Source organism: Salvia miltiorrhiza, chromosome 8, assembly GCF_028751815.1.
Source record: "Salvia miltiorrhiza cultivar Shanhuang (shh) chromosome 8, IMPLAD_Smil_shh, whole genome shotgun sequence".
Taxonomy (NCBI): domain Eukaryota; kingdom Viridiplantae; phylum Streptophyta; class Magnoliopsida; order Lamiales; family Lamiaceae; genus Salvia; species Salvia miltiorrhiza.
The window spans coordinates 5,360,843-5,482,738 of record NC_080394.1 but is presented as its reverse complement, the minus strand read 5'-3'; the positions used below and the strand labels follow the sequence as shown (position 1 = coordinate 5,482,738).

Here is a 121,896-nt window from a genome sequence, read left to right as displayed (position 1 = left end):
TATATATATATACACTATATATATGTATAATTGCAAAATAAATTATATCTTACGTGACATCGTATAATCTCTCTCAATTCTCATTTATTCTTTTTTTTTCAAACTTTTAATCAATTTCATATCTAAAAATCATTAAATATCTAAAATTCATTAATCAATTTTCATATCTAAAAATCATTGAATATCTAAAAATTAATATATTCACCGCGGTGCTTTTCCGCAAGCTCGGTGTTTGGGGGGAAGAAAATGACTGTGTGATTCTCGCACCAATATATTTGTATTCAATTTTAATTTTATTCATTTTTTTATTATGTTTTTAGTTCTGTTTTTAAATGTTAATTTTAATATATTTTTAATTGTTAATTATTATTATTGTTAAATTTAATATTTAATATATTGTTAAATTTAATATTTAATTAAAATAAAAATAAAATGAGATAGCCTTCAAAAAAATATATAGAGAAATCCATCGTAGAAAAGTACTCATTGGAGTAGCGTGGATTCTCTAATATAAAAGCTTCCTGCAGTGCACCATGCTCCATCAAACCCCAGCTCTCACTTTCTCCCTCTTATAAATTGCAGAATTTTAGGCTTTCAGCTTACTGGCTTTGATTTCCTCTCTCTCTCTCTCTCACACACCACACACACTCACCATGAGAGAGAAAGTGGTAAGCATTGAAGGATAGAGCTCAATCAACACATAATAAAAACAAATCAAACATGCATATGGCTACAAATAAATGAAGGGCCAGAATAGGAGTTGTGTGTTTATGAGTATTTTTTTGCCATTCTCCTGCAATCAATTTCAATTGAGGTGTTTTTCACCCCTCAAACCTCTCCTCTATTTTACCTCTTCTTCTGCCAGCTAACTCTCCCTCTCTCTCCATACTGCGATTTCCTTTTTCTTTGATTTCTTTGATTAACTTTTTTTTTTTTTTTTCTTTCAAATTTTCATATCCTATCATCTTATTCTTCTCTCTTCCAATCTATGATTTCACTCGCGCACACTTTCTTTCTTTCTCTCTCTTTTGATGAACAAGTGGATCTGGTGTCATTTTCATCAATTCTTGACTAGGGTTTCCTGGGATTCTTAAATCTTTTTTATTTCTGTTTCCTATTGTCATGATTCCGATTTTGTCCGACCTTCAACCAAAGTTTCAGCTGCTATTCGTCATAATTTGAGTTTGCGGGCATTGTGTCCATTTCTTTTGCCTATTCTAATATAAAGAAAGGTCTTTTCCCAGAAACATATATATAAAAAATTGAGTCTTGGATACTAAGCCTGGATTTTCATTTTGAAAGAATTAATCTGGAGAGGATTCTGGATCAAGGTACAGAATCTTATTTTTAATATTTTTTGTCTAATGATATTTTTGTTGATTGCAATCCTATTAGGAGTTAGATCTCTGTAGTCGAATAGCTGTTCTTTTTGTTGACAAGAGCTTTGTGAAAACTATGCCTTTGCAATTTGGAAAGTTCCTTTGCTTTTAGATTCTATCATTTAATATTTTCCCATTCTTGTGTTTGCTTAATTTTATGACAACACTTTTGCACGTAGTCCTTTGTAATGCTTGTGTGTTGCAGATAGTAAAGAGTTCCTTTTTGCCTAAGATAATTATAATCTGATTATAATTACTTTTTCCTTTTATGCCAAATTATGTGAGGCTTCTTTTTGCATGCAATACCGTCTTTGGTAATCTTTGGGGGCTTGCAGAAGCAAGAATTAGAGCCTTTCTGAAGCTAACTTTTTTGTCAAATTGTAACGCTTGTTGAACTACTAGCCTTTAACTTAGCATTTGTGGAAAACCATTGGTCAGCTGATTTTGTTAATGAGGATTTTAAGGATACTGGTTTCTGATTTTCTTTCTATTTAGTTAAATGCTCATAACTGCTAGCTTCTAACCACTTGTAATTGATTATTCATGCATTAGTTCTTTGGGTGGATGCTAAGATATAAAATTGTACCTTTTTCCTTTCTGAATTATAGGAAGCGGTAAAGATGTTGCTTTACGTGTTTTGTGAGTTTGACTTATAGGGATTTGTTAAAGATTTGACTCATAAAACTGTGTGAACTTTGGGCGTGGTCCTTCGCCTACTTTCTGATGACGTGTTACAAAATTTTATATTATATTCTGTAGGATCTCTTCGAACGTGATTGGCCTCTCAGAGAAAGAAATTTTTTCCATTGGAGAATCGACCCTATTGACGTGACGAGACTTGTCCAATCACGTATTCAACGTGTGTTATGCCTGTTATCTCTAATAACGTGCGGCTGCTTTATGGTTTATATGGGTAAACATCTTTTTGGTGATCTATATTTTATCTTCTCAAAATTCACGGCTTATTGGGTGGTTATATAACTAGTGCTTTTTACTAAAGAGTATGAGATTGGACATTTTGGGTTGCACAAAGTTTTTCTTATCTTTTTAGAAAACCATGCATCATGTCCCACTTACTGCCTCGCACTATATATTTTTTGTTTCTTGTTCTTTCAAAAATTAGGAGATGAGAATGTCGAGCGAAAGTGATGAGAGGACGAAGCCCAACAGTGGCGTAGATTCCCCATCTGTTGATGATGGTATTGAAGGAAATGTCGGAGGGAATGGCCCGCTTAAAAAAGGTCCTTGGACTTCTGCTGAGGATGCAATTTTAGTTGAATATGTTACAAAACACGGAGAGGGGAACTGGAATGCAGTACAGAAACACTCGGGGCTTGCCCGCTGTGGAAAAAGTTGTCGTTTGAGGTGGGCGAATCACCTCAGACCAGATCTTAAGAAAGGTGCATTTACGCCTGAGGAGGAGCGTCGCATAATTGAACTCCATGCCAAGATGGGAAACAAATGGGCTCGAATGGCTGCTGAGGTGTGTCCCAATGCTTCAATTTATTTTCATGTCTGGTGAAATATCTTGGCGTATGATTTATCCTGTTTCCGCATTTAGGCAGTTCATTTGTCATGCAGCATTTGGCTGGAAAAAACTCATGTATTTTCTACAGCTTCAACGGCATGGTATTTAATTATGATTACAAGAATAGTCATATCATAGTGTGATAGTTAAACCTTGACTGTAAAATGTATTGTTAATTTCCCAAATTGGTTCCCATGAACGCCACCTCTAATGATGCCAAAGTGCGCCTTTAGGCAGTTCATTTCTCATGCTGATGCATCTTCTACGGCTGCATCTGCATGGTATTTAATTAAGATTGCAAGAATAGTCATTATCATTGTGATACGGTTAAAAAGACTAATACTTTTCCCTGTAAAAATTATATGGTTAATTTCCAAAATTGGTTCCCATGGATGGCGCCAATATAATTTAGACAGCGCTCCTAGTATCTGACCCTATTTCCCATATTCTGATATCTTTTACACTGTTCTGCCTCACTAAGTTTAAAAAGACACTGCACAATATTTATTTCTGGTATGGCATCATTCTAATCAAGATATGTGTGGTCTTAGACCATCACCCGCTTCTGAATATAAAGGACCTGAATTAAAGATGTACACTGTATATGTGATCAATGTTTTAAAAATCCATTGAGGCGTAGTTCCAATCCTTTGAAAACCGCATCTGAGGCGGCGCCTCAGTTTATTAAACAGATACGTACGCCTCAATTAACTGAGGCTATTGAGGCGGTGGCTAGGAACCTGTTCCCTTGAGGCTTACGCCTCAGTGAGAATATGATTTTTCAGCCCAATTTGAATGGGCTTTATGTATTTTAACCTAATTACTCATGGGCTTTATTAATTTAGGCCCAATTTATAGTAAAGCCCTACATTTTAATTAATACCAAATAGTCTAATATACATATGGTAAGACAGAGTCACGTAAACAGTATGAACCTATTATTATATAGCTTATGACTGTTAAGTTGGTATTCTATTATAGATTTTGACTTTATGGTATTAGTTATTTTGTTATGAAATTATATTTATGAACCTATAATTTTTCTTAAAGGCTTGGCAGCCTTGAATCAGTTCCTACGCCTCATGGTACTATAAGAAGACGCCTCGGGTTCCCGATTTAGTTTTTTAAAACATTGTATGTGATAGAGATAGCTTGCTATGTGCGCAGTTTTGATGTTTGTGGGGCTGTAAAGTGGCCATTCTAGGTCGAAAATAATCTGCTCAAGATTTACTTTGTTCGTTACTGTTTATAGCATTATTCCGCCCTAAGGTTGATGTATACCATTTATTCATTATTTCTTTTTAGTTATAACTTTGTAAGTACAATTGAGATATTATTAGAGTTGAGCAATAATCTTTCATCTAAAGAGATACTGTATCTCTCATCTAAAGAGATACTGTAGTTGCATCTTTCTTATATTTGTTTCCCGTGTGATGGAACTATTTTACTCCATACTTGGAAAGACTTTATGGTGACTTGATGCAACAAAATTGACGGTAATCTTACTTTTCATGCTTAGAATGGCTGCTAAGCATTTGGTATTCAGTATAATTACTTCTTCTTGCTCATCTTCTCATCCTTTTCGTCTGTACTGGCAGTTGCCTGGCCGCACGGATAATGAGATTAAGAATTACTGGAACACCAGAATCAAAAGAAGACAACGTGCTGGCTTACCAATATATCCAGCTGATATCTGTTTGCAGTCATTGAATGATAACCTGCAAAGTGATGATATGAGTAATTTGTCTTCTAGTAATGTGCACCATCCAGAACTCATGCCAATTAACAACTTTGACATTCCGGCTGTGGAATTTAAGAATATGGAACTCAATCACCATATATACACACCAGCTCTTCTGGATTTTCCTGCTAGTAACTTGCTTGATATTCCCGCGAGTAGCCTGCTTACGCAGAGTTTAAATTCTTCGTACCATAACAAGTCCTTGCTCCCAACAGTTCATCCATCCAAGCGTCTTCGTGGGTCAGAACCAATGTTCCCTGGCTTAAATGCTCCTATTTGTAATGTTTTCCCAGGTGGGAATCAATACCATATTGATAGTTCTATGCAAATTGGTAAATCTTCGGTGTTCTCTGCATATGATCAGAATCCTGCAGCTGATCATGCAAGAACTTCGAGTTTACCTAATGGCAGCCATGCCATCTCAAATGGCAACTCTTCTTCTGAGCCTTCTTGGGCAATGAAGCTGGAGCTCCCTTCACTCCAAACTCAGATGGGTACTTGGGGCTCACCCTCACCCTCTTCCCCGTTGCCTTTCTTCGAGTCCGTTGATATTTTAATCCAAACGCCTCCAAATGAGCACATGAACTCTTGTAATCTTTCACCCCAGAATAGCGGTCTATTGGATGCAGTTCTCTATGAATCAGAAACTATGAGAAACTCAAAGAGCAACGGTGGTGTTCAGCAGACCCCACATGCTTCCACTGTGGCAGTCAATACGATGGATGACTCAGCACAAGCTCTCCACGAGACGGAATGGAGAGCATATGAAGAACAACTCTCTCCTTTAGGTCATTCTTCCTCATCGGTGTTCAGTGAGAGCACCCCCATCAGTGGGAACTCCTTGGATGAGCCCTTCCCTACGGGGACCTTGCCAGGTACGAATTCCTTCTACACGACCTTCATCTCTCTATCAGTTTTGCTTTACTTATCAGGGTTTTTCCTAACATTATCCTGCATTATTGTGATGTTTTACTTTTAGTTAAGGACGAAGCAATAAACGGGGGCCTAGTGCCATACGATAATAACATTGAGATGAGAAACCAGATGATCTTTTCCAGACCGGATTTGTTGCTCGCCTCGAACTGCTTCAGCCCACTTAAACACCCAACTAAGGAACACACTCTAAAAGATGCAATCGGGACGATTCTTGGTGGTGATTTGAGCAGAGACTGCAAAAAAGTCGACGCAGTGGCCACTCCATCAGCTCAAGGCCATGATCACGATTCCGGTGCTTGGAACGCCATGCCTACGGTCTAGTCACTTATTTGCATTTGAGAAATGCAGATTTTCAACTGCCTCTGGACATGTTTTCTGTTTTCTATTGCTACTTGTCGCATGAATCAAGAAGTTCTGGCCTCAATATTGGGGCAGAAATATCTTATTTTTCAGGATCAATTATGTGATGTTTTGGTCATGATGTCTAGCAGGCAACATTGTAACAACTTGTGCACATTTGTATGTGTTTTATGAGAGCTGTACGAGAATGTTTCAACGAATATTTTGTTGTTTCTGTACATTCTTGCCACTTGATTACAGGCACTTCTCATTCACATTTGACAGGAAAAAGGAATTACTTCAAAATGTTGTTTTGAATTTTTTATCAAAGCACAATGAGCTACAACATTCTTTTACAGACAAACTACACGAGACATACAGTAAAAAGGTAGCAACTGCTGTCACCATAATTTTCTGAATAAAATACAACACACATTTCTTGCTAATTACAATTGTTACACGAAATATTGTTTGCTCGTTAGCTATCAGTCAACTACTTCCAAAATCAAGTTCGTTGCCTAACCCTCCGGCCGCTGTTGTCACCGCCATCCGAGAGCTGAGCCCACACACTCCCGGACTTGCCACCACCGTTGCTGCAGTCTTCATCACAGCCAGCCACCGTCTTCAAAAGCTCAGACTGTAGAGATGGGCAATTTTCTTTAAGATATTCAAAACCATCCGAACGCATGACAGCTGCAAAACGAGTCATGGAAGATGTATATCGCAGTGAATCAATATACAAAACTAAAATACAGAATACATGCTAGTTTGTGCAATCCTAACAGGCTACAAATTCTAGCTGGTCGAGTGGCCTCAGAACAACAAGATCACACATCGCTTCCCCAAGTGTTACTAGTTGCGTAAAATAAGATGCAAACTGAAAGAGCATGGACAAAGAAGATAGTATATCATCCGCAATGTAGAGTAAAAAATATTAAGTAGGTAAGGACAAAAAATATAAAGCAGAATTAATCGATATTATCATATTATATTTTACTTTACATTATCTTGTTTCTTGAGAAATAGATAAATACATTAGTGTTACTGTTACATCATCTAATGTTTTACTTTACGCCCCGAACAAAAACCAACAACTAGCTCGGCCATTGGCCAATTTTACACAGATCTCTTGAGACCAACACCTAAGGAGAATCATGTTTCCTCCAAGTTAGGATGCTATTGTAAGAAGAACAAACATATGTAATAAAAAAATCCAGCTGGGAAAAGCACATTACCATCTAAGGTCTATTGGCACCATGTAATAGAACTTCAAAACATGTTGAGGCTGCAGTAAGAGGAGGTTGCCATCTCATTTCTCAACCTTAAGTGTAAGTAAAACAAAACTAATATAAGCCTAGAAATGCCATAACATCTTGGTCAGAGATGGGCAAGAAGTTCTTCCTATAGACAATCGCGGGAAAATGAATAGCAATTGTCATAAGGAAAGGAGTCAGGGAACGAAAAAAGGATCTCCCCTTCTATCAGAAATAACAAGATTCCAAATTAATTAAAGAACAAAGAAGGCCACAAGTTATATACCTGCTAGGTTCTCAGCAGCAAATTTAAGGCAGACATCTTTCAATTCTGCAGCATGATAACGATCTGCCAAAGAAAGTACTTGTGTAACTGAATTTACAGATATATCTTTGCACATATGAGATTCACATATCCTTTTGAGTCTTTCTAAGTCATAATGATCAGCTGCAGCCAGCAATTTTGCGGTTAAGGTGTCAGCTACCAAAGGAGTAGAACAAGAACTAGATGCCATCAGCTCATTTTCAGCCAAGGCATCTCTGTAGATAAAGTGCAGCAGCGCCTGTTGTGAACAAAGAAAATTAACATGTATTACACATTCCCCATTATGGAAATGAACAAACAAGTCATTTCATCACCCTCATTAATAAAAGTGCAGAAATAGCAAATCACCAAAATGCAAAAGCTAACTATTAGGCAAATAATTACTCTGGTAATCCAGAAAGAGCAGATCAAATCTATAATATCCACCCACCTTAAAAACTTTAGGTTCCATGTCCGGTACCATAACCTCTTCCACTTCAGTATCCACTCCTTCAAGGAGTTCAGACCGAAATTTGGGGGAACGAGCAGCTAATACCAACTTGTGGGCATGGAATTTCTCCCCAGATACATTAAATGTGATATCAGAACCTTCCATGTTCTCTAAAAGCATGCCAATGTCTGACCCAATATCAGAGTCTGGAACCTGAATAGAGTGTAACCTAGAACAATCAATAGCCGAAACAACTACTCCAACAGTACAGTTGATCTTCAAGCAATCATCTCGAAGGTAATCTGATGTTTCAAGCATAGCTCTCCTGAAAAAGCGCTTGTATCCCCTGCAGTAAGGCACAGTAGAAGTTAAAAACATCAATTTCAGAAAGGAAAACCACCAACTTTACCTAATTAAAGAATATCGATATGGTTAATAAAATGCATAGGGCGTATTCACATGAGGATAAAGAATAAAGTTCAAACTTATGTTCCTGCCTCAAATCCCCAAAGTCCTAGACAAAAACCTGGGCTTGAAATAGTTTTTCCTCCGAGATATTTTAGGTGGCTTGAAATAGCTATTATAGACAGAAAAACCTCAATAATCCCAAAGCCAGCAAGAAATTCAAGTTATAGGTAAGTGGTAACTAATTATCTAATATGCACAACCAATGCAATCTATGATAAGAATTTTCTTTACACCTTTTGATGTACTAGGTATTAAACCATAATGACAAACTAATTAAAACATGTTAATAAATGTCGAGCTAATCTAATAAACCTGATAGTGCAACAGAAACAACTTGTTCTTTAACTCAACATGGCAGTTTTTCATTGATTAATGTAATTTCAATAGCAATGACCGTGGCCCATACTCTACCATATACAGAAATCTCTTGAGTTAAAGAATGTCGATAAACAACCAAAAACAGTTAGTATCAGCCAAAAGATGTGCGAGTAAGTAATTCAAGCTCTTTACTATATCAACATTTATCAGGAGAATCTCCACAACTTGACAAAATATATACAACTAACACCAAGTCTAAATCTCTTGAGAATGCTCCTAGATTGGGATGCATATGCAATTCATGCGGGGTACAAATCCAGCTTCATAGCAGCAGCCTACATGTCATTAATATGAGAATAATATGCAAGCCTGAAATGTAGCCTCACTACTAAGAAACATAGAAGCTGACTGATGTAAGATGACAACAACAAAATATGCTATGAAACCCTAGAATCCTATCGTAAAGCAAAACAACCCATTCACAAAGATTTATACCACGGAGAAATTTATTGATCAACAAAATTGCAGTATATATTTCAACCAATAGAATTAGTATGCCCAAAATCTAAAGAAAAAAAGTTTGTATACCAACCACGACCAAGAAAGAAAAAAATTATGAGAAACATTGAACATTCAATTAAAATAAAATCACATAATCCCAGCAACTCGTCATCCATTTCCACACTATAGAACGCAAAAATGCAAAATGAAAGCCGGGTATCAAAATAGGAACTTATTACATCCTGATGCTAGAATGGGAAGGAAACGATAAACTCACCACATGCTACCGCGGTATTTAAGCGTATAGGGCCCGCTCTCGAGCGACCTATCGAAATGGCTATGCACCTTATGCTTCCCTTTCCCGCTCTGATCCATGAGCGTGAGCTCGAACAGCGCCCGCACATCCGTACCCTCGCTCGCCAGCGCAATGAACACCGACACGTAGGTCGAATTATCCTCGGGGTTCTTCCCGTCGGGGTAGAAATAAATCGCCCATTTGTACCCTCCCACCGTGAATTCTTCGCTCGCTATGTGTTTCCCGACGCCCATGCCTTTCGCCAGAGAGTAGCCCTGTATCACGAACCGGTGCGACCCGTTCACCGTCTCTGTCACCGAACTCGAACGCGTCGGCGATGCAGAGTTCGGCGTCCTATCCGGCGTCTCCGCCATTTTCTTGATTTCCGGTTGTGACAATCAGGCGAAACGCGTCGCGTGTGTATTCAGCGATGAATTGGGAGGGTGGAGACGAGAGAGGGGGAAAGCGAATTAGGGTTTTCTTATTCAAATTGTTTTTGGGGATTTGTGATTTTTTTGATTTTTTGGTATTTTCTTTTTCTCTGGTTGTCGGAATTATGGGTGGGGGGCGATTATTGAATTTCGTCAGCCGCCGGCTTATTGGCCACCCCACAACTATATTTATTTATATATATATATATATAATAATATATAAATGGTGGTGGTTTTTTGCTTTCAAATAGTAGTATTAGATTAGATTAGATTAGATTAGATATTAGATCTCCTTCATAAAATTCTCTCCTAGTTTAGCAAGATACTGCATTATCATTTTTTATTTTCTAATAAAAAATGAATGTTTTGAAATCAAATTTAAGTTCTCAAGACAAATATTTGGAATATATATTTTTTTTGTAATAAATTACATAAGTATATAAAAAAAATTACATAATTTTTCAAGACAAATATTTGGAATAGATATTTAGTTGTATGAGTGGATGATCATTTGAGTAATATATATGTCGGTTCTTTGTTGTGATGGACTCGAAATACATTTTGCATTTCACATAATAATAACGAAATTAATAATGCATTTCACATAATAATAACGAAATTAATAACAGTATCTTTATTAACAAACCCACCAACCGTCATTAGAGTAAAGATTTGATTGAAAAACAATGAAATGTTTTGAGAAATAAGACAAGATTTGATAGAAAAATAATGAAATGTTTTCAAATGAACAATCGGTTGTAAAAGAAGGATTCATACCAACTCATCTAACAACCTTCTTCTTGTATAAAGACCAACTCATCCGACAATTTCCTTTTATCAACTGGAAAAAATACCACTTGGCATTTTGTTATTAAAAAATACTAATAGTAATGAAAATATAAAATATGTTTTAAGTTGAAATGAGTCGACAATTGAAATTGTAGAATTGAGTCGGATTATAAATTGCGTATGTAGAGGAGAGAGAAATAAATTTTTAATTAAAAGTTTAGATTAGTGCAAATTATTGATAAACAACAGTAGTATGAAATTTTAAACCTTGGGCCAACGCATGTACTTGCACGGTGTCAAAGTTCTATTTATGTTATGTCGCATCGATTTTATTAAAGATCATGCTTTCAACGTATAAGTTGGATAATCCACTTCCTTTATAAAACATTTTAAAAGGATGATTGACTCAATTCTAATATCGGATTGCATACAAAAATAATAACATAAGAGAACATTATTGTATATATGGAGAATCATGGTTTCTACTCTACTACGGATGGAATTTCTACATGATATCATCCCTAAATATAATTATATGTAGTGTATATATATAATGAGAGAGAGAGATTGAAGTCAAGTTTGTGAATGAAGAAACCGAAGTAGAATCAAGATGAGGTTGTAGACTTCAAGTTGGTGTTTGCTACTTTCTCTGCCTCGCCTTCACTGCTTAACTCCTCCTTCTCAACTCTATATATTTTGAATATTGCTAAATTAGTGTCGCCTGAAAAACAAAAACATCCACCAAATCAGATATATATATGCATCAGAAGCCATCAAATAATACTGATCAAAAAAAAAAGAAGCCATCAAATAATGAAATATGTAATTTTGCTCAATGATACATCATCCTTTCACAAACTTAACTATTCCTTTTCTATTATGCAATATGACTTAATGAGACCAACGACATCCCTTGTGGGATTTATGGCCTGATACAACTCCACTCGACATTCGTCAAATGGATCAAGATCAGGATCAAAATACTACGCAGCACTTTCTGGGCAAGTAGACGTGTAGAACTTCTTTCCCGATGACAAACTACCCGATTTATGCTTTAGTCAGGATCTAAAAGTTTTCACTTCATGATATAAAGCAGCCTTCTTTTCTGATAACACAAGATAGTGTAGTAAGTTAGTGAGTCTATACCAAATGTGATGAGATTCCCAGCTGATGCAGGGGAAACTACTCCTGGTAGAAGCCTTTTCTCGTTAATGAATGTGCCGTTTGTGCTGTCTAAGTCCGTAATCAAGAGCTTCTCTTCTGTCTTCTGGATCCGAGCATGTAAACCAGAAACTACAAATTGAAAGAGGGAAAAACAATGACAAAAACGAATCATGCTCTCAACAACACAATTGGTCATGAGTCAACTACAACAACCACACTAACTATAAAACACGACAGTTCCAACTTCCAAGTGCTTCTCAGTGACCACAACAGAACCGTGTTGAGAAAATCTACCATTAATCCCAAAATCATAATATATTCTCCAACCACCAGAAAAACACACACCAAATCTAAGTTTTTGCATCTTGGAAAAAATGCATAATGAACTAGTATGATGGCATGATGATGCCAAGATTCACTATCAAGAGCTCTCCTTTTTATGAAGAGGCCTAAATGAGCAAGAGTAGTCAGCATTTGACATGTAAATTGTGATCATGAATTTTGAGACAAAAATATCACAAGAGCTGAACGACGACACAAGAGTATATAAGTCGAATAATCAAACTCGAGAAAAGGAGCAAGATCTAGAGATATTGAATCGAGTACCTGTAGGCACAGGAATCACAATATCCGCTTTCTCAGGAACTCGGCCAACGGTAACTACATTCTGAATCATGTCAAAAAAATCATTGAACATCGAGTTCTCCAACAAGGATTTATACATTATAATTGTCGAAATCAAAATACTTACAGAATCTATTTCAAATGCACCTGGCCTGGCAATCTTATAGCCTATATGCCCAAAATCACCATCACCTGTTTTAATAACAACGTGAGATTTTTTCTTCTTCTCCAGAAACAAAATTTGGGACCTTAGGATAAATTATGTGCAAAGCACAGCCTAAATCAGTATTTTCATTCAAGCAGACAGTTGTTGGAACAAAATCCTGCATTGGAGATAGCATCAGCTGAATAATAAGATGATTTTTTTTTCAAATTTTATTTGAATCAGATGAATGAGCGAGCCTATCAAATCAATTATTGCCAATTTCCTAAATCATTACACCAACTCTCTCTCTCTCACACAGTCACACACACAAACTAGTGGGCAGTGAGGAAGCTGACCTACGGGTTCGAGAAGCCACGTTGCAGCAGAAGCATTGGTGGCAGCGGTGGTTGCAGAATCGGAAGCCCTTATGGCGACAAACTTCCTCAACTCTCGCGCACTAAATTTGAGCTTTCTAGGAAGGCAATTGTAGCCATGGAAATTAACAGCGCTACTGCCAAAAGAGGTAGTTTTGGCTGCGAAAAATGTTGGGGAGAGAGAATTGGGGTTGGCATACGAGAGACTCATCTCCATTTCTGATCTCAATTCCTGTTTTTGAGGCTCAACAATTTAATCAAGATTTTTATGAAATGAATATGTAACAGTTCTAACTAATCAATAAATAGATAGAAAAAGAGAGGTGAATGAGAGTACGTGGCATACAATTAATGCTGTACCTTTCTCCGGATAACGGAAATCTTGTAGGTGCCTGTCGCCCCAAATTTGCAGTTAATCATTACAAATTTAAAATGATTTGGATTCAGATTTACTGGCTCCGTCCCACCAAGCATGACACAGTTTCTTTTTTGATTTGTCTCAGAAAGCATTACATGTTTCTAAAAATGACAAAAAATTTACCCTATATTCACATTTTCGCATTTTCACCTACCACACCTAAGAGCATCCGCAATGGGGTTACATGATAACTTACATGATAGCCTACTTTATGATGGGGGACCACATGGTGTAAAGATGTTGCAGTAGGGTTACATGATAGCTTACATGATACAATTAGTTTTGATTTTTATGTTTTTTACTTAAATTTAATTGCTCAAATTTAAATAACACATTTGACTAATAATTAAAATTTCATTAAAATAAAAAACCTAAAAATTACATTAAAAAAAATTAAAAACATAATTTAAATTACATAAATTAAACTCCTAGTCTAGATAAGACCACGACGCTTGAGCATTTCTTGGACCATGTGCTCGTGGGCCATCCTCTGTGCATCGCTCATATGCGATGTATCCAGACTGAGGAGTTGCATGTCGAGCTCCCTCTCCTTGAGCTCGTTCTTTTTGGCATATTCGGCCGTGATTTTTTTCAAGTTCTGATCGGACCGATCCAATGCCTCTTTGTACTCTGATAACTGCTCGGAGCTTGCCGCCATCTTCCCCTTCCCTTTCGCTTTCGCCGCCCTCGCCGCCGCCTTGTTCCCAATCGGCCGGACAGACGAGATCTCCTCGCCCGATGCCGAGGTGGTGAAGGCGCCCTCTTTTGTCGTCTTTGTCCTCTTGGAGGAATGCACGTCTCCCTCGAGGTACATCGACTTGAACTTGTGGTTGTTCCGTAGAATTCTCCACGCATTCCAGTAGTTGAAGGAGGCGTTATTTGCGTTCTGACTTTTGAAAAGAGTTTGGGCCTTGTCCCAGAGCATATCGTCAGAATGGTCGGACGGCCACCGGTTGCGCGCCTCTACCCAAATACTCTCCCACAACCGCACCTCTTGGGCCACTCAGGTCCAGTGCCCTTGAATCTGGCGGTGCTTCAGGTTGGCGCCGATGAGGGGGTTGACACTGGAGACGATCCTCTTCCAGTAATCGTACCCCTTTTGATTTGTCCCACGGATGGCGTCGTTTGTCTCCTCCATCCAAATTTGGACGCTGATGTCCGTCTCCTCAGTGGTGTAGGTATGACGGACAGTCTTTCCTCCGTCATCCTCCGCCCCCTCCTCCTCCGCCACCGACGCCCGCCTGTCATGCCGGATCTTGTGGGCGACTTCTTTCCTCCGACTGCCTTTCTTCGGTTTGGCGGCACTATGGGCCGAAGGCATCTCCTCGCCGGCCTGAGGAGCATCCCCCAAGTTACACCCCGATAAATCGGGATGATATTCGTCGGATAGATCGGGGCACCAATTTAGGTCATAGTAATTTGGGTTGTGTGGATCCATGGGGTGTAGAGAGAGGAAGAAAAGAAGAAGATGAAGAAGAAGAAGTGAGGGTGTAGGGAAAAAATGAGGAAGAAGAAGAATAAATAGAAGAAAAAGAAGAGAAAAAAAAATTGAACGGTCAAAATCACGCAAAACGAGGCAGCCAACGGTCAAAATCGAAATTTTTTTAAAATAGGCGCGTGCATCACACGCGCCTTACACTATAGAGAAAATGGGCTACACGATAGAACGTGTAGCCCTCGTGTAAGGTGCTCCCGCAACGCTTACACGATAGCACACTTACACGATAGTGCTATCGTGTAAGGGCTATGGTGTAAGCGTTGTGAGTGCTCTAACACACAAAATACCAATTTCTTAATTCTCGTGCCGAAAAGAAGTGTGTCATGCTTCATGGGACGAAGGGAGTATTAATAATAATACTCCCTCCTAACTCAAAAATAATAATAATACTCCCTCCGTCCGTTCGACATGAACCAAATTTTAAAATTTAAAAAAAAGAACAAGATAAAAACAAAGAAATTAAAAAACAAAAATATAATTATAAATAAACCTTCAATTTTATTATAATTACAAAAATATCACTTAATTTTTTTATTTATATCGAATTGAAAGTTATTTTTTTAAATATTATAGACTATATTTGCCCTTCGTGCAATACACGACAATAAATAAATAAATATATATATATATATATATAACTAAAAGAAAATCTAAATATAGCACATAAATTAAAATTTTAAAATATTATACAACGTTTATAGTTGCACTACAAAAATATAGAATAATGGGCAAATAGCGTCAAAATTCATCAAGTTTGGGCCGATTCTTGTTTTTCCCATAACTTTTTAATTTCGCGTAAAAATCCATAACATTGGATCCGATTTGTAATTTTCCCATAAATTGAAAATTTCCCCAAATTAATGCTTACATGGCAATTGGAAAATACACGTAAGCTATGTCGTTCGACGAGTAAAACAACTTCATTTAATTAACCCTTAAACGTCGTCGTTTTCTTTTCATTTCGGAGATTAAATCAGATGCTGAACATTCTCCCTCTTCAAATTAAAGTTCTTGAAGAGCAATTCCCAAAATCTGAACATTCTCCCTTTTCACCGCCGTCAATCTCTCTTATCTCTTTATTCCCGACTCAACGGCAGTCACCGCCGCCATAATCTCAAACGACGGTGCGACCTGATCAGCCCTAGCCCCAAATCTCGGCTTCCCTCTCTTCGATAGCGGCAGTGACTCCGCACCACCGCCTTTCATTTCTCCGGCGAAACAGTAGCGGTGAGCTGCTTTTGCTGATCTCCTTCGACTCAAACTGACAGCAACAGGGGTCGCCGTCCCTTTACGCGCCCATGTTTTTCCTTTGGCCGGACAGTCAGTAGCACCGAGCTACCGTCGGCGACGCCACACAGTCAACATTTCCTTCACCTATCGTCTCGACACAGACGACAACGACTCAAAACGACAACGATACAGATGAAAAACGACGATGTTTTCCCCTTATTTAATCTACTAATCATAAGTGTGACACGTAAGTTACACGTCATCAAATTAATGGCCGAAAAACATCATTAAGGAAAAGTTACAAATCGGATCCACTGTCATGGATTTTTACACTAAATTACAAAGTCATGGAAAAATAAGAATCGACTCAAACTTGAAGGATTTTGACATTATTTGTCCTAGAATAATATATTAACACAATAAAAAGATTATTCACGAAGACTACACTGCAAAAGTTAAAACGATGAAGATCGCACGTCAAAAGGAAACAAATGCAATTAACAAGATGAGATGCATTATGATGCAATCGATTTTAATGATATCAAAATGAAATGTATTTAATACGTTGTGGGGTAAAAATACCTTCTCTTCCAAGAAGAATCTATGAAATGTCGTCTCATGACATATTATTCTCACGATGACCTCAAGATTTATGATTGTAATTTAAATACTTTGAATTTATGTAATTTCACTTTATGAGCTCCGACTTATATATTTCCATAATTTCATTTTTATTTATGTGATTGTCGTTGTGTATCTCATTAGAATTTTTTTATTATTTTACACTATGGACTGCAAAAGCTTTTGTTCATTCAACTAGCTATTACTGCCAACTTTAAATATTGTGGTTCAATTTCATTAGCTATTTCAATTTTTTATTGTTGGCTCTATGTGAATATTAGGGGTATCTTTGGTACTTTAGAGAGCATGTTATTTTTTAATCCAAAATATTAGGAGTGTTTTTGCTAGAGATGACAAATTGTTATTGGAGCCCATCTAAATAAATCCGCGGATCCAAATCTATTTTATTGGACACGGGCATGTCAAAAATTGGACTCAACAATTATGCATTGAATTTGGATTACCGTCTGAAATTCCAGATGGGATCCTCTGTCCCACAATATTGTGTGTACCACGTGTACCACTCTTCATTTCTTTGTTTTATAAATTGTTTTTTATAAAAATAAAAATTTATTATGCTTTTATAAACTCTAATTAGTATTTATCATTGAAAAATTAAAATTTAAAAAATTATATACCCTAACTTTGAATTAATGAACCCAAATAATCTATTATTAATTCAAATAAATATAAAAAAATAATTATAAACCCTAAATGGATGAGTGAACCCTTGTTAATTATCTTTATATTATATAAAAGCATAATAAATTTTTATTTTTATAAAAAACAATTTATAAAACAAAGAAATGAAGAGTGGTACACGTGGTACACACAATATTGTGGGACAGAAGATCCCATCTGATGAAATTCGGGTCCAAATCTAAATTAGAATTGTTGAGATTTAGACCCGACCTGTAAATTTATTTATATTTTGATAACTTAATCCTATTACTATTGAATTAATATGCTTACTACTTTGAAATTTGTCAATATGCTATCATTTGAAATTAGACGCTAGCTTCCAATTAAAGCGGAAAAAACAGAAGAAGAAAATAAAATTAATAAATAAATAAAGAAAAAGGTTCATCAATCATCAGTGTTCAGTCCAAGAACAGTTCAAACATCGGAATCGAGCTGCCACAGATTGCTCAAAAGAATTACAAAACCTCAATGCTCAAAGAATTTAGATAAAACAGGAGAGAGGAAATCAGCCAGAGTGATTGGGAAATGGTCAGCATTCCGTTGCTGCTGATGGGCTGCGGCGGCGTCGGCCGCCAGCTCCTCCACCACGTCATCTCTTGCCGCCCCCTCCATTCCCGACAGGTTTTCCCCCTTTCGATTACGCATTCATTGTTACGTATTCGACTGCGTGCTGATAGATAATGGAAGACGGGGATATAAAAAATCAATGTATATATCTCTCTGTGAATTCTGCAGGGGTTGAGGTTAAGGGTGGTGGGAGTGTGTGATAGTAAATCTATGGTGGCGATACCGGATGTTTTGACCTCCGAATTCCGTGATGATTTTTTGCTGCAACTTTGCGAGATTAAGTCCAACGGCTCTTCTTTTCTCGATCTTACTAAAACTGGTGAGTTCGTTTAGTTTGTGTTACCTGTCAAAATGCGCCATAGTTGTTTTGACAAGAGTTATTGATCATTTTTTGTGAAAACGAAGGTGAATGTCAAGTGTATTCCGGTGAAGAAATTGGGAGGAAAGTGATTGATGTTGCTGCTTCTCTACGTAATTCATGTGGTAGGATATTGTTCAACCTTTGTGTTACGAGCTCGATTTGATCACAGCTCTTCGTTCAACCTTTGTTTTACGAGCTCGGTTTGATCACAGCTCTTCATATAGTTATTCTTTGTGCAGTATCATAGATGGGAGAAAAGGGAGCAACAAGGCATAGAATGTACAAGAGTAGAGCAATTCTTGCTAATCATTTTTGTGGTTTAAGACATTTTTCTTAGCATATAAAGAAATGCTGGATAGTATGTTGTCTAGTCAAACAGTCAGTTCCTTCTTTCTATTTATGTTGTTACTTTTTTTGTGTTATTTTCTTTCTTTTCTTTTATTTGGAAGGGGTGGGGAGAGGCAGTTGTAGAAAGTATCTGGAGACTAACACCTGCATTACGTTAATTTAATTTAACTATGTCAATTCAGACAAACTTCAGATCATGCCTGTTTTGATAGGTCTGGCACTAATTGACTGCTCAGCCAGCTCTGAAACTATTGGGCTGCTGAGTCAAGTGGTGAACTTGGATGGCTGTGTGGTCTTGGCGAACAAGAAACCACTTACTTCTTCACTGGTAACGTGGCATTCCACATGTTGCTACATCTTTTATCCTGCATTGATATTTGGAAAGAAGATATAGAAGCTGGTTGTCAATTATCTTCTATGCTAATGTTATAGCTCAATTTTAAATGTACAATATTAAATCATTGAAACTCCTTCAATTAGCAGCGAAGCTTTCTGCATGACTACGAGAATCAGTGCTTTCCCTATTCAATGTGCAGGAATCTTATGACAAGTTGGTTTCACATCCTCGACGGATTAGACATGAGTCAACTGTAAGTGTTACTTGGTTATTTGGGCAATTAGTATCAATTTTGGATATTGGACTGAAGCCATAAAGTTTGGTGAATACGATTTAATGTTGAGATGTAGCAAGTCAACAATAAATTATCTAAACTCTGACCTAGGTTCTACTTTACATTCAAATACTATATCTTTATCCTGCAAATGCTATGCAGTGACTGCATTTCTTCCTTATAATTTATGTCCTTTATACTTGAAAGACTTTTTTTTGATGGAGATATATCACAAATTCCAACATTTGTAGTAAAGAAGTAATTAGATTATTTAGTTTTCTATACACATTGAATTAATTTAGGACTCCTGGAACTGTGGTGCTTGAAGTGTTATCTATTCCTGAATGCTCATGTTGTTTTGTCACTCATGTTAGTTCTCTCCAAAATTTAACTGGTCTTTTCTTCCTGCTATTGCATGTATTTACTGTCTAAAGTTTCAGTATTCTTATGTATCAGCTCTATGGGAAGTTTTAAAGCATAACTCCTGTCTTTTTCCTGTTTCATGGTAGGTTGGTGCTGGTCTTCCTGTCATATCAACTATTAATCGTATGATTTCATCAGGAGATCCTATTATTCGTATCATTGGAAGTTTGAGTGGTATGCTTTTGTTTCCTTACATGACCCATACAAACTTTCCGTTGTGTTTAGGCTCTGAGCTCTTCTGAGTAATTAATTATTAAACTTATGGTTGGGAAACATTTCATGCTTCTGCTATAAGGTACCCTGGGCTATGTGATGAGTGAGGTTGAAGGCGGAAGACCTTTTAGCCAAGTAGTCACTGCTGCAAAAAAGCTTGGATTCACTGAACCTGGTAACGAAATTATATTATCGTGTTTCTCAATGAGTTACAAATCTCTGTAAGCACATATAAGGACTATTAAAGAATTGGCTTTATATTATTGAGCTATAACGCATATTAGAACACAAATGGGAAAGCTTTCTGATGAGTAATTAGTAATTACTCCAGCCCTTGTGGGAATCTTTTCCTGTAGAGGCTCGGGCCTCTTGTTAGTCTCACTCGGTCATCATAACTGTAATGTAGCATCTTAGATGTTATTAGAAATAACAGATACTTCCCCTGACTTGCGGATGCTCTCATTTATTCCTTGCTCTTAGGTTTCTAGGTGCAATATGTTCCCTAGTGAGAGGTTGCACTTTTGCTTAAGGTTGAATATATCAGCTAAGTAGTGAAACATAGGAGAGTGGCACTAATTGCTTGTATAAGAACTTTGCACTGACATAATATGTAGAGAGTGGCTTTTCATTTTGGATGAAGGGAAATTATAAGTTGAGAATACCTTATTGCGGCCTGAAGGTTGGAAACTTCTTTTTTACAGAGACTATCTCTTGTTTGATCGATCAAGTTTGATGACCCCACCACACCTTCCTTCTTCTCACCCCTCCGCATTGATCGGATTTCTTGATTTCAGTCGTGCATCAAAAAGAAGAAACTTTACTTTTATTCTTTCCCGTGTATATTAAAGCCTCCTCCTTTTTACAGCGACACGAAGATATGTTGCATACTTCATATTGTGACAAAATATAAGTTCGAGGACAAATAAGCTGAAAAATGTTCGACTGACGAGATCTGAGATTTTACCCTTTATGATAATCTACGAAATGAGTGATAAAGTAGTTCATTTGCGAGTGGGAAGAAGAGATCCAAATGGTGTTTGTTATCATTAAATTTAGAGAGAAATGGGTGATCCGTCTCCTTGAATGATTTCCCTTGTGTTAGTTGAATTACCACCTACCAAATACTCGACATCTGCTTTTTTTAGTTCAGGTTGTTACAGGTAATTCTAGGACGTGCATTAGGGAATTCTTCGCTAGAGTATGAACAAGATAGGAAAACTTACAATGGATTCTTTGTGATTTATTCTTTCGTATGGGGAATGCCCTTGCATGCTGCAGTAGAAAATAAAGATATCTTTTAACTTAGTATCTGGATGTATGATCATGAATACATCTCCCCTCTAGAAGGGGAATACATGATGTGAAATAACACTTTAGGATCCTTAGTTACACATTAGATTATCTGTGTAGTATCTAATTGTATTCAACAAGGGCCAAGTAGAATATTACGTATGTATACATTCAGATCTCTGAGAAATGTAAGTCAGATAGACTCATTGTTTCGCATATTCTATTCATATGCAAGATTGGTGACCCCCCCCCTTTTTTTTTTTTTAATGTTCTTTTGGTCTATTCCGGCTTCAAGGTTAAAATTTTCTTTCAGATCCTCGGGATGATCTCAGCGGGATGGATGTAGCTAGAAAGGTCAGTAAGCTTTGTCCTCTCAATTTAGTTGACATTTTCATACAACATTTTTGTTGATTTAAAAGTTGATGATAGATATACTGGTTTAGGTTGAAGGCATGACAATCACTATAAGTGTTGCATCTGCAATGACATTTCTAGAATTGTCAGAACGATTAGTTTCATGTCTGCATCTCATTATAGCTCAATGCTGTCAAGTCTCTAAGATGGGCTGTCGACAAAGTTTACTCAATTATATGCATAAACATTCAACAAGAACCATGCAATATATACTATCCTTTTATAAGATGCCATAATTATTAGCTTCATAGATCTCTCAGAAAGTGCTCATACGGATTTGAACTGTATCTCCTTTTAATTTGATTGCACCCCAGAGAGTTGAAGGAAAAAGATAATGTTAAACGAGCACACTGAAGCATAGTACATACCCTATATAGCCTTTTCATAACCTATTTAATCTAGAAGAAAACATCTCATACTTGCTTTTAAAAGGTACTTAACTGTTCATATTTCTGTAAATATAGGCACTGATCCTTGCACGACTTCTTGGACATCGTATTGAGTTGGACAGTATCAAGGTTGGTTTCTTCTATAAGTCTCCGTGCTAGCAACCTTTTCCAGATTGCTTTAGAATAAGATATTTAGTACAAGTGTCTTTCGACTCTTTCCTCAGGTTGAAAGCTTGTATCCAGAAAAAATGGGACCCGCTAAAATGCCCCTAGATGAATTTTTAGCAGAAGGCCTCCCCTTGCTTGATGAAGATATCCAAAAACGCATAGAAAATGCTTCTTCGAATGGAAATGTTCTGCGCTATGTTTGTCTCATCGAAGAGTCGAGGTATCTTATTACATATAGCTGGATAAGGAAAAGACAAACAAGCTAATAAATTCTCTTAATCAGCTATTGTCGACCACAATAATCCTCTAGTTGCCCTGATATTTCTTTGTTATATCCTGATAGTCATAGCTTAAGCTGGTAAATAATCAATTATATTTCTCCGTGTTTGTCGTAGAATATAAGTTATTTTGTTTGACACTTACAATTTTAAGAATTTACATACATTTTACACCTCTGGTAGGTGTGAAGTTGGCTTACAAGAAGTTGCAAAAGATTCAGCCTTGGGTAGATTGAAGGGTAGCGATAATGTGGTAAGCTTTTCTTTCATTGATATCCATTTTCAGTTATTTCATACTTATGATTCTCCTCCCATTTTCCCTCCATGCCCTCAATGCAATCTTCTATCATAACTAGTATGTAAATATTTAATAAATAATAAATAAATGGCAAAAGTTTGGTATTTTTCATTTATAACATTTATTGTTATTGAAAAATCCTCGTGAGACTATGATTGTGATAGGAGCATCGGTCGACAAAAGGACCACCCTAAGATGATCAGTTCATGGCTACTGAGAATGAATTAAATCATATGGTTCTATTTCTCAATCTTTCGGACATGCTCCTAGGAACCAAGGTCGAGAAGATTGAAAAACTAGGTGAAGAATTGATCAGTCATAACACTAGTTAATTCTTTCCCCCCTTACATCTCAATAGTGTGAAGTGATTCTATATGCTCTAGTTTCAAGTGAAGGTGGAAATAGCTTAGATAGATAAAAATAATATCAGCTAATCCACCTCGTACTTTGATGGATTAAACAACTTTGAGCTTGTTTGATTGTAATCCTTCAAAGTTCAAATACGCAATTATACGTATTTGTCAATCTAATCTATCACTTGGAGTAAACACTTCCTAAATCTTGATAGTGTGAAGTGATTCTATGCATAATGCACTCTCTATTTTCAAGTACAGATGGAGATATACAGCCGCTGCTATAGTAAACAACCACTGGTTATTCAAGGTGCTGGAGCAGGCAACGATACTACTGCTGCAGGCGTCCTTGCTGATATCCTCGACATACAGGACCTGTTTCGACACTCACCTTCTGTGGCTTGATCACTGGCCAAGACATAACCACGGTGTTGATTTTCTTGGAGAATCTGGTGGAAATTCGATTTCTTTTTTTCTTTTCTGGAGAGACAGGCCTCTTATGATGCAGCTAAATAATGGGTGTAATGCCTACGATTTGATGTACTTGTATATTTAAGCTGCAATTTCCCCCCATTTAGTTTTTAATTCAATAGACATAGTTTACTTTGGTGGATTAGGGCATATAAGGATGGATTGCTAGAAATTGTCCAATTTTGTGCTTTCTTACTTTTAAACAGGTGGAATGGCTCAAGATGATCGATAGTTTTGGTTTTGAGCAATTAAATCAGTATATTTTTCCTCCTTGATTGTTTTGATTTTGAGCAATTAAACCAGTTACTATATTTTTTCTGGTGAAGGAGGTGGAATAAGATTTTGTCCTTCCTTTTTTGGGTTAGTGCATCAAAGTATAAATAGAATATATTTATTGATAAGGTTAATTATCAATAAATTATTAAACTTTCATCAAATTTTAATTTTACAAATAAATTTTAAAATGTAGCTTTATAATTATTGGATTTTTAATTTAAAATATTTTTTAATGAGGTCCGATTTCGGCCAAATCGTAAAATGATATGGTGCTAACTCGTTAGAAAACATAGGTAAATTTAAAAGTTCATTAATGGTTAGAAAATTTTTAAATTTGCGTACAAAATTAGAGATGATAAACAGATCAGATACAAATTAATCAAACTTATGGTTAGAAAATTTTTAAATTTGCGTACAAAATTAGAGATGATAAACAGATCAGATACAAATTAATCAAACTTGAAATACGTGTACATGTGTTGGCCAAGCGGTAAAATGTTAATGTCTAATACCAAAGGTCTTGGATTTGAGTGTTTTTAATTAATTTATTTAATATTAAAAAAAAAATCAAACCCGAACTACAGGTACATGTATCCAAATATTGCCTATTTTTGGCATCCATAATTTCACATAAGTTCACGTGAATAAATTTTGGACTAAACAAACAATCGATATTTACAAAATCGAAACAATGCTGAACATAAAATAAAATTAGAATGTCAAGTTGCCAACTTATACAAAATTATTTATATATTAGTGTCAAATTAAAAATATTAATAATTCGGAAACATATAGTATAAACAAGTCCCCAATCAGATGGACCACAAAAATGAGGGGCATACTTCTGCAACCCCCACGTATCAGCCATCGACAAATTGCGGACTTTCTTTGACGCAATCTCAGCCGCTGATCAAAATCAACGGCTAAGAAGCTCGCGCCCACTAAAATCCTTTGGTATACACGCGACACGCACTCACTCTCTCCCTCTCTTCCCCGTTCCCTTCAATCGACGTCGCCGGTGTTCGCAAAACGCCGTCGTACCACCCTTGTCAGTTTAATTGGAGCCCTAGAATTTCAATTGCGCCTAATTTATGACGGATCCTGAGAAATACTCTTGCTTATCTGCGTATTTGGCTTGGACCATAGGTATAATATCATATAATATACCTGCTCATGCTTTACATTTATACGAAATCCCTTTTCTCCATATGATTGGTTAATTACTGCGTTGATTAGCTCCTGAGTGTGTAAAGCACAATTTTGAAGTGCTTGTGAACGCTTAGTATTATTATTATTATTATGAACAATTTATTGCAGTTATATAGCAGATATGATAATAAAACGATGAGGAAATGTCCTAGTCGTATTATGTACACACATGCTTATATGTGTCTGTGCTGCAGAATTTGATATGCTGTTTGAAGTTTCAATATACCACTATGGGATGGAAAGATCAATGAAGACTTTGAGTTATTGAAAGATTGAGTGCACGTTTAGCTGGATATGATTTGTGTGCTTTCCTAAAATCTGGGGTTTATTATATTGTGTTTGTGAAGTGTAATTAGGGGTTTACCTTCTCACTCTGCATATTGTAAACTGCTGAAATTCAAATTTCAATCTGAGAAAAAAGTTGTGAAGATGCCACTTACTTGTGGTTTTATGCGGGAATTGAATATTGTACAAGTGGGATAAAGAGTATGGATGCTAGATTGGTAGGTATCAAAGAGGGGAATATGGACCAACATGGGGGGCTGGCAGATGATGGGGACGATGATTCTAATAGCAGCGGAGAAATGGATGCTTCTGGGCACTCACTGGTTGAGGATGGTATTTTTGCTGAACCGTATGTTGGGATGGAATTCGACTCCGAAAATGCAGCAAAGATGTTTTATGAAGACTATGCAAGAACTCTGGGGTTTAGTGCTCGAGTTTGCTTTGACCGCTCAACCTCCAGGGAGTTTGTGTGTTCCAGGGATGGATTAAAGAAAAGAGCTGGTGAGAGCTGTGGAGCTATGCTCAGAATTGAACCAAGGGGTCAAAACAAATGGGTAGTGACAAAATTTGTGAAAGATCATAGTCACACAATTGTTAGTCGTAGTAAGTTGCGGTGCCTCAGACCTAAAAGACATTTTGCTGCTACCACAAACAGTGCGGCCGAAACTTTCCAAGATGTGGACTTAGTTCCCAGTGGCATCATGTATGTTTCTATGGATGGAAATGGTGTTTCTTCAGAAATTAACCATGTAGGGAAGAATATGAATGCTTCCGGAATAAATCATACAGTTAAAAATATTGGAGCACCGGGCCTTACACCAGGATATTCCAACCAAAGAAGAACATTGGGTAGAGATGCTCAAAATCTCCTTGATTATTTTAAGAAGATGCAGGCGGAAAATCCTGGATTCTACTATGCTATACAACTTGATGAAGAGAATCGCATGGCTAATGCATTCTGGGCAGACTCTAGGTCAAGGAGAGCTTACAGTCATTTTGGAGATGCAGTTGTTCTGGATACAACATACAGGATAAATCAATATAGAGTACCATTTGCTCCATTTACGGGAGTGAACCATCATGGTCAAACTATTTTATTTGGTTGTGCTCTACTTTTTGATGAATCTGAAGCTACATTTGTGTGGCTATTTAAAACATTTCTGGCTGCCATGAATGATCATGCACCTGTCTCCCTGACCACAGATAAGGACAGAGCCGTACATGCTGCAGTTACACAGGTGTTTCCTGAAGTCCGCCATTGTGTAAACAAATGGAATGTGCTAAGAGAAGGCCATGATAGAATGGCTCACGTATGCCGTGCTCATCCTAACTTTCAGGTGGAGCTCTATAACTGCATCAACATGACAGAGACCATTGAGGAATTTGAATCTTTTTGGCTGTCTATACTTGACAAGTATGATCTGAATAGAAATGACTGGCTTCAGTCTATATATAATTCCCGCAAGCAATGGGTGCCTGCTTATTGTCGAGACTCCTTCTTTGCTGCCATTTCCCCCTGTCTTGGATTTCAAAGCTCCTTTTTTGATGGCTATGTAAATCAACAAACTACTTTGCCGATGTTTTTTAGACAATATGAAAGAGCTTTAGAGAACTCATTTGAGAGGGAAGTAGAAGCTGATTTTGATACAGTATGCACCACTCCAGTGCTGAAGACACCTTCCCCTATGGAAAATCAGGCTGCTAGCTTGTATACAAAGAGAATATTCTCGAAATTTCAAGAGGAATTAGTAGAGACATTTGTATATACTGCAAACAGAATTGATGGTGATGGGAATGGTAGTACATTCAGGGTTGCGAAATTTGAGGATGTCACCAAAGTCTATTTCGTCAAACTGAATATTGTAGAAATGAAAGCTAATTGTAGCTGCAAGATGTTTGAGTATTCTGGCATCCTGTGCAGACATGTGTTGACAGTATTTACTGTAACAAATGTACTTACCTTGCCATCCCATTACATCTTGAAGCGGTGGACCAGAAATGCTAAAAGCATCATTGTAGCCGATGAACATTTTGAGCATCAAGGTCATGAATCTCTGACGACAAGATATAATAATTTGTGCAAGGAAGCAATTAGATTTGCTGAAGAAGGGGCAGTATCGCTAGAGACATACAAAGCATCACTTCTTAGTCTTAGAGAAGGGGGGAAGAAGGTTGCTGGTGTTAAAAAAAGTGTAGCAAAAACTGCACCTTCTAGCGCACAGGTTGGTGGAGTTACTTATGATGATCGTAGAACATCCACAGCAAACCTTGAAATGACCCCTTTACTTTGGCCACACCAAGATGAAATAATTCGACGCTTTAATCTTAATGATACTGGTGTTCCTAGTCTTTCAGATCTGAGTATCCCACGCATGGCACCAGTTTCTCTTAACCGCGATGGTGGTCACTCCGACAACATGGTAATTCCATTCCAGATTAAATACTATAGAATGCTGTCCTTTGTTTGCGTGAGAAGGGAACTGTAGAAATAGATTATCTCTTGGAAAATTGTTAATCTCTTTTAAATGTTGGTATACAGATGATTCTTCCTTGTCTTAAGTCAATGACTTGGGTAATGGAGAACAAGAACTTAACTCCAGCTAATAAGGTAGCTGTAATTAACCTGAAGGTATGTGCTCCTATATGATGACTTTATTCCAGAATTATTGGTGTACCTATAGCTTCTTTTCCTATTATTCTTTCCTTTTCCACTCAGTCTTTCTGAAATTCCAATGTGTGGAGCCAAAGGAGAATTACAGAATTATCGCACCACGAATCTCAAACAATTATATAGGTGTTTTAAACAAGAGTAATATAGAAGTCAAGAAGAGCACATGTTCATCCGCCACAAGCAAGTTACTCCCTTTTGTAAAAAGTAGTGCCTATTAAGTGATAGAGGTCTTTTGAAAAATAAATGTGACCTCGTATTAGTTCCTTTACATCTCCGCTACTTGTACTTTTAATAATGTCATTTTACCTGAGTTGCCTTTGTTCCGGAACTAATCTCCAGCTCAGATACTGATATTTCTGTTAGAAGGGTTGGTGGTTTTAGTTTTCTTCATGGCTTTAATAATTGGTTTTTCTTCATGGCTTTCAATACTTGCCACTAATGCTACCAACTTTGATGAAGAAGTTGAATTTATGCTGGCTGTACCTAATTTACATATTTTTTTGCTGCTTGTGCAGTTACAAGACTATGCCAAGACTCCAGTAGGAGAATCAGAGGTAAAGTTTTCACTGTCAAGGGTTACTTTGGAGCCCATGTTGAGGTCCATGGCTTACATCAGCGAACAGCTTTCAACTCCTGCCAATAAGGTTGCTGTCATCAATTTAAAGGTTTGTGGTTCTCATTTTTGATACTGACTTGGATGAAATAATTGTATGTAGAGCCTTCTCTTTTTCATGATCCAGTTATACATGTCAAAGATCATCCTACAATGATGGCCAAAAATGACCCTGAATGGACAAAGGGGAATTGGGTATCTAGACCCTAAATGTATTTCAAGATACTTAAGTCTGTTAATCTATGAAATAACTTTGATGGCGATTTTAAGTGTTACTTGACTAATCTGGAATCGCAGGATCTAACGTCTTTGTCTATCGGGCAATACTGTTAAGCCTTCTTAACTTATTCGTATTGCCATGTGGCTGACTGGGTTCTTGTAAACTTCACGTGAACATCGTGTTTCTTCAAAATTTCTGCCAAGAATCTCTCAGTCTCCGATTGTAGGTTTAGGTAATCATCAAAAGATGAAGTGTTAATAATCAATCTAAACTATTTTCTTCCATCAAACATCAGGTGGCAATTCACACTAACTCACTTCTGATGTGTTCAATGCCATAATCATTCTGTTCATATGGTCTGCTCTTATGTTCAGCTTCAAGACACGGAGACAACCTCGGGAGAATCAGAAGTGAAGTTTCAGGTTTCTAGGGATACTTTAGGTGCCATGTTGAGATCAATGGCCTATATTCGGGAACAGCTTTCAAACGCAGTAAGGATTCTTGACCTGTGCTGGCAAAACATTCTTTGTGTTGTAAGAACTTATGATTACCTGATCCTAGAAATTGGAAGCATAAACTGGAAATTTTAATCTTAGCAATTAAATTTATTCTGATAATATGCATTATTCTGTCAATTCAACTATTCAAGTATTTGTCTTGAGTTTTTGGTTTTGTTATCATTATTTATACTGGGCTACAGATATCGAAGTATCATATGATTACACTATGTGGACATACTTATGTGTGCATGTAGAGCCATCAAGCAGCATTTTCTTTATTTGTCTGACATGCTACTGAAAGTACTTAGCACCTCTATAAGGGAGAATTCTTGTTACAGAAAAGGTGTTTATGCCCCACCCCTGAGGTTTGGCATACAAATAAGTCTGTTAGTTTTCAAAACATTACAAATTGCTCCAGAGATGAGATATTTGGAAGAAAGGGGGAAAAAAGACTTCAAGGGGGTATTTGTGTTGTTCTCGTGGCAATTGCAAGGTTTTGGAAACTACCGACTTTTTCTGTGCCAAGCCGCGAGGTGGCCCTTTTGTAAAACTCGTTTGTTATCTTTTGTAAAAATATGTTGGTAAAACTGGCGAATTTGACATAATAATATCATAAGTTGCAAAAAACTATATATGGTTTGTCATGAAATGACTTGTTCTACTAACATTATGCCTACATGTTCAAACTTCCCATATTTCCCTTGTCAAATTCAAGGTTGTTAAAAACAGAGGCGTACCTGAGGCGTTTTGTCTCTAAAAGGCAAGGCGTAAGCCTCGAGGCGGTCCGAGGCGTAAGCCTCGGACTTAAAACAAATAAAAAATCCAAAACATTATAAAATCAAAACAAAGCAAATTAAACAATAGATAATTAACCAAACATTAACATAATAACTTAGAAATCATAAAAACATCACAATCAAGTCATAAAATGTTCAAATTCAAGCACCATAGTCGTCTTAATTCTTAAGTCTTAAGCTTAACCCCACTTAAAATCCTAAATACTTAAATATCATAGTGATCTACAAGAAACCTATCCATCGGCCCTCTGATACTTCGAGTATCCGAACCACCATTACTCCTCGGACTCGAATCATAATCATAGTATGCACCGGCAGCAATTTCATCCTCAAATCGTTGTCGCTTCTTTTGCTTAGTGTCTAGAGAATTCTTCAAGTAATCCTCAATTTCCTTTTTCACCTCCGGTGGCACATTTGGACATGGCTTTACATTCCGATGAGTATGAGCAAGATGGTCTTTCATTCTTCTCACTCCAGCCGTAATCAATTGTTTGCAAAAATTGCATTCAATATAGAAATAACTCTTATTCCCTGGTAGTGACTTTCTCGATCCATACTTCCAACACGGATCACTCACTTTTGGTTCTTTCGAAGCCATTCCCTACATATCCAATGAAATAAAACAAAAAGTAAATCCCAAAGCTCTTCTCTACAATATGAAACAGTTTAATACAGCCTATACAACAACTTAAAAAAAAAGATGTGTTGCTGTTCTTATTCAGTTCTTGAGAGACTTAACTCGCATGTAATGTAATAAGCATGCATGTTAACTGAAAAAAAAAAAAAAAAAAAAACACATGTTGCTGACTTGCTGTTCTTATTCAGTTAACTTATTCTTAACAGATTACATACTTAAGTTGCATGCATGTATGTTACTTATAAGCATGTTAACTAAAACTAAAAACAAGACATATTGTTGACTTGCATATTAAAAAAAAAATACATACCTTAGTTGCTGCCTTGCTGGCGCCGGAAACTGGTGGCCTGCCGGAGGTTGGTGGCGCCGGAGGGTGGTGCGTCGGAGGAGGGTGGCGGCAGAGGGTGCTGACTGCTGAGTGAGGAGTGAAGAGAAGAAGAGAGCAGAGAGGAACTGAAGAACAGAGAACGGCGCTGCTGGAGTTTTTAAATTTTTTACTTTCTAACTTTCAGTTTTAAGTAAGATTAGGGTTAGGTTTTACTTTAATTAATATGGGCTTAGCAAAAAATAAAGGCCTTTAACCTAAAAAAGCCCAAAACACACTTAATTTGGCCACAGATAAAGAGGCGCGCCTTTCACCAATCGAGGCTTAAGGCGCGCCCTGGGCGTGCGCCTCACTATCAAAAGGCTTAAGCCTCAATTTATGCATGTAAGGCTTAAGCCTTGGGGCGCTTTGTCCACGCCTCAGGCCGAGGCGCGCCTCGAGGCGAGCCTCACCGACGCCTTTTACAACACTGGTCAAATTCTCAAACTGCTATAAATGTCGTCTTGCTTCATTAAGTGAATTTTATTCTCCTGTGCAACTGATTGAATTTCTGGTTATTATCCTTTTAACAGCGACCTTATCTGACTGATATGTTCATGTCATTGCAGATCGAGCCTAAACAAGATAATCTAACAAAAAGACCACGAAAGTAGGCGTCTTCTGGTGCCACATATCACACGAAAAGTTTAAGTACAGACTGATCTTAGGTTCTTCTCTGAACATTCCTTACCTGACTTCACCCGGGACGCTCTTGTCTTGTGAGTAGTTCCATTCTAATCTTGTTTGGTATCTCATGCTTGTAAATGTGATTTTTCTTTCAGTAGAGCAGAGTGTTTATTTTCTCTCTTTTTTGTTTGATAGTTATGGCCCAGATTGTATGATACATAGATGAGACTCTTTGTACATTGATTTAGATGGTTTTGTAGGACTAGCAAGCTATTGATGTAAAATGGGATTTTGTTGTGCAACTTTGTGCACACATCATGTTTTGTGGAATAAGAAACTTTTTGCATGTCCACAAATATTTTTCATGCAACTCTTGTAACTCTCTCTCACAACTGGACAAGGAATTCAAATTCATTAATGTTGAATATATTTAAACTGTGAATATCTCTAATCTCTTTTAATCATTTTCAAACCATTGTCACATAACAATCCAAAACCTACGATCAACTTTCGAGAGCCAAAATATGGAGTTGGCAACCCAAATCACACATGGTATTTTTGACTAAAATAAAATTAAGAACAAGGAGAATCTGATTATCCACATTACAATACTACAATCACAATGTCGTTTGTGGTATAAATTTTTGTGAATAATTATTTATTGATTTGATTATCTCTAAAAAAAATTTATTGAGTTCGGTTAGAAAATTTGGAATTTTATTAGATTAAAATAATATACTCATCCAAAAATATTCAAAAGATAATTTCTAACGAGCTCGAATAAACACAAAATATTCAAACGATAACCTATCAAACGTGTTATGCACGAATTAAGATCCTGCCTAACATTATTCTACCAATATGAAGCTATGACAAAGGTAACATCAAGTTTCCATGCATACATGATACAGGAAAACCTTTGCCACATCTAAAAAACAGAAATCAAATCTAATATAAAACCAGGGAAGGCTGCAGCAACTTAAGAGCTTTGATCAGTGGTTTGGTTGGGTTTCTTCTTGGCCTCTTCATATATAATATGATCGATCACTCCTCTTATCGCACTGTTGCATAGCAAACAACACAAGCAAGCCTCAATAGAGGATGACAGAAACATCATATATTCACAGATCTTATTCAAACAGTCTCAAGCCAGTTAATGCAGTGATTATTGAGCAATAAGTTGATAATCATTTTGGATGTAGTCCAAAGAGAGAGAAAAAGAAAATGGTACTCACTTATCCTTGCACTTTTGAATCTTCTCCGGGTCTGTCTCATGCATGTTAAACCTGAACTGTGTTTGCACCAAAGTAACTATAAGTTCTCTGGTCTGCAATCGAAAAGTCACATGGTTAGTTCACATTCTTTCTTCCTGAAAGAAAGCTGAAGGAACTCAATCGTCGCCCAAATAGTAATGAATTGATGTAGTAGAATCTGTCAGCTACAAATTCACCATAAGGCATCTCATAATCTAGTTGATTCAGTTTTGTAACCATGAAGAGTTTTCTTTTCATTTTCTCATTACTACTACAACCATATTTCCACCCACTTTATGCAGTTTTCCAACAGGGCCAAGGATGAATACCAAGGACCAGTGTTGTAAAAAGCTTAAGGCGGACCTGAGGCGAGGCGGTAAGCCTCAGAATGAAGGAAAAAAAATTCATAAAAAAATTAAAAAAATGAAACCCTTCATGATGCATGCCAACACATTCAGATTAGGCAACTGCAATAAATCCACATCTTAGTTAGTCAAATTGTAGCAACACTGATAAATCTGTAGCCTAATATATAGAAATGCATGTGGCATGAAGTTGAGCATCGATTATCAGCTCTTCTGACTTAAGAGCTACATTCCAAAACACTCACAATTTTAAACAAGAATGAAGGATCCCCATCTTATGTGATGCATTGCATGAATACTAGGTTGGAAAACAAAAACCAATTCAGCACATCAAAGAATCATGCATATTCTTCAAATCATGAAAAATACAATTCCATTTTCACTGTAAGCACATAGTACAAAATACCTCGTCCCCGAAAGTATTAGCTCGCCGTAGGCATTCGCGATAAAGCTGCATATAAAGGTACATAATAAGTTGCAAAAACTAGCAAAATAGAACCGATAAATTAACTTATAGTATTTAGTTTGATAAGGCTGGGAAAGGGATCACAAAATTAATTTATAATATAATCAAACTTATTCCCAGCTAATCGTTGCTTCATTTATACAACGCATAAATAACTGGAGTGTTGATTTTGATGTTTCCAATTCTTATACAACTCTGTTTCAGCATGAAGTTCATAAGTAATAGCATAAACAATTAAGAGAGCAACCAGAGACAAATTCAAAACAAGAACTACTATGACCTTGAGGACATTGTTGGTGAGCTCAGGGGGCAATGTTGGTCGGATAGACATTTTTTCTCTGCAAACACCTCTTGGGCACAAAAAATTAGCAAAAATAAAATAAAACAAAAGGTCGATACTTTTAGCTGAACAAACCGAATCGAGAATTGCGTTCATACACCACAACATTTCGTAAATCAATTCCAAAACATTTAAATCGAAATACCCGGCCAAATAATCTAGAAAATCGAATTACCTTATTGCTGGAAGCAATAGAGAAGGCTGCTGGGATAGTGGTGGTTGGGTTTTGAAAGTAGAAGATGAATCTGTGAGTTGGGTTAGGGTTGTAGAGAGGAATTTGGTGAAATTGGATCAAAGTGAAGGTGGCGCCTCATTATATCTACTTACTCTCCTTCAAAATATATATACTCGCATTTTATGATTTATTATTATTATTATTATTATTATTATTATTATTATTATTATTATTATTATTATTAAGTATTATTTTAACTTGCTCGCATTTTCTCAATTAAATATTTAATCAAAGTATTGCTGTACGACACGGAGAAAATATTATAATAAAAATAAATAAAACATTTAAACAAATGTTAATGTGAATTAAATATGAACAACGCTCATAAATAATGTTTATTCAAACGATCTTTGACTTTAGATATATTAATCACTTTATTAATAGGGGAATACATGTGCAATAATATTTAATATAGTATGAGTATACATTTAGAAAAATAATACTCTCTCCATTCATGAAAGAATTTTTAAGAGAAAATGATACGAATTTTAAGAAAATATTGTTGAATGTATTGAAGGTGAAGCAAAAGTTATTGAATATATTAAGAATGGTGAAAATACTAGTACTATTCAATATGATGATTGATGAATGTATATTTTGTATATTAGAATTGCATTAGGTCAAATATGTTATGTGAAAAAATTGAGGAGATTAACATCGTGATTAGTTGAAACAGCGTGAGTCTTGCTTCGTCTTCCCTCCTGATTCAAGATTTTTCGGAATCTCCCAGAACCCTAATTCACAATCCCCACCAGGTATTTTAACTTCGTCTTCTCTCTCTATCTCTGCGTGGCTCCAATTTTATCAATCTCGAACGTCGCCGGCGGCTTCAATGATTTAAAAATCGATTCTTCAAGATTGCGTTTGATGGTTTTTAATTCATCATGCTGGCCTTGGTGGAATATGTTAGAAACCTATGGCCTCTCTCCACTCTAATCTTTTACAATAATCACGACGACTTGAGGGCATCCGATGGGATTGTCAAGAAATTATCGATTCCCGAAAGCACGAAGCATTTCGTTTACGCGATTCGCGAGCCCGAATCGCAGGCGGTGATATACGTACTAGCTGTTCAGAATCTGTCGGAGAGGTCGGCTTCGGATGCCGAGTGTTTGATCAGAGAGATTAAGCCCGATGCAGTTGTTGTGCAGGTGGGGCAGTTGAGTGAATCGGAGATGGCTGGATTGAGAGAAACTAGGGTTGGATTGATTGATGAGAATGGTGGATTTTCTGGTGATGATACCGTTCCCACCTCTGTGTTTGAGGTTTTGATGAATTGCTTTATGCATAAGACTAATAAGGATAAGTATGAGGATGTTGCAGGGAGTTTGGTGTTGAGGGAGATATTTGGAGTGAGTTTCAATGGACACCTCGTTGCAGCCAAGAAGGCTGCTGAGGAAGTAGGTTCTTCCTTCCTGATGCTCGAGTCACCTTTCGTGAAATGCAACTTGGGTGGCGATGTTGAGGGCGAGTCGGGAGGGGGGGATTCGGGTTTCCCCAGTGTGTTCGGCTTGCAGATGACTAGTTTGGTATCCAAGAATGTAGGGAGTCCGATGTTGTCTCTGAATTCAAGAGCCTTCCGCGCCTTAGATGAGGTTCAGTCTCAGATGGTCAAGTCTTTGTCTTCAATCTTGCTTCGTGCGAGCCCACCTATGAAGTTGGCGGGTGAGGAGGTTCGCCCGTTAGCTGATTATGAGGTGCCGCAGTTTGCAAGATGTGTGTACCCTCTGCTTGTTGATTTGCACGACATATTTGTGGATATCCCCTCTATGGGGAACGCTTTGGCCTGCGCGCAGAAGATGCTTTGTGATGTTAATAAGGGGGAAACTGTTGACAATAGTCACCTTTCTGAGGTTTATGCATTCCCTATCGCGGTTGAGGGGCTGCGGATTGCTTTGAATAATGCTGGTCGGGTGGTGAGGAGCCCTGCCCCGGCTAAGTGTGAGTTTTCTGATCTTCCCATGGATGATCAGACGCATGCCATTCTTGCACAGACTCTTCGGAGCCAGGCAAGCAAGTACAAATCGATAGTTGCAGTTGTTGATGCTAGTGGATTAGCCGGGCTTAGGAAGAACTGGAAGACTGCTCTTCCTCTGGATGTTAAGCATATGGTTGACCAGCTCGTGATCAATCTTGACGATGATGGTGAGGATTCCGCGCAGGGGAACAGAAGATGGAAGCTAGCGGATAAGCCCGTGGTGGCAGTAGGGGCTGGTGCAACAGCGGTTTTAGGAGCCTCCTCCCTCTCCAAGGCCGTTCCAGTATCGACTTTCGTGAAAGTTGTCACTCTCAATGTCCCTGCGTCTCTGCAAATTGTATTGTCTCAGACGCAGAAGGCTTTTGTTTTGGCTTTTGGGAAGGCTCTTGGTCCGACAAAGGTGATGGCGAGTTCCTCACTGAAAGGCTCGACTCTCAAGGCTGTGGCGTCTGCTGAGAAGATACGTGCAGTGGCTCACGGTGTGATAGCTTCTGCTGAGAAGACGAGCCTCTCTGCCATGAGATCAGCGTTCTACGAGATAATGAGAAAGCGCCGCGCCCAGAGAGTTGGGGTCATGCCATGGGCGACCTTCGGGTGTAGCATTGCAACCTGCGCAGGGTTGCTCGCGTGTGGAGATGGGATCGAGTGTGCTGCTGAATCGATCCCGTCTGCTCCTTCGATTGCCAGTTTGGGCCGCGGAATCCAGAATCTGCACCTGGCGTCTATGGTTGTGAGGCCAGCTGAGAGTTCAAGAATACAGAGATCAATAGAATCACTGCTGCATAAGTTCAAGAATTTGAAAATAAAAATTCAGTAGGTAGCAATTGATACCTATTTTCTTCATAGTCTTAGTTCAGAGATGGTCCATTTAGTCTGTAAATAACATCAAGACTGACAAGGATTGCCTTGTAGTCGAATCATTAATGATAATTGAAAGTTGTGCCTAGTTTTATGGTATGTCCAAACCTTCAAGTTTTACACATGTTGCCTCATGTATATTAGTTTTCTTTGTTTGGGTATACATAGATATACACAACAGAACCAAAGTTGCGAGAATACGATGTTGGATGATGGGCAACTTTAGAAACTCAGGTACAAATATTCTTTCATAATAACCCAGAAATAGAAACTGTTTGACGATGTTGGTTGGTTTTAATCTGAATTATGTATGCTTGTTGATCTCATCTCAATCTGATCTTACAAATAAAAAGATAATTTGGCATCTCCAATGTCGAAAACACATTAAAAAGTGAGAGGTTTGTGTTTTCCAATTGAGTTGTATAGCAGAAAACAGCAAACCTTTCATCAGATTCTAGGCTTTTAAAGAATAAAGAGCTTAACTCTTCCTATCCATAGAAAAAAGAGTGTATTACAAAACAAACGCATAATATGTATCCGTCTTCAACATTGACAAGGAGGGATCTTGTAGCACCACATACTTTCCCAGCACGCAGTCAAAAATATAGATAAATTCAAGCTTAGCTCAAGGCCAAGTCAGCAGCAGCATTCAAGTGCCTGCTTACAAGCTCCTGTAGTCTATAACTGTCACCTCATCATCTGGAGCATCCAGATCATTGTAGCTGCAAAATTGTTAAACTCAGGTAAGTCACATGGAAATTCCTCATGATAACACTTGGAAAAAATTTCGCTTCTCGCAGAATGGCGCAATATGAAGTTATGTTCAATGCAGCAACTATGTTTTAGTGAAAGAGGCCGGCAGACACAACCTAATATTCTACAGTCAACTCCACAACTATCCCTTGGAAAACACGTGCCTAGCTCTAGCGTGTTTCAATTCTTCAAACCCGGGCATATATCGTAGCATGCTCAACAAGAGCTATTTCCCTCTAGATTCCATAATTTGAACCTTACTGTTCATTTGCACATTCTAGTTTTTGCACACTATCATTGGGGTTGTGCTTTAAGACTAACAGACAAAACCAACATACCAGCTTGAAGGGACCAAAGAAAGCTCTAAGCTATAGGTTATTACATAAAGAAGACACCAACCTTCGTAAGTGCCGAGGATCCTGCCGAAGTGTGGGTGGCATAGCAATTATTGGGGAAGGTCCACCTAACTGGTGTCCAGACCTCCCATTTCTGCCTCCTTCAAATGGGGTAGGGCCCCCTTGGTCTCGTAACATCCGCATAGCAACCTCAGGAGGGGCAGGAACAAAAGGACCCAGTGGTCTGCATTCAACGACAATATCCAGTCAAAAACTATGTAATACGCATACAAAACAATCTGAAGACACTCATAAGAACCGTGTCCGGTATGAGTATTGAGAGGAAAGAATGGACGAAAGAACGATCTGAACTTACCCAGCACCAGGAACAGGCATCAACACAGGAGGAGGTATGTCTGAAGGGAAAGCAGAAACAGGAATGCCTTGCCCACCAAAAGAATCAAACATCGGTTCATCTGGGTTGTTCCCGGCAGCACCATCGCTATTGTTAAAATCCCCAGACTGAGGATTCTCAGACCTATCAAAGTGTTCACTGCCATTCGCACGATTATCACGTTCTCTGCGGTTTCCCCTATCATCTTTCATTCTGTTCTCTGGACCAGGTCTTCGTCTTTGTGGTTTATCCCTCTGCAGATGGGCACATGTCAATAATGTGGAACCAAATACTGCAAGATCATAAATTTAGCAACAAGTAGCTACAAATAAGACATACCAACGAAGGCTGCATGACAGGCGTCCCTCCAGGCGCATTTTCATCACTGCAAGACAAAAAGTTAAACGATTTTGAAGCAAATAGGCATCATAGACATTTAAATGGAAGTACTTACTTCATGTAGTTCTGGAAGTACAACTCTTCACGCACTTTTGAAGTCAGTTCCATCACAACTTCTGGGTGTTTCAACTTCAAGTGTTTGTGAACAAACTCTGCAGCGTGGAAGAGCTTTGTACAACCTTTTGCTCCACATCCATACTTCCATCCATATTTTTCATCCCTAATTTTGCGGACATGTGGATCCAAAGCTTCAACAGCTGCAGCATCTATCTTCTCCTTTGCGGTCATTACTTCCAGAGGATCTGAATTCTTTAATCTCTCTTCCCAACGAGAATCTAATTTCTTTTCCCACTCATTCCCATTACCATTTGCCTTGGGATCCTTCCCCTCAACTCTAATATGCCGGAGACCTTTGGCTTCATTTGTTTCAACCAACCCATAATAATCAACTCCATGAATACGCCAGAGATAAGTCAGAAGAGTGTCCAGAAGCTCAACCCCCTCCAGACCTTTTATTGAATTTAAACCCCTTACTATGATGACTGGACCACTTGAACTTCCATGAGATTTATCTCTGCTCATTCTATCATTATCAGATCGAGATAAAATGTTTTCCTCAATTCCTTTTTCCGCATCAAGTTTCCGTACAAGAGATTGAGCTTGTTCAATATCAATCTGAATTCGTCTACTCTCTGAACTGACAGGGTGGGCCTTTGGGGCAGAAGAAAGATCAGATTCCTTGGCGCCACCCCGACTGGGCCGCCTTCTTTTGCCATCTGTTTCATCTTCGGAATTTGGCTCACTGGATTGTTCAGCTTTGTTTGATGAGGAAGGACTAAAGGCAGGACCTCTTTTTGACATACAGAACTTGGTCAGATCGTGTAAATCTATAAGAAAATGGTCAGAGTGCACAAGCACAAAAGTAAAATATGCAGGAAAAAAGCTTACATATCCAAAGTACCACTCTGCATATCATGCTGAAAATCCTTCGCTAACTTCCTTGCAAGTTCGTTCCTCCTGCAAAGTGGTCACCATGTTTAGAACTTTGCATATACACCAAATTGGAAGTTGTATATAAAGGATGCCTAGTAGGCATTACGCATTGAAGTGGAAGTAGAGGCCCAAATGGAAACTTCTGCTGGTAAGCTTACCGTTCTATGACAGCAAGCAAGTTTGTTGGATGATATTTGTCTTTCAACCTGAACAGATAAACAAACTCATTAAAGGAACACTTAGCATAATTTTTGAAGGAGGAGAAAAGGAAGTACCATTCTTCATCTTTATGTGCATTAAAGTAAGTTCGTTTCTGGGTTGATATGTACTCTGTCCTGTACTCTTGATACCTGATCATGCTTAGCCATTTAGTAATACACTTTACTTGAAAATAGAGCCAATTTAATAAGGTCAAACTGACAAACTTTAGAACATTTACACTCTGACCTGCGCTCTGCTTCAGAAGGCAAGATATCATCTTCAAGCTCCTGAATGAACTGCTTGTAAGACATCATTCCTTCCCTGGAGAAAAATTCATAAATACATCAATAGATTTAGCTTCATAACGTTGAAACAACATTATTCATATAAAAGAATACTAAGAACTGAACAGTGATAGATTACATGCAAACATCAACTTGGGGAAAAATTAAAAGCATGCACACTGAACACAACTCTGCTCTGCACTTGCATTGATTCTCATTTCAACTTTTCTAGGTGTCACAGGTGTGCATATATATGCTAAAAACTATCTTTTTACCTCTTATCTTACGTTTGCCTTATTAATTATACTAACTTAGGAGTTAGGATTAGAATAAGGTGGTAGAGTTACAGGTGACTCAAGAGGGAAACTTACAAAACCAAACTGAAATATGTAAGAAATGAATGTACTGGAAGAAGAAAACTATTAAACCTGAATAAAACCTCAGAAGCTCTAAGAAACTTCTGCCCAAAGCGTACAGGTGTAGCATGGCCGAGGGTGTTTTGTAATACTCAGATGATTTTTCGATGATCCTAAACAATCGAAACCTACTACATAAATAACAAAACACTAGGGCTCCAGAAACAAAAGCCCGCTTCATCCTTTTATTTTAACCCTATATAACTATATTAATGCAAAATATAAGAAGAGATATCGATTCTGTGCAGGGAAAGAGGACAGGAAATATAAGTTTGGTAACATTCCCAAGAACCTCCTTCAATAATTCATGGATACATTCACTACTTTAATCATTCCAAGCAACATCAAATAGCAGATAGCTTGTCATGACTAGGGAACTTAATGGAGAACAACTGTTTATGAAAATCTGAAGATAAAAAACTGAGACTGAAAGAAAGAGACTTTACTTTAAGTGCATGTTCTTGCATCAAAACAAAGCAAACACGAGGAAACGCTGAATTTGCTGCAATAATCAGAATACAATACAATTGCTTGCTTTTTACCTCTGGGTGCCACCAGCACCAAATGTATCAGCAAAACCACCACGACCAGAATCCCAGTCTGCATAAAAGAAGATCAAAATGAAAACATAGGACAAGGAGAAGAAATTTAAAGCTAGGACAACATCCTAGGAAGCCCAGGGTGTATGCATTCAGCAAAGCTCAAATGCATAAATAAAATATCTAAAGTTGCATTCAGATTGAGGGATTTGACGGTGGGCTTCAAATCCTTAGTTAAATACAATAATCTGGTTCGACAAAAAACCTGAAATCCATGGTGATTATTTTTAGTTCATTTCAAATAAATTTCCTCCTCAGAGTGCCTCAGAGGAATTTTACTTTCTGCATTTGTTATTTAATCAAATGGAATGCAAATGGTAAGATGGTTCAACTGTAAAACTATTAATCATATATTTGGAGTCCATTATTTTCCTGCCATAAGCCAAAAAATGAATCTTGACTGCAAAATTGTATTCTATATATGGAGGTCCTAGGACTAAGAATGCTTCTCTTTCTCAACATTTCTCAACAAAGAATCATGCATCTGCTATGTAGAAAGACCAGAGATACAAAAGATAATTCTAACTAGTTCTAAATAGTATGATTTAATAAATCTAAAATATTTTTATAATATCCAAACTTGTAATTCTTATTGTTTTCAAGTTTTCTGGGTTCTATCACTCCAAATTTCCAATACTTTTTCATCATGTATTTGCAACTTTTATTCTCTTTTTTTTATTATTATTTTTCACTATGTCTTCTACACTTGGTAGCGGTTAGAGGCATCAAAGAAACACCAGAATTACTTAATTTTATAGAACTTGATAAAATATTTTGACTACTCAGAAACAATAGAAAAATATACAAATTTAGAACTGACGTACAGCCTTACAGTAGGACCCCTGATCATTTTGCCTTACATAAAAATAAATATCACTAGACTAGGCTCCAACTCTCCCCTTCTTAAGAGCAATGATCAAACTGTAGTTCCTAAATACAACTATGTATTCAAAATCATGAGTACCCATTTGGGGATGGCACGAGTTTTAAGAAATTGATTAAGTGTGTGTGAGTGGAATAAAGGTCCCACTTTTATTGAGAGTAGGTAGTGTGAGATACACTTACTAAAAAAGGAAATAGGTACTCATTTGGTGGACAGACCCAAAAGAAAATATGGGTACTCATTTGGTGGACGGAGGGAGTGTCATTTTTATTTTATTTTATTATTTGTTTTTGTTTTTTTTTTGGGGGGGGGGGGGGGGGGGGGCAATCTAGCGATCAGAGACTCAGAATTTAGATTACTTACTGGGAGTAAAAATTGAAACACATCTTACTTGATTATCAAGGTAGGCTAAGTGCTTAACATTAGGGACATCTTAGAGATACATAATGGCAATATGACAATAAAACTGGATTACCATTCCATACAGTACAAAATCTAATACAAAATGCTCATATAAATAATAACGATATAGCAACCACCTATAGAATACATATCCAAGTGCCATATTTCCAAAAAATAAGAATACTTGACAAGAATGAAAAATACAGACGTACCGCCTTGGTAGCCACCACCTCCGCGGCCCATATATCGACCATGAGGTCTTTCATCTGGATAACCAGGTCTACCCCCATTGTCACGGTCATATCCACCAGGATAATCATACCCAAACCTGAACCAAAAAGGTATATATCACTAAAACCTAGTTGAGCAGCACAATGAAATCCTTCTACGTGCAAAACGCACCTAATGTCATACAGAAGGTACCAAGTAAAATGGGAACGCTATTATACTGCTATAAGAGGATAAAGAAAGTGTAATGGGATGCAGAAATGCCACTGCGGAATCCTATGCTCAAGCTTAGAGATGTACCCTAAACAAGGTGCACACACTCGTGCACATTTATATTTTACTGGCACATATATGTTGCAATAGATTATCTGCAAAACGTAAAATCATGACCAGAAATCTGAATCCCAGGCTAAACTATTATTGAAACTTCACAAGCAGGCCTTTTGGCATATATCAACATAAACCTACAAGTACTCGAGAAACCAAGAGCCTACCCATCCAATCAACAGTCTCTTCAAAATCCTAAACAGGTTACTAAAGAACCAATGGGTAGCTAAATTAACCAAATGCACAACGCACCTTCGCTCCCCCGGCCCATATCCTCCTCTCGGACTCCCTCTCCTACCATCATAAACATCGTCCCTCCTCCGCTTGTACGGTGGAAATGGCGGCGACCTTCTAGGAGGCGGAGAATGCGGACCTCCTCCGCGTCGGTCTCGATATGGAGGTGGAGGGGGGCTCGGGCTCATCCGGCCGCGCTTGTGATAATCTCTTTCACGCGGTGGGGGCGGAGGCGGCGATCGGTTGCGATCATAGTATTCGCGCCGCGGAGGGCGGTCATAGTCCCGGTCATCACGCCGATCTCGGGAGTCGCGCTCGCGGTCTCGGATGCCGCGGCGCGGCGGCTGAGGCGGAGGAGGAGGCGGTGATGCGTCGCCCGGAGCAGCATCGGAGGGGGCGGCGTCGGGAGGCTTTTCGTCGGTATCCTTTTCTCGGCGGCGGTCGATATTTTCCTCGGTGGCGCTCAAAACTTCGGCCATCGGCGATGATTATCAGATTGAGTGGCGAAACCCTAATTTGCTTCTTTAAGACAGCGTGCTTGCGAGTGCGGTGCCGAGATTTCAAAAGATTGGGTTGGGGTTTTTGAGATGAAATAATACTACTACTATTACTATAAATTATTTAATACTACTACAATTACATAAATAGCCCTTCAAATTTAAGTTATTATTATTCCTCTTTTTAAAATAAAGTTCCATAATAATCATATACTCCTATAACATTAGTAAATACTCGGCAATGACTCAAGAAAACTAGTAGTAGTAACTAATTTAAAAGACCATGAATAATATAACAAAAATCAAATAAGTGAACGTTTAAAGATAAAATCATTTAAACGGACGTGGCGGTAACACTTTATTTTCAAAGTGAATCATAATACTTGTGGTAAATTTATCATAGTTTAGGTATCTAATTTTCTCAATTTGGGGGGAATTCATTAGATTACCAAGGCCTTTTAATTCATATTTTAAAATGATTAAAAGCCAATACTATTTTAAGATTATAAAAAGAATCTAATATAATTTTAACAACTCAATAATCAAGGTTCATGTTCATTAGTCTTCATTTTTTCTCAAACAAATAGAGCATGATATTAACATATAGTTTTTCTTGTGAGTTGTTAACTACTCCACATAGCTTTGTTTAGTAGTTATGCTTGAAAATCATGTTACCGAGTTCAAAATTTATAGATATGCTTACATCTTTAAAGTTTGTTTTGTTGATAAATAATCCAACTTGCAAAAGTTGAACAACATGGATTTTCTACTCCATTTAGAGTGCATTTGATACCAATTTTGGCTAGATTCCATGTGTTCAAGCCAGCATTTGATTTTTATTACTTACTCCCTCCTTCCCATTGATCTTGTCCTGTATTCCTTTTTTGTTTGTCCCATTGATCTTGTCTCATTTATATAAATAACACTCCTACTTTATCACTTTATCACTTTCTCTCTCCTACTTTATCTACACACTTAACACTACTAATACTCTCCTTAATAACCGTGCCGAAATCAAATGGGACAAGTCCAATGGGACGGAGGGAGTATTTTATAGAACTTTATGTTTGTTTTAGTGAGATTATAATTTTATAGCAAGCATTTGATTTTTATTTTATTTTTGTTATGATCATATTCCTAGACAATAATAATAATAATAATAATAATAATAATAATAATAATGATATAAAAAAAGAAGAAGAAAGTTTTAAGGGCAGTGATGTCTTTATAACTTTGGTTGATGCATCTGCCTTTACCATATTTTGCACCTAAAAACGAAAATTGTAGTAATTCGGAAGGCATTTTCTCTCTCTACCTGAATCTGATCTCCCTGCAAAACAACTCTGTAAATCGTGTTATACATATGCACCGCAAAGTTGATTGAATTTTGTGAACTCGCGATCCAGGTTAAAGGTGAAGACAATAGGAAATGGAGGGCGGATTTACGGCGGAGGACTTGTCGACGATCGGCGGCATAGCCACCGTCTCGCTGCTGCACTCCTTCATCCCGACTCACTGGCTGCCGTTTTCCATTGTCGGCCGCGCTCAGAAATGGACGCTTTCTCGCACTCTTCTCGTTAGTAAGTGATTTACTGGGGTTTTGCGAGATCCAGATGCCATTGTTTGGTCTTGGCAAGGGAAAAAAGGGAACTTTGAGGGTCATGATTTTTGCTGGAATTGTGTGTGATTGCGTGTTTTTGCTTGTGTTCGAAAGTTTAAGTTGAATTGGTTTAATTAATCTCATAATTGGCTGCGACTGAACCCCTACTTACCTTTAAATTGGGCTAAGTGGGTAGTCGGAGTTGAGATTTTACAGGATTAAGAAATAGCATAATGGAAGTGTGTGAAGCATACTGTTGTTTTGTTAAGCCAATCTGGATTCAATGAGAATTTCTGCAACAGGAATTGATGAATTGGGTTTTGCAAAGTGTTGTTTGTGTTATTTATTGTTGGACTTGTTTGTAAAATGTAGTAAGGTGATCTGGTTGCATTATGTTTTGGAAGAATAGAATCGTTTGTGTCTCTAAACCCCCTTATTTAGGAATTTTGCCAGTCTCTTGGACGTATATCTATACCCCTACTGAATTTTGTATCGATAATTCACCTGAAATGCCCGCATCCCATCAACATACTTGCTGGTCAGGAACTACTAGTTTGATAGCATTCATAAGCATAAATTTAAGAGGCACACTTTGGTACATCCGGATGTACGGTGCATCCACCCTAATTAAGGATTGATGAGCCCTTATTGAGTTTCATTAGGGTGGATGCAGTGTGCGTCTAGATGCATTCATGCTTTTGCCTAAATTTTAATTGAACAATGAAATTTAGTAATACGCATTTCTTGAGAAATGAAACGGCTGTGTTGTTAACTTAAGAGACGTCTCATGTTATTATACTGTACCGTCATTTCTTACTTATTTTGGAAGTGATAGAATTAGTCCTTTACCTACATACTGACTTTGAAATCTTAATTTCCTTACTTATTAGTATTTGACTGGGTGCCGTTTTATCTCCGCGCTTTAGGTCCTTGCAAAGTCAAGGCATCTCAGTGCCTTTTCTACAATTGTGAGTTGTGACTACAATGGTGGTGAGCGCTAATTGTTTGTCTGTTTGCAGCTGCATTTGGAGCAGTATTGCATGTCCTGTCCACTTCGCTACTCGGCATAACAGCAGTCACCATAACAAACACTATAGCAGGAGAGGAAACTGTACATAAACTTGCATCTTTGTTGCTCGTTTTTCTTGGTGGTGGTTACATCGTGTTGTTCCTGGCTGGAAAGGGTGGTCATAGCCATTCTCACAATCAACCTATGGAAAAAATGGCTGTTGCTGGTCTTGTTCTCGTCCCTGCATTGTCTCCTTGTGCAACCACTCTTCCAGTATTTCTTGCTGTTGGAAACTCATCCTCGATGATGGTGCTTGCTATCATAGTCCTGTTATTCAGGTAATGAATATGTTGTTTAATTTCTAGCTTTTGCCTTTTCTTTGTTGTCAAACTTTATTATAACCACAATTTTTTCATCTAGCAGCACCTAGGGGTTAGTTCAACTTATGGTTTCAAAATAAAATATTAACCTCACTTATTTAGTTGTGGTCATAATACAATGTGAAAATATTAGGCATTTTGGTTCATGCTTATGGATCTTCCGGTTGAGTGATGATTCTCCTTTCCTTTTATCTGCAATTCTTACAATTCCTTGAAAGAGATCAAATCACTTAGTTATTCAATCTGTCTGACCAATATGTAGTTTATGACGCAACCTTTGTAGTTTTAAAGTTTCGACTCTTCTTGCTCTGAGGAACTTCACGCTGATAAAAATCATACCAGCTTGTTAATATTTTTAGCCAAAAGCCCGTCATCGAAGTATTTGAGGTTGCATGTTGAGAATTTTCTGGCTTGGAGTAATAATGAGGGGAAAAAGGGTCCCCTCCCTCCAGTACTTTTCTTGAATGGCAAAAAGTTGTGTGCATCCACCTCAACTAAATGTCATTAGGGCTCATCAATCTCTAATTAGGGTTTATTAATCCCCAATTAGAATTTGTTAATCACAATAAGGATTTTTTATCATGGAATTCATGCTATTTAATCTTAGTTAGAAATTTATCTGCAATCCAGCAAAATACTATATACAATGCAGCCTTAACATGTTACGGTATTACATTGCAGCACGATAACTGTAATGACATCACTAGTGGCCCTCTCATTCTACGGTGCGAGTCAGCTCAAGTTCCACTGGGTGGAACGCTATGACAAGCTTCTTGTGGGATCAGTTCTATGTTTAGTCGGAGTTCTGACCCTCATTTTCCATGATCACGATGGAGAAGCCGGTTCAACCGGAGAGCATTTGCATCGGAAAATAATCTCTTTGTAAGGATAGAAGGGATGCTTTCCGTGTGTCTAAGTTTTGAGGTATGAAGACTGCAACTGATGATGCAAAATAGTAAGAACTGTAAAACTTCTTTGTCTTGTTCAATCGGAAACCCCTGTGATCCACGAGCTAATATTGGAAGTTCTTGCTTTCTTGATCTTGATCTCGATCTTCGGCCTCGAAACTGCTGCATTCCACCCTTGCATTGTGTTGTGATGTATAGTGATGGTCAATCTTTTGAGCTGTGGCTTACTTCTTGTAACCTTCTTCTTCTTCTTCTTCTTCGATTTTATTTTAAGAAAACCTGTAACCTTAGATATGATGCAAATCGATCTTGTTCTATATATCTTTGATAAAAGATTTCTCAGTGATATGAGTGATTACACTTTTCTTTTGATTGAAAGTGCTAATCAGGGGCTGTGAATTTATTCCTTTGGAAATAGGTATCTATTATAAATCGTTGTGAAAATTGTAATTGGACAAAATAAATAAAAACTACTCATCACATGGAGTTACTCTGTTTATTTATTTATTTATTTATTTTGGGGGTCATGTGCTGCTGGTTGCTATAGACAAGTTCACTTTATTTAGTGTTGATGGCCCAATTTATCTTTTAGCGATAATACAAAACTAATAAAACGAAATCTAGTGACTCGTCTCTTTCAAAATATTAAAGTGAAGAATGAATTGGTGGTGGTTTTGTGTTGCTATTTTTCTTTTTCTAATTAAATATGAGATAATTGTAGATTAAATCTTAATCAGTGGCCATTATTACAAATTCAATCCGAACTTTGAACAGTTTCATTTAAGATCTAATCTTGCCATTTGTAGTAAATCAGAGTCTTCTAAGATTTACATTCATCTTATTTGGGTAACTCAAAATTAATTAAGGGATTTTGAAAGTTATTTTACGAATCGTCATTTTATATTGTCATTTTATATTTTCACATTTTATATTGGGAAGCTCTATCTCCATTGCACCGACTCTTGACTCAATTGTCGGATGTGTGATGACAAAATTGATAATATTACTCAATTATGCTCTTTAGGTTTGTTGTTCATGTGGGGTTGAGAGCAAGTCCTGTTGTTGGGCTTATTCCTCGTCGATCGTCTTTGTTTTTTAATGTTTTTTATTTTGGGCGATGTTATTTTTGGGCATCGTCGTATATGAAACATGGGTGAGTTTATGGTTTTATGTAGGAGTGAGAAGAAACCGAACCGACACTGAAAACCGAACCGAACCGAATTGGTGCGGTTCGGTCCCAATTCTATTGGTTCGGTTTTCGGTTCGGTTTTGAAAAGTAAAAACCGAAAATTTTCAGTTTGGTATCGGTTTCCATTTTTTGGTTCGGTTTTAAACCGAACCGAACCGATACCTATTAATATTTTATTTATATATAATTATTTTATAATATATAATTATTTTTGTAATTTTTTAACCTAAACCTAAAACCCTAATTCAAAATTATAATATATAATTATTTATCATGTTCATGTTGTGTTCATTTGACATTTGAAATTTGTGTATTTTATATTATTTTATAATTTTTAATTGGTATTTTCGAAAAACATAAAATAAAAAAAATTGCATCGTTCGGTTCACCGAACCGAACCGAAACCAATGGTTTTATCGGTTCGGTTCCAGACCCCCAATTGGTGCGGTTCGGTTTCAATTTTAACCATCGGTTCGATTTTCGGTTTTGAGTTTTTGGTTCGGTTTTGCACCGAACCGAACCGATGCTCACCCCTAGTTTTATGGACAAGTTGGGGGTTCGTTTAAGCCTTTGCTCTAAGGGTGGTTTCGACAATAGAAAACGAACGAATAAGGGTGCGTTCTCTTTTTATTATATTATCCCTCCGAAAATGGTGTGATAATATTATCTCTCCTTTGTAGTGTGTAAATGAGGAATGAGTAAAGGTCAAGTAGGAAATGTGAAAATAGAAAGAAATGATTTAAAGGTGAAATTTTGTTTATGCTTCATTTTTCCATGATAAATGAACAGCTAAAGAGAACGCACCCAACAATCGAATTTAAAAGTCTTCGATCAAAATTGAGTTTGAATAAATGTTTAAATTCCAACTCCAAACATGTGGAAAATCTATTATATAATAGGATTAAGCCTTAACCTATGTGGCATATCTAAAATCTCACCATTTCAAAATTTACCATGTATAATCTTCATCATTTATTAATTAATTAACTATTACATTCTATATAAAGATTCATTAATCATAATAAATATAATTAATAATAAATGTATATATATAATAATATTAACATTACATATAATCTAAATTAATAAATTTTATTATTTATTTTTTCTAGATAAAAATTAGATTTACATGTTTGATAAGAAAAAAATTATAATCTATATACGATAAATTATTTTAATTGAATGTTAGTGATTAGATGTATATTTGTTATTAATTTTATATTTCTCAATAGCGTACATATTATATATATGTTGCAATATATTATATTATATGAATATAATATATATATATATGTATATATATATAATATTTATATTCTTAATTTTCAATAAAAATAATTTTAAATTAAGTTTGAATTGAGACATGCACGTATATGTAAATTATAAACGGGTCCGGTCATTGATTTACATGTTTGCATAATAAGGCACAAATTCTGTAAACTGATTACTTTAAAACAAAATCTTATTTTATGTCTATCAAAATAATTAAAATTTTATTTTTATTTTTTATAAAATAAATCCATACATTTTATTTATATAGGGAATAAAAATATATTTTTCATTTCTGCAAATTTTATTTGTTTCTGTTTGTCCATTACTACAATAATAATAATAATAATAATAATAATAATAATAATAATAATAATAATAATAATAATAATAATAATAATAGATAAATTATGAAATTAGTAATGCATAAATGAAGAATTTAAATAAAGAACAATAGAGGATATGATGTTAAAATATATTAGAAATCTTTAATCATGTATCAAATTTATAATAATCTCAATCGAGTGAAGAATTCATATAAATCTCCTCATTTCACATTAAGTATTTTTATAAGATTTCACCAAAATAAAACTTATACAAGAATAAGCTCTTGCTCTCCAAATTAAAAATTTACATTTAATTGGCGGAATGATTGAGACTAATACAATTTGAATTGTTTTGTCAATTTAATTTGACAAAATTTATTTAATTAAATACATGGTCTAATTAATTTAATTTGAAAAAATAAATTGGTTTGATTAAGTAAATTATTTCTTCAATTTAATTTGATTATAAAATAATATATTTTGTATAAAATTTTAAAAATAAATTTTGGATTCAACATAGATTTTTTATGAAAATTTATCAATTAAATTACTAAATAAATTAATACAATTTGAATCTCGTGTCAACTTTCTTAAGCTACACACGAGATGATTTTCAAAACTTAGTTATGGTCTTTCAAACTTCAAACAAGATAATGTTCACGAGTCAATTTTATTCTTTCAATTTTCAGACGGAATGACGCTCGAAACTCAAGATTTGAAGATAATTAATGTTCACGAGTTCATTTTATTCTTTCAAATTTCAAACGAAATGATGCTCGAAACTCAATTATGATATTTCAAGCTCCAAATGAAATAATGCACAAAAAATTGTCAATATTTTTCAAGCTGCATACAAGAGTATGTTTAGAAGTTAGTTATGATCTTACAAGCTAAAGATGATAATGATCTTTAAAGCTACACACAAGATAATTCTTGTAACTTAATTGTGGTCATTCAAAGTTCAAATGAGATGATACTCACAAGTTAAATTTATTTTTTTAAACTCCAAACGAGATGATTCTTGGAACCCAATTATAATATTTAGAACTAATAATGCATAAAAGTTTGTCAAGATTTTTTCAAGTTCCATACAAAATGATGTTTACAAGTTAGTTATGATGTTAGAAGCTCCAAATCATACAATCTCACAAGTCAACTTTGATTTTTAAAGCTCCAGATAGTGATGTTAAAAAAACTTGACGCATAAAAGTTCATTTTTTGTATTTTAAGGTCTAGACGAGATGATACTCAAAAGTCTGATGTTCAAACGTTAGTTGTCGTCTTCCGAAATTTAGATTATGATATGATCCTACAAGGTTCAGACGAGATGATGCTCAAATGAAATAAAATTTTCAATATCGATACATTTTTCAAAATATTATTAAATAAAAATCTACATAAAAAGAATATTTATTATTCTAATAAAAGGTTAACATTCAATTAAGGAATATGATTCAAATTAATATAATTTCAACTATATTATCTTAAATTATATAAATTTAAAAATAATTTATATAATAAGTTAAAATAATTTCCCGTCGAAATTCGACGGGTTGCGCACTAGTGTAATATAATTGTCCAATTTGTTATAAATTGTACAGCTGGGAATAATAATGAGTTTTTCAAACATGTGGAGAAATGTAATATGCTTGTCTAATTTGTTATAAATTGTACAGCTGGGTAATGAGTTTTTCCTTTTATTCATTCTCTCTCTTCTTCCACCAATTTTTTCACTATTTTTTATTTTTTAGTTTAAATAAATGTTTAGTTTTTAATTATTTTGCTCTTTGTTTTATCCATTTGCAGTAACGAGGTGAGATTTTGGTTATCCACAGAAATCTCGTGTGATAAGTTGAGATTTCTCTCTTTATACTTTTAAAGGAGAATCCATCAAAATTCATAGAGTTCTAAAATTCACAGACTTTTGGATATTTAAGGATTTTTTAAAACTTTTTAAAATTCATATTGAATACCTCTAGATTTTTAAAGACTTTTAAAAGTTTCAGATTGAATATCCTCATACTTTCAAAGTCCAAAAAAATCCTACAACCTCTACAACCAATACACCCCCCTTAACCCCGTTGGAGGAAAGATAGTCAAAAATTAATCATGTATGTTGGGTGAAGAAACATTTCACTTAGGGGCCGTTTGATTTGCAGTTTAGGATTGATTAGGATTAAAATTATCTTGAGAAATTAGTGTGGATTAGTGTGGATTTATATTATTTCATGGGTGTTTGATATCATAGCTACTTAATCCTATATTATGTTTGATATCCATGGGATTATGTTGGATTATATTATCTAATATCAAAACTATCCTCACATAATTTTAAAAATATCATGTGTGTCCACCATTACTTGAGCATTTGCATCGATATGCGTGAGGAAGGGTAGCAGAATTTTTATCCAACTTCTCAGTATTAAATTTATCCTAGGGGGGGTGGGCGGATTATTAGTATGGGTTAATCCCACAAAATAGCATGGAGAAGTAGGATTAAGTAGGAGTTGACCATATTAACTGCACATGATATCAAACATCACACTAATCTGTATTAATTTAATTTATCCTACCTATAAACTCATATCAAACATGCCATTAGATGTTAAATGTAGCGGTCAACACTTTTAATACATCAAAGCAAACGAAGCAGGTGGTAAATGAAGTTTATTACCTAGTATTTTTTATATCTCAAAACAAACCCATCTTTTATGGTAGATTAATCCTAATTTTCCAATTTAAATTTACCTTCTTTTAGCTACCGACAGCTGAAAAATGAAAAAGAGAAAAAAATCTGAGTGAAATCATGTAGTAGGACGTTGCATTTACTAGCAAGTTGATAAGACGTGCCACCAATATATGAGGATCCCACATCAAATATTGATCACAAAATGAACCAAAACTATCGTATGATATATAGACAAAGTATGTTCGAAATAGACAGCCACATATTAAATTAAATGCAGCTAAAAAGTTAAAATCGCTTTATATAATTGATATTATTTTAATTGATAATCTTTTATTTTTAAAAAAATATTAATTCATTACTTTTATTAGATAATTTATTAAATAAATATATTTATTTATAAACCTTATCAATAGCTATAAATATAAAGTATTCTTTATAAATTTGGGTGACAAATAAATGTATATCAAAATAGATTTATATTTTATAAATATAATAATAAATGTATAACAAGGGTAAAATATGTAATCTACAAGTTGTGGGTTAGACTGTGTTAGGCTCTTTTTCTATTACTCCCTCCGTCCGCCAAAATTATGTAAAATTGCTTGGACACGAGATTTAATAAAATTGATGATGATTTTGATGTAGTGGAGAAAGGGTCCCACCACTTTATGAGATGTGTGGTTGAGATTGAATTTTGAGTGGATTTTTTGTAAATAAAGAGTGTTAGTAAGGATAAAATATTAAAGAGGATGGTGGGACCATTTCCATAAAAGGAAAGTGACATAATCTTGGCGGACGCCAAATATAGTAATTTTTACATAATCTTGGCGGACGGATGGAGTAGTATAGACTACTAACACTAATCTCCGCGCGGGTGATGCATGAGATACACATATATAATATTTATATTTTATATATTTCATCATTCCACAAAAAAAAAAAAAATTATTACACGCTAGACATGAGTTTTAGCAAAATAAATGGTTAAATATTTTTTTAATAAATTACACAAATAAATAAACATCTTATTGTACGCTAGACATGAATTTTAACAAAATTATTAAAATTGTTACAAGTGAAATAAATGGTTAAATCTTTTTATATATATATAAATTACATAATAAATAAAATAATTTAAAGACCGCACGGCAGTGTTTTAACAAAATTGTTAAAATTATTATAAGTGGAATAAATGGTTAAATCTTTTTTTAATAAATCACACAAACTAATAAATTTTTTTAAAGACGGCAAGACGATCAACTCGAACTCAAAACCTCGAGTTCTTAAGCCTTAACCATCTATACCAGGCCAACACACGCACACATAAGTTGGGTCAATCTCCATCGTCTCTCTCTCCACTGCCTATCCGAATCGATTATTACACATTTCTGCAATTGTTACACTCTCTTACAAGAAAATGTGTAACAGTGTAAATACATTATTACACACTTTTCTCAATTACATAATTTTGTAAACTTATATAAATCGAAAAGGTGTGTATACATTATTACACACACTATAAAAAAATATTTGATAAAAAATATTATTATTTCCATAATTTTATCATATACTCCCTCCGTCCCTAAAATAACTTTCCCTTTTTCCATTTTGGGACGTCCCCCAAATAACTTCCTCTTTCTTTCTTTCCATTTTTGGAAACCTACCCCACCACTAATAATACTTTATTTATTCTTACTTTTCACTTTTCACCACTCTCAATACTAATTATAACACTTTTCACAACTTCCAATAATAATTATATCACGTTTTCTCCACTATCAATACACTTTACAACTTTTTATTAAAACTGGTGCCGTCCCCAAAGAGGAAGCCATTTCGGGGACGGAGGGAGTAGTAAATTCCCTTTTATTAGACTTTATTAATTAATTAAAACATGGGTTTTCCCGAAGCTATAAATGTCAACTAATAATTACCCTACAAAAATCGTACTGTTTTGACTGATTTACGAGTGTAGTGAGCTGAAGACAAGAGATCCGCGTAGGACTAACGCTCTTATTTTTGGCAATATCTTCCGTGAAAAATGCACTTTTATTTTTTCACACCCTAAAAAGTGATTTACAGTAGAATTTCCATTTCTTCTGTTATGTTAATGTCAGATGCAGCGAAGGAGAGGACCCCGCCTCCACCTCTCTCTCTCTCTCTCTCTCTTTCTCTCTCTCTGTGCCTGCCACAATGGGATTTCCATTTCACTGCAATTTGCATGCAAGCTTTGTTGCAACCCCGATTTGCCTTTTTCCTACGTGACAGGCTTGCTGCCATACACGCACTCACACACACAATCTCTCTCTCTCTCTCTCTCTCATCCTTTTTGTGCCTATACGTGTGCGAAGATTCCCTCTATCGTAATCTGCAGTGAGCACCACTATCATCGCCACTACTTGGACTTCTGCTGCAGATAAAACTAGCTCTCGCGCTTATAACGGAAAAGCTGCCCCAAAATTCTTTTTATCCCTCGTTCCTCTTTTTCATGTGGGTTCGCTTACTCAATTTATCTTTTTCCCTTTTTTCCATATACGCTTTTCGGCGTGCAATTTTGTGGTGGTTTCGATCTAGATTGGCATGCGTAAATAGCACTAGTCGTTGTGTGTGGTAGTATGGATGTGATGAATTTATGTGATTGGTGTTGGATTGGCTCATCTTCTCAGAATTGCATTTTAAAGTTTTGTTTGGTATTGTCAATTCAGTCATGAACTCCCTGTCAAAAATCAAGTTAAACCAGTTAATTATGCTGAAACGGCGCAGGGTGGAATTAAAAACACATTATTCATGCATTGAAACCATAATTCTGTTTGAATTCGCTTCGGAAATATCTAAACTGGGACAGATCTCTAGACATTTCTGCGTTTCTCGTAGCTCATGTAGATATTCATTAGAAACAAAATTCTCTAGATTAGGTAAGAATAGATTTTTGAATGATTTGATGTTTCATGCTAATCTTGTGGTACATGACATTTTGAAGCTAGGAAGGCTGTATGTTGAATAGGTGCAAGTGATGGGAGTCTCGAATTCCCGGTTGGAAGAAGACAAGAGCCTGCAGCTCTGCCGCGCTAGGAAGAAATTCATCAAACAAGCACTTAATGGCAGGTGTTCCCTTGCAGCAGCTCACACTGCTTATATTGAGGAATTGAAAATCATAGGAGCTGCTTTGAGAAGATTTGTGGAACCTGATCAGCTTCAGCTTGAATTTTTAGCCTATCCTGCAACAAGTGCTACTCCTCAGCCACTTGCTTTGACTGAGAAGCCTGTCACTCGATTATCTCTCGCGTCTCCGTCTCAATCACAACACGTAGATGCTCAGCTGCCATCCCCAAGCCAGTACCAGGCTCATCCTATGAAGTTTACAGGGACGGTTTCCAGAAAAATCGAAGAAAAGCCTCCTGTGCCTGTTGTGGTTTCGGTTGATTCAACAACTACTCCTCCAGGCGCGGTTTCGTCTTTTGAAACCCCATCAGATAACCCTCCATGGGATTACTTTGGCCTGTTCCACCATGTGGACAATGAGTATTCTGCAGTGGATCAGGGTTCAGAGTTCTCTGATGAGATTAGGCATCTTGGGGAAGAGGAAGGAATTCCTGATTTGGAGGATGTACGGGTGAGTTCATCCTCAGAAGAAACGCATGAATCAGAAGAAGAATTTGATGAACCCCCTATAGCTTCACTTGTTAGGAGTTTTAAAAATGTTAACGCTGCCGCAGAGGGTGTCGGCAATGGTGAGTCAGAGTCAGCCATTAGTACAGAATCAGAAACCAAGCATAATGTGAATGAAAGGAATGTTGGTGTTGTAGTGCCGGAGACCAATTCTGCAAATGGGAGAAAAGTTAATCCTCCTGATTTATCGCCTCGTAGCAATGATGTGGAAACTACAGCAGATGGAGGAAGTGCAGTTGAAGACAAGGTTGCGCCTAAGGACTTCTATGCTAGCATCAATGACATTGAACAGCTTTTTGTGAAAGCATCTGAATCTGGAAAAGAAGTTCCACGGATGCTTGAAGCAAATAAATTCCATTTCCGTCCAGTTTTGACTGGGAGAGAACGTAAACTCTCTGTCACTCTCTTACTCTCTCTCGCTCCTTCTATTCGTTTCTTATCTAGGCATGCTTAAAGTCTAATTTTCTCAGAGGTAACCTTTCGGAATAAAGTTTATTGACATTTGGAAGATTATTATTGCTTCTTTAGGCACTCATTCGATGCATCATCAGGATGCTGTGTAATCCTTCAGTTCAGCTATTAGGGAAAATGCATCATATGAGTAGGTGTAATTAAGGAAAATTGTTTATTAAGTGATAAATTGAATCTAGTGACTCTAAACATAGTGAACTAAATATCTTTCCTTTTAAGTCCTCTCCTTCTTCTGTATATCATCTGTCTCATTTGGAAATAAATGTTTCTTTGTTTGACAGGTAGGTTAGCAGCTGCATCACTACTAAAATCTTGTCTCTCTTGTGGGAAAGATCCAAGAGAGGTTCAACAAGGTAGGTGAATCATGCCCTAGACTTCCAATATGCCAAAAGCTAATTGTAATGTGAAGGAAAGACATGATCCTTGGATGGGGGAGAAATACCTAAGATTGAGTTGATGTATACAAACAAATCATACATTCAATCTATAGATGTTATATGAAAAGTGGCTGCAGGAGAAAAATGCATCCTGGGTGGGAGAAAGAAAAGAAAAAACACATGGAAAGCTTATCCATAATGAGTGTGTAGATTCAATTTAGAACATATACTTTTATAGCTTTGATATAGTATTTTCTTTCAAGATATTTTGGGTCGGTATCATCATCTAGAGGGCTGAACAAGAAAATAATTAATTTCGAGCATGCATATGATCAATCACATTTCTTATCATGTATCTCTGTGGCATAATATGAAATGTGTATGCTCAGCAGTCTGTCTATTAAACCTTCATGGAAGAATTTTTTTTAGATTTATGTGATTTTATCAAGACTTGTGTGTACGAAGAAACAAGGTGGCACAATAGGATTAGCATAAGCTAGTCTAGTTTCTTAATCTCCAGTTGACTTGATTCGCCTGTCGAAAAAGTGCTTTATAAGCACAACTTTCAGTTTCTTGCTATAGGCAGTATCTCATTACTTAGTAATATAATTTGACTTTGTTCTCAGAACAAAAAAAATAAAATTAATTGATTTTGCATTTCCATCTTCAGAGACTTCTCAAAATTCTATTAAGTACTTAACATGGCACCGGACAGCATCATTTCGTTCTCTATCATCCCGGAATCTTCTAGCTGCGAACTCCAATGGTAATATTGCTGATCCTAGTAACACTCTATTCGACAACTTCTGCATGGTCTCTGGAAGTCATGCCTCAACCTTAGATAGGCTTTACGCATGGGAGAAGAAACTCTATGACGAAGTTAAGGTCAGCTCGCTGTCTCTTCTGCTTAATATGCATCTTGTTTCTACTAGTTTACTTACATGGCAATATAAATCACAACAGAATGGTGATAGTTAGAATTATCTTTGTCGTTGAAATGTTGAGAAATAAGAACCGCAGTCGTCAATAGAAAAGCCAAAACAATTTGGTTCACTATTTGGATGAGAAGACACCAGCTTTTGGTGTCTAGCTATTTTCATCATGCACGCACGAATTAAATTCTGGTTTAATATCAGGTGATAAGACACCAGCTTTTGGTGTCTAGCTATCTTTGATTTATCTCATGTAGTCGCTTCTATGATTGTAATCCTGAGTTCGGATACCATCTGTGCCTGCAGGCTAGTGAGGCACTTCAAAGTAGTTTTGAACAGAAGTGCAAGCTTCTTCGACAGAGAGAATCACGCGGAGAGAATACTGAAAAGACTCGTGCAGCAGTCAAAGATCTACATTCAAGAATTACAGTGGCTATTCACAGAATCAACTCAATCTCAAAGAAAATAGAAGTTATTAGAGATACCGAGCTTCAGCCACAGCTCGAGGAGTTAATTGAGGGGTACGTTCCAGCCAAAGCTTACAATCAGTGTGATCAGATTTTTTTCCATTTCTATAAATGCCAAGTTTGGTCTTGCACTCATGGCCTAACTAATCTTGCTGTTGTTTCCTATCTACGTTTTCTGCTAGCCTGTCGTCTCATATACTTGCTTTGTGTCACTAATGACAGGTTAAGGAAGATGTGGGAAACGATGATGGAATGCCACAAGCTACAATTACTCATCATTTCGATATCTCATGCCCCCGGAAGCACAAGATTGAAAATGCAGTCAGATTCACAAAGGCAGATTACCATCCATCTCGGTTACAGACTCAGCTCTTTATCATCCAGCTTCACGAAATGGATCAGCGCCCAGAAAATCTACGTGGAAGCCATCGACAAGTGGCTCTTCAAGTGCGTCTCGCTTACACAGAAGAAACCTTCCAAGAGGAACAGAAGGTCGAGGCCTCCATCCATGAGACACTGCGGGCCGCCTATATACATGATATGTGGTGTCTGGTTGGAAATGATCGACGGCTTGCCTTCAAAAGGGGTTGCCGATTCTATCAAGGAACTGGCTGCAGAAGTTGCTCAGTTTCTGCCTCGTCAAGACAAGAAGCAGGGCAGAACCAACAGAAGTGAGGCTGCTGCAACCGATACGTTGAGAGATGTAGACGACGTTGTGCCTCGTTTGGACCGTGTTAGGACGAGCTTGGAAGGTTTTCTTTCGAAACTAAACAGCTTCGCAGAGTGTTCGCTGGGGATGTTTACTCAACTGCAGAAGGCCACCCAAGATGCCAAGAAGAACTATGAACAGTTTATGTCCCAACGATCACAGGTTTTGGTCTGAATTCGGCAACTATATATATTGTTATAAGGTATAGCATGTATGGATGCACGTTGTATATGAATAATGAATAAACGGTATAGGAAATTTATTCCGGTGTATGTGCACACAGGGGATTCTTTTTTATTTATTTTTTACTTGGGAGAGGGTCGGCGAGATTTGAACCTTAGATTTTGTTGTTTCTAGACAGAAGCTCGCACCGCTCGGATGTTTGCCTTAGTGACATGCACACATGAGATTGAAATAAGGGTTAATTGCTAATTTAGTAACACCAACTTCATAGTTTTAATACCATGTTTTAATTTGTTGCAAAATTAACCATCTCAATTTTTCTATGGTGACACAATAAATTCTACCTTGACTGGCAATGATTTACTCATTTTTTATTAGACTTACATGCATCTATCTAGCAAAAGGTCTCTTAGGACTCATTTAATTGGCAAGAATACCGTTTGAGAAATTGGACTGATTCTAAATTATAAATTTCCATATTATAAAATCACATATAACAAGATAAAAAAATTGAAAAAGCATTCACAAGGGCATACGGTTCGTTGTAGTGACTCTTGCTTTTTGTTATTTGTATTATTTGTTCTCATCAAAATCACATTTCCATTTACTTAATATTATAAGGAAAACAAAATACTATCATCCTGTAATTTTTTAAATTTTATCTTTTGTCTTTGTGGCGATCGTGTAATTTTTTTTAGTACCAATAAATAATCTTTTCTAAGCTACTAAAAAAAATGAATATGAATTAATCCTAATATGTTGTAAGAATAAGCTTCGCTATGCTATTCCTACCAGAGTCTAACGCTATAATCACAATCCTTGGAAACAATTTCTGCTCTTTCATTCAACGAGTCCAAAACGACGTCGCAACTAATTTTGGCGGTAATTTCCCACGTCTTAACGGATCCCACTTTAAACTTAACGGGCGCTTCGACGCTCACCACTAACGGCACTCTCCTTAGGCTCTCCGCATTCCTTAACGCCGTTTTAACGGCACCACCGAGGACGACGTCGTTCGCCGCCACCGTCGACCGCAGCACCGTCACGTTCTTCCTCGGCTGGTAGAAATCGGCTAAAACGCCGTAGCCGAGCGTCACTCCGTCGTAGAGAACGTTTACGGCGCTTTCCTTCAGATAGTAGATGCCGACCTTGCCGTTAGGGTTCTCGGCTCTGATGCTGACGTCAAATCCCGGCGAGATCGGCGAGGCCGAAGTTAGATTCATTCCGTGAACAGAGACTTTGGTCACTGTGTACGTTGGCGATTTGAATCCGAAGACGAGGTACATCACTCCAGCAGAGACGGCGGCGGCGAAGATCAGGAGGAAGAGGAGGCATGAGGCGAAGCAGCAGCACCTGCAGCAGAAGCTCCGGCGATTTCTACCGCGGCGGAGCTTATCGTACTTTTTGGCGTTCTCCGGTGGCGGATAGCGGAGGATCTGCTCTCTCGGAATCCGCACGACGTAAGTTGCGGGCGGAGGAACCGGATTTGTCGGGGACGACTTCTGATTCTGATCGGAGTTTGTTTGTGATGCTGCGGCGGGTGAAGGCGTAGACGGAGGGTCTGCGGCGGCGGCCATTCTGCCGAAAGTAGCGGCGGAAGAGATGGGAGAAATCGGGTTGAGAGATGAGAATGGTGTGAGTGAGTGCAGTAAAGATATATATATACACAGCGTCTATTTTTTATTTATTTATTTATTTTTAATTTTAAAGTATGTGTGTGTGATGAGTTGGGCAATCGCGTGAACACAGTTGTTAATTAAATCTATTTCATTTTCGATATTCATAATTGGATTTTTTTTATATTGAGAGTTAACGGTATTTTGTTGCCTTTTCTGCGCCACTAATTAAAGTCCTTTCTTTTCCTTCGTTGGGGTTTTGAATATCTCAAAGGAAGATTTTGTTATGATTTGCAACTTTTTACTAGTATTTATTTTATATTAAGATAACAATGAAATAAGCATGCATAATCAAGTTTGTAAATTGTTATTCCCTCCGTCCCATTAAAATTTGTACACTTACCTTTTTTATTTGTCCCACTAGAATTTGCAATTTTCTAAAATAGTATGTGGTCCTTATTTTCTCTACTCACATAAAATAAATAGACTCTACCTACTTTACACTCTTAACCATTTATTCTTAATCTCCGTGTCCAAAGTGTCAATTCTTATAGAACGGAGGGAGTATTTTATACGATTAGTCCTAGTTTTATGATTAGTTGTCTATAAAGTGAGTGAACTGAGGAATTTAAAATCATCTGTGTTTAAAATCATTTATTATTAACATAGTAAATATTTTGCCATGAGGTAAACACTCACAAATTTTATAAGTTGTGAAAAAATATTGTATGTTCAATAACTTAAGTTTCCGTTAATCCTACCATCTCTCTCTAAAATTGTACTCTATTTTTATGTTTGTCGTAAGTGAAATATACTAAACAAATCTATCAAATAATATATAGATGTGTTGTCGTTTATATTTGGACAAAAATTAAAATTAAAGAAAAATATTAGAAATGAAACGAAGCAAACACACATGTATGACTTGTGGCTAAGCCAAATTAGTTTATTTTGTTGTTGATCCTTTCGACGTTGTCCATTTCAATTTCACCATCAAAAACTGCCACATGTAATTGATACCTAGTATTTAGCCACCATTATCTTTCTGTTAAGACAATCGAATTATGATTATAATTATTGTGGCAGTAAAATAAAATTTGCATGAAGATTTTGGACTTGTATATTTGTAAAACTAAAAAAATACTCCAATCTGACAACATACATTTGATTAATGATTATTGAAGTGGAGAATTCAATTAGTTTGATTAGTGGAAATGGATGGCCGGCTGCTAGCCTTTGGTAAGAATTATTCTTCTTAATATTTTGTATTTCGTAATGCATTTTTACGAAAGTCATTTGTGGTTCCAACCAAAAATAGGCAGAATAAATTTATTTTAAATGATAGAAAATACCCGAAACATGCAAGAACAAAAGCACAAACTCGTTGCCAAATTAATGGTGCAAATTACAATAATTAACTAGCGTTACAACCATCAAATTATTGGCTGTCAGTGTCACTACAATAATAATTTGGAGATGTGCATTCTTTTTCTACCATAACAAACCTTAAAAGGATATTGTGACAAATTTGGAGAATGTGACATTTTTGATTTGATGAATATGATATGGATAAATTGATACTAGGATTAAAGAATGATTAAATAATTAATTCAATTTTAAGATGACAAATTGAATAAGCACGTATCAAATTATTTATCAAGAACTGAATCATGCAAATAAAACATTTGATTAAGTCAAATTATTTTATCAACCATGTCTTATCATGCAAATCAAACAATGTGTTTGGTTTGATGGATGAGATATATAAGATTGATAGGATTGGAGGAATGATTAAATAATTTACCAAATTTTGGGTTGATAAATAATTACCCATTTGGGTTATTAAATACGACAAACCAAACACTTGATTAAAGTGAATTATTTTATCAGTCTTTGTCACTCAAACCAAACGCCCCCTACGTGTATTTATTACCACAAGCCTTCTTAATGACATTCCTTTCCTATGCAGTGATGGGGTATTAGAATATGAATCCTAAAAAAAAAAACATGTGTTTCCTTCTTTCTATAAAGCTTTTCGAATAATACATATGTTCGACTGCGGATTAACAGTAAACTTGCTTCCGCAACTAAGCTCATGGAACAAATTGCAAATAAATTATTCCATCAATTTTATATTTTATGAAATAAATTATTTCTACCATTACAATCAACCAACTTAAAACGAAAAAAAAAAGTCATTAAAAAAATACAAGTGTGTATGAGCAATTCTCTGTTGATATGAGCCTTTAGATTACCCAACCAAGTTTCTCGAAACAGAATGCAATGATAATCGGTCCTCCTAAATCCCCAAGCGTACACCCTGCAAAATTTTGAATCGTAAACAGATATTAAACATAAATACTTAGCAGTAATTATGATGATCATCATAAACCGTTCGCGTCGTACCAATCCACTGCCCGGTTCCGGGACGAATTAACGTAGAGCCAATGCCAGCTCCTATAGATGCAAAAACGAGCGAGGCGCAACATCGGACAGTCGTACCATAAACCTTCTTTCCAAGGATCTTAAGTTCTTTTGTTGTATCAGTTGTTGCATCACTGTCCTTGGATTTAGTTATTTTAGAAAAAAATGCGTAGATATTGAGGCCGATTTGAACAGCCCACGAAGCTACAACTCCGAGGAGATGTCCTGTTAATACGAAGAGAGATATTAGAAAAATCGAGAGAGGTTTAACCAATGAAACCCTAATCAAGAACCTAAGATTCAATCATATGACCTCGGAAAGTGGTTCTGCTAACACAGTAACAGAATGTACAAGTTGGCATTTTCCTCCCCGCCTTCCGAATCGCGGACTTGGGAACATCTGCAGTGATTAATATGTAATGTAGGGCGTTTAGAGAACATATGAACAATCGGTATCCAAAAAAAATTAACAAATGAAGTTTATAAATATTATACCCTTGAGAAGTTTCCATGCTATGCGTTGTGAAGCGTAATGAACTGCAAGTCTTTCAAGAATACGTCTAGTGGTAACCACACTTGTCTGAACATGGAGAGCAAGACATAAGGTTAATTTACCCTCGAAGCCAAAAAGATTAGGTTTTGGTGAATAATCAGGAAGGTGTATGGTTCTCATCAATATTTTGTAATTGCAAACTAGGGTGCAAGAAAGAAACGATACATTAACTTTCACAAAACGATAACCAACATGATAATGAGATAAGACACGACGACCTATAAGCTTTAGAACCATGCCAGAAATGTTCTTGCTTTTCAAGTAATGAATATTACCTCACGGATTATTTGTATCACTGATTTCTTAAATGGCTCAACCAAATCTACACGATGCTCTTCTGGATTCTCAACTAGAAAATCTTCGTCATCATCTTCCGTAGGACGACGGGGTTCCAGAAGTGGCAAATAGAATAACAGAAAAGACCTCAATGATGTCAGGCCAAAATTTTTCCAATGAAATGCCGAGAAGAGTGGTTTCAGCTTGATATCATACTGCTTGAAACTGCGACTTAGTTCATCATTCCCGAAAACGTTCCCAGTCCAATAACTTTTAGTGTTATTCTCCCCAATGGCTGCATCAACATAGCCAGAGCCAACTTGCCCCGCTCGAATAGCAGCATTGAGATCTTCACCCAAGATTGCACCAGCATCACAATATGCATATTGCATAGGGTCATTACTGAGAAAAACCATGGATACATTAATATTAACCAACTATCAGATCGACGACGAGCAATACCACGCAATTGTGATACAAATAAATGATTGGACACAAGGCTTTTCTTAAGCCATGCAGATACTACATAGGCTTCACATAGTGTGAGGACCCTCACCTAAAAATCATCTTCAGAAAATACTACATTCTAGAATGAAGATAAGGAAATCACTAGCAAAAATACAGCAATAATAAAAGACCCCCACGTTTTTTTTCCAACACTAATATAAACAGAAGATGAAAAATTCCATTACATGTGATCATCTCAAACAGTCATGCTTTCTTCAAATGTAAAAGGGGGTGTTTACTATTCAGGATTGAGTATTACTATCTTCATTCTTCACATAAATCCTATACCTTGAAAGCCATAAAGAACCAAGCAAGTTATCTCAAACTGTAGAAATAATCAACAGCTTTAGGATATCGTAAACAATAGATTGGTCTATCGTATACTGTTTTATTTATCTAGGCTAATCCTGAATATTAAACGCCTCGAAACGATATAAGTCCGGCAGAAGCACATGTGAATGTTCTACTATATCAATCACTAATTTAGTACTATAATTACCAAGCACTCATACAAAACAAATAATCAAGCTCCTATTACGCCAGTAACCCTGCATTAACACTTAATTTCCACTTAAGCTGGGATAAAAATCTACAAACTTATCACCTATATTATTACTGGGTTGGAACAAATAAAAGCAAAAACGATAATCATCCATGATCCATCAACACAGAAATATACACATCAAACACAACTTACCCAAACAAAGCTCGATATGCAAAAGGAGTAGCAATGGCAAAAGAAGCGGCGGCGGCAGCGGAGGAGGAAGCGCCCACAAAGCTGCCGAAGAATGGGTCTCTGGAGCTAAACGCTTGGTTCCCAAAGCTGGGTTTTTTCAGCAGCGCATCGAGTATTGCCCTGGTCGCCATGATTCGGAGCTCCTTATCGTTCGAAACTCAGCTCGACGGAAAGGGTTTTTCCCCCAATTATCAATTCCTAAATCATAAAAGGGTTTTGATACTACTGAACTACCAATTATGATGATTCTTTGCTTACAAACCCTTAACAGGTGAAGATTTTAAACCCAACAGCCAAAAACAGAGGAATACGCTTTTCCCCAATACAGCTGGCGAAGATTCGCAAGAAGATCGAGAAGTAGAGATGATTCGTGGTGAATAAGCAGAGAAGATGAAGTTCTGGTTGGGAGGAGAAAGGGTGTCGGATTATCAAATTGTTGTTCTCCCAAACCCTAGCGGCATTGGGTTTTGTCGGCTTGTAATTAGATAAACCATTGTCTCTAATTCCTAATTATTGTTGTGTCACAACTTTTAACCTTTTAATAAAATATTTTTTAAAATTTTTATTTATTTTTAAAAATATTCAATTTTAGCATTTTTTATAAAAATGTCTCAAACTTTTTATTTTCTATTAAAATATTTTCAACTTTCAGCATTTTCTAAAAAATATTATGCTATACAAAATATTCAATAACGAAATGATGAATTACTTCGCTGAATTTTGAGGTGAATTTTTTCTCTTTCCACCTCACCTGTTCCATCTAAAAATCTATTAAAGTGATTTATATCATTTTGTCATCGAATTTTGTATAACAAAATATTTTGAAAAATATTGAAAGTTGATATTTTTAATGTAAAATTAAAGTTTGGGATATTTATGGAAAAAGTTGAAAGTTAGAAAAAAAATTAAAAGAAAATAAAAAGTTGGCATATTTTGTGAAAAATACTCAGTATTTGAGACACAACACAAAACATTATTAGTATAAAATCAATTTCCTATCTCAAATAGGATTTGTAAGTTAGGTAGCCAATTCTTTTTGGAAAACTAATTAATAATTATTCAAAATAATTAATAGCAATTGTAAATGTGTAAATCTTGTAAATATCGTATATTTGATTAGTTATCGAGAAAGTCAAAACGGTGAAATATCATATATTTGTGGAATTAACTAATACGAAAACAATAAAAGTAAAACACATTTATACGTTTTTCAGTTTTTGTATCATCATCATCATCATCATCATCATCATCATTATATAATACGGTTTGGGGTCCTGCGCTCTCCTTAATCCGGGGTCCTACGTGGCATATCTAAGAATTCACCATTCAAAATCCCTACAATTCTAGAGCATTTGAGTTTATAATATTTATTCCACGTGGCAAATTGATTCCACATACACTATTTTATTTTTATTTTACAAATACTTCATTTTCCGACACCAGTTTCTCGCTGCCTCAATCTCTTCTGTATACTTATCCCATCTCCACACCAGTCTTCGCCGTCAGAGATAGCGGACGGCGGCGTTTGGCTGCCCAAGCCCCAATTTCGTCCCCAAATCCATCCCTTCCCCCATCGTAGATGGTCCGTTGCAACTTGATTATTCACAGGGATTTGAAGCCATCCCATCAGCTTATTTCTGCAGATGGAATCCTCATAATCGCCGATTTTGGCTAGGTATGGATTAGTTGATTGGAAAAAATTCATTGTTGGAGTGTTCGTTGATGTTACAAGTTCAAACATCAAGTTTTGATGCTACTATTTCTTGATCATCCCTTAATTATCATTAATTTTTCTACAGTTTCTCGCCAATGGCTGCCGCCGATGCCCAACTTCTCCGATCACCCATCCTTTGCTCTCTCTCAGTTCGCCGCTATCCTTAACAGATACGCCACCCATGGTAAGTATTCTATTAGGAAAGATTACGTTTTGACTCTAAATATAGAAGCCGCTATCATTAGCAGATACGCCAGCCATGGTAAGTATTCTATTAGGAAAGATTACGTTTTGACTATAAATGATAACATATATGCCATCCATGGTAAGTATTCTATTAGGAAAGATTACGTTTTGACTCTAAATATAGAATGATGTTGGTCAATTTTATAAAAGAACAAAATTTGGAAAGAATTGAAATGTATACAATCATAGGATGTATATTGGTTATATAGGTTTAAGATTTATTGAATTGTTAGTGGTTTAATTCTTTTCTTTCTCTATACTGTAGTGGTTGATAGTGTTGGTTGATGATGGTGAAAGATAAGGTCTTATCTTGAAGTATAAGAACGGACCTTTTCCAGAAATCCAAGGAAATTTCTTATTATTTTAGTACGAACCCAAAAAACAATTCAGTTTTACAAAATCACCGCTCACCGGGTGTTGGGGACTGCCAGTCTACCATTATGAGGTGCGTTGTTATATAATTTTTTTTTATTTTTTATCCGGTGTATTGTTTGATCTGCGAATATTCTTCTTCATCTTTTTCTCTTTGCGATTTCTGTCCGTATCAAGTTATATATGGATTTGTTCTTAGATTTACATTTCAGAATCGTTTGTTTTCTCTTTATGCTGATATTGTCTATTGAGTAAGAGATCTATATCTGCAAAGATAGTCGTTTATTTTATCTTTCTTTTTGCTTATCTTAATTTTTAAGAGTGGTGAAGTGGATAGCTAATACATGATCAATATAGCTATTGAACGCTTGGTGATAAAATATATATATATATATATATATTGAATAGTTGGTGTATTAGAAAAGTTCCTGTCTTACTATGATGATAAAGTTTTGTGTTTGCATACACTGAGATGCATGTCTCTTGAGATTTGAGGATTGTTCATTAGTATTCCTAAATCCTGAGTGTATCTGGCGCCAAATAGTCGATCTCTAATCGAAATTTCCAACGTTGTTACCGATGTGATCCTATCCTTAATGGCAATAATTAGTTTATATGGCTTTGTTCTATATGTTGATTTGATTGGCTTGCTGCTTTGTTAGCTGTTGTTTCCTGACAGCACGTTTTTTATTGTTCAAGTAAGTTTGTGTCTCTCATTTTTTGACAATTCACATAGGAAATAACAACAAACTTTCTAATCAACGGCTAACAATATTGTGGGAATGTTGCTTGACAGCATAGATTTTGATGTGGATGACGAGTCGGGTGGCTGTAGGTCCTGCTGTACCGAGTCAGGAGAAGGGGGAAGCTTTGGTGTGGTGTGTGTGTTGTTGGCCGAGTAGTCGAATCAGGGGCAGAAGGCGAAGATGGTGGCAGCGTAGGGCTGCCGCTATTGGCCAAAGTGAGCAGAGGATAGAGGGAGAAGAAGGTGAGAGGAAGAAAGAGATGTGTGGTTCCACCATTTTAGGTTTAAGGATTTCAAAGGATTTTGTATATTTTACTTTATTGATTTGTGGAAATTTGAGTTGTTGTTGCTGCTGCTAGAAGTTGTGTTTTGTTATTTGTAGTTGGGTATTTAAGTTTATGAGTTGTTATTGCAAGTGTTAATTCTTAAATATATTTAGTTAATGAGGAGTGATTTTTTTTTTCTGAATTGTGTGTGAAGCTAACATTAGATTACCTTAATGTGTTCTTCAGCTAAGCTCCTCAAATCAAGGTAGGCATCAACTAATTTAGCAAGAACTGTAACACAAAATAATAAAATGAAATGCCCAGTGAAATTAAGGCATGATCTTCATAGAATAGTACTGAAAATAATTGGTAAAGAACAGACAAAACAAATTATTGCTGCAGCACGTAGATAAGCTTGAAATTTTTGCTGAAACAATTTGTTACATGGTTTGTTAATGGCAGGAAGAAAGTGAATCTCTAATCTTAAGAGTAATCTGAATAGCCCAGGGGCACTTAGCACAAGATCACACACACATAAGTAGCAGTTTTGCAAATCAAGTAAATTGCTACCTTTTCTATTTCCCCCAAATCTTATCGATAGCCATTCCCCAGTGACTGATCAAGCTCTAGGGTAGGGCATGTGTAGTTGGATTAGAGCATCCCAACAAAATAGAAGCACCAACAAATTACAATGCTCTAGAATGTCCAACATTAATTAGATGCCTACCAAATTAATCATAGAAGGCATTCTCTGTAACATATATCGACGGGTAGCGGGTGACGAGTATCCGATGGGTAGCGGGTTGGTAGATACCCGACGGGTGGTGGGTATCAGCGGGTCGCGGGTATGAGTGTCAAATAGTAGTGTACAAGAAGTTAAAATTTTCTCTAAAATTTGCTGCAGTTTCGTGGTGATTTATTTGTTGGGTGATTTATTGCATTTGTTGGGTGGGTGATTGTAGGATGTCGACGCTGAGAAACAGCAGCGCCCCTACCTCTCAAGCCTCGATGGGTATCTGACGGGTAGCGGGTGACGGATATCCGGCGGGTAGCGGGTGGCGGCAACCCGACCGATAGTGGGTATTTGCAAGTTGCGGGTATGGGTGACAAATAGTAGTGGGTGACAAATAATTTTTTTTTAATATACGTTTCGCTAAGTCATGTTAGGGGTGAAAGTCCTCTTTAATTTATTTTTTTATTTTGATTTGATATGTGACGTAGATCTATGTTATATTAACACTTATTTTATTGAATAATATTCATCATTTATAAATATATTATGAAAGAAAAGTGGACTTTTTATTTATAAATTATAACATCAAATAATACCCGTCGAAATTCGACGGGTTACACACTAGTTTATATATATTTTGTTTCATCAAGTCTGTACAATTTTTTTTTCAAGAAGTCTTTGAACTTTTATTTTTTACTTTATTGGACCTTTATTTAGTGGAGTTAACCTTTTTTTTTCATCCAGCTTATTTTGAAATTGCAGTTGCAAGAAGGGATTGAAGAAACATGTTATTTGCCTCAATAGACTTGAACAAATAAAGGAAAAATAAATTTATTAATTAACCAAACAGTTAATTAGCTTATTAGATTCATCAAATAAAGATCCAATCAAATGAAAAATAAAAGTATAAACTCGTTGCACATGCAGGAATCTGAATCGGGGATCGTGAACCTATAATTAATCACAAGCTTCATTAATAACTCGAATAAATATTGAACTATTTAATTATTTATTTGATTTATTAATTGTTGTATTATTCCACTATAAATTCAGAATTGCACCCTCCTTAATTATACAACATATATATTTACTTCCCTAAAAAAAAAACATATATATTTACTCTACAAACTGAGCAGTCGATTGATATAACGAGTTGTATATATATGATTGTCTGATTGAATACAGGAAATATCCGTTAACCTCTTTCAGTTATTTATTTTCATTATCCATAATTAATTCTCTAGTGAATGGTTGAAAATACTCCCTCCATTCTATGAAGCATGATCCATTTCTTTTGGGCACGAAAATTAAGAAATTAGTATTTTGTATGTTAAGTATGATAGCTGAAAAAGTGAAAAAGGTGAATAAAGGGTAAATTTTTTGCCATTTTTAGAAACACGTAAAGCTTCGTGGGACAAACTAAAAAGAAAACTGGATCATGCATCGTGAGACGGATGGAGTAATACACAATTGCTTTTGCAAAGATACATGCATAGAGCGAAGAATGTTGGCGCATGTGTTATGCTAAAAAGCAAAAATTAATATTCTATGTATGATTACGAATGATACGAGTTTTAATAAACATTAGGTGATCAGTCTATTATTACTGAAAGAAATATAGTATTTTTATCAGTGAAAAAAAAAGATTCATAAAAAGAATTATAGTATATTTTTTATGAAATTTATGAAAATAAAAAAAAATACATATTTTTATGAAACGGGAGGAATAATCGTTATAAATGGAACTAGTAGTGATTGTCGATGATGCATGCATAGTGCATGTGCTTTGCTCAAAAGAAACATAAATGAAAAAATAGTTACTATAAGTAGAAGTAATGATGTACGAGCGAAGAGTGTGAATGCACATGGTGTGCTAAAAATTACAATAACATAAATAAAAAAAGTGATATAACTTGAACTAGTGCTTGTCGAGTCAAATTGCTAACCCTTCTTGTTAGATTCAATGCATCCAACGGGTTAACATGGACTGCAATTATTTCGTAGTACTACCTCATTCTATTATTTTATTTTATTTTTTGATCGGACAAAGTCATGTTAGATGTTAGTAATTACCTTATTCTATTAATAATATGCCATTTTTTTGTAGACATGAATTTTTTTAAAAAAATAGTTAGTTGATATGTGTTAAGTAAAAATAATGGTTAAAATAAGTGTGATGTTATATGAAAATGAGTGATTGTAGTTAGGGTCGGATCCAAAATTTATTGATAGAAGGCTGAACTTATTGAAATATGAAATTTGAAGATACTGCACAAGTGTTTGAAGGCGGAAATCCTCGAGTAAATCTTTTTGGAAAGTCCGTACAGTTCATTTTTGTGTTCGAATATAATATTAATGAATTTATTCAACAATAGATACATTGAAAATACATTAAAAAAAAAAAACTACATGAATTTTTTAAATTAAGTCCTACGAATTTATTCACCAATTGACGGTCCCACGGATTTATTCACCAATTGACCCTAACCCTTCGAGAATCTAGAACTCTCTCTACTTGGATAATCGGTATTTTAAAATGTTATAGTGTCATTTGTATAACATAATAATATCAGTTATTGGCAGTGTCATTTGTATAACCGAATAGTGTCAATTATACGCAATATCACTTATAATGTTATAGTGTCATTTGTATAATCAAATAGTTGTTAATTACAGACGATGCCATTTGTATAACCGAATGATGTCATTTACGCAGTTCGAGTTAGAATGCGAATTTGGATAAGTGCGCGAATCAAGGTCTAAGTGTCGATGCAACTCGATTACACTCAAGATCACCTAAAAAAAACTATTATGAACTGAAACCCCGTGCAATACTTTTCAGTTCAATCCCTCTATTATGAAGTCCTAGATTCACGCACACTATATTAATTACACTTTGCTTACTAGTGTAGAGTTCCACGTGATGTGAAAGGAAAAACAGCTAGCAATTACATCACCTTTCTTTCTTGGATTCAAGCATCACACTCATTGTCGAGTTTTGGATGAGGATGAACTATTTGATAATTTATTTATGAATTATGATATCAATATCATACATCTTCAGTCAAGTCAACAAAATACACCCACCCACCTTACCCCTCAAACGTCAACTAAAACAACATCAAACACAACATAATTAAGGTTGTACATCAACAACCTAAACCAAATAGAAAATCAAACCTACACAACAAAAATATACCATAAACTATATATATATCATATATCTACATTACTACATAATCCTAATAATCTATATTGCACGCGCAAATCCTCATTCGCTTATTACAACACAAGCCATGTTTGATTGAGGCTGTCCGTGCATCGTTAGTTAGTACCACATGGACACATCTTGCTTGTCCCTCGGAAAGCCCTCGCCGAAGTCCGTCGACGCCGACACGTCGAACGGCGAGCTGAACATCATCGGGAACAGTGCCGCATCGTCGGAGGCCATGTTCACACCCTGCAAATCCTTTGCCACCGCGCCGTTGCCGCCGGCATTGACGTTGCTCTCGTAGAACGACATCAGCTCGTTGATCATCCTCTGCCCGTCTTCCGGGACCCCGGCTCCGGACAGATCGAACGCGGCCGCCGCCTTCATCTCGTTCGCGTGATTATTGTTGTGGAAGCTCGAAACGCCGAACTCGCACTGCTGCTTGAAAGGGCAAGAGCGTTGGTGGTTGTCCCTCCACGCTCGATCACGGAAGCCGTAGCGAGCTTCGCTGTGCGGGCACTGAAGGAACTCGCACGTGTAGAGCGTCTGTTGATGATCCATCATCATCGTCATCGCGCCATTCGCCTCGTTGCTCGATTTTCGCTTCTTGGAGAAGTCTAGGTTGATGATGGTCTCATCCTTGATGGGATGGGGATGGAACAGAGCGAGCGGGTTAGGCTTCTGCTCTTGCACGTCGTCGAAGCTAGACGGCTCGGCCCCGTCTACATCGTACTCGTTGGTGTCGTTGATGGGGAACGACCCGCTGCCCTCGGAGGAGGACAGGGGCGGGCAGCTGTCGGGGTAGAGCTCCCGAGCAATGGCTTCCTCCTGGTTAACAATGGCGAGCCAAGTCGCACTCTCCTTGGCCGTCATCTTATCCTGCAAGCACTTGGACTGTCTCACGAGCTTCCGAATCTTGGCAATGTCGGGAGACATGTGCTTGATGACGGCGGTGAGGACGCCGACCTTGAACGCCTTCTTCAAGTCGTGAGGCTTCTTGTAAGGCGGAGGGCCGCCTTGGTCCCTCTGGAGGCCCAACTGGTGCCACCACTCCTCCTTCCCAGTCGGCCACCACGGAGGCGAGACCCCCTTCTCCAACGGGAATCGCCTCTGAGGAGGGTCGCAGTGCTGCATCAGAGCCGAGAGCAGGGAGCCGAGGGTGGTGTCCTGAAGCTCCTGCAACGTGTGAGGGGTCGGACCGATAGGGGCGCACCCCTCCTTCTTGCCCGGGATCATGTTATCCGATTGGTATTTGGCTATCGCAGCTGGGCCGTTTCGATCAAACCTCACCTTCTCCTTCCACCACTCCCTCAGATTGTCGGATGCCCCGCTCACGGGCTTGCCCTTCTCCGGTATGATCCCGTAGACGAAGCCCTGAGCTTTGCACACTTCCATCATTTTCAGCATGTACTTCAAGATCCCATCTTGAGCCCTCGACATCTTCTTCCTCCTCGCCTGCTCCTGCGAGTGCCGTTGCTTCACACAATCAACACCTTCTTTCCCCTTGCTCATCTCTTTTAGCCTTTTCAACCGCATCTTGTCCCTCCACATTCTCTTCTCGAGTTCATCCACGTCGATCTCATCATCGGTGTAGTCGTCATCCTCTACCACCGACTCCGGCTCCGCCTCCGCCTCAGCAGGCTGAGGAGCACACATATCTGCTCCCTTCACCGGAAGAGATTGCAAGAAATCAATGTCACCACAAAACCCCATGTCTTCAAACATCATCATCGTTTCAATCCCCTCAAAACCAACCCAAAATCGCAGATTATGAACTCTAATCCAACTTCAAGCTTTAAATCAGTTACAATGGAATCACTAAAAAGGTGTTATACCTGCAAACAAGTAAATTATGAGCATCAAAGAAAGTTACACCTAAGATTGCTTAAAATAATACAGAGATTAGTTTTTTAACACACGGACAAACAAAGACTTGTAAATTAGATTAATTTATTTATCTTTTTGCAGAAATTTAGAATATTATTAAAGCTAACTAGATAATTTAACATATCACAGCAATCACATGAACTTTAACCGAAAAGGTGGAAGAAGAAAAAGTGAGCTTTCAGTTAAGGTTCTTAAATTCTAAAATCTAAAAGCAAAATCTCAGATCTAACAGATTACAAAAAAATTAAACAGTAATTGCAGAAGAAATACGAAAGAATTAATCAAATTGACGCATCTAAAAACTATATTTTGGTAAAACTCATTCATCCAAGAATCATCTGAAACAATTGACATACAAATTTCCACATCAATTTCTCCGAGAAAATCGGATCCACACGCAGTTCACATAGTCGAGGTAAAACAAGAAACCCAAAAATTTATAAAATTGAAAAAGGCAGGATTTTTGCAATTTTCTAATTGAGATATTACTAATTGAGCACCAAACTGAAGAAGAAAAACCCATCACGTAACCCCTGACACCCCTAAAAATCCACACCTTGTCAAAAAAAGAAATAAACAAATCAATCAAAGACTTGAGCTTTAACCGAAAAGGAAGGCGAAACTGTAAGAAATGAACCAAGCATCAAGCAGCAAGCAGCAAACAGCAAGAAAACAAAAGGAAGTAGCAGTAGAAGAAGAAGCAGATGAGAGAGATATTTTTCTCTCTGCTTTGTACCTCAAGAGTATTCTTCCTATGGAGAAAAAACAATCCAAACCCTCTCCTTGGTGCGGAAAACTAGACCCTATATAGAAAAAGGAGGAGAGAGAGAGAGAATGATGCGAGGAGAGGAGAGGACTTTTATTTCGTAACTAAAATATACTGTAAATTTATGGAGACAATTATTGGAGTGGTGCATCATATATGGGGAGGTGAAAAGTGTCGTCGTTTCGTAAAGCAGAGCCGTGGAAGAAAATTTATTACAGCGCGCGCGTGTGTGTGAGAGAGAGAGTGAAAGAGACTACATAGAGGGGGAGAAACTTGGTCAGATTCACATCAGGAGTTTGGATATTAATTTACTACAGTCTTTTATTTTATTTTATTTTATTTTTTTCTAAAAGGAGTCTAGATACACTTATTTACTAAACTAATATGTAGATATAATTTTGTTTGTATCAATAAATACCCAAGTCATGTATAGTTGACGGAATTGACGTCCGTTTTGGCATCATTCGATATTTCCGGGCTATATGAAATTATAGGTTTATATAATTTGTTGTTACTTGTTAGACCATAGAAATTAGGATTAATTATCAATAGATATACAACGTGACCGTAATGTTATCGCGCATCATTTCGCGAGAGCTGCGAGAGATATTGATTCACATCATGTTTGGAATGAACCTCCAGCTTTTGTGGTGGGTCATCTTCATCATCCATGTTCTTGTGATTAATAAAACTATCTCTTGTCTTCAAAAAAATAAATAGGTATACAAACGTAAAATTTAATTTATTTTTTTTAAGCAAAAAAAAAAACTTCACATAATTTGTGAAATGCTGCAATAATACCATCAACATTTGATCTTCTACAAATTTAACATCTCCAATTCGTTTTGATCATCAAAAAAATATATATACAGTGCAATACTGATCAAATTAAAAATATCGAATTCAGGCAGCCATAGCTTAACGATGTAATCCCCAATTTAAAATGGGAGGTCATTCTCAAAGCAAAAGCGTTGAGAGAATATGTGTAAATCTTTATAGGACCAAATAAGGAATATGTGTAAACCTATAGGGCTAAGGTTATTCTCAAGGCAAAAGCCAGTGCCTGAGAGCATAGCATGCAACTCACCCATCAGTGTAGTCTGGATCCACCAATACGACGCGCAACAACAACGAGGATATAGAACCTGTGTAGTCTCTGATCAAGAATCCTACCACAAATATCGCATTATCATTGTAAATGGAGATATCTACATCAAGCCGGAGAATCCTCAGGCGGGGAGCTTTCCAACGCCTAGCTCCCTCCCGCGACAACAACTGTTGTTGAACAATCAGTCAGACGATGACGAGATAATTCAAGACAATTTTATGCTAATTACATAAAATGAACATGAAAGTCAAATATTAGTTATCAAATTAATTTCAAGTCAATTTTGACATGAAGAAAAATATTGTCTTACTTTAACTTTGTACGATTAGGGGTGTAAACGGATTGAGGGTATCGGGTTTGTTCATACCCTAAAAATGTACACGAGGGTTGGATACGAATATGAAGTAGGATAAAAAAAAGTGGGTATTGGGTATACTCGCATACCTGTTTTTTTTTTTTTAATGTTTTTTTACTTTTTTAGTTAGGATTTAAAATTAATAAACTAATTCAAATTTAATTTTTTATTGAAATTTTGTATTTGTTTTCTGTTTTGATGTTTAATTGATACTATTTGATTTGGTTTATTTTTTAAGAACTTGATAATTGAGATTGAGTTGTTCATAGGTTTCAATACTCCATTTCATGAATAATTGTTTTAAATAGATATTTTTTAAGAAATTTTAGAAATCGATTTGATTAATTACACATGGATTTTGTCGCTTTCTAGTTTATGCTAGGAAATTAAATAATAATTAAACTTTATTAATTTTTTATTTTTAAAAAGCATCATTTAAATTTTAAAACAAAAAAGGGTTGCATGTACGCTCAATTTGCGGATAGGCTACCCGTAATATACAGTGATTCATCAATTTGGGAGTAATTCGGGTACATGAATGTCCGATGGAGTATCCGCAACGTATATCCGGGTACTTGCCAATGCAATGTGTATCGTGTGCGAATGAGAATTTTTTGAAAAATATATGAAGCGAGTACCTGTATTTTATGGTATGATACCCTCTATGCTTCGATTTGACATTCATATACATAATTGTCTATCAAATATAAATACATGGTGAATTATGATGCGAAACATTCTGGTACACCTAATACAAATTTTGTCTGATATGAATAATCATAATTTGTGTTAATCTTACCACTAATTGATGTTATTAATTATAATGATCGATGCAAATGATCTCATCTATCTATTATTTAATAGATTACATATTCAAGGACTCCCCTTAATTCAAGATCCTATGTGGCACATCCTCTATTCACTATTCTAATTTATCTTAAATCCTCATTTAATCATTCTAATCTATACATTCTCTCATCCCACATTGAATTTATAGTAGTCAATGACTACTAGAGAACACTTATAAAAGGTTTAGATATAATGTGTATTTCTCCATCCCTCAATTATTTTGCACATTCAATTAAATTTGGTTGATTAATTAATTGGCCAAATAAATAGTTTTATTTTTATTGAATTTTTTTTATCAATTATTAAAATGTCAATGCTAATTGGCTAAGTAATTGATTTTTTTAATTAGAAAATATTTAAGTTCACAAAATTATAAGTTGACGTAATTTGAAGAATTGTAGAATTGCATTTCTCCATATGTTAAATATTGGAGCAAATAATTAGAAAATATTTGCTAGATTTTTATAATCTATCTATTATTTAATAGATTACATATTCAAGGACTCCCCTTAATTCAAGATCCTATGTGGCACATCCTCTATTTACTATTCTAATTTATCTTAAATCCTCATTTAATCATTCTAATCTATACATTCTCTCATCCCACATTGAATTTATAGTAGTCAATGACTACTAGAGAACACTTATAAAAGGTTTAGATATAATGTGTATTTCTCCATCCCTCAATTATTTTGCACATTCAATTAAATTTGGTTGATTAATTAATTGGCCAAATAAATAGTTTTATTTTTATTGAATTTTTTTATCAATTATTAAAATGTCAATGCTAATTGGCTAAGTAATTGATTTTTTTAATTAGAAAATATTTAAGTTCACAAAATTATAAGTTGACGTAATTTGAAGAATTGTAGAATTGCATTTCTCCATATGTTAAATATTGGAGCAAATAATTAGAAAATATTTGCTAGATTTTTATAATTTTTGAAACATAAATTTTTAAACTGATGTAGCCCCTTAGAAAAAATTGTCATGATTATATGATTTTCTCTATTTTTTAATTTTATTCATCTCAAGTCCTCATTTTAATTATTTTTTATCCAATCCCACATCAAATTTATAGTAGTCTATGCCTACTAGAGAACATATATAAAATGACTAGATACAATGTGTATTTTACCATATTTCAAGTATTTGCACCTCCAAATAAATTTGATCAATTCATTAGTTGACTAAATAAATAATTGTATTCTCTAAAAAAAAGTTTTATTTTTACTAAAAAAATTATTTTGACCAATTATTAAGATGTCAATACTAATTAGCTAAGTAAATGACTTGAAGAAATATAGAATTGCATTTCTCCGTATGCTAAATATTTGAGCAAATAATTAGAAGAAAATATTTGAAAGATTATTATAATTATGAAACATAAACTTTTAAACTGATAGTATAAGATAAAATCAATGTACTTCTCTTAGAAAAAATTAACATGTATGATTATACGATTTTCTCTATTCCTTATTTTTAATCATTTTTATCCATATCTTCTCCAATACCACATCAAATTTATAGTAGTCTATCATTACTAGAGAACATATATAAAAGGAGTAGATATAATATGTATTTTCCCATCCCTGAATTATTTTGCACCTCCAATTAAATTTGGTCAATTAATTAGTTGGTCAAATAAATAATTTTATTTTTATTGAAAATATTATTTTGATCTATTATTAAGATGTCTAGCTAAGTAAATGATTTAATTTTAACTAGCATTTACACCCCGTGCAATGAAAGGAAAAATATTTTAAATTTTTATATTTATATTAAATTAATACTAATTTAATTATCAAATATAACTTTTACATTTTAAATCAAATATTTACATAAAATATATCAAATTAAAGCTCTTATCGTGATCTTTAATTTGATATCCATATTAAATATTTTATAACCAATCGAATTTCACGATTTTGAAAAGAAATAAAATAAAAAAGAAGTTAAAGAAAAAATATAGTTTACAAATTAACTTTCAATTTGATTATAATTTCAAAATTGCCATTCAATTTTGAAATTGATTTCAAATTGGGAATTGTCTTTTTAATATAACTAGCATTTGCATCCCATGCAACGCACGAGAAAATATCTTTTATTTTTTTATATATAAAAGTTAATACTAATTCAATTATCATACTCATAAATATAATAAAAATTAATTTTAACTAAATATATTTGAATTGAATATTAAAAAATAAAAAAATAAAAAAGAATCTACAATTATAAAATTTGATATTATGAAAAGCAAAAAAAAAGTTAATTTTTTTTTAAAAAAGTAATAAAAAAGAATTTAAAATACATTTTTTCAAAATGATGAGGGAGGAGAGAGAAATTTATAAAATTATAATAAACAAATTTAATTTGTACATTTTAAATCAAATATTTACATAAAATATATCAAATTAAAGCTCTTATCGTGATCTTTAATTTGATAGGTATATTAAATATTTTATAATTAATCGAATTTCATAATTTTGGAAAGAAATAAAACAACAAATAAGAAGTTAAAGAAATGAAAAATAAAAAGAAAAATATAGTTTAAACAGAAACCTTCAATTTTATTATAACTACAAAATTGCAACTTAATTTTGAAATTAATTTGAAATTGATTTCAAATTGGAAACTGCCTTTTTAATATAGTATAGATATAGATTATAGAATATTTAGTTTCATAAAATTATCAAGTTGGTGTAACTTGAAGAAATGTAGAATTTCATTTCTCTATATGCTAAATATTTGAGCAAATATATATATATATATATATATATATATATATATATATATATATATATATTTGAGTAAATAAATAGAAGAAAATATTTTCCGGATTTTAGAAATTGTCATGGATGATTATATGATTTTCTCTATTCACTATTTTTATTTTTCTTATGTCCTTATTTTAATAATTTTTATCCATATATTCTTCAATCCTATATCTAATTTATAGTAGTCTATGACTACTAGAGAATATATATATATATATATATATATATATATATATACATATATATACGGATTAGATATAACGGTAAATATTACTTTAAACCCCAAATTATGTTCACAATCAATTATATCTTGAACTATTGAAAAATATTTTTTAAGACTTAAACTATCGATTTTATATTAATTGTACCCTTCATTCATGTTTAACTCTTTAAATTTTCAATTAATAAATCATATAATGATGTTGTTTTATGGAGTATAAAGCATGTTCAAGTAGGATTGATTTTGAATAATCATAGCATCCGGCGAGCCACGTCAAATTTTCAGAGCCAAAAAAAATAGACGAGTGGTGCAATTGATACAAAATTAATAATTCAAGGTTTGTAAAAAAATCTATAATTAAGGATATAATTGATAGTGTAAAAATAATTTGAGGTTTAAAGTAATACTAGCATTTGCACACTGTGCAATGCACGGAAAACTTTAAACTTTTATATTTATATAAAATTGATATCAACTCAATTATCATATTTATAAATATAATTAAAAAATAGTTTTAACTTAATATATTTGAAATGTATATTGAAAAAATAAAAAAATACAATAATAAAAATTGATATAATGAAAAGAAAAAAATTACAATATACTCCTATGTAGCATCACCATATTTTTGCATTTTTATCTATCCTATTTCTAAAAAAAAAAATCATATTTATTAATTCTTATTTATCTAAATATTGTCATCCCACATTGATTTTTTTATGAAAATTTACCAATTGAAATACTAAATAAATTGATATAATATTAATTTGAATCTCGTATCAATTTTTTTAAGCCTTAGACGAGATGATTCTCAAAACTTAGTTATGGTCTTTCAAACTTCAAACAAGATGATGCTTACTAGCCAGTTTTATTTTTTCAAACTCCAAACGAAATGATGCTTGAAATTCAGCTATTCTATTTTAAGCTCCAAATGAGATGATGCACATAACTATGTTATGGTTTTTCAAGCTCCATACAAGATGATGTTTAGAAGTTAGTTATGGTATTTTAACTCCAAATGAGATGATGCACATAATCATGTTATGGTTTTTCAAGCTCCATACAAGATGATATTTAAAAGTTAGTTATGATCTTATAAGCTTCAGATTGTATAATCTCACATTATAAGCTTCAGATTGTATAATCTCACAAATCAGTCCTGGTCTTTCAAGCTCCTATTGAAAATAATGTTTAGAAGTAAGTTATGATATTTAAAGTATTAAATAGTGATGTTAAAACGATTGACGCATAAAAGTCAGATATATTGTTTCAGGATCCAGACGAGATAATCCTCAAAAGTTTGGCGTTCAAAAGTTAAATATTGTCTTTCGAATTCTTGATGATCCTCTGATCTTATAGAGATGAGATGGGATGATGCTTATATGGCATATGAGATCTTAAATTAATTTTTATCCGTCAATATAAAAAAATTGTACAAAATTTATATAAAAGAGTATTTTTATTATTCTAGCAAAAAATGAACATTTAATTGAAGAATATTGTTGAAATTAATATAACGTAAACTCTATTACATCAAGTTAAATTAATTAAAAATAATATAAATAATTTAAATCAAAATTTAAAGTCCCGTCGAATTTCGACGGGTTATACACTAGTTCATAGTATAACTACAATTTTATTTACAACTTTTGCGACAGTTTTTGTCCGAATTTCTAAAGATTAACTATAATCTATTAACTTTATTAAATTAAATTAATATTTATTTTTATTATTTATTATTTATAATGACTATCTCAAATTTTACGCTACTCAACAACGATTTTGGTACGAAAAATATACGAGACTACAATTTTTTGGAGCGAGGGGGAAGAAATCTGCCTCCTGCTTCCGAGCGCCTCCTCTCTCTCTCTCTCACTCTCACTCTCACTCTCTCACTCATACTTCCCTCTCATTGTTTTTACCTCTGATTATTTTTCCCAGTGGAGCTGCAGACTGCAAACGCAACCACCTCATACTTGCAAAAGTGCCCAGCTCAAAATAGGAAAGATGGAAAACGAATGAAGAGCAGGTTATGATTTATGAACAAAGCTATGTTCATTGGTGACCACGAATGCCAAACAACAGCTCAACATGAGGCACATCTCTCCCGCTCTCATCTCACCCAACTCCTCCATCTTTCTCTCCACCACACCACGCCTCAAAACTATGGTTTCCATCAAATTTCGTATCAGGTTTTCTGCTTCGCCACCTTCCTTTTTTTTATACTCATGGAAACTATTTATTTAGTTTTTTCAGATAGGAGCTTTAGGGTAATTATGCGTTGGGCGTCTTGGAATGGTTTCAGACCTTCCACTGTGACTTGAATAAACTTGCAGGTGTTTGTGTTATTGTTTCTGTGAAGTTATGTTGCTGTTGTTCAGTTGTTGCATCGCATGGCTTGGTTTACTGATACTTTAGGCTTCCATTTTTGGCTAATTAGTTATTTTATGCAATTGAAGTGGAGGAACTTGTATCCTTTCAATTCTTTAGTCTTGTAGACAGAAGAAAAAGGTTTCAGAGTTTAAATTGGATAAATGCAACTCCAACTTTTTAGTCTTTTTTTCTCTGGTGCTTTCTGTAATTAACTGAAGAGTTCTTCTTGAGTCCTGTATTAAGTGAAATGTTTGAAATGTTATGGTTATATCTTTAAGTGAGAGAGGTTCGACTGATTAACAGAGACATGCAAGGATATCTTTGATGCCTCAGTTTTGTGCTTTTAGGATTCTTTCTTTAGATTATGTTTGGTTTGGGTTCTTCTGTTTGAATGATATTTATCTGCTATCGCCTTGTCAGCATATTGGATACCATTTGATTATGTTTGGCTTACTGGGTGAATCAGGTCAATGTCATCTCATATTGTAGGGTATCCTCGTGTGGGTCCCAAAAGAGAACTTAAGTTTGCACTGGAATCCTTCTGGGATGGAAAGAGCAGCGCCGAGGAATTGCAGAAGGTTGCAGCTGATCTCCGTGTCTCAATTTGGAAGCAGATGGCAGATGCTGGAATCAAGTATATTCCTAGCAACATGTTCTCGTTTTATGACCAAATGTTGGATACCACTACAATGTTGGGTGCAGTTCCCTCAAGATATGGTTGGAAGGGGGGTGAGATAGGATTTGAAGTTTATTTTTCAATGGCTAGGGGTAATGGCTCTGTTCCTGCAATGGAAATGACCAAGTGGTTCGATACTAACTAGTAAGTAGTGCCTTATTGTTTTATTTTGTTTGAGTCTGGCATGATTATCATTTATGTTGAGAATGTCAGTATTTAACAGTAAATACATTATGTTGAAGCAGCCATTATATTGTCCCAGAATTGGGGCCAGATGTCGATTTTTCTTATGGATCTCACAAGGCAGTGCAAGAATATAAGGAGGCTAAAGCTGTAAGTTCAATCACCATTATTTGATGTGAACTTGTTCACTTTATCCATCGGATGCTGTGTTAACTTGAGCCTTTGTATTCGCTTTCTATAAAATAATCTTTTGTTTATTTTTATTGATCACGATTTAATATTAATTTTTGTCCTTGGAACATTCTCATATTATGGGGATAACATGGACTTGATACTGAGAATTTGTTATATTGCATTGAGTCAATGTATGTATGTTTCTCTAGTAGATTGTCCTTGTCCAATTCAAAGCAACTGTACCAGTGATTTCAAAGAATGTGAATTGACATCCTACATGAATACATGATCTACTCGCTCTAATGTTTGCAGTGAAATAGGATTAGCCTTTCCTAGCAAGGGTCTAGGGAGTTCATACCATCCTATTTTCCAGTTAGTTCATGTCATGATTCTTCAAAGAAAACAAGAAATATGTTTTTCTTTTAGTTTATTTCTAGTAGAATTGGAATATTCGAGACGTCCTTGCTGACTTGCTGTTTGAGCATCTAGTAACAGTTGGAATATAAACTTACTGTCATATATGTCTATGTTTTAATTTTCATATTTTGTTGATGCAATCTCTTCATTGATTTTATATGTGACACTGAAAAGGTTGTGCCCATCTCTGTGATTCATATATCTGTTCAATGTGAGGGATCTTTATTAATGCTAAATAAATTTGTCTTTGTTGGTCTTTCCATCATTGCAGCTCGGTGTTGATACAATTCCTGTCCTTGTTGGTCCTGTTTCTTATTTATTACTATCAAAACGGGCAAAAGGAGTTAAGAAGTCATTTTCTCTTCTTTCCCTGATGGATAAGATTCTTCCTGTTTACAAGTAAATCATCACATATGCATCTGATTGTCCATTTAATTCACATTTCATGTTGAAACGAACTGTTCTCTTACTTTACTATGAAGGAAAGTTGTGACTGAACTAAAGGCAGCTGGTGCTAGCTGGATTCAGTATGATGAGCCTACCCTTGTCATGGATCTTGATTCTCACCAATTGGATGCATTTACTCATGCTTATAAAGAATTGGAATCTTCGGTTTCTGGCTTGGATGTCCTCATTGAGACATATTTTGCTGACCTCACTGCTGAGGCATATAGTATTGTTACTGCATTGAAGGGTGTTACAGCTATTGGGTTCGATTTGGTGCGTGGACCAAAGACACTTGACCTAATCAGAAATGGATTTCCGCCTGGGAAGTATCTTTTTGCTGGAGTTGTTGATGGAAGAAACATTTGGGTTAATGACCTTGAAGCTTCTCTAAGTACCTTGCAGGCTCTGAAGGGTGTGGTGGTGACTGGTGATTTCCTAAACCCATTTACACTATAGATAACATGCTACACAGTCATCTGTGGGTTTCTTGGTATTTTAAAGTGCTTAAGACATTAAGCAGCAAGTCTTAATAGTGTACCTCATTCTTATTTACAGCGTGTATTAATTGTGGGTCTAGATTATTGTCAATGAAAGATGAAATATGGATATTTCTAGGATAAATTGCTATAGATGATCTGATCTGACAACCATATAAATCTTGTGATCAATGATTATGTGCTGTCTACTACTTATTGATCTTTTATAGTGTGACTATAGATTCCAGAAACCTACACTTGATCACCTCTGATAAAATCTTCTCTTTCCATTATGCAGACAAGCTCGTGGTATCCACATCATGTTCTCTGCTTCACACCGCAGTTGATTTGGTGAATGAAAAAAAGTTGGATGGAGAGCTTAATTCATGGCTTGCATTTGCTGCACAGAAGTTACTTGAAGTTGATGCATTGGCAAAGGCTCTATCTGGACAGAAGGATGAGGTATTCCATTAGCCAATTTCCTCCTATTAGGCACACGTCAGATTTTATGCCAGCATGGAGAAAACTTCACGCCAGTCATTTTTCTGTCGTCATAAAATTTTGATTTTGTCTATTTTGCTACACATCAACAAGATGTGTTATTATTACATCGATTTATAAAACATGTCTAAAAGCCAAAAGTGGATCAAAGTTGGTGAACTTTTTAGCAATTTACCCTTTATTAAAGGCATTATTGGATTCTCAAGCGTGAAAGTGAACAGAAGCAGGACTTATTTACTATTTCTTTTCCAGCTTTCATGCAGAAGATTTCTGCAGGTCATAAAACTGATTTTTCAAAATTCATCGGTGGTACAATCTTTCTCATTTGTTTGTATATTGAAATTCCACGTTATTGGTTTGGCCTGTATTTTCCTTTTCTAGATTTACATAGGATCAGCTGCCTTATATACTCTTGCGACTACAATTCTTCATCTAACCATTCGAGTCTATATCAGCACTTTGTTGAAGTTTGCAACCTCCGAAACATCCATCTATCGTCCTTTAGTATTACAGTTATGTTTTGTTTAATATGCTTGACTTGACTATCCTCTTGACATGTCCTAATGCATGTTAAAATGAACTCTTACTTTCTCGAAGTGATTGTAGTAGAAGTATTTTTTGCACTTCAAAATGGCTTCATGTCATCATTAATCTTGCTGCGAGATGTGAGTTATTGCAGAGAGTATTGCATTTTACCCCAAAATCAGTTGCTTCCTTTCAACGTAAGCTTTCTTTTCAGACGTTCTTCTCTGCTAATGCGGCAGTTCTTGCTTCAAGAAGGTCATCCCCGAGAGTGACTAATGAGGCTGTTCAGAAGGCTGTATGAGTCTCTGTGCTAATATGCTTTTTCCCTTTCATGCTTTTCTCGTATTCATTTTTCGCCTTAATTAATTTATGACCACTATTTTTGCTTCTATATTCAGACTGCTGCCTTGAAGAAATCCGACCACCGCAGAGCTACAGTTGTCACTGCCAGGTTGGAAGCTCAGCAGGAAAAGCTAAATCTTCCCTTCCTTCCAACAACTACAATTGGATCTTTCCCTCAGACTGTTGGGCTTAGGAAAGTTCGGCGTGGATATAAGGCTGGCAAGAAAGTGTCGTTCTTATACTACTTTATCCATAAACTATTTCGATGCTTTCAACTTCTATAATGTTGAGACTTCTGCTATTATCCTTTCAGAATATCTGAGGAAGCATATGTCGAAGCCATTAAGGGGGAAATAGCAGAAGTCGTCAAAATTCAAGAAGAACTCGGCATTGATGTTCTTGTTCACGGGGAACCAGAGGTGAGCTTGATGTTCTTGTAAATGATTGAAAAATAAATAGCTCATTGCCTCATTCAAAAACTGTAGAGAAATGATATGGTGGAGTACTTTGGGGAGCAGCTTTCTGGTTTTGCCTTCACTGAAAATGGTTGGGTTCAATCGTATGGATCGAGGTGTGTGAAGCCACCCATCATATATGGTGACGTGAGTCGGCCTAAACCAATGACGGTCTTCTGGTCTACATTTGCTCAAAGCATGACCAAGCGCCCGATGAAGGGAATGCTTACTGGCCCCGTCACGATACTGAACTGGGCTTTTGTTAGAAACGACCAGCCCAGGTACAGCCGCCTTCTGCTACACTGTTAGAAACTCTGCATTTAGTCTAACTTCTTCCTTTTGCTCATTAGACACGAGACTTGTTATCAGATTGCTCTAGCCATGAAGGACGAGGTCGAAGATCTCGAGAAAGCTGGAATTAAAGTGATCCAAATCGACGAGGCTGCTCTGAGAGAGGGCTTGCCCCTCCGTAGATCCGAGCAGGCGTTCTACTTGGAGTGGGCTGTGCACTCCTTCAGGATTACTAATCATGCAGTTGAAGATGCTACCCAGGTTAGTATTTTCTGAAAGCTGCAAATCTACCTCAAACTTCCACTAGTTTTTTCAAATCTATCTTGAAGTATCGATTTGACAGATTCACACGCACATGTGTTACTCAAACTTCAACGAGATCATGGAGGCCATCAAAGACATGGATGCGGATGTTGTGACAATCGAGAACTCGAGGTCAGAGCAGAAGCTTCTCTCGGTTTTCAGGGAGGGAGTGAAGTACGATGCAGGCATAGGGCCCGGGGTGTACGACATTCATTCGCCAAGGATCCCCTCGACTCGAGAGATTGGTGAGCGAATCGAGGCGATGCTGGCAGTTCTCGACGCCAAAACCATGTGGATCAATCCAGACTGTGGCCTGAAAACTCGGAAATACAGTGAAATAATGCCGGCGCTCGCCAATATGGTTGCTGCAGCAAAGCTAGCTCGCATACACTTGGTATGATTTTTGCTACTCTGCTGCGTATACACTTTTGATCTTGTTTGTTTCACTTCATCGTTTGTATGAAGTCAAAAACAGAACTTGTAGAAAAAGAAAATAAACAATTAGAGTGTGTTTACTTTGATAGAAAATGTTAGAAAATGTATATTTTCCATCATTTTCACATGTTTCCTATGATGGATAATTTTCTCCGGTCAGACTGGAAAATTTATTCGGGCAGTCCATTTTCACTCATTTTCTCACAAATGTTGGATAATATTATCCTATTGAGAGGGTGTGAAAATATTTTTCAACATTTCAATTTGTTTATCCATTTATTTCTAACAAAGTAAACACATGATAAAAAAAGGAGAAAAAAATAATATTATCTCACTTTTTCTTATCCATCATTTTCAAATGAAAATTTTACTACCAAAGTAAACAACTAAACACACCCTAGTACATCAAAACATATCAAGGCTTATTTGATTTTCAATTGATTCGAGCTCGATATTGATTGAGTATATAAATAGATGGCAACTTGTAAATTAGGGGCATTTACTTTGCATTACTGATAAAATATATGATTGAATATTTTTATTTTTAATAGTAGGATTTCTTCAATCACAATATTTCAATGAGATAAGAATCAAGTAAAACTAGTTCAAATAATAGAAATAAGTAAAGGCCTTGGACATTCCAAAGTTTCAATCCATCAAAATATACAAGGGATTAATCTTATTATTTTATCTCTTAAGAATAATCCTTTAAAGTAAACGCTCATACGAGTATTATTTAATTTAACATAATTAATCAGGATTTTGATAAAAGGATCACAAACCGAAAAATCAATTGTAGACTCAATTGATGGAAACGACTTTATAAAACTTATTATTGTGACATGATCTCAATATATTTGCATTGGCATTAGTGATAAATATTTTTTCGTTGGCATTAGTGAAACAATATAAAAAGGTGCAAAAATTTGCTTTGTAATCTATATCTTACTTTAACACGCTTTCATTATTTTGCATGCACTAACCCTTCTTTAAAAACTAGGGTGAAATAACCAATAGTCAATGGAAAAACTAAATTAAAAGGAGTAAAAATAAAACAAATTAAAAGTATCGTAAGAAAATCCAAAATATTAGACGGTGAAATTGAAGGGAGATGTAGAAAGAATAAATATGAAAAAATTTGATTATATTACTGTATTATTTATATTGTAGCTATTTTTTTAAAATAAAATAAAAATAAAAGGTATAAAAAAATTCAAAAAATAAGTACAATGTTGACAATACAACAACATAATTAAATCCTGCTTTTATTTTTAAAAATTAAGTAAATTAATTTTTTTCTATTTAAATAGTTTATGAGTAAGCCACAACGTGACTACATATATTTATTGGAGTATTTTTGACTTGATTTATTGGAGTATTTGAAAACACAAGATATGTGTGGTTTGCCAGAAAAGTCTTTGGAAATGATGAAGAATTTTGTATTCGTACAATGTGAATTTCAACGTACAACACACATGAAGCATGTATACAAGTGTATATATATAGTATATGGCGGTGAAATTGAGTTGCAAATTTTGAGAGAGAGAAAAAACAATGTACAAGTCGAAGCTGCAAGAGCTGTGCCAGAAACAGAAATTGGGGATGCCCAAATACACATGCATCCGAGATGGTGCTGATCACTGCCCTCAGTTTAAGGCCTCCGTCGTCGTCGCCGGCGCCGCCTTCCACAGCCCCTCCGCCGCCAACTCCTCCAAGCAAGCCTATAATCAAGTCGCTCAGCTTGCCTTCTCCCATTTCACTTCTCGTATCTCTCCACTCTCTTGCTTTTCATTCTCTGCTTTTATAATATAATAATGCATCTCTTCGTTCTACTGCGTTATTGTGTGATTTATTTTTATTTCATCATTTTTTCAATTTTCCTATCCAATTTTCCAGAAAAAAATGTTGGTAAGAAAGAAGTTGAGACCTCCAAATCGTCTGTCGATCACAGTGAGAATTTCGTGCTCTTTTTTCATTTTTTTTTTTTATCAACTCTTAATATCTTCAAAATTGAAATAATTGAGCTGCTTTAAATTTTGTTGAGCTAAAGAAAATGCTTTCTAGATAAAATGATCATAATATGGTAAAAACACACACTCACATCACATACACATGCATGCCTCACTCACACAGAGTTTGCAATTCACATCTTCAAAACATCGTATCTTAATTGGCTTTTGTGTGTGTGTGTGTGTGTGTGTATTTTATTTTACCATGAACATGTAGTAAACAATTTTCTGCTATGCATAGTTGCTGCATGAGAATTCAGAGCATGATCAAATTTCAGAGAATTAAGAGTGTGATCAAATTTCACACATTAAATTAAACACTTGTCTTTGTGTTGCAAACAGCAATTTACCAATATCCAATCCAAATCTGATTTTGGGCTTATGTTTTGCATAACACATTGTACTAACCAATGTCCAATCCAAATCTCACTCACTCACTCACTGTGGCAGATTTGCATCAAGCATTCAAGAACAAACTTAGGATGTACGCTCAAAGAAAGGATCTCAACCAGCCAGAATACAAGACTGAGAAAGAGGGGGATTGCTTCAAGGCCACAGTTTCCATTGCTGAAGAGTCGTTCACGAGCAACGAACTCTGCGCTTCTGCAGAGGAGGCACAGAATTCTGCTGCAGCCACTGCTCTGCTAGCCTTATTAACTGATGCATTTCATGAGGTATATATATCAAAAAAAATATACTACTATATATAAAAAAAATATGATAGCTAGCATGATCTTGTAACTCATTTTGATCCTTTTTAATTATGAAGAATTACAAGGCCCTCCTCCACAAAGTGGGGACAGAGGAAGGATTCTTCCCTCCCGTATACAAAACGATTAGCCACGGCTGCGACTCATTCTCCAGCACAGTTGAAGTCGAAGGAGAGGTTTTCGAAGGGGCTGCAGCTCAGTCCCAGAAACTAGCAGAGCTGAGTGCTGCTAAGGCTGCGTACACCGCCTTGATTGAGCGTAAAATTAACTTAAAATTCACCCTTTCTTCACCAAGCCATTCCTTTATGCAAATCATGATTAGCATGAATGAATTTTCAGGTAAGCTGTTCGAGCCCCGTGATGAGGCTCTCGAAGTTGCACATCGTTTTGAGTCATGCGACATTTCCTATCCTCAGCAAAAACATGAGAGCATTGGTAATTAAATGACTTGGTGCATTGTTCTTGTCTTTGGTAATATAGTATATGAGAGAATGTGGTGTGCAGGTGAAAGTGAGATGAAGAGTAGTTACCTGCTGTGCAACAGAGTTCGAGTGTTTACGTGCATGCCAAACGTGGCCTTGCCGGAGGGCACGCTTGTGCTGCCCATCAGCGAGGATCGCTGGGCCATGGTGGCCTTGGAATTCCCCAACCGATGATCTTCTTCATCGAACTCTACTTCGTTTTCTACTATGCATACTCAAGTTCAGCTACTTTCTATGTAATGGATCTTCTATTTCGAATGTTTTGTACTTTTATATTGTGCTCCTCCTATGTGCATCTTTACCAATGAACTTAATTCTCAAGAGTGAAAACAATGAATTTCTTCTTTTTAATATATTAGACTAAGATTAGCACACACAAATCTTATTAGTCCTATGTGACATCACATAATTATCATGTTTCAAAATATTATAGGGGTATATAATAGGTCAATCTAATACATTTTCACTTGGTAAAAAAGAAATAGTTACCAACATAAAAAACTAGAAATACTAACTTTTTTTTAGTGTAAACGTACCATTATGCCCTTAATGATTATATTTGTATAAAAAGAAAACTAAAAAAACGCCCTCAATCCCTGCAGGCTGCAGCCACCCTCCCCTCCAACCCTAGTCTCCCGCCGCCTTCCCCTTCCCTTTCGGCGCATGGGCCGTCGTCTCCCCCTTCCCCCTCTACACATACCCCCACTGTCGATGCTGCTCTTAGGTTTGGTACACTGTTGGCAGACATACTGTTGCGCTCTCAGGTTTTGTACGCTATACGTTGTCGCAGTGACGTCCGCCTTTTTCTCTCCTAATTTTTGCGTTGCTGCCATCCCCTGCATTGTGTGTCGCTGTTGTCCTCCGCCACCACCTACGTCGCTACACCCCCAATGTCCTCTATCTCTACTGGCCTCTCTTTCCTCGCCATTCTCTCTCTCTTCATCACCACTGCAGACTAATTATTACAATTTTTTGCAAAAAAATGTGAACATTGTTACATAATTTTTTGCAAAAGTGTATAATGAAAAATGTATAAGAGTTCAAAATGGAATACAATATTACACACTTTCCGGGACTAAAAAAAATGGAATACAATATTTCTTACTAGTGTATCCTAGTAAGAAATACACTAATAAAAAGTGTTCAAGATACACTGTTACACAATATAAAGACTATTTTAATCATAAATATTATTATTTTCACAATTTTATGTGTGTGACTAATTTTTATTATTATTATGATTTTGGCTAAAACGAGGTGCTGCCTCATTCTTAATTTTCACATAAAAATTCTCACTATATTTTAATCCTATATTGAATAGCTAAACTATGCTTAAAAATTAAAACAAGTAATGTTGTTATTATAGGTATAATAAAAATTTGTAAGAATACACACTTTTATTATAGACTTATAGTAGTAGATAAATACTCCCTCCGTCCCGCCCAAGATGCTACATATTCCTTTTTGGGCCGTCCCAACGAAGATGCTACATTTCTATATTTGGCAAGAATAAAAAATTTTAAACACTTAATTAACACTAATTAAGTATTTCTTTATTACATTCTCTCTCCTACTTTATCACTTTATTACCTTCTCTTTCTTACTTTATCACTTTATTATTTTCTCTCTCCTACTTTATCACTTTTTTATTACACACTTAAAACATTAATCTACAACTCCTTAAATCCCGTGCCGAAAAGCAAATGTAGCGTCTTGGCCGGGACGGAGGGAGTAGATCATATAATATATTACGCCTTATTAATGTATATAAATACTAACACGACTCTTTTTATATATGTAAATAAATAAAGTATTTTAAAATTTATATAATTTCGCCTAAAAAAATTTATATAATTTATTTCTATATTATTTAACACACACACATATATAACTTTTTTTTTAGAATCATATATTATCTATATATTATATAAAAGAACAGTTCAACAGACACTTTTTCCTGGCAAAAATTCAAAATTAACAAATTCTCCATAAAATTTGAATTCTCAGTTCTTTTGTTTCCGAAAAATTTAAAACGTGGGATTACCATTACAACTGCACACGTTCACCCCACTAAATCCACCGTTACCAACTTATTTTATTTAAAGCTATAAAATATAGATCCAATTGACATTATTTTCGCTTATACTAACAATCAATTTGTATCAATATACTTATGAGGTATGAGATGGGAAGAAGAAAAAGAAGAATAAATGGGTAAGAGTAAGAAGAAGCGGTGAAGAGTGGACTAAAATGGGAAGAAGAAACTATTAAGAAGGAGAAGAAGCGGCACTAAAGGGTGGACTGAGATGGGAAGAAGAAGATGAAGAAATGGTGAGGAAGAAGAATAAGCGAAGATGAAGAAGAAGATGCGACATCGGTAAAGAAGAAGTTCACCTGATTTCCTCTTCCTAACAAATCTGCAATCAAATACTCTCACAAATAATGGTTGTTCTTCACATCAGACATCTGAAAATTCCAACAATCTTCCTCCGTCGTGGTCGTCGACGTCACCACCACAACGTTCCGAAACTGAATTCAAGTTTCGGTCGGTTACTAATATAACCGAATGCAATTGCACAAACCATTAACAAAAATATGCAGAAAAATTAAAGCTAAGAAATCAAGAAGTTTTAGCTTTCCTTCTCACTATTGCAAAAGAAAAAACTCCAGCAATAACAGAAAAAGATCCAATGTATTACAAAGAAATCAAGAATTTATAAAATCTGGTGAATCATTTGTAATTTGACAGGGGCAAGCAGGAAATTTGGAAGACCGCCACGACCAAAGGGGCAGAGTCACAGTGAGAGGGCTGAGAGTGGAACGGCGGTGGGACGATGATATAGTTGGACAATGTCATGGCCACGCTTGGCATTGGATGTTGTTGTAGCTGTTAATTGCCTGTTGGGTGGAGGGAGGAGATTTGACTGCCCATGGCGAAACATGGGCTTGATGAGATTGAGCGGCATGGATGAGAGACGGTTGAGCGGCGTGAGACTAAAATTGAAGAAACAATCTTTATCTTAGGTCAATTGTAATATTTACAAGTAATTTATTTATTTTCTTAATTGAAGATAAAGACGTGTCACACACTTTAGAAATGGAGTTGAATTGGTATTTAAATGATAAAAGTAAATAATTAATAATTTAAATAAATAGTGTTTCGGTCGGTTACCTTAAATTAATTAGCCCAAAATCGATAATTGATCGAAATAATTTCGTTTCTCATTTTTTACAATCAAGCAAAAATTGAATTTCAATTTATCGAAACTAATCGATTTGATATGATTTTTCGTTTATGATTCAATTATGCTTATCCCTACCACCACAAACGAGGCATATGTATGTTGATATCAAATATATAGAAATTTTTGTAGCATGTGTAGTTAAATTTAGTATGAATGAGTAGAAGAGTGGATTTTTAATTGGTAATTAATTAAAGAGAACGGAAATTTGATAGGAGAAATTGATTATGATGATTTCTGATGATTTCACCGGAGCAATTGATGGTGATTTTCGTTGAGAATTGTGTCACTTCCAAGTAAGGATATGTAACACCCTAAAAAAGTTACTCATTCCCTCCTACAAAATTATGATTTCTTTATTTAAATTATTTAATAACTTAATTATTATTGTTATATTTTTTACAAAGTTAAAAATTTATTTGTTCTCAGATTTAGGTTCTTTATTGAGTTTACTTTTATATTTTTAAAAATAATACTCCCTCCATTCACCAATTCGCATCCTAGGGAAAGTGGCACAAGTTTTAAGAAAAAAATGTATTGTTTATTTGTTGAGTGGAAAATGAGATCCACAATTAGTACAGGTCAATACATTAATTAGTGGATTATGACACGAATTGGTGAACGAACCAAAATGACAAATTATGACACAAATTGATGGACGAAGAAGGGAGTATATATTTACTTATATTTTAAATTTATTTAATATTTATATTTTATTATTTAACACGTCGTTCAATTTTGATGTTCGCCGTGCATCGCACGGGCGAGCGTACTAGTTCTAATGAAGTCCAACTTAAAGTGAGAAAACGTTGAAAAAGAAAATACAAAATGAAAACATTGTTGGCGTGGAGTCAATTCCCTCCATTTCCATCTTTTCTTCCATCTCTCCTTTTCTCTCCCCTCTCTCTTGCACCTACGCTCACCTCACTGGGTAGACTACACACATAGCTCAACATCACCGCCTTCCACCGCTCACTGGTGAGTCCTGCTGAGTAATTCTTAGTTGGCACTTCTTTTCCTGGAACTTTGCCCCAATTTCGTCCAGAACCCTAGACTTCCTTTTCTGATCGAGTTCATGATTTTTTTCCTTTTCTGTTGTTATACTTCTCGTTTTGATTGTATTGTCTGGCTAGTTAAGCCTGTCATTGTTTTTTTTTCTGGCTGAAAATATTTTTCTTCAAAATTGGATAGTCTAGCGTCCGAGTTTGGTTATTTACTTATTCTGGTTAATTTGGGCCGAACTACGCGTTTTTCACCCTTCATTTTGAGTTTAGTAAACGCTTGTTTTTGTTCAGGGAGTCGGATTTAATCATTTTGCTTCTTCTCGCTCAATTTGGAGAGCAGTCTCAAACTGCACTGAATCTCGTCATGTATATAAAGCAGGTGAAATATCGGCCCTTTTCATTTGATTGGTTCCTGGTTCCTTTTAGAACATGCTTACTCATTTGTTAGTGTCACGCATATCTTTGTTGTAGGTTGTAATAGAAGGGTTTAAGAGTTACAGGGAACAGATTTCAACTGAAACATTCAGTCCCAAAGTTAACTGTGTTGGTATATACATTTTTCCATCTACACCTTGTTGTCTATTATTTTCTTATTTGTTTTCACACATGGATCTCGTTTGAAGAGTGTTTTATTATATGAGATAATTTATGTTTTACGCATGTCTGCAGTTGGTGCTAATGGATCCGGTAAATCTAACTTCTTCCACGGTATGCTGATCTGGAATATTTGAGATCTTATTTTTCTGCTTTTAGGGATTTATTTTATTGATAAACCTACTTATATTTGCAGCAATACGCTTTGTGATAAGTGACCTATTCCATAACTTGCGTAATGAAGAAAGGCAAGCATTGCTTCATGTATGTTCTGCAGTGAAATATTGGAATACCAATACCTTGCTAATTTCTCTGATCCTGTTGAGTTTCCCGTGCAATTTGAACTGGACACGTTGCTTTTATGATTATCAGGAAGGTGCAGGCCACCAGGTGTTATCAGCGTTTGTGGAGATCGTCTTTGATAACTCGGACAATCGTATCCCAGTTAGTTTGGATGACACTTTTACTTTTCAACTTTCCAACTTCATATATTCTATACGAGAAATGTTAATCTATGATCATCATTTCACATGCCCTTTACATGTGGAAGTAGCTTCAACTTTCCAACTTCATATATTCTGTACAACAAATATAATGCTGGTGCTTAGCCTTCTGTATGTATGATCGCTGAGTCCAACAGAAACTGCTAAGCCATAAGTGTAGTAAGAGTTGCATGCAAATATTTCTTCTCCAGTATGGCAGACCCGTTAGTGTTTATCATTGTTTACAGCTTTCTAACTAAATCCCTGTTTTTTGTTGAAAAGAAAAATTGACAGTGGCAATAAATAACATGGGAATGATTTTTAAGGGAATAAAAATGAAGGAAATAATAGCTGCTGGAGAGAAAGGAAGTCTGTGCGACATTCAATAACACCATCTGAAAAGAAAGCCATTGTCTCATATATATGAGTTCTTTAATGTGAACCCTATATTCACAAGTCACAACCTATATGCACTAGATATGATATATACCAGTCTTTTGGCAACAAACAAACTTGTTGGGTTAATCTAATGTTAAAATTGTTCAGTCTTTAGTTTTGGCTTGTAAGTAACATACTAACATATTTTGGAACTCTACAAGTAAATAGTCTAAGATTGATTGTAGTCGTTTTGCAAGTGTGATGGATTAAGGCATGGTTGTTGTGTACGTTGTACGCAAAAGTAGCCACAACTTTATGTAGCTTAGTGCTACTGTGTTGATTTTGTGTTTATTTTCTGTGCGGAAACATATTCTAACCCCAAACCTGTAGGTGCAGTTTTGCAGTATCATTCCTAAATTCCTCTTCTTTCTTTCCTGATTATAGTATTATACTTGCTGTGTATCTATGATAGGTTGATAAAGAGGAAGTTCGGCTGAGGAGAACAATAGGTGTTAAGAAAGACGAATATTTCTTGGATGGAAAACATATCACGTATGTATGAACTTGTGTCATGCAGAATTATGATTTATATTATATTTGTCTTTTATTTATTGAGTCTTGATTTTGGTACTCGTGCAATTACTCAACAGCTTGTTGTTTGACCTCACTTCTAGATAATTGATAGTTCTGGTGGTCTTTGAGGTTTCAGGAAGACAGAAGTCATGAATCTGCTGGAAAGTGCTGGATTCTCTCGTTCAAATCCTTATTATGTTGTGCAGCAGGGAAAGGTACGTCGAACACTTTCTTCATCTCTCCTTATTGGTCTTCCCACTCATCTTTCTGACATACGTTTCTTCTTAGATTGCATCATTAACATTAATGAAGGATTCTGAGCGGTTGGATCTGCTAAAGGAAATTGGGGGGACTAGGGTATATGAGGAGCGACGTCGTGAAAGCTTGAAAATCATGCAGGAGACTGGCAAGTGCTCATGAGTAATTTTTTCTGCCCATTTTGCTATGGATCCTGACAGTTGTCTGTTACAGGTAACAAGAGGAAGCAAATTATTCAAGTTGTCCAATACTTGGATGACCGACTTCGTGAGCTTGATGAAGAGAAAGAGGAATTGAAAAAATATCAGCAGCTTGACAGGCAGAGGAAGTCTCTGGAGTACACTATTTATGACAAAGAGCTCCACGATGCGAAGCTGCAATTGGCAAAGGTATTTCTTTAGATCACCCTGTTTTCCTATTTGGTTCTTCAATTGGTTTGAGGTCTCATTAATTGGGGAATATCTGATTTGCAAGTTATAATCAGTTTTGCTTTTGCATCAAGGATCATACGAGTTATTTCATTATGTGATCTATCTATATATTAATAAACTTGTGGATTTCGTGAAAAAGATTTCTCTTTGTACTATCATGCTGTGCCTTGTTGTGGCGTAACGGCATTTGTTGCATAGTATTGTATAAGCATCTGACTGTTCTATTCCATTTGTTGCAGATAGACGAGGATCGTTACAGGGTTTCTGAAAAATCTGCCACAATGTACAATAGTGTTTCAGATGCCCATGAGAAGTGCAAGGAGTTAGACAAGTTGCTTAAAGATCTAACCAAAGAAGCTCAGATTTTGAGCAGAGAGAAAGAAGCAGTAGAGAAACAAAAGAAAGAAGCTATAAAGAAGCGTGCAAAACTTGAGCTTGATAACAAAGACTTGGATGATAAAATTAGAGGAAATATTAGAGCTAAGGTGCATTGACCATTGACTGATGTGTGATTATTGGCCTTTTGGAGGATGCCTAATCTATTAGTGGAAGCCTTTGCTGATATATGACTTTTGTATTCCAGGAGGATGCTGTGATACAACTTGAGCTTTTGGAGAAAGAAATTGTGGAATCCAATGCTGAGCTGACTAGAGTCAAGAAGTTGCATGATTCACAGATCAGGGAAGAGGAGCATTTGACTCGAGGGTATTATTTTGCTCCTTGGTGGATCCTATAGATTCTTGCATCTTCGTTTATTATGTTGTAGATCTTATGGTCTAGCATCATGCTCTCAATTCATAGCAAACTATGTTCTTCCTTTAAATTGACCTTTGAATGATCATGGCTCCTTTTGAATAACCAGAAAGCAACGAGTCAGTCTACGCAGTCTTAAGACAATTCTCTTATTTGGAAAGAAGAGATGTTACCCACATAGTTAATAACTTAATGTCGATCACCTTTTCTATATCCTCCATGTCACCCTACCTTTCTGACACTTAGTTGGTCCTGCTTGTGCAGTGCCTTAGGGAGAACTTAAGTTTCATTAGTGATTCATAGAGCCCAGAGACTGAACCTTTTCATTTATGTCTTAAGCTATTTATTTGTCTTACTTACATGAGTAATTACTTTGAGCATGAAATGCAACAGCAAAGTTTTTCTCTCTATTGATCACAAAGTAGCTCATAATTTCTCCCATGCAATTCATGGAAGCAAGCAATAGGTAAAAGAAGAACTGTTTGGTTATTCAAATAGTTATAAGGTGTGTAATGGATGTGTATTGGACAATAAATCTCTGGTCTTTCCCATCCCATTTGTTCCTTTCTTTTTTCTTTTATTGTTTCTCTTTTTATTTTTCTTAATCTTGACTTACATGCTGTATTAACTCTGATTTCTTCGTTTACTTATTAATGTTACTTGATGTGGTGATTTAATGGGAATGATAACAATTTTTGGATTTTGGCTTGGCAGGATTATGGAGCGTGAAAAGCAGCTTAGCATTCTATATCAGAAACAAGGACGTGCAACACAGTTTCCTAATAAAGCAGCTCGTGACCAGTGGTTAACAAAAGAAATTAGGGACTATGAGCAAGTTTTGTCCTCTAACCTTGTTCAGGTAATTATCCTTGAAAACAAATACAGATTGAATATGTTACTAACATTTGCTGTAGAATTATTCGAAATATATTACTCTTTAGCACAAGGACTTGTATGTCATACCTTGTTGCAAGATTATTTTTGTGGTTGCTATTTCTTTTTCCTTTTGCTTCCATCGAATTAAGTATATATCTTATCTAGATCTGGTCCACCTGAGGGAAAGTAAAACGAGATTAATTCCAGTGTTTTGCTTATGCCAGGAGAAAAAACTTAGGGATGAAATTGAGCAGCTCAACAGAGATATCCAGGCGCAGGATGACTACATTAAGGGGCGGAAAGATGAAGCAGCAAAGTATGAATCTTTAATTTCTGGATATAGACAAAGCTACAACCAGTATAAAGTGGAGAGAGACAAACTGCATGATGAGCGAAAGTATAAATTTTGTTTTATTCATTTCAGTTGTAAAGTTTAATTGATATGGGCTCTAATCAATTTTGATTTTTATTTAGGACTCTGTGGGGAAGAGAAAGTGAGCAAGCTGCTGAAATTGAAAGACTCAAATCGGATGTTCTTAAAGCAGAGAAAAGCCTTGATCACGCAACTGCTGGTGTGAGTGCTTTACGTCATTACGTTTACATTTTATGAAAAGTATTATTATATGGCCACTCTAGTTGGATATCCCATTATTCTCTTGTCAAACTAGACATATGGTTGGAGATAGGGCTTAATAGTTTCTGGGTTTGGAAATGCTTATCTGAGGTGGACTAGGTTCTTGTTTCAGAAGAGGGCCAGGGGTTGGAGAGAGGAATGCTGGACAGACAACAGTCAGGGGTTGTTTGATGGTGATGATGGAAGATATTAATAACAATATGACAGACATATTTTAACAACATCACCTTTTGCAATGAACTAAATTGTAACAAAATGTTGGAGCTTAAATTGACATACTTTGTTGCCGAAGAATCGGTCCTTGGAAAATTTCTCTAACTAAAAGAAGTGCTGTTCTTTGGCCCTGTTGCGAAGGTATTAAAGAAATAGGCGTTGTTGAAATAAATTGAGGAGTCTGTCCATGACTGCCGGTATAGAATTCATAGAATTAAATCTAGAGTGGCTTTGTGGGATCAAGATCACTATGAGTTTTCCCACTTGTTTGTATCAGATTTGGCTAGAGATTGGACTTTAGGCCTTTAATCTCTTTATTTGGATCCTGCTATGCTTGTAGAGTGGATGTATTGTTAGCTGGATGTGATGTTTCTTACGTTAAATTTGGGAAATCAGATCAAGTGGCCGTGTGGGATCAAAAGCATAAAGAGTTTAGGCACTTGTTCCTATCAGATTTGGCCTTGGATTGAAGTTAGACCTTTTATCTTGTTCGAGTTAGATTTGTATATATGGTACAAATTGGAGAGCAAGTTAGTGCTTTCCTAGTTCAATTAGGACTCTTGTTTCTATCTTTGAATTAGCATGTTATCGAGAGCCAACAGATCTGGGGTTTAAATTTTCAAAAATTGAAATTAGGGTTTGAAGTTTGAAATTGGGTATATATTACTCGGCTCTTGGCTTTCGCAGGATATAAGAAGAGGACTTAATACTGTGAAGAAGATATGTGATCAGCATATGATTGGTGGAGTATATGGTCCTATTATTGAGTTGCTAGAGTGTGATGAAAAATATTTCACAGCTGTTGAAGTTACTGCTGGAAACAGGTGAAGACAATTCTTATAGTAGTTTAAAAGTCTCTTGTCAAATTAACCTACGTCTAACAATTGATATTGGTTTGCATACACTGAAGTATTCCTTTTTGTACAGCTTATTCCATGTGGTGGTTGAAAATGATGATATATCAACCCAAATAATAGGGCACCTCAATTCACAGAAAGGTGGTCGGGTCACATTTGTACCCTTGAACAGGGTGAAAGCTCCACATGTCACATATCCACAGAGCTCTGATGTCATACCACTTTTGAAGAAATTGAATTTCTTAGAGAAATATCGTGCCGCTTTTGGTCAGGTAGGCCTTGTGAAATGTCTCTATTACTTGCATGGCAACCGATTGACACTTGGAATGTATTGAAAATAATACAAATGGATTTATTTACTTTGTATGGAGGGAGTGATATAAGTTTATTTGGGTATCTGGAATAATGATAAGATGATTGTAAATTAAATTGGTTCTGCTTGTCATGAGTGCTCGTCATATTTCTTATAATAGTTGTGCTTACATCACATACATTGTTGCTGAAGGTCTACCATTTATCTTTTTTAGTTTGTTGCATTTGCTGGCATCTGCTTCTTATATCTTCGTCTATTAATGACGGTACTTATGTGTTGTGTTTCCTTTATCAATCTGACAGGTGTTTGCAAAGACTGTAATTTGCAGAGATTTAGATGTTGCTTCAAGAGTTGCTCGTGCTGATGGTTTGGACTGTATAACATTGGAAGGTTGTAACTGAACTCCAACTTGATTGATTTTGCCTTTTATGTTTGGGTCTTGTTTTCATACCTAAGCTCACTCCTTTGTTGCAGGTGATCAAGTAAACAAAAAGGGTGGCATGACTGGTGGGTTTTATGACTATAGGCGTTCCAAACTGAAATTTATGAGCACCATTAGACAGAATATGAAGTCCGTTACGACAAAGGAAGATGAATTGACTAAAATCAGAGACAAACTTCAAGATATCCTTTGGAAAAAAATTCTTTGTTTCAATGATTGGGTTCATCTAATAGTATGTCTTTATTATTGTTACGTTTCTGTTTGCTTGTATGTTTTCCTGTTGACGTTGTAGCAAATACCAAATCTCCTCTTGGTCCTGGTTCACAACTACTTTTGACTTTATATTTGTATATCTATCAGCATTTGGCTGTTGGAATCAGTAATAGGCTTATGTTATAGAACTCTAGCTTATCTGTGCACGTGTTTTCTGTACCTTGTTTGCATGGTATTTCCTACATAAAAATCATGAAGTGCTGAAATTTGTAATGTTATCCAATTACTGCTAGTTCGTGCAACATATCTCGTAAAATAATTCTCCATCAGTGATAAAGTCATTCTTGTTTAAGGATTACAGTGTAGTGAATATTCTATTTCAACCTTTGGCCTTTTGTTTTCACTGAGCACGCCCCACTTACCGACCAGAAAATCAATGAGCTAGTAGCTGAGCAGCAAAAGAATGACGCCAAGATGGCTCATGAAAAATCTACACTTGAACAGCTGAAGCAGGATGTAATGAATGCTGAGAAGCAAAAGCATTCCATCAAGAAGTCACTTGAGAAGAAGGTGAGTCAACCTTGAAAAATGATTAGCTATATGTCAAAAAATGCTAATCCTTCATTTATACAATTACGATTATAATTATAAATTTTTAGTAGTATTATTGTTGTTATTATTTTTTTATTGTTTAGGAGAAGCTCCTTTCCAGTGTACTAAATCAAATAGAGCAGAATAGAGCTAATATTGCTATGAAGAAAGATGAAATGGGAACTGAACTTGTTGACCACTTGACACCAGAAGAAAAAGAGTCCCTCTCTCGATTGAACCCTGAAATAACTAATCTGAAAGAGCAGCTAATTACCTGCAGGAGCAACCGCATGGAGGTTAGATATTTATTTAAGCTTTTCCTGGATGTTTGCCTTGGATTGTTCTCCTTGATGTGTAATTGGCATTGTCAATTGACAGACTGAAACAAGAAAAGCAGAGCTGGAGATGAATCTATCTACTAATCTTGTTAGGCGGAAGGAAGAGTTGGAGGCTGTAATGCTATCTTCAGACACCGACTCATTGCAAGCAGAAGCTGAGTTGAAAAGGCAGGAGCTAATGGATGCCAATTCATCAGTTCATCAACTGACTGAGGAGCTAAAGAGTGGGACTTCCTTTTCATCATTCTCAAACTTCAACTTAAGGTCGGTTCATGTGGCCTCATCTTAACATGGTTATATCTTCTACAGGTGTGACTCAGAGTATAGATGAGAAGAACAGAAAAATGGAAGACATTAAAATTGAAAAGGATAAGCTAAAGGTAATATTGGTTTTTATGTTCTGCTGCTACCATCATAATTTAATGTTCTCTCATCCTAGCCCTTCTCTCTTTTCATGTCTGGTCTATTTTATGTTTCTGAGTTTGTTATTTGTAGCTGCTAAATGTATTCTTTCATTTGTAGAAATTTGAAGACGAGTACCAAACTACTCTCCAAGATGAAGCAAGAGAGCTGGAACAGCTATTGAGTAAGAAAAATATATATATGGCCAAGCAAGAGGAGTACTCAAAGAAAATTCGAGAATTGGGTCCCCTATCATCTGATGCTTTTGAAACGTAATCTTCATATCCGAATTCTACCTTTCCACTAGAATTCTATATACTACTGCATGATCTATTAGAACTACTTGTTGGCTGATTGCTTTTCGAGTTATGCTTCATATGCAAATTTCATGTAGAATTGTCAATTATGTAAACAATGTTTAGGTCGAAACATGCCAAGGATAGCTATATCTATAGCCTTTGATGGTCAGAAATATCTTTACATAAAGGTCAAAATAAAAAATCCCACTTATTGTGCTTGTTAATTCTCCCCATCCCCAATCTTGTTTTGTAAGAATCTAAGGAGTATAGAACTATCAAGGAGCTATGTTCTTGTTGGAACAGCTCTTGGTGCAGGTACTGTTTCAACATGCTTGAATGCACATGTGGAACTTCCTTGGTCATATTTGGCGAACCTAATCTTATTATGTCAAGTACTTGGACACTTCACAGCTCGCTTTATTCTCTTATGAACTGATTTAACTAATGATGATTTTTTTTTTCCACAAAATGTACCAAAAACTGTAATTAATGCATTCTTGATTTGTGATTGGGAAAATCAAATAATTTTGGTTAGGCTACTCTTTAGTTTTGGTGAGAACTTGAGACGATGATCTTTAGTACTGCAATATAATTTTCCGAACCATACTACACAATTAGTAAAAGTTCACTCAATATTCAATGAACACTGAGACAACTGAATCCTGATACAGTATTGGCAGGTAAATTATTGATATAGGTTGGCGAAACTCAGCATTTGTAATATGTATAGATGTATAGATATAGAAGACTCATGTTGGAATTATGAATTTCGCTTATGTGGTGATATATCTATAGCAGGTGGTGATCGATCTTTCCTTTAATTACTAAACACTTTCTTTCCCCACAATTTGAAACTACATATTCAGATTTTTAGATTTTTTCTTCAAAAATCTTGAATTTTGAAGCAAGTTAATCGATCTTCAGAATGCAAGTCATAAGCAATTCTTTTTTTTTGTTTCCTCAATCTTTTGGTGCTACAGGGGCTACAGTTTGATTGAATTCTTACCTACATTATTGGAGTTCTTAGTGATAATTTTGTGTGATGCCCAATCTAGGTACAAAAGGAAGAGTATTAAAGAATTATATAAACTGCTTCACAAGTGTAATGAGCAACTGAAACAATTCAGCCATGTAAACAAAAAGGCGCTCGATCAGTATGTCAATTTCACAGAGCAGAGAGAAGAGCTCCAGAAAAGACAAGCTGAGTTGGATGCTGGTGATGAGGTAAAGTCATTCATCTTAGCATGAAATTTTCCTTTGAAGTCTGGATAGCATATGTGGATGGAATAATTGACTTTTTACTCATCTTTGATAGAAAATCAAAGAACTCATATCTGTTTTGGATATGAGGAAGGATGAATCGATTGAGCGCACATTTAAAGGCGTAGCTAAACACTTTCGAGAAGTATTTTCTGAACTCGTACAAGGAGGTCATGGCTTTTTGGTCATGATGAAGAAAAAGGTTTGTAACTTCATCATCATAGGTAACATTTGTGGACGGCCTTGTCTTGCATTCTGGTCCCCTAAATGATTATGGACGCATAGCACATACCGTGCTATGTTAAGATTGTAAAATGAATTTAACAACTGAAGGTAATATGCAAAGCTAAACAATTATTTAGCAGTATGAGTATTGTCTCTTTAGCCAGAAGAATGGTTGGGAATGAATGGAAGAAAAAAGCTTCATTGCTTTTTAAGACAATATGTTTTTAGTAGATTACTAGGTTTTCAGTACCAATGTTTCTGAAATATGTGAAGATTATTTAGTCAGTTTATTCTTTTTGGCAAATAATTGGTTATATTCAACTATTTATTAATGGCTTTTTTCCTTGGAGTCGTTGGTATTTTTTGTGTGGAATAACCTGAGGAAAATTCTGCTTGTGAAATGGGTTGTATATCTAAAGGTTGCATGGAATTGCTTATAAGTTATTACAGCGGTAAAATATCTTGTCAAAGAATAACTAAAAATGCTTGAGAAATATTTTGTTTACTCAGGTGGAGGGACTGAGAAGATATGAAATCAAAATAGAAAGGAAAATCAATAACTGCAGTTACTCAGTGAGTTTAGGGATGTGTGGAATTTTTAGGCAAGAGGAGCATAAACTGGCTGTAAAGAAACTTTGTAGTGATCTAGCCTTCAACATTTTTATTGCAACACACAAAAATATCAATAAGTACTTATGATACATTAGCAGGACGAGGTATACCTTATGCCGAGGAATGAAAAATCGGGTGAACAACTTGTCTCCTTGCTGTAATTTTGCATCCCTTTAACAATTTTTGTTTCGTATAATATAAGAAGCACTTTAGTTGACATGCGTCACTATCTACTAATAAAGCAAGAAGATTACATTTTCAAATTAGCTAATGATCGCATTTGGTGATGAATGAATAATGATAAGATAGTGTAAGAACTGTTGTAGGAGATAAACATTTTCATAACTAACAATACGAGTTAGAGATCAAAGTGCTAGGTCAATTGAGCTCAAGTGTAAGAATAAGCACTGAGAAAAGTTCTTGATTTTTGTCTCAGTTGAACATCGTGTTCACATCTCTAATTTAGCCTTAAAAAATTGGTAACATGGTGATGGGCCGTTCTTAAATCAAGCACATGGAAATGTCTGTTATACTCATCTTCTTTCTTTTGGTATTATGTTATTTAGCTACAAGAGCTTTTCTGTGTGAAATTGTTATAATTAAGATGGTTTACAGGATATGGAGGATGCTGATAATGATCTAGATGATGATGAACCACGTTCAGTGGAAACTGAGGGCAGGGTTGAGAAATACATTGGCGTCAAAGTGAAGGTTTGTTGTTAATGCCCTGACCCTATGTCATTATCAATCAAGTTTGTTACTATCACTATCCTTGTTATTTGCTACATTAACCGTGGCATGTTTCTTTTAGCTTCCTACTTTGTGCATGGGAATTTCGCAAAAATGCTGCAACCTAGAATCATGAACTTCTAACTGAGCATACTTCATTACTTTAAAACCTCTGTTTTCAGGATGGATGCTTATTAATGCCATTCTAGATCTTGATTTGCATCTACATTTGTATTTTACTTTCCTTGTGGTAGGTTTCTTTTACTGGGCAAGGGGAGACACAGTCGATGAAACAATTATCCGGGGGTCAAAAAACAGTGGTGGCTCTGGCACTAATCTTTGCCATTCAGCGATGTGATCCTGCACCATTTTACCTTTTTGATGAGATAGATGCAGCACTTGACCCCCAGTACCGAACTGCAGTCGGGAGTATCCTTGTTTATGTGCTGGTTCTATTTTCGTACTTCATTGCCATTTTGTCAAAAGATTATTGTTCTCTGAAATAGCTTTTTGGCGTTATATCTGCTTGCATCATAGTTCTGTAAGCTTAGATTATTGATGCAAAACTGGCTCCCTATTCCCATTTCCCTCCGGCCCACTTGACTTGGCTTGTTTTCTTTTTAGCTAATCAATTTACACTTAAATATGGTCCCACACACCTTACACTATAATCTTACTCAAATAGCCATGCTGAAAAGAAATAGGCCAAGCCAGCTAGGACGGAAGGAGGAGTAATATTTTGTCATCTTGTGCTACAACTGGTGGATCCTTAACTTGTTTGTGATAGATATGGTCCGTCGTCTGGCAGACATGGCCAACACTCAGTTTATTAATACAACATTTCGCCAAGAGCTAGTGAAAGTTGCTGACAAGATATACGGCGTGACACACAAAAACAGAGTCAGCCGTGTCAATGTGGTCACCAAAGAAGATGCTTTAGATTTTATTGACAACGATCAGTCCCACAACGAGGTTAGCATTTCTTTATACAGTAAAAACTCAACTATGAGTGAGAAATTGATAAGTGGTTGATAATTTCCTTGTGATAATTGCAGTGAGATGGGAAAACTTTCATGGCAAGCAGCGTAGAATGAGGACGGAGCTTTGTAATTCGATGACTTCGTGGTAGGTAGACAACTGATAGGTTACTCGTGTATGTTATAGTTTGTGTATAAAGCTTGATTAATTAGATGCTGATGTATTTTATGTGATGAAACCTGGTATGTAATTACACAGTTTATTCTCTCCACATGTGGAAAGCATTATATGCTTAAACTTTGTATGCGAATTTCGCTAGCTTATTTTAAAGAGCTTATAAGTTGTCAAAGTGTTTGGATAATTGAGCTTATAAGTTAGAGAGAGAATATTTTTCTGCTAGAGGAAAAATCGAAGAGAAATGAATTTCGATGATATATAATGAAAATAATAAATTATAGTTGAAAAATATTTGTAAAATGATTGTTGCGTATGAACCTTTATTGCTCATTTTTGGGCCAGCTTTTCAGTATTTGAGCATCTCTTATGATAAATAAGATGAATCCAAATATCATCATCTTCAAATCTAATCATACATGAATCTGTTCAAAATTAATACTCCCTCCGTCCCAATAATCTTGTCCCACTTTCCTTTTTGGGTTGTCCCAATAATCTTGTCCCATTTCCTTTTTAGGAAAATTTTAAGGCTTGATTAATTAATTAAACATCATCCTAATTAACCCACTAAAACAAATCCTCCCCTCATCCTCTCGATTTTTCACCCTCTCTATTTCTCACACACACCAGCGGTCCAGCACAGATGGGAAGAGAAGAAGAAGATCAGTCAGCCTCTTTCTTCCACAAAATTCCGTCACCGTCCTCTCCGGCGGCGTCAGCCGCGCCTGAATCCGGTGAGCCGTGCCCCCTTTTCTCCTCGTCTGGTTCTTTCTCTCCCTTCACCCTTCTCAAATTCTCAATTCAGCTACCCTCTTCTGCAAATTTCGAGCCCTAGCTCTCCACCCAGAAATCAACCACCGCCGCGGCTCCTCTTTCCGGCGACGCCAGCGCCTCTCATCTCGCACCACTTCCCCCGCCTGTCACTCCTCTTGCGCCATAGCCGCCGCCCTACCGCTTCCGCCCGTTGGCTGCCTCCCCTCTCCTCCTCTATTTTTTTTCGAAAACTAGGGCTTTTTTTCTTCATCCCTCTCCTTTGTTTCTCTCAACAATTAAAAGATTCTATTTTTGATTTTTGTTGTTATTTGTGGATCTCTATGTTTCTGTGGTGGTGTTTCTCTGTGGTGGGCTCGAACGAAGGCAAGTAGTAGACTGGAGATTTGAGGTTCGGCGGCGGCGGCGGCGGCTTTCTGGTCGTTCGGGCATGGGAGATTTGGGGTGTTAGGGGTGACAGTGGCTTCTCACTGCTGTCGACCAGAGATTCAGAAAGAATCGGAGAATGAGGGAGACAGAGGGTGAATGGTGGACGGATGGAGAGAAGCGGCGATGCGGCTGATGGCCGTGCCGACGCCGGGGAAGGAGGCGGCGCAGGTGTGGCTCCACCTACGGTTGTCGGAGGTGATGAGGAAGAACCAAGGATAATTAAGCTAACTTAATTTCTTCTTAAAATGTGGGGCCTTCTAGTTTACCATACTAATTTCACACTTCTTAATCTCCGTGCCCAAAAGAAAGGGGACAACATTACTGGGACGGAGGGAGTATTGATTTTTAAATAGGACAATCTTCAAGATTATGATGTTATTTTTTAAACTAGAACAATTATTTTATATATATATACATACACATATACTATTACATTATGTTATTTTAGTGAAATTATATTTTTCGTGAGAATTATTATAATTAATACACTCATTAAAATTAATGCACTCAGAAAAAAAAAATGATTCCTCTAAAATTTAAACTCAGACATCTATCGTAAATCATGATTCTCGATTATTATTTTATTTAGTAATTAATAATTATTATTTGAATCTCTCCCTGTATATGTATATTTGTGCTATTTTTGGTATGCTCCTTTTTTAAAAATTGAGACATAGTATTAATTATGCAAACATATGTTGATACCCTTTCCAAGAGTATTTTTTTAGTACTATTACTCAAAAGTTGAGTGCTGAACCTGTTCCGCTAAACCTCAGTAGGGTTTTGAAGCTTCGATAGCAATTCCATGGCGTCTTCTCTCTCTAGAAAACTGTCCGCTGCCATTCTCTCAAGGCACACGCCACTCTCTTCACTATCAAACACATCTCTCTCTTTCTGCACCAAAAGTCTCTCCTCCCCAGATTCCGATTCCGAGTCAGGCTCACCCCATCCCACCCCCGATTCCCCCCCTCCTAACCAGCAGCGCGCTAACGCCGATCGACCCCTCGAAGACGGTTTGGACCTCGGCATTTACAAGGCGATATTGGTGGGGCAGGTCGGGCAGGCGCCGATTCAGAAGCGCCTGCGGAGCGGGAAAACTGTAACCCTAATCTCACTCGGAACGGGCGGCATCCGCAACAATCGGAGGCCGTTGGACAACGAGGATCCGCGTGATTACGCCAATCGCTGCGCGGTGCAGTGGCACAGGGTCTCCGTTTATCCGGAGAGATTGGGCGAGCTCGCCGCGAAGAATCTTGCCCCCGGTTCTACATTGTACGTGGAAGGGAGCCTCGAGACTAAAATATTCAATGATCCGATCACTGGCCTTGTCCGTCGAATCAGAGAGGTTGCTGTGCGTCGCAATGGGAGAATTTTGGTTCTGGGAAACGGTGGTGAAGCTGCGCAGTTTTCAAGGACTGATATGGCTGGCGTTGGATATTACTGAGGTGCTTTTCTTTACTTTGCTTGTCTAGAATGCTTATGTGATCTGATCGCAATGCTTTAGGAAGTAGAGGAATTAGTAGTTGGATTTGGTGTTGGCCATGAACTGCCCTTTTATTTATCTTTATGCCATAATGTTCATGTATGTGGTATTTGTCCGTTTTTCAAGTTCCACAATACAGTGCTACGGTACATTTGAAGAATTTGTCGATTTTTGTTCGCCTAGTTTGTTCTTGATTATATTGGTTGTTACCTTGATCTCAATATTATTATCCTGAGAATGTGATAACTATTAGTGCTATGCATATCTCGGAAATTGAATTTCCTGGGCTACAACTCAGAGGCAGCGCCTTTTGTATGAGTTATGCATATTGTGAATGTGTTCTGATGCAGAGGATTGCATTTACTGCATTGATGCTAGTTATACTAAGTAAGTATTACTAAAGATTTAGGTCCCTTGCCTATGATTAGTCGTCAAAGCAAATCCGAATGGGAACAGAGGATCATAATGTGGATCACCTGCATTCATGGGGAGCTGGTTGACTGATTTGAACCAAGTCCTAGGAAGTTTTCCAGTGAAACCATATTGACCAAATAGGACATCAGCTACACCTTGGCCTTCTGTTCCTGGCAGCCATGCTGCCACAAGTGCGTCTATCTTGTCAAGGTAGGGCTTAATTGTAACCGGACGTCCAGATATGACCACAACCCCGCAGACATTGCTGATAGCACTTGGACCTGGTTCAATTATAGTTAGATTTTTGCTATCTCCATATTCCTCAGCATATGGCACCTCACCCACAACACATATGGTAGGGTTTTCAATGTGGACAACTTGAGTAGAAGGGTCTACTGTCTTTCTGATAGGATTTAAGACTGTAGTTCCTGAAAATGCAGATAAACGAGAAATCAGCTACATTTACTACTTTCAGTACAACTTTGTTATTTGTAAAGATGTTCTTTGCTGAAGGCTATATTGCTGTTTTGGTAAGGAAAGCTATGCATATTAGAAAGAGTGGAAATTCATCTAATCTGTGGAAAACTAGTTTGAATTTCATTGAGGGTATTGAAGCTATACCAAGTATGAGATAATTGCCTTTGACACCCGGCCCTGCCATTTAACTGTCCAGCCTCCACATTGATATCCAAGATTATCTGCATGAGTTCCTGCAACTAGTACTTTGTGGGCATCCTTTTTAAGGGGGAGCAAGGGCTGATTTGCAGATTTACCATTTTTCAGAAGCACTAGTGACCTCCTCACTGCTTCCCGATGATTCTTTCCAAAGAGTAGAATTGCGATGACAGTAGACAGTTGCAGGAAGGTTTATGAGTAAATTTGTGAGATGGTATACCTGGCTCTGCCAAGTTGGTCTACCAAGCTAAGATCGGCCAAAGGGTTTTCAAAGAGACTAATGTTGTTCTTCACTTGGTAGGTCAGATCGTCCATGAATTCTGTAAATAGTATATTAGATTAGATAGAAGGATGACCAGAAATTTGAGGAAACCTGGTTAGCATGCATTTTCTTGATAGGGATTCCCAGAAACAGCGCCATTTTCACCAAATCTTCACTTTCACATTCTACTTTTCACTACCTAATGCATATTCGATTTTCCTACTTTCTCATGAGAGAGCCTTTTCTATAACTTGGAGCCAAACAAGTTTGTACTCGTCAGTCTGTCACATGTTTTTAAGAAATTGGTTGAGCGTGGGTGAGTGAGATAAAGGGTCTCATTTTTATTGTGAGATATATCTATGTAAAATTACTCATTGAATCGAATAATTTTTTTACATAACTATGTAAAATTACTCATTTACTTTACATTTTTCATACATTATAATTTATTAAATAACAAACTACTGATTTAATTTTAAAATATAAATTACAATTTATTTAATTCGGTAAAAAAAAATTATGTAAAATAGATGTCATAGATAAAATTAGCTCTAATAGATAAGAAAAAAAAATCAAAAAAGGTATGTTCCTCAAAAAAAAATAAAAAAAAATCAGAAAAGGTACATGAACAAAAATTCCTATTATTCAATAACCCATTATAGGAATCAACAACCTTAATATGATAATTGTGAACTCTTAATTGAATTATTATTTCTAAATTAAAAGCAAAACTGTTACTAAATAAGCAACACATATTTAAAAAATTAATTAGATTTAACCCAAAAAAATATGGAAGAAATAAAAAAGAAAAGATCGATAATTTCCCAAATTAAAATTACATGAATTAAATAAACTAAACGAATAGCCCAAAAACAAAATTACATAGTTGGTAGCGCCGCTTCTTTCTTCTCTCTCTTCTCACTCTCGTCTCCTCTCTCTCTTGCAGTCTTGGCAGCGCCGCTTTCTGTCTCTCTCACTCACTCTCTCTCTCTCGTCTCCGGCCTCTCCGTGCCGCCGCCCTCGCCGGCTTGCTCAACCCTCTCGTCTTCCAGTTTCTCTCATTTCCTCTTTCAGTGCGCCGCCGCCCTCCCAGACTCTCCCAGTCTTCCTCGTCGCCCCGCCTCCTCCGTCCCTGACGCCTGCGTTCGCAGCAGCAGCAGTAGCTTCTGTCCAACAGGTAAAGCCAAAAACAAAGGATTCCGCTTCTTCTTCACAATAGCTTTTTATTCAACGTTTGTTTCTCTTCAATCCGCTGTCGTGAGATTTGCAAGTTTGTCTATTTTTGTGAAGGTAGAATAATAGATCTGAAAAACTGCTTTGAAGAAATTTTTGAATTGAACATGTATTTATAGCCATTATCTTCATCTAGAAAAGAGTGATTAACTTATGTGTATTAACTGCAAGTTTTAGCAATACCCAATAGTTATTTATGCATTACAGATTTCCAACAGATATATTGCTGCACTCTATTGGCGGGAAAATGGCTAAGTATGGATGCATTTGGCTTTTATTTATATATAGATATATAGATAACAAAATCCTGGGTTTATCTAGGGTTCGTCTTTGAGAGTTGGGACCTCCCAAAATTACACCAACACTGCACAAAAGAAAAATCCCCAAAAAGGCGAGGATGTTATACATAATTGGATTAGGGTTAGGAGATGAGAAAGACATCACACTAAGAGGGCTCGAGGCAATCAAGAAATGCAGTAAAGTTTATATGGAGGCCTACACTTCTCTCCTCTCCTTCGGCATCACCTCCGATGGCCTCTCGAAATTGGTGGGCCTTTGTTAATTTCTCCTTTTGTTTATCTTTTCAATTTTTTTGTGTTAATTGTGCAAGAAAGTTTGGATCTTTATGAATGTTTGCAGGAAAAGGTTTATGGGAGACCTATAATTGTCTCAGACAGGGAAATGGTTGAGGAGAAGGCAGATGACATGCTGTTAGAAGCTCAGGTTTCTGATGTGGCATTTCTGGTCGTTGGAGACCCTTTTGGGTATTTTATTTATTTTCCATATCTCCAATTTCTGATTGTATACTAATTTAGATTATATAGTTGGATAATATATGCTGGTTTTTAATTGTGTTGATAGATTGTGTAGTTTGGGTTAGAAGGAAAGGGTGATGGAGGTTTAGCTGCAACTATAGTTGTTTGTCATTGGCTGATGATTATGTTTGAGCATTTTTGAGTTCATTGGGGCATTTTTGCATTGGTTTCAATTGTTATGGGCATTGTTTGCAGAGCAACGACACATTCTGATCTCGTTGTCCGGGCAAAGAAGTTGGGAGTGGATATTAAGGTTGTGCACAATGCCTCAGTTATGAATGCCATTGGTGTTTGTGGCTTGCAGCTATATCGTTATGGAGAGACGATCTCAATCCCGTTTTTCACTGAAACTTGGAAGCCTGATAGCTTTTACGATAAGATTAAAAGAAATCGGGAACTTGGATTGCATACCCTTTGCCTTTTAGGTAATGTTGATATTTTGCTGCTGCTTAGATCATTAGAGACTTGTAAGATATCCTAAAATGTGCACTGATTGCATATGTTGCAATTTGCAGATATAAAGGTGAAGGAGCCTTCACTAGAGTCACTATGCAGGTTAGCTATTGATATGTGTTCTCGTGTAAACCTTAACATTGTCATTAGTTTGGAATTTATAGTATAACTTTTTGACTGTATGGCATTTCAGAGGTAAAAAGGTTTACGAGCCACCAAGGTTTATGACGATAAACACAGCAATAGAACAGCTCTTGGAGGTGGTGCAGAACCACCACGATTCAGGTAGTATGAATGTGCATTTCAGCGTGTTTGGATTTTTCGTATTTTCATGAGTAGACGTATAAGTGATCAGTTTCATTAGCTTGATATAAACTGCCCAATTTGGAACCAAGTGTTTATTTGATTTTGTTGTGAGGAGGTGCGTGATCAGATGTCAAAGTGGTGTATTACTTGATACTTTGTAGATAATTGTTGAGTTGAGAACTCCTAGTGACATTTTGATGCTCAACTAGATTATAAATTTGACATATTATAAACTGATGCAAATGTTTGGGGTGGGTGATATTGACACTAGTTTATTTCTAGTCTCTTTCACTGGTTTTATACATTAGACTAAAAGAAAAGCAATCATATTCACATTAGTGAAATATGCTTCTTGTGATCATCTCAGAAAGTTGGGTTATTTAATTTGAACTAATTGACGTGTTGTTGTAAATGCCCTTTTCATATTTCAGCTTACAACGAAGACACGACGTGTGTTGGATTGGCGCGGGTGGGTTGTGAAGATCAGATGATAGTTGCAGGTTCCATGAAGCAGCTCTTGACGATAGACTTTGGCCCCCCTTTGCATTGCCTTGTGATTGTGGGTGATACTCACCCTGTAGAACAAGAGATGCTCCACTTTTATCAAATCAACAATAGTTGAAAGTAGCTTTTTTTTTAGGATTGTATGATGGGTCAATTTTGTTATATAATTCAAAATGTGAATTCAATTTTTGTTGGAAATCTCTTATCATTCAGTACTAACAATATAGAATGTGATTATCAACATTAAGGGCCTGTTTGATATGGGTTTATAGGTAGGATAAATTAAATTAATACAGATTAGTGTGATGTTTGATATCATGTGTAGTTAATATGGTCAACTCTTACTTAATCCTAATTTTCCATGCTATTTTGTGGGATTAACTCATACTAATAATCCGCCCACCCCCCCTCGAATAAATTTAATACTGAGAAGTTGGATAAAAATTCTGCTACCCTTTCTCACGCATATCGATACAAATGCCCAAGTAATGGTGGACACGCGTGATATTTTTAAAATTATGTGAGGATAGTTTTGGTATTAAATAATATAATCCAACATAATCCTATAGATATCAAACATAATATAGGATTAAGTAGCCATGATATCAAACACCCATGAAATAATATAAATCCACACTAATCCACACTAATTTCTCAAGATAATTTTAAAATCGGATGTTCAAACTATAGGGAAGCTTTAGCTCCAACGCACTAACACAGACTTAGTTGTTCATGGCTTGACGTCTGACGACAAAATGGACAATCCGAAAGCTTAATTCAACAATGATTTTTCAAAATTTCTCAATCAATTTTGGATTAAACATTAAATGAATATTCAACGTCTAAAATCTCAGCTCCAAACATGTGCTATAAGCCTATAAGTTAAAAGAATACTCCATCCGTTCCAAACGAAATGGCCTATTTCTTTTCGGCACGTAGATTAAGAAATGTGTATAAAGTGAAATGGCCTATTTCTTTTCGGCACGTAGATTAAGAAATGTGTATAAAGTAGATAAAGTGGGTTGGTGGAAATTATTTAAATATTAAGTGTAGAGAGAGAGTGTATTGCCAAAAAAGGAAACAAGACATTTCGTTTGGGACAGCCCAAAAAGGAAAACAGGACATTTCGTTTGGGACGGAGGGAGTATAATTTACTACAATTATGGCCCCCATATTGAGATTTAATTTGTAATTATCTCTATTGCATTTTTATTTCTCCCACACCATCATTACATATTTACATTGGCGTGTATAAAAGAAGATAATTATTACTATATCATTTTAAAGACATGAATATTGTAGCTAGGGATGTTGGTTGATCAAATTAATAAAGAAAGAAAAAAGAATTACCAATGAAATATTTGTTTTCTTCCCAATCTTTTCTTCAAGGCTCATTCTCTTCATCAAGTCTTTGATTCTTGCAATCAATGGCTGTTTTGGGTCTTTGTATTTCACACATTCTTTTTCTGCTGTTGCTTCTGTAACTACTAGCACCAATACCACCATTCTCATCATCTTCATACCGATCATTACCTTTGTTGTTGTTGCTGTAAACTTCTTTACCCTCACCTCTGCAACACAACCTATATTCAACAAATAATGTGTAATAAATTGTGTCTGGAAAAGAGAATAAATCAAGTAATACCTCAAGTTGCACTCAAGAGTGTAGAGAGAAATATGGAAGATATTTATGTTGTGTCAGTGAACAGTCATGCATTCTTGGGGGTTAGATTTTGTTAAGTGTGTTGTTTCTTGCTTTCAATCATCATTAAACTGCACATTTACATTTTGCAATTATGAATTGCCAAAGATAATTCTTATCCTAGGATTCCCAATTCCTTATCATTTAGATTTTTACCTAATCATGTACATTTTTTTTATACTAACACTACCTCTACAAATTATATCTTTATTCCACTTACAACAACTTTATTAAAATTCGTTACGAGAGTTCAAGAGTTCGAGAATTTGAGAATTTTTTGCAGTAATTCCAGTAACTTTGTGTGTTAAAATCTTTGGATATTTATAGGACTATCAACTACAATTTACATATTTTAACAGTCCACTCTATTATATTAGTGGAAATTTTGGGCTTACAATTTCCTAGTGACTATGAACTACAATCAACCTGTATTCAAGATTCACACAACGCGAACATATTGAAACTAGCGCGCATCACACATTATTCATCAACATATTTACCTATAGAAGCTGATGACGACGACGAGGCCAGACGAAGCAATGGCGACGCAGCTTCATGAAGGAGCAAGCAAGTTGCGCAAGTAGGCCTCGACATAATCGAGGCCGCAGTATTGCTTAACGACGGGCAAAGTAGCCGGAACATCGAGTTGGAAATCGGAATCAGTCCCTTGCGTGGCTCCCCAAGCTTTGAGCTGTTTTCTAGCCTCAACCACAGCTGCTCTTGTAGCACAGTACACAGAAACTGCCAGAAGCAAAGGAGGTTCGCCACTAGCTGCACGCAGCCAAGATACATATATGCATTATGATTTATGTGACAACAACACACAAAGCCATCGCTATTAAAATTCAAATACTACATTACCCTTAGACGAGAGCACGCGGCCTGGGTGACGTCCGCTGTTGAGCACCTCAGCATTGAACTGCTTGGGAATGTTGTCGAGGCTCGGGATCTTGTAAGTCCAAGTGCTGTTTGTAGTGACTAGTCCCTCTTCATTAGTCAAGTATTCTTCAAGCATGAAAAAACCCACTCCTTGAATGAAAGATCCTTCAATCTGTATATATATATATGTACCAAATTCATATAGATAGGATGAATTGCATTTATCTACATAAGTTAATGACACCACTTTCTCACCTGTCCCAAATCAACAGCAGGGTTCAAGCTCTGCCCACAATCGTAGATGATATCTGTTCTCAGTATAGATTTTTCGCCTGTGAGGACGCATATCTCCACCTGCAACCAAAACAAACTCGTTTGAATCATGACCAAGTTAGTAATTTTTCATATTTACTTGATATATAGCTCAGTTGATTAGAGTTTGTGCACGCAACCAGCAAACGTTACCTCGCTTACTGCAGCACCGTAGTTCAAGTATTTTGTAGAACTAGGCTCAGGAACAAAGTAGGAATTTGCTGCCAAATTTATAGACTGATTACGTGCCTGCAAAATTCAGATCACAACACATTATCAATATTTGGATGGAAAATGTTGGCAAAAACTGAGGGAATAACAGACCTCAAGAATCAGATCATTCCATTGGACTGAACCCTGTTGCTCTTGCAGCGATGTGGCAAGAGGGCTTAACCTTTCAACTAAAACATTACAGCATTCGATCACAGCTGCGCAGCATGCTTCAGACGTGGTACTTCCGGCAGTTAAGCCTCCTTGTACTAGGCTCAACGTGTCTGACTGTACAACTCGAACTTTTTCAAGTAGGTCGTCCGTTCCATCACATTGGATCAAGCCGAGAGCATAGGCAGTCGCTTGTTTAACCTTTGTCCAAAGCCCTTGCCCCATCTCTATGCCTCCAACTTCTACAACGACAGATCCATCATTAAGGATGCTTACTTTCCCCGGGAACCCACTCACTACCACTTCATACACAACCGGCACGCAAGAAATGCCTCTTTTGCGCCACATGTTAGAACGATTAAACTGCTGTACCGATGCAATCCTCTCCATATAGCACGATGATTTAACCAACTGATCCCAAATACGAGGCAGAGTGTACTCCGAGAAGTCCCCAGCAGCATCAGCATAGAACAGTTGCAGGCTCTCGTGTGTGTGAAAATTGATTTCTCTGACTGAGAAGGGCTCCATTGACAGCACAGACGCGACGCGCTCTATTATAGCTTCAGCGATGAAACTCCCCTGCACGTCGCCTGGGGCCCGCACCATTGATTTGCTGGTATTGTTGGTCTTGCATAGTTTTATGTCGAAAGAGAGAGCTCCCCAGTTGTACTTTTTCACTCCTGCAACTATCATGTGTGGGATGAAGGGGCTGAAGTCTATAAAGAAGCCTGCATCAATAAGTATGTCGAGGTGAAGTGCTGTCATCTTGCCATTGGACTTGAATCCAACGCTGTAGGTTATCTTCATAGGATGTCTCCCACCTGCGATTATCATGTCAGTGTTTCGATCTATATAGCTTCTGACTGGTCGCCGTAGTTTTTGAGCTGCAAGTGCACATGCTGTAGCTACCTGAAAACACAACATTCATGAGAGATAGACAGACAAGAGAGGGATCAATGATCACACTCACCTTCATTGCTCGTTGACACTTTCCACCGAAGCCTCCACCTAGTCGTCTTGTAATAACACGAACATTGTGCTCGGGGACACCAAGACATCGTGCAATGGAAATTTGAGTAAACTCAGGGGATTGGACTGCACTATAGACCACCATGCAGTTGTCTTCATCTGGGATCGCAAGCGCTGTTTGCGTCTCCATGTAGAAGTAGTATTGAGAACCAAGTATGATCTGAATGTCAAGATCAGCAAATAATGACAGAACTATGATGAGTATGCAGTAGATTTGTCTTACAGTTTAAGTTGATGAATTTTCAAATTGTGAGAGTTAGAAAAGCACTTTTAGCTTATGACAACATGTCTAACTATGGTGACTTAAGATTTTTCATTTAGAATAAACAACAACAAAAATGAGCAATTGATAGTACCTCTGCAGAGAGAATCTTGTGATCAGCTTCAGCCATTCCTTTGGAGAAATCACCAATCACTTCCGTCTTTAAGTAAGGTTCGTAACGAGGAGGAGGAGGATCGAAGAAACTTGAGTTTTCGACAGCATCTTCAACGGTCAAGATTGGTGGATCTAAGCCTTCTGTCTCATAATCCACTTGAGCCATTCTTGCAGCAAGGTTGGCTTCCTTTTGTCTATCTGCAACCTAAAGAATATAACAAGGCAAAGTCAGAGAAACATCTGGTTACAATTAGTACAAATAACCAAACTTCTAATATACGAGAAGTTCCAAATACCACAAATGCGATTATATCACCAGCAAACCCGGTCG

At 36.2% G+C, this 121,896-nt stretch overlaps 19 protein-coding genes and 1 long non-coding RNA gene across 40 annotated transcripts in view; 12 read left to right on the top strand and 8 right to left on the bottom strand.

The window, feature by feature from the left end:
- Nucleotides 1-542: 542 nt before the first annotated feature.
- Nucleotides 543-6,144, top strand: LOC131000316 (transcription factor GAMYB-like). Of its 2 annotated transcripts, none has more exons than XM_057926163.1 (5): nt 543-1,331; nt 2,139-2,292; nt 2,503-2,862; nt 4,506-5,523; nt 5,633-6,144. In XM_057926163.1, the coding sequence occupies exons 3-5, from the start codon at nt 2,506-2,508 to the stop codon at nt 5,668-5,670; spliced, it is 1,413 nt and encodes a 470-aa protein (XP_057782146.1). In that variant the 5' UTR covers nt 543-1,331; nt 2,139-2,292; nt 2,503-2,505; the 3' UTR covers nt 5,671-6,144. The 2 variants fall into 2 exon arrangements, with proteins under 2 accessions (XP_057782146.1, XP_057782145.1); XM_057926162.1 differs by having other exon boundaries at nt 546-1,331; nt 5,628-6,144.
- Nucleotides 6,145-6,218: 74 nt separating this feature from the next.
- Nucleotides 6,219-10,123, bottom strand: LOC131000317 (BTB/POZ and MATH domain-containing protein 4). 8 transcript variants are annotated; one of them, XM_057926167.1, is made up of 5 exons: nt 9,496-10,121; nt 7,932-8,277; nt 7,463-7,739; nt 7,159-7,208; nt 6,439-6,560 (listed from the first exon to the last, which is right to left on the bottom strand). In XM_057926167.1, the coding sequence occupies exons 1-4, from the start codon at nt 9,885-9,887 to the stop codon at nt 7,162-7,164; spliced, it is 1,062 nt and encodes a 353-aa protein (XP_057782150.1). In that variant the 5' UTR covers nt 9,888-10,121; the 3' UTR covers nt 6,439-6,560; nt 7,159-7,161. The 8 variants fall into 8 exon arrangements, 6 of the variants coding, with proteins under 6 accessions (XP_057782147.1, XP_057782148.1, XP_057782152.1 ...); XR_009093709.1 differs by having other exon boundaries at nt 6,538-6,616; nt 7,159-7,244; XR_009093708.1 differs by lacking the exon at nt 6,439-6,560 and adding an exon at nt 6,882-7,065 and having other exon boundaries at nt 7,159-7,244.
- A 1,011-nt stretch (nt 10,124-11,134) lies between these two features.
- LOC131000318 (zeaxanthin epoxidase, chloroplastic) lies at nt 11,135-13,391 on the bottom strand. The gene is made up of 5 exons (XM_057926171.1): nt 13,023-13,391; nt 12,649-12,713; nt 12,504-12,564; nt 11,880-12,026; nt 11,135-11,454 (listed from the first exon to the last, which is right to left on the bottom strand). Exons 1-5 carry the CDS (start codon nt 13,255-13,257, stop codon nt 11,339-11,341), a joined length of 624 nt encoding a protein of 207 aa, XP_057782154.1. The 5' UTR covers nt 13,258-13,391; the 3' UTR covers nt 11,135-11,338.
- Nucleotides 13,392-17,826: 4,435 nt separating this feature from the next.
- LOC131000315 (uncharacterized) lies at nt 17,827-23,963 on the top strand. The gene is made up of 12 exons (XM_057926161.1): nt 17,827-18,130; nt 18,245-18,395; nt 18,482-18,559; nt 18,998-19,113; nt 19,322-19,375; nt 19,906-19,993; nt 20,115-20,207; nt 21,636-21,676; nt 22,201-22,254; nt 22,350-22,513; nt 22,755-22,824; nt 23,484-23,963. Exons 1-12 carry the CDS (start codon nt 18,035-18,037, stop codon nt 23,625-23,627), a joined length of 1,149 nt encoding a protein of 382 aa, XP_057782144.1. The 5' UTR covers nt 17,827-18,034; the 3' UTR covers nt 23,628-23,963.
- Nucleotides 23,964-24,825: 862 nt separating this feature from the next.
- LOC131000314 (protein FAR1-RELATED SEQUENCE 3) lies at nt 24,826-32,248 on the top strand. Of its 2 annotated transcripts, none has more exons than XM_057926160.1 (6): nt 24,826-25,115; nt 25,373-27,883; nt 28,003-28,092; nt 28,650-28,799; nt 29,342-29,458; nt 31,835-32,248. In XM_057926160.1, exons 2-6 carry the CDS (start codon nt 25,667-25,669, stop codon nt 31,877-31,879), a joined length of 2,619 nt encoding a protein of 872 aa, XP_057782143.1. In that variant the 5' UTR covers nt 24,826-25,115; nt 25,373-25,666; the 3' UTR covers nt 31,880-32,248. The 2 variants fall into 2 exon arrangements, 1 of the variants encoding a protein (XP_057782143.1); XR_009093707.1 differs by lacking the exon at nt 31,835-32,248 and adding an exon at nt 29,045-29,199 and having other exon boundaries at nt 24,843-25,115.
- Nucleotides 32,249-35,123: 2,875 nt separating this feature from the next.
- Nucleotides 35,124-37,494, top strand: LOC131000313 (uncharacterized). The gene has a single exon (XM_057926158.1). It carries the CDS (start codon nt 35,436-35,438, stop codon nt 37,344-37,346), a length of 1,911 nt encoding a protein of 636 aa, XP_057782141.1. The 5' UTR covers nt 35,124-35,435; the 3' UTR covers nt 37,347-37,494.
- A 232-nt stretch (nt 37,495-37,726) lies between these two features.
- Nucleotides 37,727-44,410, bottom strand: LOC131000312 (serrate RNA effector molecule-like). Its single transcript, XM_057926157.1, has 12 exons — nt 43,854-44,410; nt 43,259-43,374; nt 41,705-41,762; nt 40,709-40,783; nt 40,537-40,611; nt 40,420-40,467; nt 40,217-40,285; nt 39,324-40,118; nt 39,209-39,254; nt 38,852-39,123; nt 38,540-38,719; nt 37,727-38,109 (listed from the first exon to the last, which is right to left on the bottom strand). The coding sequence occupies exons 1-12, from the start codon at nt 44,312-44,314 to the stop codon at nt 38,049-38,051; spliced, it is 2,256 nt and encodes a 751-aa protein (XP_057782140.1). The 5' UTR covers nt 44,315-44,410; the 3' UTR covers nt 37,727-38,048.
- A 1,133-nt stretch (nt 44,411-45,543) lies between these two features.
- Nucleotides 45,544-48,598, top strand: LOC131000311 (uncharacterized). Its single transcript, XM_057926156.1, has 3 exons — nt 45,544-45,912; nt 46,952-47,279; nt 48,003-48,598. The coding sequence occupies exons 1-3, from the start codon at nt 45,762-45,764 to the stop codon at nt 48,205-48,207; spliced, it is 684 nt and encodes a 227-aa protein (XP_057782139.1). The 5' UTR covers nt 45,544-45,761; the 3' UTR covers nt 48,208-48,598.
- Nucleotides 48,599-55,752: 7,154 nt separating this feature from the next.
- On the top strand, nt 55,753-60,667 carry LOC131000308 (protein ALTERED PHOSPHATE STARVATION RESPONSE 1-like). Of its 2 annotated transcripts, none has more exons than XM_057926152.1 (6): nt 55,753-56,192; nt 56,683-57,757; nt 58,124-58,195; nt 58,890-59,104; nt 59,458-59,672; nt 59,841-60,667. In XM_057926152.1, exons 2-6 carry the CDS (start codon nt 56,716-56,718, stop codon nt 60,499-60,501), a joined length of 2,205 nt encoding a protein of 734 aa, XP_057782135.1. In that variant the 5' UTR covers nt 55,753-56,192; nt 56,683-56,715; the 3' UTR covers nt 60,502-60,667. The 2 variants fall into 2 exon arrangements, with proteins under 2 accessions (XP_057782135.1, XP_057782137.1); XM_057926154.1 differs by having other exon boundaries at nt 55,809-56,192; nt 56,687-57,757.
- A 477-nt stretch (nt 60,668-61,144) lies between these two features.
- On the bottom strand, nt 61,145-62,136 carry LOC131000310 (NDR1/HIN1-like protein 13). Its single transcript, XM_057926155.1, has one exon. It carries the CDS (start codon nt 62,085-62,087, stop codon nt 61,299-61,301), a length of 789 nt encoding a protein of 262 aa, XP_057782138.1. The 5' UTR covers nt 62,088-62,136; the 3' UTR covers nt 61,145-61,298.
- Nucleotides 62,137-64,122: 1,986 nt separating this feature from the next.
- LOC131000307 (uncharacterized) lies at nt 64,123-67,123 on the bottom strand. Its single transcript, XM_057926151.1, has 6 exons — nt 66,584-67,123; nt 65,379-65,781; nt 65,046-65,130; nt 64,864-64,950; nt 64,533-64,775; nt 64,123-64,446 (listed from the first exon to the last, which is right to left on the bottom strand). Exons 1-6 carry the CDS (start codon nt 66,751-66,753, stop codon nt 64,373-64,375), a joined length of 1,062 nt encoding a protein of 353 aa, XP_057782134.1. The 5' UTR covers nt 66,754-67,123; the 3' UTR covers nt 64,123-64,372.
- A 984-nt stretch (nt 67,124-68,107) lies between these two features.
- On the top strand, nt 68,108-70,109 carry LOC131000306 (uncharacterized). Its single transcript, XR_009093706.1, has 2 exons — nt 68,108-68,297; nt 68,422-70,109. It is a non-coding gene; the product is annotated as an uncharacterized LOC131000306 (long non-coding RNA).
- Nucleotides 70,110-73,701: 3,592 nt separating this feature from the next.
- On the bottom strand, nt 73,702-76,736 carry LOC131000303 (ETHYLENE INSENSITIVE 3-like 1 protein). Of its 3 annotated transcripts, XM_057926148.1 has the most exons (3): nt 76,533-76,736; nt 76,286-76,352; nt 73,702-75,744 (listed from the first exon to the last, which is right to left on the bottom strand). In XM_057926148.1, the coding sequence occupies exon 3, from the start codon at nt 75,638-75,640 to the stop codon at nt 74,027-74,029; it is 1,614 nt and encodes a 537-aa protein (XP_057782131.1). In that variant the 5' UTR covers nt 75,641-75,744; nt 76,286-76,352; nt 76,533-76,736; the 3' UTR covers nt 73,702-74,026. The 3 variants fall into 3 exon arrangements, with proteins under 3 accessions (XP_057782131.1, XP_057782129.1, XP_057782130.1); XM_057926146.1 differs by lacking the exon at nt 76,286-76,352 and having other exon boundaries at nt 76,533-76,695; XM_057926147.1 differs by lacking the exon at nt 76,533-76,736 and having other exon boundaries at nt 76,153-76,289.
- A 6,930-nt stretch (nt 76,737-83,666) lies between these two features.
- On the top strand, nt 83,667-91,005 carry LOC131000302 (5-methyltetrahydropteroyltriglutamate--homocysteine methyltransferase-like). 2 transcript variants are annotated; one of them, XM_057926144.1, is made up of 13 exons: nt 83,667-84,063; nt 84,711-85,064; nt 85,166-85,253; nt 85,966-86,093; nt 86,177-86,568; nt 86,916-87,079; nt 87,858-87,938; nt 88,042-88,208; nt 88,299-88,404; nt 88,471-88,721; nt 88,791-88,992; nt 89,075-89,428; nt 90,880-91,005. In XM_057926144.1, the coding sequence occupies exons 1-13, from the start codon at nt 83,963-83,965 to the stop codon at nt 90,895-90,897; spliced, it is 2,406 nt and encodes an 801-aa protein (XP_057782127.1). In that variant the 5' UTR covers nt 83,667-83,962; the 3' UTR covers nt 90,898-91,005. The 2 variants fall into 2 exon arrangements, with proteins under 2 accessions (XP_057782127.1, XP_057782128.1); XM_057926145.1 differs by lacking the exon at nt 90,880-91,005 and having other exon boundaries at nt 89,075-89,665.
- Nucleotides 91,006-91,023: 18 nt separating this feature from the next.
- LOC131000304 (double-stranded RNA-binding protein 1-like) lies at nt 91,024-92,972 on the top strand. 2 transcript variants are annotated; one of them, XM_057926149.1, is made up of 6 exons: nt 91,024-91,234; nt 91,366-91,419; nt 91,929-92,152; nt 92,248-92,446; nt 92,528-92,623; nt 92,693-92,972. In XM_057926149.1, the coding sequence occupies exons 1-6, from the start codon at nt 91,024-91,026 to the stop codon at nt 92,842-92,844; spliced, it is 936 nt and encodes a 311-aa protein (XP_057782132.1). In that variant the 3' UTR covers nt 92,845-92,972. The 2 variants fall into 2 exon arrangements, with proteins under 2 accessions (XP_057782132.1, XP_057782133.1); XM_057926150.1 differs by lacking the exon at nt 91,366-91,419 and having other exon boundaries at nt 92,693-92,969.
- Nucleotides 92,973-96,700: 3,728 nt separating this feature from the next.
- LOC131000299 (structural maintenance of chromosomes protein 3-like) lies at nt 96,701-109,685 on the top strand. Its single transcript, XM_057926141.1, has 30 exons — nt 96,701-96,890; nt 97,208-97,295; nt 97,388-97,463; nt 97,586-97,624; nt 97,707-97,774; nt 97,883-97,954; nt 98,843-98,922; nt 99,080-99,158; nt 99,232-99,349; nt 99,415-99,590; nt 99,872-100,117; nt 100,216-100,337; nt 101,100-101,244; nt 101,486-101,658; nt 101,736-101,835; nt 102,796-102,932; nt 103,036-103,237; nt 103,581-103,668; nt 103,753-103,889; nt 104,336-104,503; nt 104,629-104,820; nt 104,903-105,086; nt 105,172-105,242; nt 105,385-105,536; nt 106,619-106,787; nt 106,879-107,025; nt 108,276-108,371; nt 108,644-108,818; nt 109,177-109,361; nt 109,445-109,685. The coding sequence occupies exons 2-30, from the start codon at nt 97,281-97,283 to the stop codon at nt 109,445-109,447; spliced, it is 3,615 nt and encodes a 1,204-aa protein (XP_057782124.1). The 5' UTR covers nt 96,701-96,890; nt 97,208-97,280; the 3' UTR covers nt 109,448-109,685.
- Nucleotides 109,686-111,491: 1,806 nt separating this feature from the next.
- LOC131000296 (single-stranded DNA-binding protein, mitochondrial-like) overlaps nt 111,492-121,896 on the top strand; it is a 130,013-nt gene continuing 119,608 nt past the window's right edge. Inside the window, exon 1 of the mRNA XM_057926138.1 lies at nt 111,492-112,330. Coding sequence (XP_057782121.1) covers nt 111,547-112,185 — 639 coding nt within the window. The 5' untranslated portion in view covers nt 111,492-111,546 and the 3' untranslated portion in view covers nt 112,186-112,330. The remainder of the gene's footprint in view (nt 112,331-121,896) is intronic.
- On the top strand, nt 112,047-117,084 carry LOC131000293 (probable diphthine methyl ester synthase). Of its 4 annotated transcripts, none has more exons than XM_057926132.1 (8): nt 112,047-112,186; nt 114,522-114,752; nt 115,130-115,355; nt 115,448-115,572; nt 115,819-116,048; nt 116,139-116,178; nt 116,270-116,361; nt 116,814-117,084. In XM_057926132.1, the coding sequence occupies exons 3-8, from the start codon at nt 115,206-115,208 to the stop codon at nt 117,002-117,004; spliced, it is 828 nt and encodes a 275-aa protein (XP_057782115.1). In that variant the 5' UTR covers nt 112,047-112,186; nt 114,522-114,752; nt 115,130-115,205; the 3' UTR covers nt 117,005-117,084. The 4 variants fall into 4 exon arrangements, with proteins under 4 accessions (XP_057782115.1, XP_057782116.1, XP_057782117.1 ...); XM_057926133.1 differs by having other exon boundaries at nt 115,027-115,355; XM_057926134.1 differs by having other exon boundaries at nt 115,016-115,355.
- On the bottom strand, nt 112,520-113,734 carry LOC130997983 (uncharacterized). The gene is made up of 3 exons (XM_057923421.1): nt 113,687-113,734; nt 113,260-113,457; nt 112,520-113,094 (listed from the first exon to the last, which is right to left on the bottom strand). The coding sequence occupies exons 1-3, from the start codon at nt 113,732-113,734 to the stop codon at nt 112,630-112,632; spliced, it is 711 nt and encodes a 236-aa protein (XP_057779404.1). The 3' UTR covers nt 112,520-112,629.
- LOC131000281 (indole-3-acetaldehyde oxidase-like) overlaps nt 116,818-121,896 on the bottom strand; it is an 8,760-nt gene continuing 3,681 nt past the window's right edge. The window contains exons 3-12 of one of the 4 annotated variants that reach the window (XR_009093701.1): nt 121,862-121,896; nt 121,546-121,770; nt 121,131-121,349; nt 120,104-121,069; nt 119,933-120,028; nt 119,723-119,821; nt 119,450-119,639; nt 119,089-119,359; nt 118,237-118,469; nt 116,818-116,957 (exon numbers count right to left, since the gene is read on the bottom strand). The exon at nt 121,862-121,896 is cut by the window's right edge and continues 225 nt beyond it. Coding sequence is in view for 1 of the 4 variants with exons in the window: in XM_057926108.1 (XP_057782091.1) it covers nt 119,142-119,359; nt 119,450-119,639; nt 119,723-119,821; nt 119,933-120,028; nt 120,104-121,069; nt 121,131-121,349; nt 121,546-121,770; nt 121,862-121,896 (2,048 nt within the window). In the remaining 3 variants the exon portion in view is untranslated. Of the gene's footprint in view, nt 116,958-118,060; nt 118,470-118,938; nt 119,360-119,449; nt 119,640-119,722; nt 119,822-119,932; nt 120,029-120,103; nt 121,070-121,130; nt 121,350-121,545; nt 121,771-121,861 lie in introns of those variants that run through there. The other 3 variants (XR_009093700.1, XR_009093702.1, XM_057926108.1) reach the window with 3 other exon arrangements.

Coding starts and splice junctions, on each gene's coding strand:
- LOC131000302 (XM_057926144.1), top strand. CDS start 83,963: ATGAGGCACATCTCTCCCGCTCTCATCTCACCCAACTCCTCCATCTTT. Junction 85,065..85,165: donor AAGTGGTTCGATACTAACTA/GTAAGTAGTGCC, acceptor ATGTTGAAGCAG/CCATTATATTGTCCCAGAAT. Junction 88,722..88,790: donor GTTAGAAACGACCAGCCCAG/GTACAGCCGCCT, acceptor TTTGCTCATTAG/ACACGAGACTTGTTATCAGA.
- LOC131000318 (XM_057926171.1), bottom strand. CDS start 13,257: ATGGAGATGAGTCTCTCGTATGCCAACCCCAATTCTCTCTCCCCAACA. Junction 12,714..13,022: donor GTGGCTTCTCGAACCCGTAG/GTCAGCTTCCTC, acceptor TTATTAAAACAG/GTGATGGTGATTTTGGGCAT. Junction 12,565..12,648: donor GTGCATTTGAAATAGATTCT/GTAAGTATTTTG, acceptor GACATGATTCAG/AATGTAGTTACCGTTGGCCG.
- LOC131000307 (XM_057926151.1), bottom strand. CDS start 66,753: ATGGCGACCAGGGCAATACTCGATGCGCTGCTGAAAAAACCCAGCTTT. Junction 65,131..65,378: donor TGATACAAATAATCCGTGAG/GTAATATTCATT, acceptor CTCCATGTTCAG/ACAAGTGTGGTTACCACTAG. Junction 64,776..64,863: donor TAGCAGAACCACTTTCCGAG/GTCATATGATTG, acceptor TCGTATTAACAG/GACATCTCCTCGGAGTTGTA.
- LOC131000311 (XM_057926156.1), top strand. CDS start 45,762: ATGGAGGGCGGATTTACGGCGGAGGACTTGTCGACGATCGGCGGCATA. Junction 45,913..46,951: donor TTCTCGCACTCTTCTCGTTA/GTAAGTGATTTA, acceptor GTCTGTTTGCAG/CTGCATTTGGAGCAGTATTG. Junction 47,280..48,002: donor ATCATAGTCCTGTTATTCAG/GTAATGAATATG, acceptor ATTACATTGCAG/CACGATAACTGTAATGACAT.
- LOC131000315 (XM_057926161.1), top strand. CDS start 18,035: ATGGTCAGCATTCCGTTGCTGCTGATGGGCTGCGGCGGCGTCGGCCGC. Junction 18,560..18,997: donor TTCTCTACGTAATTCATGTG/GTAGGATATTGT, acceptor CTGTTTTGATAG/GTCTGGCACTAATTGACTGC. Junction 22,514..22,754: donor TGTCTCATCGAAGAGTCGAG/GTATCTTATTAC, acceptor CACCTCTGGTAG/GTGTGAAGTTGGCTTACAAG.
- LOC131000316 (XM_057926162.1), top strand. CDS start 2,506: ATGAGAATGTCGAGCGAAAGTGATGAGAGGACGAAGCCCAACAGTGGC. Junction 2,863..4,505: donor GGGCTCGAATGGCTGCTGAG/GTGTGTCCCAAT, acceptor CTGTACTGGCAG/TTGCCTGGCCGCACGGATAA. Junction 5,524..5,627: donor CCCTACGGGGACCTTGCCAG/GTACGAATTCCT, acceptor TTTTACTTTTAG/TTAAGGACGAAGCAATAAAC.
- LOC131000303 (XM_057926148.1), bottom strand. CDS start 75,640: ATGATGATGTTTGAAGACATGGGGTTTTGTGGTGACATTGATTTCTTG.
- LOC131000299 (XM_057926141.1), top strand. Junction 100,338..101,099: donor GAGGAGCATTTGACTCGAGG/GTATTATTTTGC, acceptor TTGGCTTGGCAG/GATTATGGAGCGTGAAAAGC. Junction 106,788..106,878: donor AGTTGGATGCTGGTGATGAG/GTAAAGTCATTC, acceptor CATCTTTGATAG/AAAATCAAAGAACTCATATC.
- LOC131000314 (XM_057926160.1), top strand. CDS start 25,667: ATGGATGCTAGATTGGTAGGTATCAAAGAGGGGAATATGGACCAACAT. Junction 27,884..28,002: donor GTGGTCACTCCGACAACATG/GTAATTCCATTC, acceptor GTTGGTATACAG/ATGATTCTTCCTTGTCTTAA. Junction 28,800..29,341: donor TTGCTGTCATCAATTTAAAG/GTTTGTGGTTCT, acceptor TCTTATGTTCAG/CTTCAAGACACGGAGACAAC.
- LOC131000312 (XM_057926157.1), bottom strand. CDS start 44,314: ATGGCCGAAGTTTTGAGCGCCACCGAGGAAAATATCGACCGCCGCCGA. Junction 40,286..40,419: donor TTGCTTGCTGTCATAGAACG/GTAAGCTTACCA, acceptor ACCACTTTGCAG/GAGGAACGAACTTGCAAGGA. Junction 38,720..38,851: donor ATGCCTGTTCCTGGTGCTGG/GTAAGTTCAGAT, acceptor CGTTGAATGCAG/ACCACTGGGTCCTTTTGTTC.
- LOC131000308 (XM_057926152.1), top strand. CDS start 56,716: ATGGGAGTCTCGAATTCCCGGTTGGAAGAAGACAAGAGCCTGCAGCTC. Junction 58,196..58,889: donor TCCAAGAGAGGTTCAACAAG/GTAGGTGAATCA, acceptor TTCCATCTTCAG/AGACTTCTCAAAATTCTATT. Junction 59,673..59,840: donor CTCGAGGAGTTAATTGAGGG/GTACGTTCCAGC, acceptor CACTAATGACAG/GTTAAGGAAGATGTGGGAAA.
- LOC131000293 (XM_057926132.1), top strand. CDS start 115,206: ATGTTATACATAATTGGATTAGGGTTAGGAGATGAGAAAGACATCACA. Junction 115,356..115,447: donor CCGATGGCCTCTCGAAATTG/GTGGGCCTTTGT, acceptor GAATGTTTGCAG/GAAAAGGTTTATGGGAGACC. Junction 116,049..116,138: donor GCATACCCTTTGCCTTTTAG/GTAATGTTGATA, acceptor TGCAATTTGCAG/ATATAAAGGTGAAGGAGCCT.
- LOC130997983 (XM_057923421.1), bottom strand. CDS start 113,734: ATGGCGCTGTTTCTGGGAATCCCTATCAAGAAAATGCATGCTAACCAG. Junction 113,458..113,686: donor AGAAAATGCATGCTAACCAG/GTTTCCTCAAAT, acceptor CTCTTTGGAAAG/AATCATCGGGAAGCAGTGAG. Junction 113,095..113,259: donor AGGCAATTATCTCATACTTG/GTATAGCTTCAA, acceptor TAGTAAATGTAG/CTGATTTCTCGTTTATCTGC.
- LOC131000310 (XM_057926155.1), bottom strand. CDS start 62,087: ATGGCCGCCGCCGCAGACCCTCCGTCTACGCCTTCACCCGCCGCAGCA.
- LOC131000313 (XM_057926158.1), top strand. CDS start 35,436: ATGCTGGCCTTGGTGGAATATGTTAGAAACCTATGGCCTCTCTCCACT.
- LOC131000317 (XM_057926164.1), bottom strand. CDS start 9,887: ATGGCGGAGACGCCGGATAGGACGCCGAACTCTGCATCGCCGACGCGT. Junction 8,278..9,495: donor AAATACCGCGGTAGCATGTG/GTGAGTTTATCG, acceptor GCCTTACTGCAG/GGGATACAAGCGCTTTTTCA. Junction 6,617..7,462: donor TGCTGCTGAGAACCTAGCAG/GTATATAACTTG, acceptor CTCGTTTTGCAG/CTGTCATGCGTTCGGATGGT.
- LOC131000304 (XM_057926149.1), top strand. CDS start 91,024: ATGTACAAGTCGAAGCTGCAAGAGCTGTGCCAGAAACAGAAATTGGGG. Junction 91,420..91,928: donor CAAATCGTCTGTCGATCACA/GTGAGAATTTCG, acceptor TCACTGTGGCAG/ATTTGCATCAAGCATTCAAG. Junction 92,153..92,247: donor TAACTGATGCATTTCATGAG/GTATATATATCA, acceptor TTAATTATGAAG/AATTACAAGGCCCTCCTCCA.